This window comes from Strix aluco, chromosome 5 (genome assembly GCF_031877795.1).
Source record: "Strix aluco isolate bStrAlu1 chromosome 5, bStrAlu1.hap1, whole genome shotgun sequence".
In the NCBI taxonomy this organism is placed as follows: Eukaryota; Metazoa; Chordata; class Aves; order Strigiformes; family Strigidae; genus Strix; species Strix aluco.
In genome coordinates, this window is record NC_133935.1 from 87,784,654 (window position 1) to 87,918,016 (window position 133,363).

Consider the following 133,363-nt stretch of genomic DNA (forward strand, 5'->3'; position numbering starts at 1 on the left):
CTTTCCTTATCTCAGCCCGGGGCTTTGCCTTTCACTCCCTTTGTGGGGGAGGCGCAGCGGCCGCGTGGTCTCAGACCCCAGCAGGGACTAAACCACCACACCCCCCCCATGCTGAAGGTCTCTGAGTCGTAAACTGCCAAAACCCCCCCATTTGTACATAAAAGCTGTGAGAACTCCAGCGGGGGCGGGGAACCCCACGTGTTTTGGGATGAGAAAATGTATTTTTTGTACTGTATTTTATCTCTGTGGGGCCGGGGGAGCTGCTGGTTATTGGTGTGAACCGACCGTTATTGGTGATTCTTGTCTCCCCCGGAAGCCGCCGGGCTTTCCCTGTATTAAAGGAGTTTGTTTTAGCAAACGCTCCTTTGGGTTTTTCTTGGGGTTCACCACCCCTAAATCCATCGCCGTACCAAGGGGGGACTTGGAAGAACCGGGTTTAGCTGGGCTTGACCCCCTGCCTCCCCCCTCCCCAGCTGTACCCCGTTACTCGCCTGCAAAAGGCTCTTGATGGGCAGAAATTCTCTTTTTTTGGACCTAAACCTGGGTGTTTCTCTAGAAGCAGCCCCGGGGCCCAGGTCCCTGCGCACCCCCATAACTCTGCACCCCGATAATACCCTGCGCCTGGTCCCCAGGCACCCCCATAAACCACACACCCTGTGTACCTCAATGTACGGGGTACATACACCAATACACCATGTACCCCGACACACCGTGTACCCCAATGTACCGTGTACCCCAATGTACCGTGTACCCTGCTCCCTGGGTACCCCAATACACTGTGTACCCCCCAGAACAGAGGAGGGGAATTCAAAGGCCGCAAGTGGTACACTGACTTGCCCACCGACTCCTCTGTAAGTTTTCGCAGCCGTCTTGATACGACAGCTTAAAGCGGGTTGCCTTTCAGCAGAGGTTTTCTGGAGGGAGTAGCCTGTCAGTCTTTTGAGGAACATGGTAAAATCCGGTTTGCGTCATTTCCACAGATAATCCCGTTGCAGTCAGTGGGGTTCCCTGGGGATTGGACGTTGCGTCGATCCCAAAAATGCAATTGCGCATCTTAGCCTTAGGCCGGGCTCTTAGACTCCTCTGAAATGTCTGTCAGATAACTACAGGAGCAGCCTGGCAGGTGGGGATCTCCTTGAGATGCTTCTCTTGTTGTATTCTTTTTAAAAAGCCAAACGTCTGCCTTAACCCAACAATTTCTAATGCAAGGAAAACCTTTCACCTTGTCTCGTTTTTCTTTGCTCTAATGGATAGAGGGGAAAAATGCAGATGGAGTGGCATGAGTGCAGTTTAATTCTGTAATATTTTGCAGAAATCTGAAATCTGTTGCGTACCCCACGTGAGAGAAGACTTGTAGCGATGCTTCACCCGTTAACGTGGCAGGTCAGGAGGAATTCATTCCCCACTTCCCATGGGCAGGCGGGCGCTCAGCCACCTCCAGGACATCAGGGCTCCATCACGCGTAACGGCAACTTGGGAAGACAAACGCCATCACTCTGAACGTCCCCCCCTTTCCTTCTTTTTCCCCCAGTTCTACAGGCTGAGCATGACGCCGTATGGGCTGGGACATCCCTTGGGTCAGTTGGGGTCAGCTGTCCCGGCTGTGCCCCCGAAGTGAGGAACCTTAACAAAATGGATGCAAGACAACTAAGAGAGACACTGGTCAGGCAGGATAACGCAATAAAAGGGTGGGCTCTCAGCAGGAGGGGCTCTGGAGATAAGGAAGGAGCTGCAACTACTGAGTCCCAAGATAAGGAATGGGGACTCAACGAAGGCTAAGTTGTCATGACTATAGAAATGCTAACTAGGTGAAAAGTCACGAGAGGCAGAGGAGGCATCTTCAATCTTCATCCTGCAGACCCCCGCCCAAGACCACCAGGAGCCACCGCGCAGGCGCAACGGAGAGGGACTTGGGGCGGCATTTACGTCAGTGATTTCTCAAAACTGATTGTAATATCTCTCCCTATTCTCGGAATTATAATGAATAGGTAAACGCTTTACACTATAGAAAGGAGCCGCTTTTCGCTCCAAGGGGTGCACGCTTGTGGAGGAGCAATCCCCCGTGCACCCAGCGCTGTAATAAACAATGCCTGCTTTCTAATACTCTGATTCTGAGTCTTAGAGAGTTCTTCCTCGACCGGATTTTCCGTATCACCCCCTCCCAACTCCTTGTGCACCCCCAGCCACTCGCTGGTGGGGTGGGGTGAGGAGCAGAAAAGGCCTCGGCTCTGTGTAAGAGCTGCTCAGTGATAACTGAAACATCCCTGCGTTATCCACACTGTTTCCAGCACAAATCCAAAACAGAGCTCGTACTAGCTACTGTGAAGAAAACTTAACTCTCCCCTTAGCCAAAACCAGCACATTTAGCTATAAAGATACCTCAGCAAAAGCACGGCAACGTGTGGCTCTGCACCACGGCAAGGGCGCCCAGCACAGCCAGCCAGCCGCTCACCCCTTCCCCGCCATCTTCACCCTCTCCACAGCGCGGCCAACGTGGCGGCCCCGGCGCCCGCCTCACGCGCCTCTTCCCGCCAAAAGGCCGCCCCCGCCCAATGGCCGCGGCGCGAGCGTTCCCCGCGGTCCCGCCCCCCTCCCCGTCTCCACGGCAACAGGCTCCGCGTCCCCCCGTGTTACGCAGCCCGGGTCGCCCCGGCGACACTCGCGCAGGCGCAGCCGGGGCGGCCGGCGGCTCTGAGGGGTGTGGGGATCGCGCTCTGCCGGCACCCGCCGCCTCCGTCTCGACTGGAAAAAGGGGACCCCCTGCGCTGCCTGAGGGGAAGGGGGTGTCTCCTCACCTCTCCGGAGCCCGAGCTCTGCGGCAGGTACTGTGGCTGCCCCGCGCCGGCACCGCCTGGCGCCTGGGGCCTGCACAGGGTCGGGGGGGTCTGAGGGGGGAGATTTGGGGCCGCCTCTGTGTGGTGGGTCAGGACTGGGGGGGGTGCGGGGCCACCTCTGTGTGACAGGGGCCGGGATGGGGGGGGACATGTCGGGCCTCTTCTGTGTGAGGGCGGTGTGAGCTGTGGGGCTGCCGGTGTGTAACGGTGAGGTGTGGTTGCGGGGAGCCGTGAGGCAGCTTCTCTGACAGTGGGGGCAGCTGTGGAGACCCCCCCGGGGTGGTGTGGGGGGGTGGTGTCTGGGGGCAGCTGTGGAGGCTGCCTGCGTGTGACAGTGGGGTCTGTGCAGGGGGAGCCCCGAGGGTCCCTGTGCGTGGCAGGGGAAGCTGTGACACTTGTCTGTGTGTGACAGGGCTGGGGGGGGGGGGGTGCCGAGGGTGTGGGAAGCTGGGGCTGTGTGTGGCAGAGGGGATGGCGTGGGGGGAAGCTGGGGGGTTTGGGGCAAGGGGAGGTGTGTGGGACCTCCCTGTGTGGCCCTGGGGTCAGCGCCTGCTGGGGTGTCAGGGTGAGGCCTCCCCTCATGCCTGTGCCTTAGCAGAAGAGGGCAGGGGACGGGGCAGGACGTAGTTCAGTCTGGAGGTGAACACCCCACAGCCAGCCCCCCTCAGCGAGTAGAAAGGGACCAAATGTCCCTTTGATTTCAGTGTCCTAACAGTGCAGCTTCTGCTTCTGCAGGAGGACGTGGTTCAGGGAGAGAGGTTGGGAGTGTGAGGGTTGGGGAGAGGATCTCTGCTCAGGGCTGCTCCATTTGTCAGTGTGGGAAGGGAAGTCTTGGGGCTGAAAGCGTGTGAAAAACCTGTCAAAAAAACTACCAGGCAATGTGCTCTTGTAGAATTCTCCCGGTAATCCTGATGTTCACTCACTATTTCACCGTTGAATCGTTGTACCAGTAAGAAGGCAGTAATGTAAAGGTGCAGTATTTGTCCCAGAAAGCAAATTCTTTATGTTCCCATCTAGTGCAGAATGATGTGACAAGTTTTTCAGTGAGTGGCAGGAAGGAAGAGTCGCATATTTTGGTGATGGGACTAGAAGAAAAAGTCAGGTGATGAGGTGACAGTGCTGACAGTAGAGTTCATTGAAGAAATATGACCTATTTTTCCTGGTAAAAAGAATCTGTTTTTTTTAAATATGCTAAACATGACTCTGGCTAAAGGAAAAGTCCATTTACATAGTCTGTTTTAGACTACTGCTGTTTTTTCTTTAATCATGTGCTGACTGAGGGTCTTACTGTACAAAAGTTGTCAAATTCTGTCATTTCTCTGTGTTTGTTGTTGCAGATCATGGCAGCAGAGCAGAGTCCAGCAAGTTCCGTCATCGACAGGGCCGTCAAGATGAGGAAGGAGATGGAAGCCCGGAAAGTGGTCTTGGCCTGGGGGCTCCTTAATGTGTCTATCGCAGGCATGATCTATACTGAAATGTGCGTGAATTTGTTACATCTGAGTCAAACAAGCAAAGCCTCCTCCTTTGTATCTGCCTGAATGTTTCCTGGGACTGAATAGTTGCAAAAGGATAACTTCTTTGTTTTCTTCTCAGGTCTGGAAAACTCATAAGCTCCTATTACAACATCACCTACTGGCCACTCTGGTATATTGGTGAGTTGCTGCAGCATTTAAATTAGTTTTCAGGGTTCTCTTCTTTTATTCACTTGTTCAGTTTTATTGCTGGAGAGGTGGTCTTTAAACCAGCTCTTTTTTTTTTTTTTAAATTGTTTTTTTTTAAATTTAAACCAAAACTTTGGTTTGCTTTCTGCCATCTCCCTTGAAACTTGGAATTTCTTCCATTTTAGTGACAGGTAAGGAGTGTTAACAGCTTTCTTAGGTATGGAGAACTTATTTGGTGCATTAAATCTGTTTAATGTGTGGAGTAAGGCTTTGGGGGACACGGCAGATTTTACTGCCGTGTTGTACCGTGGGCGTGGATGGCATTTCACAAGAATTAAAGTTTGTTTCGGAGGAGCAGACTCTAAGCCAGCTGCATCAAACGTGATTAGAGGATGAAGCAAGAGGAGGAGAAAAATCCTGAGATGAGTGACAGATGATTTGACAGAGGATGGTTTTTGAGAAAGACTGTGAAACTTAATTGTAGTAGATTTGGAAAATGACTGTCTGTCTTTAGAAATTCAATTGTAGCAGTATAAATTACTCTCAATATAGAAAGGAAAATTATCTCCGAAGGTTCTTACATAAAAAGGTGAAGAAATCTTAGATATTGCCCAAACTGGTACTTCTTGACAGCACTAATAATGACCTGTTTGTAATAGGCATATGCCCATGTTTGCAAACAACCCACTTTTGTTATTCCCCACGCTCAAGCTACAGTAAAAACTTCTCTGTTTCTTCTAGAACTTGCACTTGCATCTCTGTTCAGCCTGAATGCCTTATTTGATTTCTGGATGTACTTCAAATACACGGTGGCACCGACCAGCTTGGTCATGAGTCCTCGCCAGCAGACCCTGCTGGGGTTGCAGAATGCAGGTGGGTGCAATAAACATCTCCGGCAATCTTTTTTAATTCTTCTTTTTTGTTTCAAGATGGTGTCTCTCTCAGCGGTGGGATTCTTTAGTGGAGTGAGTTCTGAATGGCCTCATCTGACAGGAGCGGTGAACTGAATTTCCTGCAGCCTATTAAAATTCACAATGTCAAGTGATAATTTGATGAGTGTTTGTGGGGAGAACTGGTGGGGAAACAAACACAGAGACGGTGAACAAGGGCAGGATGAGAGCGGCTGCTGAAGGGCAGAGAGGGACTTGAACACTGTGAGGTGTGACAAGGAATTTGTGACTTATCCATGGAACTAGGAGCAAGGCAGAGAGCGCAGGTTTATATTTTATTTTGATGTCCTACTGCTGTCACGCTGGGTAACGAGAACCAAATGAGAGGGACAGACAGACCTTCGTCAGAAAATGAGCCTAGAGAGCGGACACTCAGAAAGCTTTTGAAGATCCAAGCAAAGTTCTGAAAAGAGCCTGACAAGGTAAATAGACCAAAAGCAAAATGCTAGCACGGTAGTATTGCACTCTGCTGGTCTGCCCCTAGGAAATGGGCAGCAGGTGGTTATAATGCTGCAACAACAAGGTTCAAGCATCTCCTGTGTTTATTTGCAGAGATAAATTAAGACATTCAATGCCTAAAGATGCCCAGAGTAGGCAGGTGGACGAGCTGATGAAATAGAGACCCCCCCTGGGTTACTCAAGGTGCCTGGTAACACTGAACTGAAATCTGAAGCTGCAGGATTCGTGCTGAGTTGTGGTCCTGTGTCTCAGTCTTCTCTTTTTTTCTGTCAGTGGCTTGACTGCGGAGTTCTGTAGGGACACTGGTTTTTCTAGCGTCCCTTCTAGCATCTTTTTTAAATTGCCTTAAGATAGCGTTGTGTCTGCGTTTGAAGGGGGGAGGAGAGTTTGGGGCTGCTGCATCCACAATGCTAATTCTGTTTTTCCTCCTTGCAGCGGTACAAACAACTCCAGCGCGTGAGCTGGCGGCAAAGAAAGCCCCGTCTCTGACACCTTCTCCTCCGATCCAGGGCCAGAGTGTGCTGAGTTCCAGCCCGTCCCGCTCCCCAAGCGCCAGTCCAAAGTTTACTACCGGTTGTACCCCAGGGTACAGCCCTCAACGACGGGCTCTGTCAAGCACCAGCGCTGCTTACGGCAGTGCTGGAACCTATTCCCCAGGCAGCAGCTCCAGTCAGGTAAGGACCAGGCCAGCTCCCGAGGGTACGGTTTGGGTCTGTGCTTTGTGCCCTGTGCCGCTGAAGGGGAGCAGCAGCCAGCGGAGAGTTGTCTGTGTGTGTCTTTGCTCCTTTGGCAAAGCAGATCTCAGTTTGTCCTATCGGGATCTGTCCTTTTTCCCTCGTGTCACCTCATCGGGTTGGAGCAGCTGGTTTGTTTCAGAACAAAGCAAAAACAAGAAATCAAACTGTCAGCGCAAAGGAGACCAAAAGAACCCAACCCAAACCCCAAACAAGAGTCTTTTATATTCATGTCATTTACAAATCAAGGTGGAATTCTGTCTTCTTTATATGATACAAGCGTTTTTTTTTAATTTGCCCAAGGTTTCCAGCTGCAGCTGCTCTCCTAGCGGGTCACCGTCCCCCACTGGCATTGGGCCAGTGGAAAGCAGCAGCTTAAGGTCTCGTTACTGCTCTTCCCCCGGTCTGTGTCATTCTCCTACGGGCGAAGAAGATTATATGACAGACCTCAAGGCACTGCACACCTTCCTTCGGAACGAAGAACAGAAGCAGCAGAGAGTTCAACTAGGTAAAAAAACCAAACTGATTTGATCGGAAAAGCTTGGTCAGGAGAAGGGGTTGGGTTTATCGGAGATTGGCTTTTATGGATGAGACAAGTCGCAAAGGATTCCAAGGGAGATTTGTTTTAATTTTTCCAGATCCTCATGCACGTGTTCTGCACTTACCTCGACTCCAGGCTGCCGCCTCACCCCAAATATCCCGACGGCAAAACCTTCACTTCCCAACACTTCATTCAGACACCGGATAAACCAGGTACCGGCGCTCACATTGAGCTGCCCTTGGCCTCTGGGATCACGTCAGCACCCTTGAAATCCCCGACACCTTTGGAACTTTTCACTTGCAGACACTTCGAATGAAAACGTATTTTGCATCTACCAGAGCAGCATCAATCCGCCCCACCACGAGCTGATCTACCGGCGCCGCGTCTACAACCTGCCCAAGGTACGGTGGTGGTAGCGGTGTCCTCCGGCTGTCAGGAAATCTGATTGGGGTCTGATTTGGGGCTTTTTTTTTTCTCAATTTAGCCACATTTATTGACTGTTGACACTTAGGCTGGCTCAGTGCAGGCAGTAAACCTTAGCTTGGCCTTTGACCATGATGTTGTACTTAGTCTGCTCCTAAATAGTAGATTTAGTATCTGTTTAAGGTCCATACGTACCTAGGCAGTAGCTTCCTCTTGTTTGTTTTCTAACAACTTATTTTAAAATACCACATCACGTAATCCTTGATGTGTGTTGTCACCCGGGGCTTGTCCCTAAGAATCCTGGGGGGAAGCTTCTGTCCTGGTTTAGGCCCGGAGGGTAACTAAGCCCCACGCAGCCCTTCACTCGCTCCTTCCCCCTCAGCGCTGGGAAGGAGGAAAATTTAAACAAAAAGGCTCAGGAATTGAGATGAGGACAGGGAGGGGTTTCCTCACCCGTTAAAACAGGCAAAACCCCAGACTCGTTAGGGGAAGGAGAACAAGAACATCGCTTTGATTCAAACACTCACAAACCCAACACTTAACAGGCAGACTGGGACAGAGAGAAGCATTACAAAACACCTCCCCTCACCCCTCCCTTCCTCCCGGGCTCAGTTTTGTTTGAGGGTCCTGCTTTTATACAGTTTAACAAACAAATCCTATTAAAATAAAAAAAAAGGGGCGTGGAAACATCCGGTAGATCGGCTTCACTCGGGCGCATCCCGGATCTGGCCAGGATCCGGGGCGCATCCGAGGAGTTCCTGTCTTGTAGGAAACAGCTGGCTTAGGGTCCAAAAAGAGATATTCTTTATCTAGTTTTCAGAGGAAATCTGGTCGTATTTCATGCGGATAGGGTGCTGGTCGGGAGGTTCACTCAGAAGTCAACTCTGGTGCGAGGCCTGTGGGTCAGGCTTTGGTTTGAGGCCTAAGGTTCAGGCCTTTTTATGTCCCCCAAACAATCACCAAAACCCCCCAAAACCCCATCATCCAAAAATACCCAAAACCGCCAAAATATCCCGAAAACCCCCACCCACCCCCCAAAAAACAAAACTCAAAACCCCCCAAAACCCCAAAGAAAACCAAAGCCCCCAAAACCCCTAAAAACTCCCAAAACCCCCCAAACCACCAAAACCCGCCCAACCCCACCAAAAAACCCCGAAAAAACCAAACCACTGAAGCCTCAAAAATACAAAAAACCCAAAAACCCAAGGACACCAAAACCCCCAAAACCCCACCACACGCACAGCCCCAGCGCAGCTTCCGCTCTCAAACTAGCAAAATTCTCCAGTGAATTTTAATTTTCGATCGATCCCTGCTCTGCTTTCCAAAAACCTCCAGCACGTCAAGTATTTAGAGATGATAACCCAGCCAAAACCCACGTTTGGTCTTTTTCCTGGCATTTCTCTCGCTGAAAAAAGCCGAGGATGAAGGCAAAAACGCCGCCAGCCCCCCCGTGAGGCCGTTTTGCGGTGGCTTTCTCAACGGCCGCTTCCTCCGCCTGAAAATCCCGCTGGGATTTCTCCTCGGGGACTTGACTTCAAAGTTTTTTTTCTCTCTCTGTGGCTTCAGGGCAGAAACAACCTGTTCCACACCTTGCTCATGTTCCTGTACATCATCAAGACCAAGGAGTCGGGGATGCTGGGGTGAGTAGTGCCGGGGTGAGGGGAACATCCTGCCGCGAGGCTCCTCGTCGAGCTGGAACCGCTCCAGCGGGGGGACGGGAACGGGGCTAAAACCACCTTCGCGTCTGCAACGGTCGCGGCTTTTTTGTAAAATTGGAGAAATGTGAACGGGTGGGAGCGACCAGCGACGTCCAGATTCCGCTTCGGCCTCAAAGAGCCGCGCTGGAGTCACGGCAAAGCCCGATGCTGCGCGGTAAAGTGCCCCCTGGGGAGTTTTTCATTGAATGTTTGAAACAGGTGCTTGGCGGGTGGGGGGGTTTGGTGGGGTTTTTGTGGTTTTGGTGGGTTGTCTGTAGTTTTGGTGGGTTTTTGTGGTTTTGGTGGTTTCGGTGGGTTTTTTGGGTTTTTGGTGGTGCACGAAGGATAGTTTTTCATGTAGTATTTGAAAGAGACGCCTAAATTTCCGTGCCGTTCACTCCGACCCTGTTCATTTCTGCAGGCGTGTCAATCTGGGTTTATCCGGTGTCAACGTCCTGTGGATTTTTGGAGAGTAACATCCCCGCAGGCCGCGGCTCCGAGGAACGATGGCGAGAGGAACCGAGCAGCATCGTTCCGTTGTGGATTGACACGGACTGACTACGAAAATGGACCACTTCAGTTGGATTTTGTGGGCGGAAGGGGAAGCATTGGGCATTCCCCGGGCAGGTTTGGGGACGATATTATTTAAAATGTTTTGCTGCCGGGACGACCCCGCGTCCAAACCCCCGGCGGGTTTTCTCTTCCCGGCTCCTCGCCCCAAGGGCTCCTGTTTCAAAGCCTTTTGCCGTTTCTGTTCTGTTCTGGGTCCCCGCAGAACCGAGTTGAACTGATGCCGGGACTAACCCCCCCCTGCCTCCGGGGGCTGGCCGGGCCCTGCCGAGGGTGTGCGCAGCTGCGAGGAAGGGCCCAGGGATCTGGGCGAGGGCAGGAGCCGCCGGCGCCAGAGGGGACCGAGGGCCGATGGGAACCCTTGGGACTGGGGGGGGGGTAAGGGGGGGTAAGGGGGGGTTGGGGGGGGGGTTGGGGGGGGTTGGGGGGTTTGGGGGGGGTTGGGGGGGGTTGGGGGGTTTGGGGGGGGTTGGGGGGTTTTTAGGGGTGGTTTGGGTTTTGGGGTGGTTTGGGGGGGTTTGGTTTTTTTTGCGGTTTTTTTGCGGGTTTTTCTGCGCCGTTTTCCTGCGCCTTTTTTTTTTGGCACCTTTTTTTTTTTGGCACCTTTTTTTTTTGGCACCTTTTTTTTTTTGGCGCGGTTTTTTTGTGCGCCTTTTTTTTGACGCTTTTTTCTGTGCCTTTTTTTTGGCGCGGTGTTTTTTTGCGCCTTCTTTGGCGCGTTTTTTGGTGCCTTTTTTTTGGTGCCTTTTTTTTGGTGCCTTTTTTTTGGTGCCTTTTTTTTGGTGCCTTTTTTTTGGTGCCTTTTTTTTGTGCTTTTTTTTGGTGCCTTTTTTTTTGGTGCCTTTTGGTGCCTTTTTTTTTGGTGCCTTTTTTTTTTGGTGCCTTTTTTTTTGGTGCCTTTTTTTTTTGGTGCCTTTTTTTTGGTGCCTTTTTTTTGGTGCCTTTTTTTGTGCCTTTTTTTTGGTGCCTTTTTTTGGTGCCTTTTTTTTTGGTGCCTTTTTTTTTGGTGCCTTTTTTTTTGGTGCCTTTTTTTTTTGGTGCCTTTTTTTTTTGGTGCCTTTTTTTTTTGGTGCCTTTTTTTTTTGGTGCCTTTTTTTTGGTGCCTTTTTTTTGGTGCCTTTTTTTGGTGCCTTTTTTTTTGGTGCCTTTTTTTTTTGTGCCTTTTTTTTTGGTGCCTTTTTTTTGTGCTTTTTTTTGGTGCCTTTTTTTTGGTGCCTTTTGGTGCCTTTTTTTTGGTGCCTTTTTTTTTCGTGCCTTTTTTTTTCGTGCCTTTTTTTTTCGTGCCTTTTTTTTTCGTGCCTTTTTTTTTTGGTGCCTTTTTTTTTTGGTGCCTTTTTTTTTTGGTGCCTTTTTTTTTTGGTGCCTTTTTTTTTTGGTGCCTTTTTTTTTTGGTGCCTTTTTTTTTTGGTGCCTTTTTTTTTTGGCGCGGTGTTTTTTGCGCCTTTTTTGGCGCGGGTTTTTTTGGCGCCTTTTTTGCGCCCTTTTTTGGCGCACATTTTTGCGCCTTTTTTTTTGCACCTTTTTTTTCTGGCACAGATTATTTTTCTGGCGCAGGTTTTTTTTCTGGCGCAGGCTTTTTTTGGCGCGTTTTTTTTTTTGGTGCGGTTTTTGGCCCAGTTTTGGGCGCTTTTTTTGGGCGCGTTTTTTTGCGCTTTTTTTGGCGCGGTTTTTTACGGGTATTTTGCCGAGTTTTGGGAGGGTTTTTTGCAGGGGTTTTTTTCAGATTTTTTTGCAGGTTTTTCTGCGGGTTTTTTGCGCGTTTTTTTGCGGTTTTTGCGGGTTTTTTTACGTGGGGTTTTATTGTGCGTTTTTGCTCGGGATTTTTGTGCGCTTTTTGCAGGGGGTTTTTGCGGGCATTTTTTGCGGGTGTTTTTTTGCAGTTTTTTGCAGGTTTTTTGCCGAGGTTTGGGAGGATTTTGCAGTTTATTTGCCGATGTCTGGGAAGTTATTTGCAGGGTTTTTTTGCGGATTTTTTTGCGGGTTTTTTTGCAGGTTGCTTTGTGGGTTTTTTGCAGGTTTTTTTCCGTGTTTTTTTTGCGGGTTGTTTTTCAGGTTTTTTGGAGGTTTTTTGCAGGTTTTTACAGTTTTTTTGCCGCAGTTTGGGAGGTTTTTTTACAGGGGTTTGGGAGATTTTTTTGTAGGGATTTTTGCGGTTTTGCGGATTTTTTGCGGGTTTTTTTTTTTCCGTTTTTTGCGGGTTTTTTGCGTCTTTTTTGCGGGTCTTTTTTGCGTCTTTTTTGCGGGTCTTTTTTGCGTCTTTTTTGCGGGTTTTTTTGCGTCTTTTTTGCGGGGTTTTTTGCGGTTTTTTTTGGGCGGTTTGGGGGGTTTTGGGGTTTGGTGGGTTTGGGGGGTTTGGGGTTTGGGTGTGGGGGGTTTGGGGGGTTTGGGGGGGTTTGGGGGGTTTGGGGGTTTTGGGGTGGGGGGGGTTTTGGGGTTGGGGTTTGGGGGGTTTGGGGGTTTTGGGGTGGGGGGGGTTTTGGGGTTGGGGTTTGGGGGGTTTGGGGGTTTTGGGGTTTGGGGGGTTTTCAGGTTTTGGGGTGTTTTGGTTTTGGGGGGGATTTGGGGGTTTTGTTTTTTTGGTGTTTTGGGGTTTTTCAGTTGTTTTTTGGTGTTTTGGAGGGATTTTTGCAGTATTTTGGATTTGGGGATTGGGGATTTTTGTGGGGGTTTTTGGGTTTTATTTAGGGGGTTTTGGGGGGTTTATTTTTGGGGTTTTTAATTTTTTTATTTTGGGGGCGGTTTTAAATTTTTTAAAATTTTTTGTTCAAAGTAAGCCCACCATCCACCTCTGGCAGCCTTGCGAGCTCTGCCCTGGCCCATGCCTCCAGTACAACCACAGCTCTGCCCTTCCTTTACCTTTCCAGTGATCTTTTCACTGGCTTTTTGGCTCATAACCTCTGATTTGGGAGCCTCACGGACTGACACGCAGCTGCAGCACCTCGGCAGGAGCCCGGGCTCCATAAACCCGCAGGCTTTTTGGGGCAAAAAAACCTACTTGGGTTTGTTTCAGAGAAGAATTGTTCAATATTTGCCAAAAAAGTATTTTTATATTTTATATATGGGAGAGGAGAATCTCTTGTAAATTCTGGCAAATGAAGGCTTTAGAATTGTATGGTTTAAAAAAAAAAATATTAAGGGGAATAAAAATCCATAAGCCCTCCTGTCCTGGCTTAGCCAGGATAGGGTTAAGTTTCCCCCGCAGTGGGGGGGAGCTCTAGCCGGGTTATTCAGATACCATTGGGACGGGTTACTCAGATACCATTGGGACGGGTTACTCAGATACCATTGGGACGGGTTACTCAGATACCATTGGGACGGGTTACTCAGATACCATTGGGACGGGTTACTCAGATACCATTGGGACGGGTTATTCAGATACCATTGGGACGGGTTACTCAGATACCATTGGGACGGGTTATTCAGATACCATTGGGACGGGTTACTCAGATACCATTGGGACGGGTTACTCAGATACCATTGGGACGGGTTATTCAGATACCATTGGGACGGGTTACTCAGATACCATTGGGACGGGTTATTCAGATACCATTGGGACGGGTTACTCAGATACCATTGGGACGGGTTACTCAGATACCATTGGGACGGGTTACTCAGATACCATTGGGACTGACATCACATCCTGGCGCGGAAGCCAGAGGGGTCGGTTAACACGTGTGTTGTGCCATCGCGCTTCTCACTGCTGTATTGGTAGATATTTTGCTCTGTTCATTGTTATCACTGTTGTTGTTGTTGTTTGTTGTGTTGCTGTTGCACTGTTGTATTAAACCTTTCCTTATCTCAGCCCGGGGCTTTGCCTTTCACTCCCTTTGTGGGGGAGGGGCAGCGGCCGCGTGGTCTCAGACCCCAGCAGGGACTAAACCACCACACCCCCCCCATGCTGAAGGTCTCTGAGTCGTAAACTGCCAAAACCCCCCCATTTGTACATAAAAGCTGTGAGAACTCCAGCGGGGGCGGGGAACCCCACGTGTTTTGGGATGAGAAAATGTATTTTTTGTACTGTATTTTATCTCTGTGGGGCCGGGGGAGCTGCTGGTTATTGGTGTGAACCGACCGTTATTGGTGATTCTTGTCTCCCCCGGAAGCCGCCGGGCTTTCCCTGTATTAAAGGAGTTTGTTTTAGCAAACGCTCCTTTGGGTTTTTCTTGGGGTTCAGCACCCCTAAATCCATCGCCGTACCAAGGGGGGACTTGGAAGAACCGGGTTTAGCTGGGCTTGACCCCCCGCCTCCCCCCTCCCCAGCTGTACCCCGTTACTCACCTGCAAAAGGCTCTTGATGGGCAGAAATTCTCTTTTTTTGGACCTAAACCTGGGTGTTTCTCTAGAAGCAGCCCCGGGGCCCAGGTCCCTGCACACCCCCATAACTCTGCACCCCGATAATACCCTGCGCCTGGTCCCCAGGCACCCCCATAAACCACACACCCTGTGTACCTCAAGGTACGGGGTACATACACCAATACACCATGTACCCCGACACACCGTGTACCCCAATATACCATGTACCCTGCTCGCTGGGTACCCCAACACACTGTGTACCCCAATATACTGTGTACCCTGCTCCCTGGGTACCCCAATATACCGTGTACCCCAATACACTGTGTACCCCAACATACCGCGTATCCCGTTCCATGGGTACCCCAATACACTGTACCCCAATATACTGTGTACCCCAGTCCCTGGGCACTCCCATAGACCATGCACCCCAGTCCCTGTACCCCAATACAGCCCGCTCATTGTGTACCCCCATACACTACACACTCCACTCCCTGTGTACCCCAATATATCATGTAGCCCAACACATTGTGCACCCCACTCCCTGTGCACCCCTATACACTGTGCACCCCAGTCCCTGTGTACCTCAACACACCGTGTACCCCCATACATTGTGCACCCCAGTCCCCGTGTACCCCAATACACTGTGCACCCCCATACATTGTGCAACCGAGTCCCTCTGTACGCCAACACACCGTTCACCCCAGTCCCTGTACCCCAATACATTGTGCACCCCACTCCCCGTGTACCCCAACATACTGTGCACCCGAGTCCCCGTGTACCCCAATACATTGTGTACCGCCATACACTGTGCACCCCAGTCCCTCTGTACCCCAACACACCGTTCACCCCAGTCCCTGTACCCCAATACACCGTGCACCCCACTCCCCGTGAACCCCAACACACCCCACTCCCCGTGTACCCCAACATACTGTGCACCCCACTCCCCATGCGCTACGGTGCACTGTGCACCCGGGTAAACCCTGCACCCCGCTCCCTGTGCACCCCAGATTCTTCTACACCCCAGCCCCGCGCACCCCAATACACCACGCACCCCGGTTCCCATGCACCCCGATACACCGCACCCCCCGCTTCCTGCATGCCGCAGCCCCGTGCACCCCAAAACAGCACGCACCCCGATTCCCGTGCATCCCCGACCCTGTGCACCCCCACACAGCGTGCACCTCGGTTCCCCTGCACCCCGATATACCACGGCCGCCGCCCAAGCGCAGCCCACATCCTTGCGCACCCCGATACACCGCGGCCCCCCCGCCCGGATCCCCGCCCACCCCCGTCCCTCTGTACCTCGCTTTCCGTACACCCCAGCCCCCCTCACCCCGATACACCGCGCATCCCGTTATTAAGCGCACCCCAGGCCCCGGCGGAGGCGGGTCGGCACCGGCCCCTCCCGGTGGGAAGGGGGGGGGGCGGTTCCGGGGGGGCGCGCCCCGCGCATGCCCGGCACCTCCCGTTAAATAGCGGCGGGCCGGGATGGACCCACCGACCGACCGACGCACAGACACCGCCATGGCCAGCGAGGGGGAGTCCGGCCTCCCCCCCGCCGCCGCTGCTGCACGCAGGATGCACCCGGTGAGGGGGGAGGGGGACACCTGGGGGGGTCCCCACTTTCCCGACAATTATACCGGGCATTGAGGGGGTCCTCCCCATCCTGAGTACCAGCGGGGTTCCACCTCCTGAGCATCCCATTGGGCACTGGGGGGGGTTCCCCCTCCCTCCCCTTCCTCATCCTGGGGGCTGGTGGGTTCCCCCCTCCTGAGCATCACACTGGGCACTGGGGGGAGATTTCTGCCCCCCACCAGCACTACACCTGGCACTGGGGTGTTCCCCCCCACTCAATCCCAGGTGCTGGTGGGGTCCCCCCCTCCTGAGCACCACCCCGGGGGCTCTGTGTGTCCCCTGTGGGGTTTGGGGACCAGGGGGACATCCCAGCACAGCAGCCCCTGGGTGTCCTGTGGTGCTGAGCCTGGGCAGGATTTGGCCCCAATGTGACTCCACTCCCCCCCCCCCCCCCCCCCCCCCCCCTCCCCGCAGATGTCCCCAAGGCCACCGAGCCACAGGGTGACAGCAACGGCCCCCGCCGGGGCTCCCTCTGTGACCGGCACTGCGCCGCCATCAACAACATGCAGGGTGACCTGGGTGACTTGGGCTGTCACCTGCACCGGCCCCGTGTTCCCCCAGGTAAGGTCAGCTCTGGGCTGGGCTGGGCATGGGGGGTGTGTGTGTGGGCGTGGTGGTCCTACACCCTCGTCACCCTCCATCTCGCCCACAGCTGTGTCCCCCCTGTCCTGCTGCCAGCAGCACTCGGAGGAGGTTTGCGAGAGCTGTGTGGTGAAAACCACCCTGACGGCCGAAAACGCCGTGGAGGCCAACAAGCTCTCCAACAACTATAAGGTGGGTGGCTGTGGCATGGGTGGGGGCACCCACGGGTGCTCCTGGATGGCTGTAATATGTTTTCTTTTTCTTCCCTCCACCCTCTAAAAAAATAAATTTTAAAAATCTCTGCAGTTTGGCTTCAAGAAATGGAAGAGCCACGTGACAGCGCGGCCCTGGGAGGACCGATCAGAGATCGTCAAGGAACTCTACTCCGACCTCAATGTCATCCGGGGCTCCGGAGGTGGGTGGCCTTGGGGACAACCCTGTGCAGTGATGGTGTGGATTTGGGCCATTGCAGGTGACAATGGTCCCATCCGGTGCTTCCCCTCCTGCAGGGTCCACAGTGACATGTGGGAATGTCCTCTACCTGCTGCTCTTTGGCTGGTGGCTCTCGCTCCTCTATGTCCTCGTGGCTGCCATGATGTTTGTCACCGTTGTGGGGGCTCCTTATGGTAAGTCCTGCATGTGGGACCCCCACGAAGGGCTGGCTGAGGCCAAAATGGCTCTGATGGGTGCTGGGATCTCCTGGGTCTCTGCAGGGCGGCCCTGGAGGGGACATGTGTGTCCCCAACAGAGCTGATGCTCGTGTCCCCGCAGGGCGGCTCTGCTGGGACCTGGCAGGGTATTTCCTCTGGCCCTTCGGCAAAGTGATCCAGAAAGTGGAGGTAATGGCGTGCTCTGAATCAGGACCCCGCTGGGGGATAAATTGAGGTGTCCCATGCTGCACCCTGACACCCCCCCCCCCCCCCCCCCCCCCATCTCCTCCAGGTCTCCAAATCCCGCCGGGTGCTGGGTGCATGCGAGGCCGGCGCAGGGGAGAGCTCAGCCCTGCTTGGTGGCCCCGTGCCACGCCGCTGGCGCCCATGGTGCTGGGTGGACACCGGACACTGGGTGAGCTCATCTTGGACACAGTGACACCCTTTTCCCAGGTGTTGGCATCCCGGGAGCCCCCCATTATGGTGGGGATGGCACCCATGGGTGCCTCCACTCCCCTGGGGTGGGTGTTTTGGGGTGGGAAAACCCTAAAGGTGACTATCCGTTTGCAGCAGCGTGCCGGTGCTGTGGCGTGGCTGTGCCTGGGCTACCCAGTGCTGGCACTGGCCCACGGGCTGGTGTGTGTTGCCGCGTGGCTCCTCGTCTTCCTCATCCCCGTGGCCAAGCTGAGCGCCCGCACCGCTGCCCGTGTCCTGCTGCTGCCCCCAGAGCAGGTCCTCGTCCGGCGTCTGAGGATGGTGGGTGACTCTGTGCGGGGTGGAGAAGGTCCCACACCCTGCTCTGGGGTGGACTTTGGGATACTCAAAGTGATGTCACCCACTTGTCCCTCTGCAGACGGAGGTGCCGCTGGAGGGGGAGGTGATTCTCTGCTGCTATCGCGCCGTCAACCCCTACTACTACAAATATGCCGTGGATGGCATCAACGTCTTTGCCGTCAGTATCCTTCTGAAGGGATTGAGTGCGCCCTCAGTGAGTTTGCAGATGACACCCAGTTGGGTGGGAGTGTTGATCTGCTCGAGGGTAGGGAGGCTCTGCAGAGAGATCTGGCCAGGCTGGAGCGATGGGCTGAGGCCAACTGGGGGAGTTTCCCTAAGGCCAAATGCCGGGTGCTGCCCTTGGGCCACAACAACCCCCAGCAGCGCTACAGGCTTGGGGAGGAGTGGCTGGAGAGCTGCCAGTCAGAGAGGGACCTGGGGAGATTGATAATGAGCCAGCAGTGTGCCCAGGTGGCCAAGAAGGCCAATGGTATCCTGGTTTGTATCAGCACTAGCGTGGCCAGCAGGGACAGGGAAGGGATCTGACCCCTGTGCTCGGCACTGGTGAGGCCGCCCCTCGATGAGTGGGTTCAGGTTTGGGCCCCTCACTCCAAAAAGGCCCTTGAATGACTTGAGCGTGTCCAGAGAAGGGCAACGGAGCTGGTGCAGGGTCTGGAGCACAGGTGTGATGGGGAGCGGCTGAGGGAACTGGGGGGGTTTAGTGTGGAGAAGAGGAGGCTGAGGGGAGACCTCATGGCCCTCTGCAACTGCCTGAAAGGAGGGTGCAGAGAGGGGGGATGAGTCTCTTGAGCCAAGGAACCAGCGCCAGAACAAGAGGGAATGGCTTCAAGCTGCGCCAGGGCAGGGTCAGACTGGCTCTTAGGAAGGATTTCTTTGCAGAAGGGGTTGTTGGGCGTTGGAATGGGCTGCCCAGGGCAGGGGGGGAGTCCCCATCCCTGGAGGGGTTGAAGAGTCGGGTTGAGCCAGCGCTGAGGGATCTGGTGGAGTTGGGAACGGTCAGGGTGAGGTTCATGGTTGGACTGGAGGAGCTTCAAGGGCTTTTCCAACTGAGATGATTCCGGGATTCTGGAAGGGAACGGGGGGGGGGGGGGGGGGGGCGGGCTGGCCCCAAATCCCAGTCCACCTCAGTTATCTCCTTCACCAGCACCCCCCCCTCAGATCTGCTGCCGCTGGTGCTGGTGACGCTGGTGCTGGGCTACGTGGACAGCCACAACCGCCTGACCAGTTCCCCCATCAAGTTCACGTTGGCCCTGCTCTCCATCATGCCTCTCTCCTACTACATTGGGATGGCCATCGCCAGGTGAGCAGTGATGGGAAGGGATGCTTGGTGACACAGTGGGGACATGTGCCAGCCCCGCTGATGCCCTCCTCCTCTTCCTCTTCCTCCTCCAGCATCTCAGCCCAGAGCAACTTTGCAGTGGGAGCGGTGGTCAATGCTACGTTTGGCTCCATCACGGAGCTCACCTTCTACATCACGGCCCTCATCAAGGGCTCGCGCGAGGGCAACCGCTGCTACGCTGAGATCGTTAAGTCGGCGTTGACAGGGACGCTGGTGGGCTGTGTCCTCTTTGTCCCGGTGAGATGAGGTGGCACACTCATGGCATGAGCATGCTCGGTCTCTGCATAGAGCAGGGAAGATGTTGCTAGCAAAGCACTGATGGGGGTTTTTGGGGGGGTTTCTCCATCCCCAAGGGTCTGTGCATGGTGATCGGGGGCATCCGGCACCAGGAGCAACGGTTCAACAGCCGCTCGGCGGGTGTCAGCTCGGCCCTGCTCTTCCTTTCTGTGGGAGGTGAGTTGGGGACAGGGCTGTCTCCAGGTTTGGGGGGGCTCCCCCCAGAGTGGGTGCCCACCCCATGTCTCTCCATCCCCGCAGGCGTCTTTGCCCCAACACTCTTCTCCAAGGTGTATGGGAAACTGGTGTGCGGCGAGTGCCACAATGTCACCCAGAACCCGCTGGGCCACTACCTCTGTCACAACTGTCACTTTGACCTGGTGAGTGGGGACAGGGACCCCCAAAACCGCTGGGGTTTGGGGTTGGGGGATGCTCTGAGCCCACCTGGCTCCTGCTCTCATCCTGGGTGGTGGCAGCAGGGCTGTCCCTTGTTCCCTGAATCCCCACTGACAGGCGTTCTCTCTCTGCAGATGGAGAACAACGGCACCCTCTACTACAGCCACGTCCAGTGAGTGTCCACTGGGGTGGGGACAAGGTTGTCCCCACATTGGGGTGGCACCTCCTGGGTTCAGTCATGGTCCTGTATCCCTCCCAAATCCCTTCTCTTCCCCCGATGAAGGGCTCCGATCCAGCACCCCATCTCCTCCATCCCCAGGGGATCCCCCCCTGGGGTGCCCATGCCGGACCCTGGTGGCACTGAGCACGTGTCACCTGTGTCCCACAGACCCCTGGTGTACACAGTGTCCCTCCTGCTCCCTGCTGCCTACCTCATCGGCCTCTTCTTCACCCTGAAAACTCACTCACACATCTATGACATCCACATCAGCGACTGTCACAGTGAGTGTCCCCCCAAACCGTGGGATGCTCTGGCTGTGGGGCTGGTTCTTCTCAGCACCATAGGATGTTCCACCACGTTCCTGCTCTTCCCTCCTCCTCCAGTGCCTGGCCATCACCACAGCGCTGTGGTCCACTGGTCTCGCTGGCGAGCCCTGGTCATCCTCCTGCTCTCCACCCTCTGCATGTCAGCCTGTGCTGATCTGGCCACGGAGCACATCAGCCCCATCCTCACCAACTCCACCATCTCACAGGTGAGCGTGGGGATGGTGGTAGGTCAGGTTTGGGTGGCCCCAGGGACACAGATGTGCCCTCTACGGATGGGAACCTGCCCTGGCTGCAGGGATGAGCCCCCAAAGCTGGGGGAAAGATGCTGAGATTCTCCATCTACTGAGGAGCTGTGGCTGCCCAGGGGTTGGATGTGGTCAGGATTGGGCCATACACATGTCACCTCTTCCCTGCAGTACTTCATCGGTGTCACTGTGCTGGCAATGGTGCCTGAGCTGCCAGAGATTGTCAACGGCATCCAGTTTGCCCTGCAGAACAACTTGAGCTTGAGGTGAGATGGCTCAAAGGGTGTTTTTTGGGGTGGCCGCCTCCAGCGTGGTCCCTGTGCTCTGTCCCAGTCCTACAGCTGTGCTGTGGTGCCAGCAATGGGCCACCCCTCTCCACAGCATCAGTGGGTCACAGAATCACCTAGGTTGGAAAAGACCTTGAAGATCATCTAGTCCAACCATAGGGTCACACCCCTGCTGATTTGCCCTCAAGAGGATTTAAAACCACCCCAAAAATGGGGCCAGATCCAGGTTCTGCTCCATAATTTGGTTCCCCAAGGTGGGACACAGGGCTGCTGGAGACTCAGTCGGTGGTGGGCAGCTCTGAACTCCTGTGTCCTCCCCAGCATCGAGATCGGGAACTGCATCGCCGTCCAGGTCTGCATGCTCCAGATCCCCATCCTGGTGCTCTTCACCATCTTCTATGTGAGTAACCCCAGGACAGCCCCTGGGTGACCTCCCACAGCAGAGTTGGGGACACATGAGACTCCTCAAGGCCACAACCACCGACCTTGGTGTCTCCTCTCCTCTGCTCAGCGCAGGGGAAGGTGGGGTCAGATGTCTCCTACCATGGTTGATGCTGTCCCCAAGCCCTAGGGACACGTGGCAGAGGGAGTTTAAGGGGTGACATGTGTGTCCCCAACCACAGTCAGTGTGGGGTTGTCCTGGTTGGCCATAAACCCCAAATCCTCTCTGCCTTGCAGCCCACCAACTTCACACTTGTCTTCAGCGACCTCCATGTCTATGCCAGTATGTTCAGCGTGGTGCTCATGAACTACATCTTCATGGATGGCAAATGTGACTATTTCCAAGGTGACTGCTCACCCGGGAGGCTGCTGTGGAACTTGGGGTACTCACCTTCCCTGTGCTGATGGGATGGGGGGCTCCTGGAGCCAGCCCTGGGGTCATCTGCTTGCTGCAGCTCTTGGCATGTGGCTTGAGCAACTTGGGGGGGCTTGGTTGAGCATCTTGGAGGTGCTTGGAGTTGCCACCCTGCAGCAGCTCCAAGGGGTATCGTTCCCTTTTCACCCTTAAGATGGAATTTTAAACCCATTTTGATTGAGATTTTGCAGAGAACCATGAAAGTCCTCTACAGAGGGCTAGTCCAGACCACACCAGGTCTTAAAAGCAACCTCCCTCCTTGCTACAAGGAGTAACTCCCTCCAACCTGCTGTGTCTCCCCTAGGCACAGTGCTGGTGATGGTCTACTTCATCCTCCTGGCTGTGTATTTCTTCGCCCCATCGCCCAGTGGTTGCTGAGTTTTGGACTCTGCTTTCTCTAACCCTCTCATTGGGTTTGGCGCCTGTCACAGCGTTATCTGGTGTCTCAGGGACTTGGCCGGGCTGGCTCTGGTCTGGAAGTGTCGTTTGCTAAAGCTGCTGCTGCTGCCCAGCTCTCCCAGTGGGAGAAGCCAATGGGACTTCAGGGATGGGAAAGGTGGTGGCAACCAAAGCACTCCTGAACCAAGAAGGAGCCTCAACGCCTGAGCACTTCACAGAGGTATTTCCAGCCCACACACGTGTGGCTGGGAGGAGAATTGTCCCTAGTTTTGGAGGGTCTTGAAGGGAGTTTCTGTCTGGCCTCAAGGACAGACCCCTCCCCTGGGATGTGTTGCACTGGGAGAAGGTGCCTGAGAAGAACCTCTCACCCTTCCAGGCAGTGGGTGACCCTGGGCCTGGAAGGGACTCAGCTCTGGGGATCACATGAGGCTTCTTGATGGTACTAAAAATGCACCAAAAGGTTATTTTTCAGCTGTTTTGTCATTAAAACAGTTTTGTACAGATCAGAAACAAGCTTGTTTCTCCTTAAACAAGCCTTTGGTCACCTGTCCAGGCCCCTCTGTGCCCACTACCCAGGTTAGTGATGGTCTTGGGGTGATGGCCACTGGCCAAGGCTGGCTCTTGGTGGGGTGGGTGTTGGGTGCTAGTGAGGGCTCAGTTGGAGCCAGCAGCCCTGGGAGCAGAGCAGGACAGCACTCCCTGTCCTTTATCCCAGCACCAGAGCAGGTGGCAGGGGAGATCTGTGACCAGGTCATGGGGACAGAGCCAGCAGTGGGGTGGCTGTGGGCTCCAGCCTTCTCCGTGACCCTTCCTAAGCTCCAGCTCTTGTTTTCAACCTGGTCTTGTCTGACTGTCCTGGGTCATCCTTGCTCAGATCTTTAAGAGGCTCCTAAGAAGGGTCAGGGATGCTCCTGCTGCTGCTCACAGGGTACAAGGTGTGACTGGTCGGGGACCTGCTCATCTCCCTCTGCAAAGGGGAACACCAGTGGGTGAGGTGAGAAGACAAAGCAGATGGCTTGGACTGATTTATTATCAGAGCTTTAAAAAAAACCCAAAATAAAACCCAAAAAACCCCCAAACCAACCCAAAAGCAAAATGCTAACATAGATACAGGCAACACAGCTCCTCTGTCCCATCTCTCTCCCCAGCCCCACAGGGATGTACTTCAGTGTAAAAACTGGGTGGGGAGCACTGTTTGCTGCCTGCAACATGAATGTTGGACTCTGAAAGGTCCCGCAGTCAACAGAGAAACAGGACTAGACTTTAAAAAGCCTGGAGTAAGGCAGGCAGAGGGCAGCAGCCTGGGATCCCCCTCCTTCCCAAAAGAGGGCAGCTGCTCATTAGCAATTAATGATGCTGCTTTATCAAGCTTTTTCTTTTTGTTTTTCTAGCATAGCATCAGTATGGGCAATCCTGCTGTTATTAATACAGATGTTTGGGAAAATTTGTGAGGACCTGGAGTTGGCTGATGGTTGCAGATGGGCTCAATGGCACAGGGCAAGAAGAGCTGGAAAAGGCATGGGGTGGGAGGGCAGAAGATGATGGCACCGAGCAGGTTCTCCTACACCTCACCCGAGGCTAAAGAGAAAACATCTACCCTGGGGTGAGGAATGCTTGGGGCTTCTCTTGGAGCCAGATCCAGCCTTTGTGTTTGGGAAAGCAGGGTAGGGCCAGCGCTGTGGGTCCCTTCCCCAGTGCCCTGCTCTACAGCAAGACAAGCCCAGCAGTAGCTGTTGGTGGCTACAAAGATGCCCTGAAAATGTCTGACATCGTCCTGAGCTGCTCTGCTTGGTGCTGGGAGCAGGGGTGTCCCCATAAAAGCCTGTTCTGAGCTGGCTTTCTCTATCTTGGTGTGTCCCAGGTAGCATCGCAGATGGTGTCCCTCCATCAGTTGCCACAGATGCTGAATCCTTTCCCTCTCCCTTGGGGAAATCGTGGCTCTGCCCTAGCAGAGGCAGGAACACTCTACTCTTTTGTTTTCATGTATGGAATTACACAGAGGGAGTTAATTTGCCTTTAAAAGGGAGGAACCAGTACTTGGGCATCACCTGGGCTGGAGGTGAAGACAAGCAGATGGAGCGAGAAAAGCCCAGAGCCATATATCCTTCAAGTTCTACCCCAGAGCGAAGCCTCTGCCACTGTGAGCCAACGAGAAGCTTTTATTGCTCAAAAACTCAACATGCAGCAGACCAGCAGCAACTCCAGCAAACCCTCAGAAGAGAGCTGTCAGCTCTGCAGTGCTTAAAACAAGTAATTTTTTTTAGGAAGAGCAGCCTCTGAGATTTTGTGCCCATCATGAAGCAGCCACCCCAGGTAAGTGGGAGGGGAGAGGCCCCTGGACTCCCATCAGTGGATGATGTTTGTATGGTTTTTTTTATCAGCAAAACCAAGTCCCTGGTCCTTTATTCTGTTGGTGGAGGGTGCAGGCAGGCTCTGGGCTGGCACCTGCAGTGGTCCAGCCCATGGAAGAGGCTTGGGCACTTGTGTTTGGGTGACCCAGCACCCCAGAGGGATGTCAAGGGCTGTATTGTCCTGCCTGGGTGACTATCCATGTTCCATGGCAAGATTTGAAGTGAAGATGAAGTGACAGTGTTAGAGGTATCAGTATGGAGCTGGGCTGAGGCCAGATGTCTCCCTGATCAACACCCACCACCTTTCCTCTTTCCTTGTGTTTACATCGGGGGAAAAGCTTGGGGCTGCCCCTGTCAGGATGCTGGAGGGAGAAAGATATTAGAGCTTAAGGAATTTGATCAGAGATCCAGGCTTAGATGGCTTTAATGTTGCCTTGGTGACAATGTGAGATGCTCTTTAAAGTAGGTGAGGGAAGAACCAGGGCAAAGATTAAGTTCAGACCTTCAGCCTCTGCAAGAAGAGCTGAAAGCCACTGAGTTCAGGCCAGAAGGAGCTGGAGAAAAGCCCAGCTCCCCTTGACACTACCACCCACCCCCGCCCCCATGGTCCTGCAGATGAGGACACCACAAGCCAGGGGCAGGAGAGCAGGTCTGGGCTCAGCTCCTGAGCCAGGAGCAGTGGGCTGCTGCAGCAAGCAGCCAGGAATGCTTCAGCTAGGATGCCCAACCTTGATTTTGCTGGGCTTTGGAGAGAAAAAAAGCAGCAACTGAGGCTACAGAAGGGGGAAAAATCTATCCTCAGGAACAGGGGAAGCTTAACACGGGGGGACGTGTTAACACTTCAACTGAGTATCAGGGGTAGGTGCTCCCTAAAAGGTGTAACAGTGCCTCAATCAGCCAGTGCTGTTCAGATTAACAACATGAAGCCAATGTTATGGTTTATTTAAACAGAAATGCAATCTCTTAAAAAGAAACTAAAACCCCACTTTAACCCTTGCCTTTGATGGAAGGGGAAGGTACTAGGAAAACCTGATATAAAAAAAAAAAAAACCCAGGCACTTAAAAATGGTCTTCAAAGGAAAGATTTAGCAAAAATTTGCTGGCAGATGAGTGGAGCTGTTCAGAGTTCAATGGTCACTTTACACATGGTCTCTAGAGTGAATTTCACAGTATATGAAGCACAGCAAGACAAGAGCTAGACAGACATCCCCTCCTCTCCTGCCTGTGAAGAGATGACCACTGCTCCCAGCAAGAGGGGTATTTTTGATGCTGTTTCCTGGGACAAGCGATCCATGAGTTTCCAAGGATCTACATTAAAACCACATGCAGCAATAACATCCCCCACCCCTGGAGGAACATGAAGCTAACTAGAAAAGGAAAACAAAAAGCTTACAGGTACATGTTATCAGGTGCTGATAACCAGGACTTGAGCTGGCAGGGGTGGCTCACACCAAAGCACTGGGTAAAACACGCTGCAGACAGCTCTGAAATCTACGGGGTGAGTTTTTGCTGTTAGCTCATTTGGAGTGCAAAGTGAGCAGAAAGGGTTAAAAAAGATACGGCAAAACCTCTTCCCCTCCCCTCACCACCCCGAGTAAACTACACAGTAGTCCATTATTGGTAATTTTTAACCAGTCTTCCAAGCAAACCTTTCAATATGAAAAGGTGAGGAACACAGACACGGGGTGTTTCAAATCACTGCACGCTGCACCTGAAAAGCTGCACAGGCAAAGCTTCGCCTGCTGCCCTGTGTGACATTCCAGCTGTCTTCTGAAGCTCAAAGAGATGGGAACATGCCCACGGAACACATGCAAAGCCTTCAAGCAGAAGGAGTTCTTGGTTTTATAGAGGGAGAGCTCAGCTGGGTGTTAGGGGGATGAGTGTTACCCAAAGCAAAAGAACAGGTCGGCTATTCTGCACTGAACATCCTCCATTAGATACATCTTGTGAAAATATTAAGTTGAACGTGCCATGGGTAAGCGCGGGCTCAGACATCTGCAAAGCTGTCCCCTGTCCCCAATTAAATCACAAGCATGTGCTGATGACAGTTTGATGGCTGATGCTATGGATTAGTCCCAGAGAGTACTTTTGATTAATGGTGTAATTTAAAGATCCATAAATAAAAAGTGGATTTTCAACAATTTAAAGTAAAAATTTCTAGAAAGGCATCCATGTATTTGCTGAGTAAGGTGTTGAGCGGGTTCCTCCACGTTCTTAGCAAGACCATCCGCAGTATCCATAAATAGGGCCCTTCTTGAACATAATGTGTGTTGGACAGAAGCATGAGATGTTCTCATTTTAGTCGCTCAACGAGTCCCTGCGTCAGTCCAAGGTGCAAAAGCTGAGATCTAGAGAGAGTTGCTAGATGAGGGAAATATTCCAGGAGCTTCTCCCACGACAGTTCCAGCAGGCTGGGCACCACCAGCCACATTTTAAACAGAGAACCAGTCCGTTTGTCTTCATGGATGTTGACCACCCCTCCATGAACATACATGCAGCCAGCCTTGATGGGAAAAAGGGGAGAGGGGAGTTACACAGGGCATGGACCAAACTGGCGCACCAGAAGGTGCTGAAGAAAACTAGGATTTGACTCTCCAGCTTCCCAGTGGGTTAATCACCGAGCGAGATGCATCTCACACACTTTTATGTGCTGGTGACAGAAGTGGCACTGCCCAAACCAGTCACCTCAGGCTCCTCTTGTAGCCAAGGGGAGGAATCACTGCTGAAGGGCATGTGTGTCTCATCCTAAGGCACGTATCTGCTAGCTTAGAGTGTTTTGCTCTGCATTTTAGGTGAATTTTAGCCCAAGAAATCAATTTTAGGAGTGGGGTAAAGTGTTACTAATTTAGTACAGGACCATACTTATGTTTCAGCTAAAAAGTATGTATTTTTTTTAAACTAAAACCACACCATACAAAGACATACTGCATTACCTCTGGCTCAGCATAACCCTGATGGGTATATAGAAAGATGGAGAAAGCTCAGCTGTTGACCTATTTTAAAAGTGGCATTTTTTTCAATATATAGGAAAAGAAGAGGCATTCCTACTGTCCAGGCACCCACCAGCAGTCACCAAGCTGTCAGCAAAACACCCTTATCAGGCCTAGTTTCCCAGAAAAAGTTGTATTTATATCAATTTCAAAACTAGGTGACACCCACTCTTTTAACCAAAGAACCCCAATATCTCCCCTCACACACAGCCTAAGGAGGCTGAAGTCACAGCTAAACGCATTTCTTGCTGTCTGCTGCTTACCAACCACAGGTCTCAAAGCTTCTAGTTAGAGCAAAAAGCTCTAGCAATACCAACTTTTCCATCAGCAGTGGTTTCCAAAGAGGGCTGCCCACCTGCTAATCTTTCAACCCAGGCTGTTCTCAGGAGGCTAAAACCAGTTCACCTGGGGGAATATTTGTGGTTTTTTCCCTTTTGCAAACAGGAATTGCTGTTCACACATGGAATTATTCCTAGGAGCTGCTGCAGTTTAAAAGCTAAAATTCTGCATCGCTGCTTTTAGAAAGCAGAACCGCTACTGCTCCTCAAACAGCAGCAGGAGTAAAAGGAGTCCATGCAGTGACCTCTCACCAGCCCTCAGCCTCCCTAAAGATGCTGCATCCAGTGGACATCAGGTCCTTTGTAACATCAGTTCAGCTCTATTTGCAGCCCACACAAACGTCAGAGTGCTTGGACGAGTGGCTTGAACTTCAGCTATGTAGGAAAGAAATGAGTCACTTACTGGTGTGACAGCAGCACAGTGAAAATACACTGGTTCCGGCATGGCAGCTGGGAGCTTGACCCACTGGAAAGTTTGCAGATTCAGCTTCCAAACATCTCCCAGAATCACTTCTCCATTGTAGCCTCCACAAACAAACACATCTGTAAGAGAAGAAACCCACAGAGCTTGCAGGCCCAGCCATCCTTCATCCAGCAGCTGCAGGACATGCAGTGACTGAAGTCAGCATTCACCTTTCCGGAACAGTTTTAGGATCAACAATTATTTTACCTCAACACAAGCTCTCAGTACCTCCCAAATCAGTCCCAGCACACTGTTCATAACCACAAAGGCCACTTACAGAATCACAGAAGGGTTTGGGTTGGAAGGGACCTCAAGGACTGTCTAGTTCCAACCCCCCTGCCCTGGGCAGGGACACCTTCCACTAGCCCAGGTTGCCCAAAGCCCCGTCCAACCTGGCCTTGAACCCTTCCAGGGAGGGGGCAGCCACAGCTTCTCTGGGCAACCTGTGCCAGGGCCTCACCACCCTCACAGGGAACAATTTCTCCCTTAGATGTCACCTAAATCTCCCTTCTGTCAGTTTAAACCCGTTCCCGCTCATCCTATCCCTCCCCCCTGATGACGAGTCCCTCCCCCCTTTCCTGTAGCCCCTTTCAGTCCTGGGAGGCCGCTCTAAGGTCTCCCCGGAGCCTTCTCTTCTCCAGCTGAACCCCCCCAGCTCTCTCAGCCTGTCCTCACAGGGGGGTGCTCCAGCCCCCCGAGCATCTTCGTGGCCTCCTCTGGCCCTGCTCGAGCAGGTCCGTGTCCTTCTGCTGTTGGTGCCCCCAGAGCTGGACCCAGCACTGCAGGGGGGTCTCCCAAGAGCGGAGCAGAGGGGGAGAATCCCCCCCTCGCCCTGCTGCCCACACTGCTCTGGGTGCAGCCCAGGGCACTGTTGGCTTTCTGGGCTGCCAGCGCACGTTGCTGGCTCATGTCCACTTCCCAGCCTGCCCATGATGCCAACCCCACCACAGCAGATTCAGGGCTCAATGCCAATGAGAAGCAGGAGTGCACTCCCACTTTTAGAAGCTGTATTAAGCCCTAGCTAACCTGACTTCACAGGCTCCTGGGTTTGATCAGATTCTACTGGTTTTAAACCCACGAGGAGCAGCCCCAGCCCTGGCTCATAGTCCCGGCTTTGCCCAGGTTCTCAACTCAGAGGCTTGCACTGCAGCAAAATACTGCTGATGAAGGTGACTGGAAGCAACTCCCAGCTCCTGCCTTACTTTTATTGGCACAATTAGCACTCCTAAGAAATATAATCTGGCATATCACTCTTCTGCATGGCTCAGTACCCTTTAATGTACAGCATTCAGTAATCGATCTGAAGAGTTTTGAAAAGGATCAATATGGCAAATGCTTCTTCAGTCCATTATGAGCAATTTGGGTTTTATCAGGTTTGGGGGAATGCATTTTTGGAGGACGAGGCCAGAGAAGAGGCCCAAATCTAGCTGAAGGAACACTCTACCATTCAAAATTGTAACTGAACACAGATTGCACACACAGAGCCCTCTCTAAACTGTGCCTCAAACAGCCCCACGCAAGTGATTTACAGTAAGAACATTTGGAGGATCAAAGTGAAGAACAAAAGGCTCTACTAAGCTCTGTGCAACTCCTAACATATAAAACAGCCCCCACTTTACTAGAGAATGGAAAGACTCAGGGGTTAACTCTGCTACTGCCTCATAATCCACTCCATATGAGCAGCTGGGATTTACACCACCAGGAAAAGGACCTGCTATCAACAAAATCCCTGAACAATCTTGTCTCTAAAGAACTCAGCTTCCAGCATTTGGCCCCACTTTGCTTTTCACAGCAGACTGTAAAGCTAACAGGTTAGTCACTGAGCTATAGCAGGAGCATCACTTATACCTGTTCACGTGCTTGCAACCACTAAGTTGAAAGTATCATGGACACTCATGGCTAAAATATATGGTATTTTACATTGATGTGACCACACATCCAAAGATTTACATGTTGCCTAAAATACTGCAGAATTCCAGACAGCAACAGTACTGCGCAGTGCAGAAGTAAATTTGCCTACAGCAGCAAGATCCCTCATATGAAGAGTGGTGCCAACTGGGCAGCTTAAGGCCTGCTGACAAGAAAGAAATCCTCTTCCATAAAAGACACGTGTGCCCTGCAGTTCTCTCCAACATGTGTGGAGGCCAGCATCTCTCAGGCTAGAAGGATGGGCTTGTGGCTGCCAAGTTGTATAAGATACAGCAATTTTCAAGAGGCAGATCTTACCATTTTTTATCTGAACGCAGCTATGGCATCTTCTGGCTGCTGGGAAGCCTGAGGAGAATTAAAAAAAAAAAAAAAGCATCAACTATAGTTTTTTTAAAGTGCTTGGGCAAGTGGTGATTTTATCTCAACATATATTCATGGATAGGAGTCACCTGTTTCATTTATAAGGGGCTTCTGCTTTCCTACAACCACAGGTATAACATCTCTAATTTAGCAAATAGCTAAAGGTTTGACTCCTAATTGCTCTCCGAGGAAGGATAAAACGTGCCGGAATCTCATTCCCAACAGATTCCAGCTCTCACCTCTGGCGTGGTGAAAAGCAGTGGCTAAGGGCCTGCAAAGGTTTCAGGGAAAGCCTTGCTGCTAACCAGGCCAGCACGTGATCCCTCAGAGGCAGCAGAGATGATGTGTATCTTCTGGGAGGACAGCCAGCTGCTATCATCTTTCCCACCCAGGGAGGGAGAAAAGCCAGACTGCTAAATATGCTTCAGATGGGTTAGTCCTCGCTGCTAAAGCTCTAAACAAGCAGGACCTCGAAGTCAGCATTAAGTCACAAACTCTACGAGGTTATGAAAACAGGTTTTCAGCCTGCCAGCAAACAGCATCTTCAAGTGTCTTGGCGACTCTCTGGTTTACAGGGGAAAACACATGAAATTTCAGACTCACCAACTTTTTCATGAGGTTTTGTGGCAATTTCCTCCCAGGTGTTGGTTTCAAGGTTGTACGCATGGATCTGAAGGGACAAAGAGGAGCCACCATTAGTTCCTCCTGGCTCTTCCAGCACTACAATGACGCCGTTACAGCCTCAGACCCAGGGAGCCACTATAAATAACACCTCTTTTTCATTAAGTGTAAAACCAAAACCAGCTAATCGCAGCCAGTGACTAAGCAGGTATACAATCACCATCAAAGCGGACCAGCTTACTAAAGCTTTCATCTCAGGCTTTGCTATTTGAGCCCCACAGCTGAAGAAAACAGAATACTGCTTTTAAAAAAAACGGACCGATTAAAACCCACACCCTCCAGTTCTCAAAAGGATTTAGAAATACCTAACTCATGCCACATGTAAGAAGAAAAGAAATGCACAGAATGGAGAGATAAAAAGTCATGTTAACTGCTGCAGTTTCAACTTTTTTGGAAGCAGAGCCCTATTTAGAGTCTCCTCATTTATCATTTTGGCCCTCAAGCTTAATTCACTCTTCCCTCCCCAAACTGTATGGGAGAAAAACATTTACCACAAGAAAGGAAATTAAAGCATACAATTAAGGGAGAAGACAAGAAAAGAGTCATCGTATCAATATCTGAATTTAACATCAAGGAATTCCTTCCTTTGGCACTTTCCTGTTTTGGCACAAATACATTTAGAAAGATGTCCTAAGTGTTTTTAAATGAGACTCTTTGATAACAGATTTACAGAAGTGAAGCTGTTTTGCAGCTGGGTACCCGGGTACCACAGATTCATCATCCATAAGTCAACAGGACATGTTTGTGGCAACACCAGGTTTTACAGACATAGGAGAATAATCTGCTCCTAGTTATCTATTTTTTCACCAAGCTCTCCAGGCAAAGCCAGATGAAGAGACTGTGCTGGTTATACTTCACTGTAGAAAATCTCCTGTCCAGGCAAGCACTCGAGGTTTCTCATCACCTTACCTTATCTAAGGAATAGGCTGTCCGGGAGGTTCCACCTCCCAAGATATAAATCCGTTGACCATCATGTGCGATTTCATGTCTGTACCTGAAGGTGAAAAAAAGGACATTTAGCAGCACAAGCAATTAGTGCAAGTGAGCAAGAACAAAAGCCTTCTGGAAAACACTACCAAATCTCGGTGATTTAAGTAGACACCCCAAGTCTGGCTATGCTGTATCAGTCTCTCCAGTTGGGAGCATTCAGAAGATGTGGAAGCTTTCATGAGCAATCTAAGCAGCACCCCAGAAGCTTGAAAGGTATTTCCTGAGAGCAGAGCACCATGGAACTTAAGTACAATGATTTATGGAGCACCATGACAGCCACCAATATTCCAGTCCCTTCTCAAAGATGGTCACTGATTGATCTCCCAGCCTTCCATGCTTTGCTCCAGAACAGGACAAGGGACAGGGATCAGCTGAAGTCTCTTCCCCTCCTCAGCACCCACCAGCTGCCCCAAGTCCCCAGCTCTGTTCTGGCACCACGCAGTCCAGATCAGTGTCCTGGCAAAGGCTTCACACCCCACCCCGACAGCCCCCTGCATGCCCGACTGCTGGAGCACCTGTTGTGCAAGGTTCAGAGCCGAAAACACCGCTCTAAGAGTGTCCTGCCTGCACTCTCTCAGCTTCTCACTCCCAGTAAAGGTGGTGACTCCCCAGTGCAAAAGCTCTCTGAGACTGTCCAGCTTCTCACCTCTCCTCTGGCATGTCACAGGACATATTGTTCGGTTTCAGCTGGATCCACTCTCTAGTGTTGAGGTCTAGCTTATGTAGGTCAGTACTATAAATGTAACCAGTTGTTCCTCCAAACACGTAGAGACAACCATTGATGATGGCCATGGCCTGGAAGGTAACAGAGAGAAACCAGTTAGAAAGGATGTGTGACATCAGTGTCTGAAAAAGAGAGAACTCCCACCCTCCCAAAGCAAGACACTGCTTGCAAAGCTCTACCTACAACTTACAAAATGACATCTTTGGGAGGAATGTGAAGGACAAACAAGGATGAGACACAAAAGATGGGGGGTGGGTGTCTGTAGGAATGGAAAGTAACTCCATGCTCACAAGATGAGGACCTAGAAGTAGAGCTGCTGAGTTTCAGATATCAGACAAGACAGATCTGTGCAGCAGGGGCTCCCAGGAGCTACAACCACAGCACAGTTAACCCTGAATCTCTTCCACACTGACCTTACACAGATACTGTTACGGAGAATCTTATAAATCAGCTATCAGAGAGCCAGCAGGATTAAGTGTAGCAGAGAAAGCCCCAAATACAGTGGATAAGCCAGACTAAACAACAGAGGCAGCCTGTACAATTCAGAAGCACTTGGCCTATCAGCCTACTGAAACAGTGAAGGTGGTGCAGGCACGTGGTCTGAGGTGGAAGCAGAGATGTAGCTCCTTCTGCTCCCAACTGCCTGTTTGCCAAAGGCCAGCTCGAGCTGAACTGGGCAAGGGGAGGACTACTTGCTTTCCCCCAGTTGTCTGGAGTGCATCTAAATGAGAAATTAGTTGGGTCATAAATGTCTGCACCACAAGTGCACTGGCAGTATTACTGGAAAGCACAGCAAAAGCTGGCAGTCCTCCTGTGAGAGTGAATCTAGTTTTTTGTGCACCATGTTCATCCAGGACATCATGGACAGTTTTAAAAGTTGTTATTCTAATACAAACAAGATGTACTAAACACTGTTTTCATTTGTAGTCTGGGGTTTTAAAGGCTTTGAGGAGGCTAGAGAGCAACTCCAGAAATTACCAACCACTCCTTAAAGCAGACATACTTTTTTCATTCAACTGCATCTGGCATTTAGTTAGCAAATTCTGGCTTTTCTAACTACAAGAAAACTATTCCCTCCCTTCGAAACCTCAGAGAACTGAGGCCGCTCTATTTATTTATGAATGACACCTGCCTTTCCTTACACTTATGTACACAGAGAACAACTCTGGTTAGTAGCAGAGAAGAGATCTCCGTGCTCTGGCCCCTTTTCGGTGACATACAGCGCAGCGTACGCAGGCACAACACTCAAAGTGCCTCAACGAGGGCCGTCCTTCATACCTGGCCATAGATGCGATTGGGTTTCTTTCCTCGGCAGCTGAGCAGAGCCCATCTTTTGTACTTGACGTTGCAGACGTGGACGTCATTGCCGTTGCTTTCCCCAAAGGGGATCCCGGTGCCCCCAAACACAAGCAGGTTGTTGCCATGCAATACAACTAGGAGAGAGAGACAGAGCAGAGACACTTGTTGCTGTGAGAAGCAGTAAACCAGAACGACTCTCTGCTCTGGACACAGTAGGCAGAGAGTGTTCAATATTGTTCAAATACCCTACAATTCACACTACGCATTTATGGCTTTGAAATACTCTAAAAGAGAAAGAATGCAAGCTAAAACCATGGTAACCAAAGGCCTACTTTTAAAAATGGCTAGTGAACAAAGAGATCTATTTTTGGATGCTTTGAGTTGTCTGATTGCACTGAGCACCCAGCTGCTGAAAGTGCAGGTGCCTTGCAAGTATCAAGCTAAATACCTCAAGACTACCTCTTGCATTTGAAATTTTTTCTTTCCCTCTGCCTCAATCCAAGCGAAAGGGGAAAGAAAAATCACAAAACCAACCCAAACTCAAGGCCTATTTGCAGAAGAGTTGGAAGCAGGGTCCAGATTTCCCAGTTCTTGCCCGGTTTTGCATTCCTCCAGGGACACCGATTAAAATAGCTTCAGGAGTAGGCGCACAGGAATTGAATTTCCATACGTACGTGACATGGAGGCTAGTTCCCTGGGCATGTAGCCTTCAGTGCCCATTTGATGCCAGGTGTCTGTAGCAAAGTTGTACCGCCAGAGTTCCCTGAAGAGCGGGTAGTCTTCATTCTCTGGCCCACCGGACTCATCATAGTCAGGATTGTAGCCTCCAAACACATACAAGTTGGCATTATCGGCCACGCAACGATGGCCACTTCTTGCTGGTGGAGATCTATGGCCTAGAGCAAAATAAGAAGGTAAAACAGCTTCACTGAAATGTCAGCAGAGGAGCTGAGCTTGTGGCCCAGGGTCAGGACTACACCCACTGCGGTGGTCCTCCAACAAGAGTGGCTGGTGTTTCACCACAGGGAAGCACATCTGCAGGCAGGAGGAAAGGGCTCTGTAACGACAGATCCACCTCTCCGAGCAGGAATGGGGAGAGCTTCTGCATGTCACCATCTCAGTCACATCCACGCTAGCCCCTGGACCACACCTGCCTAAGGATACCTGTCTGCACGACAATCCTTCCACATGACAATCCTTCTGTAAAAGCTATTTCTGAGATATCTTACAAATTCCCCCTTCTGTCATTCCGTATGGCAGATTTCACTTAGGAAACAGTTCCAGAATGTTTATATTTAAAGCTGCCCGATGAGAACAAAGGAAAAAAGTAATGATTTGCTCTCCCTCCTACACAAACCTTCTCTCCGTTTCTTCTCTTTTGCTCCTGGCACCTCGTATCTCGAGAAGGTTCTTTCACCTTGGACACCCCTGGGCTTCCTAAACATTAAGCAGGTATGTAAATCAAGTAAAAGTCTCCTCATAAAGGCATTTGCACTGGGAGGGAGCGCAGCAGGGAACCAACCCTTCTGAGATCCTACAGGCTGAGCTTGACAACTGGCAGATGCAGCCCTTCCCAAAATGAAGCCTTCTGCCTACCCACCCTCTTCCCCAAAAGCCAATGGAAATAAAAGCGGGGAGGACAATTGAGGCTCAGACCTCAACTGGAATAGGAAAAAAGACCGATTCAGCCCAGGAAAATTTAAACAGCAATATTCTTGTTGGATAACAGCAATTGAAGTCTCAGCTGACAAGTGATCAAAAAGTAATTCCAAGCTTGCTCGAATTCGATGCACAGCAAGAGCCAAGCACAGTGCCAGGGGTGGATGTTTTTCTTCAATGAGACACAGGACCACATAACGGATGAGAAACATGAAAGGAACAGAAAACGATCAGGTCCCTGAACAAAGGAGCTGGTTGTGAGACACATGTAGAACATCTCAAGCTGACTAAACCAGAAAGGCTTCAAAAATCATTTTTTTCTATGCAATACAACGGTGTTTTGGAGAGAGTAACTCTAAGCTTCATCCTGAGAAGAAGGATACATCATAGTCCCCTAAAATGTACAATTTCAACACATAACCATCACACCCTCAAGCACATCCTCTGCTTGTTGCACCTCAAGACAGGCCCGCTTTGGTTCAGTTCACAATAAAGAGCAAACCAAAAAACCATCAAAAGAAGATCCCTGAAGATTCCTCACCCAAACAAACCAGTGATCTTCACCACCCACCTGCTCTCACAGCTCTTTTATGGACTTTTAGGATGGAACAGGACCCAGTGAATCATCTAATTAGGACCCATCGTGTTTTCTTCTTAGAGCCTGTTACAATTATCAGCAGTGAATCAGACACGCGGAGCAATAACAAATGAGGCATCAAGCATCTTTCCTATAGGAAAGGTGAAATAAATGATTTGTCCAGACTGAATAATGAATTTTAACTCAACACAAGCAGCTTTGCTTAATCATGTTCCCCATTTGCTGCTGCTTTAAGCTCCAATTCTTGTCCAAAATTAAGCTGCTCTCCAGGGTTCAGACAAACTCCTTGTGGCTAAGTTTTGACAGATTTGGGTTGTTTCCAGTAATAATTGTGTCTCGCAGCAATTCCCACTTAGAAAACTAATAAGCACTGGCTGAAAGAGAGGGGAAGAAAGTTAAGGAATTAATGGAAAAATCTGTAGTCTTTGGCCTGGCTACTGAGACAGCGCAGTGCTATCAGGCACCTGGTGTGGCACAGACATCAGCGCACTGGTGGGGTGGATGTTACGTGTACTAACAGCGGCAGCCAGGAAGCTACTGGCCTCAGCGCTAGACTAAACTGTTAAACAAATATTACGTGCTTTAGAGGTGATTCACAAAGGGAAAGAGAAACATCTGCCCCTTTGGGCTTTTTTATTTTACACTCCGAAACTATACAAAGAGATGGATTCATTTTCAAGTGAACACACTGATGATAAAGGTACTCACAATCAAGATAATTGTTCAGACGCTTTATCATCGGAGATGTTTCGAGAGGGCAATTCATGTGATCTTGAATGTCTGCAAACAAAATGGTGCTTGAGAAGTGCCCGCAGCTCTCTGTGGGCTAGGGGATATCCTAGCAAAGGGCTCACGTGTCTGCAGGAGCTCATCCTGCTTGTTTCTTCTTCTGTGTTTGCCCTGAAGGTCTCCAAAAAGAAGACCTAAAAGAACTGAAGTGGGAGCTTAATTCCAGCAAAGACTGGGAGCACTGATGCACACATTCTGCAGGGGACTGAGGATTTAATTCAATCACCCACTGAATTTAAAAGGTGTTAGGGAATTAGGAGTTCAAATATTACATTAACTATAGATCCTATTTCCCTCTAGTTATAACACTTGCCATGAGAATTTTCCAGAGGGAAGAGAAGAATAAGGCTGAGTTTCATATAAAACCAACAGACTAATGAGTAAGAGGCATAATTCAAAGAAAATAAATTAAAAAACAAAACCCAGGAGGCCTTCTCTGCCATTCACCTCTCAAAATTAAGCAGGGAAGGCACCTGACTTTGCCATAAAACCTCAGAACAGTTAAGTTTCAACAGAAAGGGATCAATGTCTGATGCATGCAGGTCCTTGAGATAGCAAGATGTGCACGTTAAGCCCACAGACAGCCCAGCTGGTTTCACCTCTTCCCATTTACCTAAAAACCCATCTCCTATCTTTAAAAGATGACTGTTTTCAAGATATTTTCAAGACGCAGAAAGGGCATCACAAGCCAGAGCTGGTGTCAAACAGATACTTGCAAGTACCCAGCTGGTCCTTTCAGACCACCCTTCCCGTGCAAACCACATCTGCCGGTAGTTCCTTGCCCATTCCCACTACTCTCAGCAACTCCAAGGGCTCTGCGTGCTACAGGAACAAATTATTCAATTAAACACTCACTCAGTAACTGTCCTTTGTCAGAAGCTAAAGATCCAACGGCAGAGCTAGCAGGAGACGTGATGCCTGTCCCTGGTCATGCATTCACAACTTAGCTGCTCAGGAGAAATCCACTGTCCTCAGCATTAAGCTGAACACCAAACCGCCGATGAGAGCGGCCGAAATGTTTCCTCCTGCTCCACCTGCTACATGGCGGTGACTCCCAGGGAAAGGAGGGCTGGAAATGCCAACCAGAGCAACATTTCTAAAAGCTCAGGGCCAACCCCCATAGCTACAAACATAAGCAATTTCATTGTGCTTCGTTCAAGAATAACAGATTTTCTGCTCTATTCAAGCAGACCCCAGCTGTGTTTGCCCAACACCGTGCTCCACATGTAACGGTGTAAGGACTGACTTCTCTCCAAAGGCTTCACATTTCCAGCCTGCTGGTTTTAAGCTTCACTCTTCACTAACCCCTTTGTCTCAATGGACTAGATCCTCCCACTCACAGAGGCCCAGAGATGATGACAGATCTACCCATAAAACAGGAAAAAAAAAATATCCAACACATCTTCTGAGTCACCTATGCAAGCACGCTCACAAACGTATTAATGAACTGAACAAAGTTAATCTGAGTTATATTGTCACCAAACTTCTATTCAGAATTAAGTGACCTTAATTCACTTCAGAAGAAAGTCTTAGAAAAAGATTCCTCTAGTTATGTCTTTTTAAAGAAGAGACCTGTAAAAGCTGAATCTATTTAAGAGTAAATTCAGATTAGTTTCTTCAGCAGACAAGCTCTATGACTTGCACCTCCAATAAAGAGCTGCATTTCCATTTAATTATGTTTTATCAGATGATTCACATCTCCTACTAAAATTCTTCATGCAAGTTTTGGATCTGTTTTTGCTCCAGTGTTAGCGGTGCACAACGAGTCACACAAGCGCAAACTTTAGACAGTGCAGAAAGATGGAAACACCCAAGGGTTTGCTAACTTCCTCCTCTAGTTAGCAAAGCCCATCTCCCCAAGAGCTGAACCTGCCACACATGAAAGAAGTGCCCAACATTAAGCAAGGCACAGCAAGGCACCATCACCGTGGGGACCTGCAAGTCACCAGGTCCCGCTATGAACCCTTAGAAGCCAGACATGGAAAGTAGCAGCACGATGTACCGAGTCAAGACAGATCTGTGGGAAAGAGGTCGTAAAGCTAGTTATAGAAAATGGCTTTAAAGAGGACAGATATAATTTGGGAAGGTCTTGCTTTCCCATTTAAGACTCCAAAGTGAAGCAGGAAGGAAGGATGGGAAGGTGCATTCACAAGGAGACTCCTTTTCCTTGGTCCTGAGGGCAGAAATGGGAACAATAAAACCTTCAGAGAATAGGAAGCTCCACAAACAGAAAGAAGTTGAAACATCGTGACAAGGACATAATTAAGGAAAGTCCTAATTTAGGACTAAACTATGTGATAGAAACTCGCTTGCTGGCTATGCACTGACCTGTTAACACCCTGTTAAATTCACCCTTTTCAAATGATTCATTGAGTGACTTCAGAGGCAGCTTCTCGGATGGCCCAGATTGACTTTGTTAAAGTGGATTCCTAATTGAACACATCTCCTGCAAGAAGTATTATTAGAACAGGAGAGTAAGCAAAAAGGCGGCATGAATATCTCTTCCCAAGTTTCCTGATGTGACACAGCACAACAACCAGTGCACGAGACATTAATTTCCTACCTCTCCAAAAACTCTGAATACAGAACAGGTCTGGGGCGAGAAGGAGGAGAAAACAGAGATGTTCATTAAGAAAATTTAAAGAAACCCTTTATTTTGGAGGAGAAAGCATAATGGTCCTGAATGGTGTCCAACAAGAGTCCCATTCAAAATGTGCCTCTTACGGGGAGGACGAAGCTGAATTGCACCTGCTGGTCCATAAATACTGTTCCTGTTCTGACTAACACAAGCTTAAAAGTTTATTAAATCCAATTCTGGGGCCCTGACAGCTACAGAAATCTATGGAAAGCCTGGAGAAAAAAACAACACAAAAATCCCTTGGCATCAGCAGATTACTTGAAGTTATAGAGCAGATTAATTGCTACCAGCATGCCCAGGACCACAGCATGTGTCAACGGCTATGCTCAAGTCTATTGGATTTCTCTACTGTTTTTTAATAGCTCTATAATAAAGTTATAGATGAAGAAAATTAAACTGTGAAGTACCAAGCGGTTGCACTGAATCACACGCAGCACAAACGTAAGGCGAGAGGCGCTTCAAACAGAGCAGCACAAAGACAAGTTTCGAAGAAGAAAGGCGTTTTCTTTCCATTTGATTATCCTGCCTTTCATGACTGCAGGAGAAAAACTGCTGGCATCATCTCACTGGCTTGGTTAAACAAGAGGGGAGTACCTGCTCTTCGAGTTAGTAAGTTAGCCAGCTTTAAATAAGAGGGGAAAAAAGGTCTCATTAGCTGAATTCATGTCTTAAAAAATAAAAATAAACAATGAAAGGGGTTGAATATGAAATTGTTTTGAGAGCCTGCCTGAAACCATCCTTCTTCTTATCATGACCACACTGCCAGAGAAAAAACAAGTAAATCTATTGATCAATGAGAAGCTCTTGACAGAGAGCGAGGTCCGCCTACGCCATCAAGTTCTGCACAACTTAATTTTTCTTTTTAAGGAAATTTTCCCTAGTCAATACCATGCCTCGTTACCGGTTCCCAGCAAGCCAATGCTGTTCCCCCAAGATGGGAGAATCCACAACTGCTGCCTCCTTTTCCCAATCAGCCTCGGAAGGAAGAGGCCAAGGCTCTGGGCTGTCCCACTGTCTGCTCAGAAACCTGTAAGCAGAAAGGAAAAGAAGAATGACCTTGCTGGGGCCAGGTATGAGGCTGAGCAGTAGCCAAAGCAACCTGATTCCTAGATCCTTTGGGAGCAAAGAAGATGAGGGAAGTGAAACTACGAACCTCATGCTTAAAAGGCAACTCTGGAAGTGGAAACAGGTCAAGCTCTTTTGCCATCACAGCTACTGGAAAGAGATTTGGCTGTAGCTAGCAGAAATGGCAGGAGGAGGACTAAATAAAGATACTCCTCTTGCAAACACATACCCCTTTCCCGTGGGTTACTGCCTTGGAGCTGCAACACGACGACCTCCCAGCTTCGGCACGCCTCATTTCTAAACTCTGCCACATGCTGTTGCTTGCTAAGGGTGCCCAAAAATATCCTTTTGCAGAGTCAGATCAGCAGACTCCAAGCTGCAGGTGTCTGTTTTAAAGTTCTCCCTCTTTGTTCTTTCAGCCTTAAAGGATTGCTAAAGACCCGTCTGAAATTGGAGCACAATTATAATGTTTTGACACGCTGCTTGCCCCATCCCAAGTCACCGAATTACAGAAAGATCCTAACAACTTAACAGTCAAAGCATTTATGATCTGTTTTTCCATGTACTGCTTGCTTGTTTCATGTAACCATTTTACTGCTTGCTCATCTGGCTCTTTAGAGACCTTGCTGTTCACAAAAAGGAAAGCACATAAGGAAAAGGCAACAGAAATTAGGGAGAACTGTCTATTCTGTTCAAAATACACAAGGAACGATCCTCAAAGCCAAAACCAATAATTAAAGGCCAATGTGAAAGGTTTCACTCAAATCCTGGGGTCACATATGACCTCAAGAATCTGTATTTTCCTTCGAAGAATCTGTATTTTCCTTCCAAGAATCTGTATTTTCCTTACAGCATGTGGCTTTCTTTATAGAAGAAGCAAATCCCTGTTTTTTTCCTTTCCCTTTTGTCCAGCTCACATTAAAGCAGCCAAAAAAGCAAAGAAAAAGCAGCAGATGCAGCCAGAGGATGCTCTGGCATGTAGAAGCTCAGAGCTCAGTGCAGCAGGGAGGCAGTTGCTCAGTGCAGTTTTTTTCCCCTGTAAAACAAACCTTCCTGGGCACCCAGGGGAATCAGTGAAATGTATTCACGCGGTACCAGCCTCCCAGAAGATGTACACGCTCCACATCATCTCACTCAGGCGACCTGAGTTCAAAAGGACAACTGGTCTCGAGTTCAGAGTTTCCACACGCAGGTGGGATTCAAGGTTGAAGAAATGCTTGGCTTCTAATGTTCAGAAAAGAAGTTTATCCAATAAAAGTTGCCAATGTTTCGAAATCTCAAAGACAAGCAACCATTTTGGGTTTTTTTTCTAACCAAGATGCATTTGGAAAAACCACTTTACATGTGCAGCGTATTTTTTACCAGCACATGAAGCCTCATGAAGTTCTTTAAATATCTGAAAATTAGGAAATAATGGGGAAGCTTACAGATTCTTGTTGCTAAATGAAGTTTGCTTCAAACACACAAACCACCATTTATTAAGATGACAATTCAACCACAAGCTCACGACAGCCATCCCAATATTTACAACCAACAATATACACCCTTTTTTTTTTTAAGTTAGCTATTTAGAGGGTCACTTCAACCACACCACACAACGCCAGGTCACCAATAAAGCACAAATTTACCAAAACTTATCCCAGCAACAGCTATCAGTGTTCACATCACAGCGTGGCAGCTGTGTTTTCATCTCCCAAGCACGCTCGACACAGCAGGCAGGATAAAGAGCAGACCTCCCGAGGTGATCACACACTTCCGCCAAATAATTCTACTTTGAAAAATTAAAGATTAAATGCTGTAGTTCCTTGAGCAATATTATACAACGAGACAGAGCAAAGGAAGGCAGCCGTCCTGTGGTGTAGGCAGAAACCATCCAGATTCAAGCTAACGCTGTGCAAGCTCCCAGTTTGTTCCCTGAACAAAGTGGTATCATTTTTCTTCTGTAATTTGATGGATTAGAGGTTGCCATGCACATCAGGTAACCTGAAACAGATCAATGCTGAGGACCTCGTCCAGTTTAAACATTTGAGGCTGGCAGTGAAATAAAAGCAAGGATCACATTCTGCCAGGCTACAACAGGAAAACTCAGCCAAAATAGATCGCTAGAATGAAAAACCAGATTCCTGGGCTGCAATCAAAGCACTGGTTGTTTTAATACTCTGAATTTTCATTCTGGTTAAAGACCCACATCTAGAGAGATGTTCCTCCTAAAACTACAGAACTATTTGCTATTTTCATATTTACTGATGAAAACTAATTGCAGGTACAGCCATGAATCCTCTTCATTTTATGTGCAGCTCAAATTAGGATTTGAAGACTATGCTAAAGTATTTTAAATCAAGCCCTTCTTCCCCTCTCCTCCAGACCACATGGAACAAAGCACAGCTTTACTTATTCCTGCAGCATAACCAACAGACATCCAGATGTAGCCTCAAACACCTCCCAGAACAGCAACACCAGCATCGCCCTTTATAAACTCCTTTTTTTCTCAACCTATTTTAATCACAATATCCACTGGAGGGTCATTTGTAAAGTAAAGGGTGCAAGAAGTTAGTGCAACAAAACTCAATGTGAGACCTTAGGGAAGGGGAGGGTGATGTTATTTTACAAAAATCTTTAAATAAGTTGAATCTGGATGCTCATACCCACGAGCACCAAGTATATCCAAGTGGTCTGTCCAGGATCACTTACGTACTGCACGGGGATGAAAGGACAACAGCTGCCAAGTCCTCGCCACGATTCCTGGGTTCTTCATTTAGAAGGACAGACTACTTTTGGACAGGTCTTTTATATCCTCTGGCTCCTATGGCGAGATACTTTGGCCTCAGACTTTTGCCTCCTTCTTCTTCCATGAAGTTTAGGCAGGTCTGCTGCCTATTGTCTGCATTTCCTCATTTTCAGTTTCTTAAAGTTCTTCCTGTCAGGCTCACAGGAAGAGGGATGGCGTGAGCGCCGAGCCGCAACTGCGTCAACTCCGTCCTGTTACCAGGGTGTGGGGTCTTCCACTCACAAGACTTGCCCCAAACATGCTGTTTTCTTCCATCAATCTGTCCTCTTCAATCCTACTAATCCCAGTGCAAGGCTTATATTACGCCACAATATTATGAGCGTTACTACTAGCAATAGAATTTGTATTTCAAGCACTATTTTTGGAAATATAAACTAAATAACCACAGGATGTAAAGCTAACAAATACAGTGTGGCTTTTGGTTCCCAACTTTTCCATGTAACATACCAGTGGTGAATAGCTAAGGGGTGTGTACGCGTGCTCTTTACTGCTTAAGGCTTTCTAAAGATCTTGGGCATCAGTATTATTTTCCCTCCTACCTAGTTTTTCAACATCCAAAATAACAGGTTTCAATATCTCCCTTCCCATTTATGATTTCTGCAAGACTTCTGAAGGACATTTAGGTCAAGGGCTGAAGCCAAAGTGCTGCTAGCTCCTGGGAGAGAGAACAGGACAAGTCAATATTGACTTTGACTCCAGTATTCAAAACTTCATCTTTTTCATACCGGCCAGACAAAATACGTTTGTAACTCATATAATTAGTCCCTCACAAACATTTGGATAAGCAGGATGTGAACGCATTGCTGAGAACAAGGTTTAAAACCTGTTCATTCATCCAGCTACACTCAGCCTCCTCAGATCACAAAGCTCCTTTCCATGGGAAAAGGAATATTTTTGCCCAAAAAATACCCAGGAGAGAAAGCAGCTGCGCCTGGGTGCCCAATGCCTGAATGATGATTCTGCCCAGGGCCGAGGGCAGCTGGGAGAGGCCAGAGGATGCCCACAGGCCACTGGCAAGAGCCTTTCAAATATTTGAAGTCTCTAAAGAAGCATTTCTAGGAGAAGGATCATTCTCACATCCAGCCATGAGAGCTTTAGGGTTTGGATCAATGTCCAGAATAGGTCTCCTTCTTTATTCTTTTGTTTTCAAACCTCTTCGTAGCAACCATATACTTCAAATATTTCTACAAGCATCCTTATGAGTGAACTGTGCTCATTGAGAAACCAGAGCAAAAGAGGAAACATTTGCCCCAGAAATGTTTGTATTACAGATTTTACATCACTAAAACTGAGTGTTCCTTGGGTTGTTTGTTTTTTGAAAAAATGTAAAAGGAAAATAAAGAAAGGAATTCTAGACAGTGAGAACCATAGAACAGCTTGGGTCAGAAGGGACCTGGAAAGATCACCTGGTCCAACCTCTTGTGGGAAACGGAGCCGAGATAAGACTATTCAGCACCTTGTCCAGTCATGTCTTGAAACCCTCAGGTGATGGGGACTCTACCACTTCTCTGGGGAGGTTGTTACAGTGAATGATTGTTTTTAATGTGAAAACTGGGTTTCTTACATAGAGATGAAACCTCTCCCAGTGCAACTTGTACCCACTGCCCCTTGTCTTCTCCACATGGCTCCTTGTGAAGAGAGAGAATCCTCTTTGTAGCCACCCTTTAAGTACTGGTAAACTACGATGAGGTTTTGCCTGAGCCTTCTCTTCTCCAGGGAGAAGAGACCCAACTCCTTCAGCCTTTCCTCATGGGGCAGGTTCTCCAGCCCTTCAACCACCTCCTCTGGACCTTCTCCAGTCTGTCTGTGTTTTCCTTGACTTGTGGGGACCAGAATTGGACACAGCACCCCAGGGGCAGCCTGACAAGCGCCGGATAGAGCAGGATGATTCCGTCTCTCTCCACTAGCAATGTCCCTGTGGATGCAACCCAGGACCCAATTTGCCTTCGCCGCTGACTCGCATACAGCTTGCTGTCCACCAGGACCCCCAAGTCCTTCTCAGCAAGGCTGATCCCCAAGCCACACAGATCCCAGCCTGTACTGGGCTCTTGGGGTGTCATACTGGGTGCGGGACTTGGCATTTTGTCTTTGTTAAACTTCATACTGCTCTTGCTTGCCCACTCCTGCCTTTCCAGGTCCCTCTGTAAGGTTATCCCATTAATTAAGGTATCACATGTACACTGCTTTTCAAACAAGTGGCTTGCGGCTTGCTCCCTCACATGACACAAAGGGGTTCAAGAGCAGTGTGGGCAGCACGGTGAGGGGGGGGATTCTCCCCCTCTGCTCTGCTCTCGGGAGACCCCCCTGCAGTGCTGGGTCCAGCTCTGGGGGCACCAACAGCAGAAGGACACGCACCTGCTCGAGCGGGACCAGAGGAGGCCACAAAGATGTTCAGGGGGGTGGAGCACCCCCCTGTGAGGACAGGCTGAGAGAGTTGGGGGGTTCAGCTGGAGAAGAGAAGGCTCCGGGGAGACCTTAGAGCGGCCTCCCAGGACTGAAAGGGGCTACAGGAAAGGGGGGAGGGACTCGTCATCAGGGGGGAGGGATAAGACAAGGGGGAACGGGTTTAAACTGACAGAGGGGAGATTTAGATGAGATCTAGGGAAGAAGTTGTTCCCTGTGAGAGTGGTGAGGCCCTGGCACAGGTTGCCCAGAGAAGCTGTGGAAGGGTTCAAGGCCAGGTTGGACAGGGCTTTGGGCAACCTGGGCTAGTGGAAGGTGGCCCTGCCTAGGGCAGGGGAGTTGGACTAGACAGTCTTTAAGGTCCCTTCCAACCCAAACCATATGATGATTTTATGATTCTATGATATTTGGGTTTTCTATTGTTTGTTTTTTTTTTTAATTACATATTACAAACTCTGAACCTCTCCATACAAAAACCCCAACCTACTGTGACTGGTATGCTGGGAAAATTATAGCTCAAGACAAGAGCATAAATGCTGAGCATGGGAGACGCAAAGATATATTTAGGTCTCCAGATTTTTTTTATCCATTTGACCTCCAAAGTCTGATGAAAACACTGAAAAAATTTAAATGTGGACAGGAAGATTTCCAACAAGGAGAAGAACAAACCACACACTGCTTGTATTTGACATTTTTGATCTTTCTAAAGGTTTACAAACGCCTAAAAATAGCTCCTTTCCCTTATCCAACATACAATTTTAGATGTTTAAAGAGTCTTTACTCACAAGGCAGCAAAAACAGAAATTGCTTTTTTTTTTTGAGCTGTTAAGCCATCAACGAGACTCTTTGTAGACGCTGCTTGAGAAATGCCCCTATTGAGAAACCCTTGATAGAAATACTCCACTTGAGAAAGCAAACAGAGCAGCAAATCCCTGGCACCAGCTCCCGCTAGCTGCCTGCTTACCTTCCGTAATCATTTTCCTGTGCAAATGAAATTTTGCAGAGAGAAAAAGGTGACAAAAGTTAAAAATCTCTTCTACAAGTAGGTGGAAAAGGAGAATGTGACAAAAGCAGCACCTAAATCAATGCGTATGCTCTCATGTTTAACCAAGAGATAGCCCAGATCTACTTCAAAAGACACAGGGCTTGGCAAGTGCGGGATATAGCAAACACATCCAACACCAACGCGTGCTATGAGCTCTTTGCATGCTTTCAGGACAGTAATTACTTATAAAAACAGGATTAAAAGGAGATAGCATGCTTTATGGAAAGAGTCTAGGGCTTTGAATGGTGGGGAAAATGAAGGGATGCCTCCTGGAAACTCTGAAAGGGAACTGGGAGGTAAGAAGACAAACCTGTCAGAGAAAATGGAAGGAGGGGAAAAAATATTCCTCTATCTCAACAGTTATATAAGGGCTGCTGCTGGAGCTCTATAAATAGGACCTCAACAGGTGTCAAATGGGAGAAAACTCCAGCAATCGACTCAAACGGGATTTTTCCATCAGGTAGTTTTTCAGCAAGATTGACAGGTTGTTAAGGCTGGACTTAAGTGCTAAGGCTGAGCTGAATGGGGGTAGTTTGTCCCCCTGCATCTGCCCCTGTGCAAGAGGGCAGGATTCCATGTCAGGACATAATCTGTAGCCAAAAGCAGGATCGTTACAACCGCATCAGGAGGGTGTGCTACTGGTTCGCTCAAGCCAACGATTAAAATTCAGGAATGTGAAGATAATCAGCTCTTGCATTACCAAAAAAGGCCCTTATCACAGAAGGAAGGAAACATGGTTGAGAATTTGCCCAAAAATAGAAGGTGTGGAGCCACTTCACAAATTCACAGCAGTCTTGCACGAGGCTTGAAGGCGTCCTTGCTGCAAATCCAGATCATGACAGATTTCACAAGGATGGAAACACAGACCCTGGTCTGAAAACTCGTTCCCAGCCACTGCTGGTGCTCCAGACATACCAAATGCAGGCTCTTACCCCTGAGGCAACACGAGACTTCACATCCTCCCCCTCGAGGGATCTGAGTAGTGGTGCCAGGGGCAGCCAAGGCAGCAAAAAGATGCCCTGGGCACGGGGTACCCACCTCCTGGGTGGCAGCACCCCAGCACCATGTGGCCCTTGAGGGCAGGAGGTGCTGTGGAGATAAGGAGGGGGGGATACCTCAAACCAACTGGGACTACCCCCCATCAGAGAACCATGGGATGCCCCACATCCCTCCCAGTATCGCAGAACTGGTGGAATGGGGATGGTCTCCCCAGTCCTGCAATTGTGGGTTAACCCTGGTCTCCTCTCGCTAAGATCCTGGGTCTGTTGGGGTGGGGTGACCCACACATCCAGAGACTGGAGGATAACTCCCCCCCATACCAACACTGCTAGGAAGAAGGTGGAAAAGAGGAAGATCCACTATTCCCAGGACACAGGACTGGGCTGATGTCTCATTCAAGGGCTCTCTGGTAGCCTGGACTGCCCCCCCACCCCAGGATCACCCCTCCCAGGACTTTGGGGCCCCCCACCACAAAAACCTGACACACTGGCATTGGGGTGAGTGTCACCATGGGTTTGCCCAGGCCCATCCAGAATCACAGAGCCACTGAGATGGGGCTGACCTTCACCAAGGACTGTGGGTCACCCTCTGTCCCCCACACCCCATAGCCATAGGGATGAGGATGAACCACCTGTGTGGGGCATCCAAACATCCCCCAGAGCACGGTGACGGGGAAGGAAGAACCGCCATCCCCCGTGGTCATGGGAGGGGGGTGACTCCCCCACCCACCAAGGCTGTGGGTCCCCTTCAACACCCTAAAACCGTTCGGAAAGGGGTGACCACCCCCATCCGCGACTGTGGGCCTACATATCCCGGCCTCCCCAAACCAACCCGAGGCCTTTGGGGACGGGGTGATCCCTCCCCAACCCCCGGTCCATGGGGTACCCCAGCTCTCCCTAAAAACACCCCGGAGCCGTGGGGCCGGGGACAACCTCCCCCCCAACTGCGGGATACCCGTCCCCTCGAGGCCTTGGGGATGGGGGGGGGGGGGGGGAATGCCCCGGTCCCCGACACAACGGGGTCACCTCCCCCCAAAACCGCTCGCCACTCACCCGCCGAGCGCGGCCTAACCGGCAGCTGCACAAATCGGTTGAGGAGGCCACCGCCACCCGCCGCGCTGCCTGAGCCCTCCCTGACGCCCTCCCGGACACCACCGGCCGCCGACATAACCCCGCCCGCTTCTCCTCAGGGCGAGCCGACCAATCAGCGGCGAGATTCGGCGGCCTATGAAACGCGAGCTTCTTGGCAGGTAGGAGAAGGCGGGAATGTTGTTGCTGCGTAGGCTGGAGCAATCGAGCGCCGATAGTGGGAACTGGGGAGGGAGGGGGTGCAGTCCCGGGGTGTGAAGGCCCTGGGAGGGACACGGGGCCCCACAGTGGAGGCCGCGGTGCATCGCGACCCCCTCGTGGGGACGAGGAGGCCGTGTGGAAGTTGCGTGAGGTGATGGTCACCCCCACGGCGGGGCCGGAACGGTCTTGCGCGACCGCGTTTCCCGCCCCCCCTCCCCGGGCCTTGACGGGGTGAGGGACCAAGATGGCGGCGCCCAGCGCCGGAGCGGCGGGGGAGGCCCGGGGGAAGTTCCCCGCAGTCACCCCCCAGCAGATCCGCGACCTCATCGACGGTGGCATCGCCCCTGAGGGCACCGGCCCCGATGGGTGAGGGGGAGCGCTGGGGCCTCGCTGGCACCGGGCCTGAGGGAGACGGGGGGGGGGGGGTGGCCCGGCCGTGTGGCACCGGCGGGGTGGGGGAGAGGTTGCGGAGCCCTCGAAGTTATTGGGGGACTCTGAGAGACGCCGAGGGGTCGCGGGAGACGGCAGCAATTGTTGGGGGGGATGCTGGAGAGCGCTGGTAGGTATTAGGGGTTATTATGGGCAGGGGTACTGGGAAAAGAGGGCGTTGGCGTGTGCTGGGAGGGACTGAAAAGCACTGGGAGGGCACTGCAAAGTGGGAGGCGGCACTGGTGGCACTAAGGGGCACTGGTAGGTTGTACTGGTGAGGCTAGGAGGCACTGGGAGTGCTGGTGGGATCAGAAAGCATCAAGAGTACTAGAGAGACTAAGGGGCACTGGCAGTGCTGGAGGAACAAAGGGGTACTGGGAGGCAGTACTGAAGGCACTGGGAGTACTGGGGGGGCTAAGGCACAGGGAGGCAATAGCGGAAACTGGGAGATACTGGGACACTGGGAGGCAGTAGTGTATAGTGGGAGGTACTGGTGTGCATGGAGAGGCAGTACTGGGGGACGCTGGGAGGGCAGGGGCAGGTAAGTGACCTGTAGAGCTCTGGCATCTCTGCAGCCTGAGCGAGCTGAACCGGCCACGTATTGGGCCTCTGACCTGAAAAGTCACACCCTGGAGGGTTCACTGAGAGTCACAGGAGGTACTGGTGGGCACTGGGAAGTCTGGAAGGCACTGGGGGCACTGGGTGGCTGAGCTTTGGGGGTATCTCACTGAAGCTGAGCAACCGTGGTCACCCTCAGAAGCACGGTTCACCCTTGACCCAGCCATCTCTGAATTTTGGCCTGTGGAGAGGTGTTGAGGAGAGACTACAGGGCAGCGCTTGCCACAGGGCCAGCATTCTGGCTGCAGGGGCCCACGTTCTGGCCACGAATGCCGGTGTTGGGAGCTCAGGAGGGTCCCTGGCTTCAGAGACATTCTGCAATTGTTGATCTGCCTTCGCTGGGTCCAGAGAACAAATTCCTGTCTCCTACTTGTCCCATCAGATCCCCATCTGCCACTCCTGTTGATCGTCGTGAAATGTTTAATGTGCACCTTTGCTTGTTGTGTTACATTTTTTTTAATGGGTTTATTAGTAAAATAATGAAAAGCCAGCACTTAAGAGCTCTGGAGCAAGGGTTCTTGTAAGGGTAAGCCTGAAGGACAGGAGCGTAGAAAGTGGTCTATGCATTTTTTATTACTGAAATCTCTCCAGGACAGCACAGATGCTTCGCTTGCTGACTTGCTGTTCCTTTTAGGAAGGACACATCCGACTGGTCAGAATCAGCTAATGGATCTTCTCAAATAGATGCTCTCTCCTTGGAATCCGCCAGCAAGGAAGCCTATTTCAGCAGAGTAGAAACATTCACCATATCCTTTCTGATGCTGAGCTTCCAGTCATCCCCCACCCTGCTTTGCTGTCACCCTCCCCATGGCTTCCCTACAGGCTCCATCTTCTCAGAAGCATTTTTTCCTCTTTGGCCAAGTAAACCCTGGCCAAAGCTTTGCCTAGTCAACTCGTAATTTATTGGGGTTTATCCTTAACGTGAGCACCCGCTGAAGTGGGCGGGCAAACCCCATGAGCTTTCTCCCTTGGTTTGCGCCAAGTACGGCTGGACCAACGTGGAGTGTGACATGCTGAAGTGCTCCAGCTGCCAGGCCTTCCTCTGCGTGAGCCTGCAGCTCACGTTTGACTTCAACAAGTGTATGTATGCCAGCATCTGGCAGGGTACGGGGAGCGGGCTGTAGGGTTTGGGGGTGTATGTGCCTCATCGTGTGCCTAAATGACTTCTGTAGTCTTGTCCTGGGAGGTGCTGGGTGTTTGATGTTTCTGAAAATAAAGCGCAAGTTGAATAAATTTCCTTTAGTTTGTGAGAACGTGGTAAAACCTCCTGCTTCTGTTCTCAGAGAGAGGTGGAAGGGATCTACAATGCTCATCTCGTCCAGCTGCCCTAATATCAGTCTGAACCTGCCCTGATGTAGCTTGGAATCATTCTCGTGCACCCTCTCACAGGACCCCAGGGAGAAAAGCTCAGCACCTCCCTCTCCACTTCCCCTCCTCAGGAGGCTGTAGAGAGCAACGAGGTCTCCCCTCGTCCTCTCCAAACTAGACAAACCCACAGTCAGTCACTCCTCACACAGGACCTGCCTTCCAGCCCTTTCACCAGCTTTGTTGCCCTCCTCTGGATGTGTTCAAGTACCATAACATCCAGTTTTTAAATTTTGTTTCCCAACTGCTTGGTCTTTTGCCCTGATACTCCTCTCAGTTTTTCTAATGTGCTCTGTTGGTGGCTGCTGGTCACGAAGTCAGTCTGTTCAAGTGGTCACATTGTGTAATTTAATTAAGAAACCCCTCCACTGCCTTCTTTAAACTACTTGGACTCCTAGCAGTAAAACTCCCCTTACTGTTGCCCTTGCTGAGCTCCCTCCCCAGGCCCAGCACCAGTTTCCTTCCCCTGCCCGCAGAGCACTGGTGTCTAATGAATGCAGCGTGGGTGATGTGTAAAGGGGAGCTGCATGAGCAATTCCTTTTCAGTCACTGAATATTGATGCCCACTGTTCAGACTATCTTTTTTAAATAAACCTTTGCCTAATTACTCTGTTGGTAATCATGCTGCCTCAGGAAAATCTAAAATAATCAGCAGTCAGAAGAAAGGCTTGAAAAAATTGGAGAATAAATGATTTGCTTCTGAAAGGTGTGAATAAGTTAAGTATCATATATTTTTTTGGGAAGCTTGATTTCCAGACACAGCTGTGATTTGGCTCCTACAGCCAGAGTGGTGGGGTCAGGTGAGTTAGCTGAGGACTGGCAGCAGCCCAGGGGGTAAAACTGGCAAAAACAGGCGGTTTCTCTACTGGTGGTTGATTTGAGCTGTGTCTCCACTGTGATGCCATGCAGCCAGGCAGGCTCCCCTGCTCCGTGGTTGCTGTGTCTGAGAATGGGAGATTTTGGTTGTGAGGAGAGGAGATGGAATGGCTCTGGTCATGCTTGCTGTTGTGGTGATAACCCCTTGAGCCAGCCTGCCTTTGCTGCTGCAGGAACTGCTGCTCCACGGTTGCCTGCAGGGAGGCTGGAGGTGGAGCAGCTCCTTTTGGTGGGGAGGGAGGTGAGTCTGAGGTGAGAACTTCAGGCTCTACAACCTACAGCCTCAGGTGGCATCTGTCACCCAAGCCGTGCTGAACGGGAGGAGCAGGGAAGCCCTTGGAGCCTGGTGCCTTCCTCTCCTCGTTTGGTTTTCCCAACCATTCCCTGAGGAGGTTGTTCCACAGGGGAGTAGAAGTGAGCTTTGCCTTACAGATAAGGAGCGCTGCCTGGAGCTGAAGAAGGCCTTGTGCACCGCTCACGAGAAGTTCTGCTTCTGGCCAGACAGCCCCTGCCCAGGTTGGTGTCTCAGAGCCCAGCTAGTGCACATGTCCAGGATGATTCCATTTTTTCTCCTTTTCTGTCGCTGCTCTTGTCTCCCGTTGTAGGAATTGTGGTTTCTCTTTAAGTTTTCAAAGCAGGCAGTGTCACCACAATCCCCTTTTTTCTTGTGGGGACAGTGAAACACACAGTAGCAAAACAACATCTCTAAGCAGCCTCAGCAAATAAGCAACTGAGCCATGGCTGGAGCCCCAGGCCGGGCTGTACCCAGCCTCTCTTAACCTTTATGTGCCTCTAGGACAGTTAAAATGCTTTTTGGGTTGTAACTGGGAGGGGACAGAGGATGCTGGATGATATGGGATGCTGAAAGGGCAATAGATCTCATTTTGAGAGCTGTGCTGCACGGGGAAGGGTGGTTGCAAATGAAAAAGGCTGTGCTCAGCTTTTCTTTTAAAAGCCGAGAGACCAATCTGGGGAGACCTTGGCTGGACTCATCTCCTTCCTTGCCCTGTGGGATAAGGAGGGGGTGGGAAGGCCAGTGGCACAGCTCAGGCCTCCCCTGCTTGCTTTCACCAGATCGCTTTTCCATGTTGCTGGTGGATGAGCCCAGAGCCCTTCTCCAGGACTTCCTGGACCGTTTTCAGAGCCTGTGTCAGCTGGAGCTGCAGCTGCCCTCCCTCAGACCAGAAGACGTGAAAAACATGGTGAGTTCCCGTCTGCCCCCGAGATCGGGTGCATTCAAGCCCCTGGTGATGATACCAGGCACGCCTGTGCTGTGCAAACCCAGTCCAAAACAGTTGTGAGATTCAAGCTGAAGTCTCTGATTTAAGTGTGTGAGTGGTCTGATCACTTTAGCTTTCTCCTAGTATGTTCTCCACGTGGTGGTTTCACCTGGTGTTTCTGGAAGCATGTAAAGCATTTGCCAGGCAGAGAGGGACCTGGGGGGGTGATTGATAATGAGCCAGCAGTGTGCCCAGGTGGCCAAGAAGGCCAATGGTATCCTGGCTTGTATCAGCAATAGCGTGGCCAGCAGGGACAGGGAAGGGATCTCACCCCTGTGCTCGGCACTGGTGAGGCCGCCCCTCGATGAGTGGGTTCAGTTTTGGGCCCCTCCCTCCAAAAAGGCCATTGAATGACTCGAGCGTGTCCAGAGAAGGGCAACGGAGCTGGTGCAGGGTCTGGAGCACAGGTGTGATGGGGAGCGGCTGAGGGAACTGGGGGGGTTTAGTCTGGAGAAGAGGAGGCTGAGGGGAGACCTCATGGCCCTCTGCAACTGCCTGAAAGGAGGGTGCAGAGAGGGGGGATGAGTCTCTTGAGCCAAGGACCCAGCGGCAGGCCAAGAGGGAATGGCCTCAAGCTGCGCCAGGGCAGGGTCAGACTGGCTCTTAGGAAGGATTTCTTTGCAGAAGGGGTTGTTGGGCGTTGGAATGGGCTGCCCAGGGCAGGGGGGGAGTCCCCATCCCTGGAGGGGTTGAAGAGTCGGGTTGACCCAGCGCTGAGGGATCTGGTGGAGTTGGGAACGGTCAGGGTGAGGTTCATGGTTGGACTGGAGGAGCTTCAAGGGCTTTTCCAACCGAGATCATTCTGGGATTCTGTAAAAGGGAGTTTGGAAAGACTCATCTGCTCTGCAAGCCCTTCTTGACCAACGCAGACGCAGCTGGCTCATGTCACCACGATGTTGCTGGTGAGAAGTGGGCTGTGTAGCATCCAGTTCCTGCTCTACGCCTTTCCTGGGGTGTGTGGTGCTCTCCAGTGCCCAGCAGAAGTGATTTGGGGTCCCACAGGGTCCTGTGGGTGCTCTCCCTGGCAGCCCCCACCCCTGTTTGTTACCTCCAAGTGCTCCATGAGATTGCAGGTCACTCCTCTAGCAAATGGCTGGGGTCCCACTGGAGTCAGTCATTGCTCTAGGTGGGGTTGGGAATTTGGGGAGCTGGAGGGGCTGCCCCTGAGCAGAGGTGTGGGCAGAGGCCTGTGAAGGTGAGGGAGCCCAGAGAGTGTGGTACAGGGGGGCTTCTCGTGTGAGGCAATCGTGCGAGGGGGCTCAGCAGACAGGAGGGAAGAGCAGGAGCTACATCAGGAGAGGCTGGAGCGTAGCTGCAGGCAGGAGCAAGTGTGGGATTGCCTCCTCATAGGGACCTGGCCAGGCCTTGCTCTACTCCAGCCAAGTCTGGCTTGTTGGGCACTCACTCGCCGGGAAACAGATGGCTCTCAGCAGCAAGAAACCATGTGGGAACTGGGGAACTCTTCATCCATTCAGCAGAAATCACAGAGGTGTTTTATGGTTGCTACTGTGGGCTGGCTGAGCTATGAAACCCATCGCAACCCCTCGGGAAGAGACAGCGTAAAGCCAAGGGATGTATCGCATCTCCACATCGTACCTCCCCAGCTGCCCCACTAGCAGCAAGATCTAGAGCCCGACTGACACCTTCAGGGACTCTCTTTTCTCAGTGTGTCTCAGCAGTAGCCCCAGAAGCACTCATGGTTTGCTTGAGCACAGGCAAACACAGCCCTTGTTGCCTCCCTGGGATCGGAGGGAGAGATTTGGGCTGTTCAGGCTTGTGCTTGCCGTGAGCGGCGGAGCTGCAACCTGCTCCACTGTCCCCACGCCAGCTCGGGGGAGAAAATGGTGCTTAAACAGAGCCCACGCAATGGGGATAGTCAGGCACAAGGCAGGAGGAAGCCGTCGCTCTTGTGTGGCTTTTGCCTGTTAAGCAGAGTGGAAGTGCTGAGGGTGCTAGCTGATGCACCCAGCCCTTTTGGGAAGTGAAAAAGATTTTTTTTTTTCTCATGTAAGCTGCGGTTTGTGAGTAGAAACAGTGTATTTTATCAAACTGCCTCTGACTGCCAGCTCTGCCACCTCTCTCTGTCCCACAGTCCCTGACGGAGGAGAAGATCAGTCTGCTCCTCCAACTGATTGGGGAGGAACTAGAGCACAAAACGGAAGGAGAGAAACCACCGATGAAGTTTGCCACGGAAATCCTGCCAGTACACGTTCCTGCCTGCATCCTGGCTCTGTGCGGCTGGACCTGCAGGTGGGTCGTGGTAGGACTGATACTAAAGTGTCTGCCGTACTTTGTGGTTGATGGTGAGACCTGTCAGAGGCTGGAGGAATGCAGATGTCCCTCCTGTGAAATGTTCAGTATCCCGTTTCACTATTTTATTATCATCTCCAGCCATTAAAACTGACAGACTTCCAGAAACCCCAGTGCAAAACTAATCTAAAATAGATGTCTCCCTGACACAGCGGAGTGAAACAACTGAGCTGTCGGTTGCCCTGCTCATTGCTGATTTAGATGTTGAAGTCAATCCCTGAAATGTCATCCTCAGTAACGCTTTCGTTGCTCGTCAGGCCTGCGGGAAGGGAGGGAAGGTTCGTGACCTGAAGGTTTGCAGCTTCCCAAAGCGTGTGCTGTGAGCAGAACAGCCGTGCTGTTTGTGCCTGAGGCAGCTTGCTGAAAGGGAAGCAATCTTTTACGGTGCAGGCTGGAAAAGGGCTCACAGCGGGGAAGAGCAGAGCTGCTGCTGTGGTTGGGGGGTTCAGGGGCCGAGGATGGGGATACTCTCAGCTGATATGCCATAAGTGAGTGTGCTCCTGCTTCATGGCAAGCCAAAATGTAAGCGAGCCAGTTTAAATCAACACTGTAGATGGGTTTTAATAGATTAGTTTTACTTCTTAGCACACGAGGCTACAAAAACACTAAGTCTGTGCCTCAGTGCAGGGGTACTGATGTCTTGAAACATGCTGGCTCAGGTACCTGCGACTGAGACGGTTCCTGTGCTCTGCCAAATACCTGCATCTGTTCTGAAAGCTGCGAGTTTGGGGGAGGGCCCAGGCTCGTCCCTGACCTTCTCTCCTGACTTGGCTCTGTCCCCACAGCACTGCGTCTGGCTTCGTGCACCTCTCGGTGATCACCTGCTCCCGCTGCATGAGGAAGGTGGGACTGTGGGGTTTTCACCAGCTGGAGTCTGCAGGGCCGGAGCTGGACTCCTGTGGCCCGAGCATCACGCCACCGGCACCTGCCGAGCGCTTCCTGCTCATGCCCGCGTCTCCACGCAGGATGCTCACACGGAGCCAAGACACTCTCCCTCCAGGCTCCGAGCAGGTATGGCCCAGCTCAGCCAGCCCATGAGCTCAGGATGTCTGGGTGAAACAGGAGGATGCAGGAGTCTAAACTGATGTAGTCTGGGTGTCCGCTGCCTTTTAATTTGAAAGAGACTCATTTTGGTGCTGTTCCTCCAGCTGTAGGCAATGTCCAACAGAAGTGGGTTGCTGCTGCCTTTGCCCTTGCCCTTTGCAGTTCTCTGTCCTCCCTCAGCCCTCCCGTAGGTGGGCACAAAAAGGGCCTTTCCAGCCAACATCTCGGGGCTTGTCTAACTCAAGATGCTCCAAATCAGGGGCTGCCTTCACCCATGTCCAACTAGACACATCTAAGATGCTCCTGGTGTGAAGGGAGGGTGGCACGGCTCCTGCCATGGTGGCTGGAGGTGGTTTTGATCTCTTGTTTGAGCTGGGCAGGGCCCTCTGTCCCCTTCAGGCAGAGGACATGCTGGTGACCGGAGGAGCTCTATTAATTCCTTGTTCTTTCCCCGCTGGCAGCAGGAGAAGAGCCCATCCCCGGCAATCTCTCGCCCGCGGGGTTGGGACGTTTCTGTCCCCACGGACCGGAGTGATGTGGAGGTGGCCAGCCCCACTCTGAGGAGCCGCCCCGTCACCCGCAGCATGGGGCAGGGGGACAACGTGGAGGTGCCATCCAGTCCTTTCCGCAGAGCCAAGCGGACGCGGCTCTGCTCCTCCAGCAGCTCCGTGAGTGACCCGGGTGCAGGGAGAGCCTGGGTGGGGAGGGATCTGGGCAGGGTGCTCCTGATCCAGGGACCAGTGTTGTCCCTGCAGTCAGCTCAGGGCTGGTGTTGAGGCACAGAGAGGGTTTTATGGTGTCACTGGAGCCTTTTTTTAAACCATGCTGTCGCTGTCCTCCTTCACTGTCACCTCCTCCCTTACCCAGGACACTTCTTTGAGGAGCTTCTTTGACCCCAGCACTCAGCATCGTGACTGGTGTCCCTGGGTCAATGCAGTGGAGGGAGGGGAAACCCTGGAAGATACCACGGCCCAGACAGAGAAAGAGCCTGCGAAGGCAGAGCCGGGCTGGCGAGTGGTACTGAACACTCTCCTCGCCACCAGAAAGTGCGACAGAGTGCCTGAGACGGAGCCTGTGGTGAGTCTGTGGGATCCCCAGCCCCAAACCCAAGCGCTCAAAACATCGCTTCGTCCAGCCTAGCCCGGGGCGGAAAGGCCACGGGCAGAATTTGGGGTAGATGGCCTTCATTTAGGCTTAATGCAAACCCAGTCGGGTGGCAATGACCAAGCGACCAAGCGTGTGCCTGTAGAGTCTCAGCTTCCCCTCTGGCTGTGCTGACAGCCTCTCAGCCGGGTCTCATCCCTTACAGTGATGTGTTGTGCGCCGATCTGCTCAAGGGCTACTATAAATAACAGCCTTTCCCGAGCGGCTCAGCGCTGCCCAAGATCCAGTTTCATTTCACGTCCTAGTAGAGAGCTCCTAACCCTCTCTGCAGACATCCTGCGGCCGCCAGCCCCAGGCTGTTGGACCGGTGGGTTTGCCGAGCCAGAGGAGTGGAGCTGAGCCCACAACCCCCCTCCCTGAGCACAGCCAGTACCTGCTGCTGCTTCCCTGGGCCCTGTTATCTGCCTGGATTCTTCCTGCCAGCTCCCCCCTGCTTTGCTTGGGACTGAGCTGCAGGGAGCAGCGGAGGAGTCCTACTTTAGCATTTTTTGGGGGGACTTTGTGTGAGTTGTGTCCCTAACAGGCTGGTCCCTTCTGCCTGTGCCACATGCCCCAAAAGTGCCAGTGAGTCCTGTGGGACCAGACACAAATTGGAGACACGAGACCCAGCTGGAGCAGGGGATGGTTGGAGTTCTGTCCTGCTTCTTGCTTGCAGTTGCTTTGCTCTTTTCCCCTCTGATTCTGGTAAACAGGGCTAACTAAGAAGAGCAAACTGGCAGCCAATTAAGATATTTCAGATGGGTTTTTTTGCTGCATTTTTTCCTCACGTGCTTTGTAGGCAGCTCAGTGGCGATAGCAGGTCCTCTTGCGATGCCTTAACCTCCGGTTATCTCTTTGCTCCCCCTCTCTCACAGAGTCTCTCGGTGAAGTCCTGCAAGGTGTTCCGCATTTTCCGGCAGTGGGAGAGCATGAATTCCTCCTGAATGAGCTGCTGCCCCTGGGAACTGCTGTCTGGCTGGCAGCACGCAGGGCATCGCGTCGGTCCGGCGGAGATCTGCTTCCCAGTTGCTCCTGCAGCAGTTTCATGCCCTGGGGAGGGGATGCTGAGGAGGCTCCACCAAACGCAGCCCCCAGCGGCCGCTGGGACCCCCTCCTCCCTGACTGCCTTCCTCCAAGCCCCCTGCCTTCACAAATTGCTGCTGTAGCCCTTGGCCCCGAGGGTTTTGACAGCCCTCTGGAGCTGGGCCATGCTGCGGGCATGCAGGGTGAAAGAGGAGACGTGGTCACCTCATGAGGGTGACCATGTTGTGTCCAGCTGTGACCTGCCACCAGCAGCACAGGGATATGATGCCAGGTGGGAATAAACATTTCAGTTTTGTTTTTTTTCTTTTTCTTTTTTTTTTTTTTTCTTACTGCTGGTGTGGTGCTTCTTCCTGGGGCGGGATAAGCTCTGGACCGAGGATGTGGCTCCTGTATCCTTCAGGATCCTCATCTTTGTGCAATCAATGTCTGTCTGCCTCCCATTCCTGTTTCCCGCTCCTTATTTTGCTGTCCCCACTGCCTGATGTGGACTCTTGCCATTGCCTCAGCCCCCGTACACGCAGAAATGCCCCTGACCTTGTACCCCTGGGCCTGCCAGCCTCTGCCCTGGCAATCAGCTGCCCAAAGCAGATTTAGTTGGGGGCTGAGGGCCTCTCTGATAAATCCCCCCCAGCTGAAGTGCAGGGGAGAGGCTGGGATGCAGCCAAAACCTGGGAAGAGGTGGGTTAGGGCTTCCCTGGGTGCTGGGGAGGGACTGGACTCAGTGGAAGGGGGAGAAGAAACCCAGAAAGGAGCCCCTGATCTGTTGTCTCCATCCTTGAGGATGTTTGGGAAAGGGCTTTGGGGAGGTCTGAGATTCCACAGACCCCCCAGGCACAGTTGAATCTCCTCACCCCAGGTCTGTCGCAGCCACATGGATGGGGGTGAAGGCACAGGAACGTGCCATTCCCCTTTTTTTTTTTTTTTGGAGGAAATGAACCCCCTTTGGAGGGGCACCCCCTGCCTCAGTTTCCCCAGCCCCAACTGTGTGTGGTTCCTTCTGTGTCTCATCTTGTCCCATCCCTTTTGGGGTATTTTCTGCCCACCCTGTGCCTGGGAAGGCAGCAGCTGCCTTAGAGCTGATCCCTGCTCTCCCAGAACCCCAAAACTTGGGGGTTACCTGCCCACCCAAGGACTTCTTCTGGGAGACACTTGTTACCATTGGGTGCGTGGTGGCAGGAAGCCCCCTGGGAAGCAGCAGGATGTTGAGTTTGGGTGGGTCACCTTCATTTCCTAAGAGTGTCCTAATTATGTGGCCCTAACGAGGAGCTGCTTCACCCCATGGCCATGTTAGGGTGGAGATGAGGGTGTCACCCCCACGTGCACTCTGGGTGTACCCCCAGCCCCAGAGGGGTGAGGGTGAGCTGGAGCCCCTTCCCCAGCTCCCCAAACCCACAGATCTTGTCCCCAACAGCCCCCCCCCCCCCGGTTTCCCCTGGTTTCCCTCATTCCCCCATAGCTCCCCCCACTCCACAAAATATGTGGTGCACCCACGGTGAGAGGGAATGATGTCCCCACGCTGTGGGGGGCAAAACCAGCTGCCCCCCACCCCACTGCACCTCCATTTGCAGACCCAGGAGGGCTCAGAGGGTCCCCAAATCTACTGTGCACCCATGTACAAGGGTCTGGGTGCTACAGGAGTGGTCTTAAGGCACCCCAAAAGGGACAGGATGCTATTAAAGAAATTAAGAGAAAATCCTGATTTTTCTCCTTCCTGTTTTCCCAGTTGCTTGGAACCAGTCAGGGAGAATCGAGGCTGGGGAAATGGGGAACCCTCTATCCCAACTTTTCCAGCTGCTCTGGTCAAATATAACCTCATTCCCCCTTGCCGCCCCCCCCCCCCCCCCCCAAATTCCCCCCAGTGTATCTTTCCCAGGGTGTGGATCCAACCCCCTTCAGTGTGACTCAGGGCTGGAGGGGTGTGTTGGGGCATTAAATGGAGGAAATAACCCCCCCCACACACACACTTGTGGGGTGAGATTCTGCCTTTATTCAGACTTTTTGGGGTTCCTCAGCTGTGTCTCCATCCTGTGTGGGGAGGAAGCGTTGGGACAATTTTTTTTGGGTAATGCCGGGGTCAGGAATGCGGGATGTCCACCCCAGGCGTGGAGATGAGTTGCCAGAGCCCCACTGGCTTGAGAGACACCCATTCGCACCACCGTCACCCCGCTGTCACCTCCGGGGCGCTGGCGCGTGCCTCCCCCATCCGGTTGGGTAAACTGAGGCAGCGGGAAATGCTTTGCCGATGTTGCACCGGAAAACTGGTGCGGTGACTCGGCCTGGCCATCCACCACGTGCCTGCTTTGCAATCTGAGGGGGGGGGGGGGGGGGGGAAGTTTGGATTTAATGGTGGTTTTCCCTGGATGACAGTGGCCACCCCATCTTGGCGTCCTACCGGGCGGTGACCCCCGCCCTGCACTGAGGCCTCGGGCCCCGGCGGGGTCTCGAACCCGCGGCCTTGCCAACACTTCCCCTTCTATCTCCCCTCCCTCCGCCGCACTACGACTCCCGGCGTGCAGCGGGGTGGGCGGGGCCAGCGCGCCGCTGCCGGCGCAGCCAATGGCGGCGGTGCGGGGCGGTGAGGTCACTGTGGGTGACGTCAGGGGTCCAGAGAGAGGCTCCGGCAGAGACGACCGGAGCGGGGCTCGCGGCTGAGGGAGCGCGAGGCGGCGCGGGGGGGGCCCGGGCGGCGGCACCGGCGGCGGCGGCGGCAGCACCGGCGACACCACCACCACCACCACAGGAGGGCGGCGACAGCGGCGGCGGCGGCGGCGGCGGGGGGGGTCCCAGCGGCTCGGAGCCCGGCGCCCCCCCGCTCCCCTCGGTGCCGGGCGTCCCCGGTCCGCGGCGGCGGCGCTGACAGCCCGCCCGGAGCACCGGGGGCGGCCGCGGCCACCATGTCCTCCCCCAGCCCGGGCAAGAGGCGGATGGACACCGACGTGGTCAAGCTGTATCCTTCCCGCACCCCCCCTCCTCTACCTAATCCCCCCTCCCCTCCCCTCCCGCCGCCTCCCTCCGCCGGCAGCCCCGGGGGGCGAGCCCGCCTCCTCGGCCGGGCCTGCACCGGAGGGGGGGCGGGGGGGGCACCGGGAATCCCCCTCCGGTGTCGCTCCCCCCACCCCCCCGGGCGGCGGCTGCGCCCCTTTCTGAGACTAGGCCTAGGCCTCTCCCCGGAGCTGGGGGTTGGACCTGGCCCCCCCCTCTCCCTGGGGTGCGGGCCCCCCCCCCTTACAGAGAGGAAGCCTAACCCCCCCCTTTCCTTATTTTGGGGGGGCTTATCCCCCTCTGTGGCTTGACAGCCACCAGCTGGGGTGCCCTGGGGGTGTCCCCCCCCTTACTGAAGGCCCCTCCAACCTGGGTGCCCTGCACCCCCCCTGGCCTGCGGCCCAGCCGCCGGGGGAGGACGAGGAAGGGGAGAGCAGCTCCAGCAGCCACAGCCCAAAGAAAGGCTTTTGTGGTGTTTATTATTATTTACTCCCCGATTTCAGCCTGCGGTTCACGAAGCTTCTGGTGCCGGCTTAGGGATTTAATTTTTTGGGGGGAGCGGGGGGGCCCCCACAGGCACTGGCTCTCAGCAGACCCATGGCTGGGTGACGGGGAGGTGGGCGAAGGGCTCCGACGCTGGGGCCCACAACCCATCTCGCAAGAGGTCCCATTTATGTAACGCTCTAGGTTGGGTTAGGCTTTATTATTTTTATTCCCCCCCCCCCCCCCCCCCCCCCCCCCCTTTCTGCGATCTGTTGATATTTTTTCTCCTTATTTTTATTCTTGGCCCTTTCCAGGGTGGCGAATCCTTTTTCTTTCTGTCTGGAGTGTGGGTGGCATTGAAAAATATCATTGGGAATTTGGTTCTAGGATTGTTTTATTAATAGTTTTTGTTTACAAGGTGGCAGTGTGTGCCGAGAGGGGGTAGAAATGACAAGAGTGGCTGAAATGTTTTTCTGCTCTGTTGACTGAACGTGCCTGACCTCCCTCAGCAGGACTTGGGTCTGGTGGCTCTAACTTGGTGGTGTCGAGGGGTCGAGAAACGGGTCTGATTTAGTTTCAGAGCGAGATAAACAAACTTACTTGGATTTTGTCGGTTTTTTTGGAGGGGGGGGGAAGGGAGGAGCGACACGGCTCATGTTTGTGGCATGAGGGTGGCTTATCGAAGGAAACTTCTGTTTGACGTTCAGCTTGTGCGTTTCTCTCTACAAAGCTGCTCTTTGTATCTTTTTTGCCTTGTTTTTAAGCAAATAGGAAATGACTACCGATCATGCTTGAATCGGAGCTATTTTTATCCGGGGGTTTAAAGTTACACACATGTCATACTCTGTCGAACACCAATTGCGATCGATGCTTAATCGCACCAGGAGGAGGGTCGGGAATTCCAGCTGTTTAGTGTATGTGTGTGGGGAAATAAAATCTTTCTTAGGGATAGTCTGGAAAGAGGACTGGGCCAGAGAGGGGCTTGAGGCCCAACCTGATCCGCTGCTGCTCTCCTTTCCCCTCCCCCTCTCTCTTTTTTTTTCCCCTTTTTGTTCGATTTGTAGCCGGCATCTCCAGCGATCGCAGCATTTTAGGAGACAAAGAGCAGGTTTTTCTGAAGTGGCTTCGCTCGCTCTGTATTTCTAGCAGCAGCCGGGCCGTGCGGTGGTAGGTAGAAAGCCCTGAATATCTGGCATTCCTCCCGATGCTGGGTAGTTTCCGCTCTGCTCTCGTTTCTCCCCCCTGACAAAAGAAACCCAAGGCTTTTCCAAAAGCAAAGCTCTTGTTATTGTCGGCGCAGCCTTCCCGGTGTTTTGAGGGGTGAGGGTTAGAGCGGTCGGTCTCCTGTGGACAACAAACTTAGGAAGTTGGATGTGTCAGATGACTCTCCTCACCACTCCTCCCTCCCCAGCCTTTTTTGTTTGTCTGCCTGACTTGCCTCGCCTGCCCGGGGTGAGCGCAGATTGCTAGGCCCAGGCTCCCCGAGACGCTTCCCTGGGGAATCTCCCTCTCTGGAAGCTGATCGGAAATAAGGGTCTGGCTCCAGACTGGGAGCGAGGAGGGTCTTGGTGGTGACCGGAGGAGAGGGGGCTCATCTGAAGGAATGTACTTGAAGGCTGCTCCTCCCTGGGGCTTGAGTGTTTTGTTGTTGTGTAGGGTTTTCTTTTTTTTTTCTTTCCCCCCCCCCCTTTTTGCTGCCATTTTCATTACAGTTTCCCTTTTCAGCCCCTTTTCGTGTCTCCGATAAGAGAATAATGGCACGGATTTATGGCCTGCCAAGGGCTACCTTTTTGAGTAGGGAGGGGGCGATGGCCAGAGTGAATAACACTGCTGCCTTCTCCTGCTCTGACAGGTTTAGGAGCCGAGTGGGGTCTTTTTATTATTCCTATTTTCAATCCTAACACGTCCGTGTCCTTTTGTGGATGCCTCTTTGTGAGCAGGGAAGGGGAGAGGTTGCTCTGCTCTCTGGGGCTGGAGGGAGGGCAAAGCTCTGTGTGTGCGCGTTAATGTGTTGAACTGATGTTTAATAATCGCCTGGACGATTATGTGCTGAAACTCTGAGTCACTCATTGTTTCTCTCCTGATCGCGCTCACAATGTTGTGCAAACGCTGGGGAAGGGCCTGCAGCGGGGAGCCACGCTGCCTTCCTCCCCTCTTGGGGGGCTCCAGCCCCCCCACCATGCTGGTTGAAGTTTCCTGGATGACCTGTGTCCTCGTAGAGTGGGGGGCACTGCCTGCACCCCACCGGCGAGCACGGCTTTGCAGGAAGGCTCCGTGCCCCCCAAAACACCTCAGGACCCAGTCGCCTGGAAGTGCAGGGACATCCCACGGGCCTGCCGGCAAGCGCTCAAGCTCAAGGCCAGGCCTCCCCAGCCCAGACATCCCCACCCTGGCAACTGTGGGGTGCTGGAGCAGGGGGATCCCATCCCCAGTTCCCCCCAGTTTCGGGGTGAGCTGCTGGCCTTGGAGCCGTGTTTGCAGGCAAGAGGCCTCGGGCAGAGCTCGCAACTCCGCGGATTGGCTGCTCTGTTACTACCCGGAAACCGGGGCTGGGGCGGAGCGAGCCGGCAGCTGATGGGGTGCCCCAGCCAGCGTGTTTACACCCATGGGGGGACGCACCCCAGCACCCCACAGCCCCCCCCCCCCCCCGCCCCCCAGACCGCGGAGCGGTTTGCTGCCGGCTGCCGGGTTTATTGTTCTGTGCCGGGGAAGCAAAGCGGGCGCTCCAGGGCGAGCTGTTTGCAGCCTCCTCTTGGATGAGAGTTTATTTTGTGCTGATTTATTTTCCTCCTTTTGTGGATAGATGCTCCTGGCTGGGTTGTAGTCCCTGAGCTCTATTTTTAAGCATCAGAGCTGGAAAAGGGAAGTGTCACCCTGTTTTGTGCATGAAAGGAATTATAAATAGTGCCCAGCTTCATTTGAATCTCCCTGTTCTGACCAGTTTACAGAGCTGAGTGTTTGTAACGCGTGTCGGAGCTACCGGGGAGCGTAATACACGGAGCGTTGCGCTCCCTTCTAATTTTAGGCTTGTCCTGACTCAAGGAGAATAAAGGTACAAAGCTCCTTAGTTTACCTGCGGAGTATTTTGTAATCGCAAAACTCCCTGTGTTTGCTCCGCTGAGATCAGCTGAGGCAAAGGGTAGGACACAGTTTACATTTGGGATAAATTCCTTTTTATGTTCATTATAGGCTTACACCGCACTTATCATCCTACTTGAACACCTTCCAAGAGTCGCGTTGAGCAATAGGACGGTCACGTGGCTTTGTTCTCTTTGGCCTGTCCCCAGGGGAAGAGCATGTGCGCTGGAATGTCTTGTTTTGGTAGAGTTTGGTGGTGTTTTGTTGTTGTGTTGTTTTTTTTTTTTTTGTAAAGGATAGACATTTCTGGAAACTTTTACAAGTCAGAATGTAAATTTTAAAATGTCACGCTACACTTCTTTCTGCTCTACTTCTGGGGCTCCGTTTTAATGAGGTCTCCAGGGATAAGGGTAATCGTGTGGTGGTACTTCAGAAGGCACAAAGACGTGGCAACGGCCCCGTTTCAAAACTGGGAGAGCCCCCCCCTTCTCCCAGAGCAGTTAGAAATGCTGGCACAGGTTGTGGCTTATAAATAAAATCCAGTTAAACGCAGCTCAGAACGTAAAGTGCTACCTGCCGGTATGAGAACTTTAAATCCACAGATCGTTCTGCTGAAACCAAACCAACTAGAGTTAAAAAATAAGTAAATCGTCTTTGTTGCCTAAATGACAACTTTCAAGGGTATCATCTTGCTGCTTTTAGAGCTGAATGTGGTGTCTTTGCTGGCGGCTGGATTTTTTTTCCCCGAAAGGACGGGCTCTTGGCTGGAACTGTAAGTTCACTCTTCCATTGTTGCCTTGTCAGTTTGATCGCGGAGGCTATTGAAGCTGGGGCTTGTCGAACAGACCTGAAAGCGCAGTGCACCTGCTTAATCATATAATTGCGATGGTCATTGAGATGAAACTGTGGAATATGAATTTGGTTAAGACAGCTTGGAGCAGAGTGCCTGTTCTAGCTTGACATCCCAGCCCTATTTAAAATAAGAAAAATAAAGCCTTTGTATCGCTCCGTGTTTGGCTCATTTTAACTATTTCTCCATCTCATTCCCCAGACTCGGAGCAGTGAGTTTGGTATTCTGAATAGTATGGCAGTCGTCTTTAGGATTATGCTTATGGTACCCAGTTCTTAAGACTAAACTAGCATTAGATTACTAAGTGCTGATTAAACAAATCACAGAGGCTGTTTCTTTGTAGTAACAGTTTTTAAAAAAAAAAAAAGTGCACACAGGATTTCAGTAAAACAAGTGGCTTGCCTTGTAAAATGGTGTCCCTGCTCTCCTTTCTGCTGCTGTGTCTAGAAGGGCGTGCTTGATATTTCTTCTGTCTTTTCTAGTGAAGCTATACTGTGATCTAGGCAGGCTTGGATTTGTAGTAGGTGATTGTTTTTAAGTGTCATCACGACTATCTTACAATCCCGGCAAGCTTTTGGAAACGCGTCTCGCTGAGTGCACTCCCACGTGTTCAACATTTCTTAGCAGCAGCAGCCAATAACGTTAGCTTCGAGCATGGCTGGGAATCTTGCAAACCCTGTTAAAGTCTTAATATGTAGGATTAAGCAGAAGATGCCCCCTGATGAGGCTCTGCATTGTTTAATTTGCCAGGGAAATATTACATTTAATCTTCATGTAAGTACAGCTTGTGTTTTGTCCTGGTTCTGGTTATCGCTGTGCACTGGCATTAAAATCATGTTATTTAAAAAAAAAAAAAAACCATAAAAAATGATCTTATGAAAAGCTTGTAAGCAAAGCATTGACATTGCTGGATGTTTGCTTTGTTTATACCTGAGTGGCAAGCGGGAGGAGCTGCCCCGTGTTGTGCTGCTGCCTTCCTCTCCAGCTCACAGAACGCAGAGCTTGCTCTTTCGGAGTGGTTTTTTACTTGGTTTTCAGAAGAACATCAATTAATCGCTCCTTCAAATACATGTTTAATTGCTGTCTTACCTTGTGCCTACCTGTTGTACCTGGAGCAGGTTGAGCAGACTGTTAATCTGGAAGCCGAGGGAGTAAATCCTGCGAGGTGCTGAGTGCCTCCTTCGGAGGGGTGGGCGTGCGCGGAGCTCGCACCTCGCCGCTGGATCGCTCTGGGACAAGGTGGCGGCTGCTCGCTCCTCGGAGGCTCCAGGTTTGATGCCTCCGTGCGAATGCCGGCGGCGAGGGGGAGATGCCTGAGGACACTGGGGGCTGCCGGGGGTAGAGGTAGTGGTTGGCCATCCTGCCCTCCTCCCAAAGAGGCAACTCGCTGCACAGGCTTTCACTTCTTGGGCAAGATCCCATCCTTGGAGCCCTCTGCCCTCCCCTGTTGCGAGCAAAAGCACAGGAGTGCTTAAACTAAAAGTCCTGATAGACTTTTCACCCTGTTTGTTATTTATTTTCTTCAAGCAAGGTAAAGCAGCAGGAATTGGGCTGTTAGGAAGGGAAGGCTGCATCTGAAACTGCCCCAGCGTAGAGCCATTGCTGGTTGCAGTATAACTTAATGTTCTCGGCACCTGTTGGTACTTGGTGCCCTTCTTAAACCATGATTTAATCGGAGTCATAACCAGGATAAACACATAACAGGTTGTTGTTAAGGCAGGAAAGTGCCCACAGTTAAAGCGACAGGCTCCCGTATGGAGTGGGTTCCCAGCCAAATAGCTATCTGTTTTACTGTCTGCTTAAATTAGAGGTGATGCGATGCTGAGGGAGAGATGTCTGAATTTTCTGCTTTGCTCTCCTGCTGTTCTGGACATTATTCTGGCAGCAAAAATGAGAGATTGCTGAATAACATTTTTGTAATATTGAACGTGAATTATATATGTGGGTGTGCATATAGGAGTTCAGCATTTCATTGTGTGTCTTATTGTGTGCATTCAGCTTCCCTCCTTTCACTCCCTCCATTTCCCTGTGGATTTTGTCCATGTATTTCTGGAATAATGAACATAGAGCGTTGCTCTTTGTTTTTCTTCACCAAAATAGAGCTCACGTGACTGAAGAATCATACGACCTTGCCATCTCTAGTTTCTACTAGGTCATGCAGCCTGTGTGCCGGTGCCTGTCGATTCTAGCAGGGAGCTTGCGGATGAACTGCCCTCGCCGTTAGAAAATGCCCTGTGTGATGGATCTTCTACCACATCCCAGGGAAATGGTCTGAGTTAGTTTTATTTCTGGCAGAACCATGCGGTTCTCGCTTTTTTTGTTGGTTTCCCCCCCCCCCCACCCCACACCTCATTTTTTAATCCTTTTTTCCACCTTCGTGGGGCATTCAGAATTATTTGTTGCTTGATGCTGATACTCTTTGAACACCAGTCAGCTGTTGCAGAGAAGTACAAGCACCCTCTCATCACTGAGGCAGTCTCTGCTTAATCTTTCTCGGGCTCTTCCTTCTCCTGTCCCCACTCGGCCTTATGACCACTCACCTCTAAATGCTATCTCCTCATCTTCGGTCTCCATCTTCTTCCAGTTCCTCAGCCTCTCTGATAATGATCTGTCTGAGATTGAGGGTGGATTTAGTTTCTTGGGAAAAGGTGGTTTCACTACCTCTTGGGCTTGTGTAGCCATTAAGGATTCTTTGCAAACTGGGGCTGGTACTGGATTCAGGACTAAGATACTATTTTTATTTTTTTTTTTTTTACCGTTGCAGCTTCCAAGAGCTGTCCTCTAGTCTTAAATCATTTGACTTATTCCCTGGAGCAAATTGATTCAGCTTTCCAAGAGAAGCCAAATCACTCACAGTCCATTTTCTTGGCATTAGGTATTTCAGATCAGGTAGAGGGGTGGATCTGCGTGTATCGTTTTTAAACTGGGGTGGTGGTGGTCTGTCGACACTAATCCCTTTTAAACTGCACATTACAGAGTCTGCCTGTATATTCCGCATGATCCACATACAGGAGAGCACAGGAGGTGGTGTAGACTTCCAGGTATTACTGACCCAGTTTGAGGAAGGGATAGCCATTTTTGATCATTTTCAGAGGGTCAAATGCTGCTTTCCAGAAATGATTGCATTTCGCCGGTGCATGCTTTCCTTGGACTAAATGCTGGAAGAATGAAGCGTAAAATATTTTCTTTGAGATTGTACAAATAGAGTGTCTGGGTGGATTATTCTGAAACGTTTTGCACTATCTGGCTGTAGCTGGCTTTAATTTATTTCTTTTTTTTGTGATACTCCCTTAAAAATGAATGTTTCAAATTTATGTTAATGTTTTCGTTAGGAAAAGTCTGCATTTATGACAGTTGCTGCCCTTTAGGGGAGCTTAACCCTGGAGGCATTTGTCATCCCCTGCGAAAGGTTGAGGTTAAAAGCTGACAGTTGATTGTTAGATAAATTTTGCATTATTTCCAAATTCCAGTGGGCTTTTCACCTGGCCTTGAGCGCTCTCTCCTGCGAGAGTGGTGGTGGGGGACTTAGCATGTAAATTATAGATGTGCAAATCATTGCAGCCTTCCCGACTGCCTGGGTACTCTCTGTGTAACAGCTGATTGTTTCTAGTCAGTCGTCTGTGGACCTTTTATAATGACTGTACTGGGACAGACTATATTCCAACGGAGGTGAACGAGAGGGGATGAGGTAGTGGTATGCATAATGAATGAATGGTATTGAGAGAGGATGAATAGTGTCCAGTCTGCCTGCTCCCGGCCCCTGAGCAAGGTATGACATTGAAAGGTAAGCTTAAGCGTGTTTGCACTGGAGAGAGAGACTCTGGCAGGCCATGAAGTCTGAGATTTTGACTAAAACCAAACAGGGCTTAGCGATAGGATCGGGTACTTCCGCAGTTACCAAGCGTACCCCCTGAAAAAAAGTAAAAATCAGTGTGCGGTACTAAAGCAGGCCTGCGTGGCCCTGATTAACCTCTGGTGTGGTAGATTAACAGTTGCAAAGTTGAAAAGATTGATAAATTATTAACTTCAGCGCTTTGGCATTTCTTGGTGGGCTGCGTTGCTTTGTTTTGTCTTGACGTTGGCAGGACCAGGCGTGCTCTGGAGCTGTGAAGCAGCGTGTCGGGGCAGGGGTGAATGTCCGATGAGACACCTGGTTTCTTTCAGCAGAAAAGCTGGATGAGAACATAAACACAGGTTGTCTGCTGAGGTCTGACTAGAGGTTGAAAACCATTTTGCTCTTAAAGGTGTTTCTAGATCGAAATGGTATTTTAAAACTCTGCTACGAAGCTATTCAATCACCGGTGTGGACATGGTTGAAGAGTTAAGACTCATCTTGGTTTTAGGGGCAAATGAAGCTGCTCCTTTAGGTATTGCTCAGTCAAGAGTGAATGGTTTGAAGCCAGAGCTTTTTCTATTTTGAAAAGAGCTAGGTTTGGCTTTTAAATGCATTTGAGGATGGGGGCTGTTGGCCTTTAAAACGCAGCGATCAGCATGGAGGTGGTGATAGATGAAGTCCAAAACTTGCCTTCATATCCTGGCTGTTCCCAAGCTGGTTTGTTTGGGGAAACTCTTTTTTCTTTTTTTTTTTTTTAAGGGTGGGGAGAGGTTTCTCCCTGATGATACATTCAATGAAAGCTTCTTCGTCAGGGGAAGCTGGTGGAAGCTAATGCTCTATTACACTCTCTGCTGAAGGCAAATGAAACCGGTTATGTTTTTCTTCCATCTAATACCATTAATTCAAAGTCACTGACCTTCCCCCTCAAATCTTCAAAGCCAACACAGCTGAATATGAATGTGTGCGGAGTGCTGGTTTCACAGAGCAGCGAGGCAAGGTTTAAACCTCGCAATAACTGGGCTGCTTTTGTGCTGAGCTCACGTTCTGCATGAGTGATGTGTCTGTGTCAGTGGTCCTTGGGAGCAGTCCTCTGCAGCGGCGCGATGCTTCTTGAAGGTATCTACCTCATGCTTGGTGGTGGCAGTTGCAGTTCGTTTGGACAAGAACATGTTGTGGACTGATTTCCACAAAAGTTCTGGTGATGGCCTTGCTTTGTAATCCTCTAATTTGTATGACAGGTTTGTAAAGTAAACAAGGCTGAAATAAAGAAACAACCCTTCTAGGAGTGAAGAAGCACTTAGCCTGGAAATGTCAAATCTAACTGCGATGTGACTCAGCATGGTTATATTGACTTACTCCTCGGTACTACCAAAGCCACCTCCTACTTTTTTTTTCTTTTTTTCTTTTAAGGCTTTCAACCTGCCACTGTGTCAGTTGTGAAATGAGGGAAGCAATGAAAAGAAGGAAACTAAATGATCGGTGTTTTGTTTAACAGGCCTGGCATTGTAGGTAACTTAATACTCCTGGCCTAGGGGAGGAATCCGTGCACGGTTATTGGGGTAAGCTTAGATCCCAAGAGGAGAATGTGGCTTTGAGAGACTGGGGAGGGGACGACGCTTGGTGAAAAGTTGAGATGTCAGAAATCAGATCCTTGTAACTCAGTCCCAGAGTCTGCGTTCCTTGAAAGGGAAGGTATGTGAGGAGGTGTTAACTCACCCTTCTCGTGGCTGACAGGAGCGACTGCACCCTGCAAGTGAGCTTATGGCTAGCGCTGCTTCACGCTTTTTTAAAAAATTGTGGACACCATTAATGAACTCCTCTGTTTTGTGTAAAGCTCCAAGGTCTTGGAATTAAACAGATTCTGGCACGCTTGCAACTGCCAAGAAAGTTATAAGTTAGTCATAATCCAGGTTTTTTTTATTACTTCATGGTTTCTGGCATGCTTTCTTTTGTTTGATGTTGGCAGTGTGACCAGAAGGTTGCCATGAAAAGGTAAGTTTAAATACTTGCCTTGTTTTGATCAAGAAGGAGGAGAGTTTGCCAATAAATAGCCATGCTCTGCTAACTTTGCAGAAGGCAAAAGCAGTGCATTTTACATGTGGAGAAGAGCCACAGCGCTAGCAGCTGGGGCAGGAGGGGGGGTGTCTCAAAACACTAGTTGTGGTTAAGTGCAAGACTGAAGAAATATACCCCCCGTGGTTTCAACAAGTCATTTAAACTGCCAGCCCTGGCTTAGTTATTGGTTACTGCTTGAATCTCCCCAGCGTAATACTGAGACTTGCATGTTGCCAAATGAAACAAAAAATATTGTAAAATTGATTAGCAATAATGTACTCATAATGCTAAGCCCTTGCATCCATGCGAAGGCACTATTTTGTGTTTAAAAGCATGCCACAAATGTGCGTATACTCGGAAAGAAATAAAATTTGCTGACCCACCGAAGTGAACTTGATGTTCAGTCCTACAAAGCTTATTGACCACTGGACAATTAAACCATCTGCCCATCCTCTGTTGCTAAACTCAGTTTCACAGATTTAGAGTATAGATTGTTTAGGAGAGGGGTGTGTTTGATTCTCAGCATACATTGAAGCTAGAGGATTAGATTCTTGCATTAGGATTCGGAGCGATCAAATGCCAATGTGGGAGCTCCGCTCCCTGAGCTGCTTCATGTCAGTTCGTGCAGACACATGTTGATTTGTGCAGATCCTCAGGTGCGGCCCCTTGCCTCACCTTTTCAGTGACTTCTACTTGCTGAAAATTTGTCCTTCACGCTGACCTGCTGTAGCTTTTTAAATGTCAGTTCTGTGGAAAAAGAAGAAAAATCTTTCATCACTTCAGCATGATGTACTGGAAAAAGATTGAGGGTTAAGCAAAGAAGATTTCCCTGTTATGCCTGTTTAGTCATAGCAAGAAATGTGTTTTGTGGGGTTATTGTCAGCGTGGGTATTCTAGTGAAGAAGATTTGAGGCTGTTGGGCAAAGGTGCCCTGAGAGAGCCCAGGTGCTGCTGGTGCCTCTTCTCAATGTTGTGCATGTGGCTTTGGGGCCTTACAGACTCTTTTCCTCCATTAGTTTTTCTCTGGAGTTGGTTGTGTAAGTGGGGATCGTGTATGAGAACAGCTTATGTTATAACCAGCTGGTCTGAGTGTTGAACCAGCATCTCTTGTCTTGTTAGAGCCAAAAGTTTTAGTCGTCTGCTGATGAATATTGCATTTGCTGTGGTTTCCTTTTTTTTGGACTTCAGTTTATCTGTTTGCAAGGGCTTCCTGCTTGGTGTGGCCGAGGTGCAATGGGATTCTTCAGGGTCGCGAGTTGCATTAGTGTGTTGTTTTTAAGAGTCTAGGAATATGTACAGCCCAGTAGCAAGTGAGTCCTTAAATTGTCCTCTGTGCCTCTCGGTGGCTTCTGAAGTGACAGGTTTCTTCGCTGCTACCTGACATTCGGTGTAATTAGGACACTTCAGGATATTCTGTGTGCAACACTCTCTCATCAGTTTTCTGCAGACTTGGAAGGCGCAAGAAGTGAGTCTTAAGATAGGTGAGCTTCGTAATCCTCTGTAGGTTTTGTTTTATTTCACATAGCAGCTGGGGATCTGTTGCTGAGCGCTCGGGGAAAGGCTGCACAGTCAGGTGGATGGTGCTACGATGTTGAAGGCTCTTATTTGCCTTTACAAGGTGCTTCAAACCATGGAAAAGTCCCTTAAGGTAAAGAGGGTCCTGAGCTGGCAGGTTACGTGCTTCTGCGAATAAGTGTGCCTCGTCACTGGTGTTCGTTTTCTCTTGCTAGTTTTCCTTAATAAGTAAAAATTGTGGTCAAGAGCATCTAAAACACCCAGGGGCAGAATGTTCCCCCAATTCTTGCAAGATGTAGGATGGATCAGAAGCTGAAACTGCTTGGCTCAGTCAAAGCCGTTGTATATAGGTGTGAATCAATAACTACTTTTCAGCATTCGATTCTCCTGAAGTCACCCCAAAGGCATCACGATTTTGCAGCGTGCACGTTCTTCTCTGAGGAACTGAATGAAGCTGACCAGACTGCCACATGCGTCACAGAAACCCACATCAACTGTTTTTTAGATCATTACCAGACTGGACTAAATTTAGCATATGAGCCAGAAGTGTGAGTGTATCCAGCCTCCTGCCCGGTCCCTATTTCTGGGCTGTCAGCTTGGGCTGTGCCCTACCACCAGTCATACATCTGCTGAAGACGAGGGGTGAAATCCCTGTCTGCTGCTGCTTTTTAATCGCTCAGAGCAGGGACACAGCTGAGGTTTGTTTGCAAAGTTCCTGAAAAACACCATATGAAGTGGAGATGCAGTTGTAGGGAAGAGCCCGGGCAGTTTGCTGAGCTAATAATAGGATATGGAGCTTCTCACCTCGTGGATGATGGGCTTGAGTCCCATCTAGGGCTGACGGTGGCTCCAGGTGGCCAAGAGGAGAAGCCGGTCCAGTTTTTGGTTGCCTGTGTATCACTTGATAGCCCGAAAGCTGTGGATTGCTGAACTGGTTGCTGCTGGAGATCTGTGCAGGTTTGGGGGTAGGAACAACTCGTGCTCCAGAGTGAAGGGGGAAGCACTTTTTTCATTAACCTTAAAATACATCTCAAGTAGGGAGTGTTCCCACTGCCTTTCTTTCAAGCCCCGCATCTCTGCTAAAATTGTCGGGATGGCAGAGATGAGTAAAGGGAGGGAAAATAAGTCACTCTGACAGTACAAGGGAAAATTTCAAGGCTGCTGGGAGCTATGTGCTGGTTCTGCAGTTCCAAGCTGTCCTTTATTTTAACTTCCTCGGTTGTTTCGGTATTCTGTTTATTTGCGGTAGCATACTGGTTAATTGGGGGGTTTCTGTGGATTAGTAATATTGTCATCTAAAATGGCTTAAAGTGTGTCAAGTCTGCTTAATTCTGATTTATTAAAGAAGGCTGTGATAAATGTGTGTCTTTGAAACTCTTGCTGGGTCTGCTGGGGGTCACCTGTAATTCAGAGCATCTGGCAGAGGTCAGTGCTAGGCTTTTTGTTCTGTACTGGTGTAAGCTCTGGGGGCTTTTTTCAGCTCATCTCTGAAGGAGGAGATACTTCAAACTCGGTGACAAAATCCCACTTTTCAGGCAGCTGCACCCGCTAATGACTAAACTGTGTTAATTAGTTTTTAGTGCAGTTGCAGTAGTGTTCTTTTGTCCCTTCTATAATGGTGATCCAAACAGATGATGTCAAGGAATCTTCTGTTTCAGCTGAATTTAACTAATTATAAGAAAGCACTGCCTTTACTCTCCAAAGCTCAATAACACAGTCTAAAAGCTGGGAATAGCAGTGGTCTAACAACAGCATTTGTATTGATGGTGTGGCTTGTATTACAGTGATGTATGCAAAACTCGGTTACAAAGTTCAGTTTTAAATTGACTGCTTTTTGGGGGGTGGGGGGGGGGATCCACCTAACAAACTTCAGGTTTTGTTATTCCTGCAGGAAACCTTGAGGCAAGTGTTCTTCTGTGGACATAAATTGGGATGGCTAATTTGTAAAACTCCCCTGGGCTCTGTCTTCAGATAACTGATGTGCCTCTCGTTAGGCAGTTGAGAGGGAAGGGGGATAATTAAGCCTGAGCAGATGTGCTAGAACAAGCTTTTGGATCAGAAGCAAAAGGGCTGGGTGATGAGGAAGGAGCTCCTGACTCCAGCAAGTGCAAACTCGCTTCTCTGTCCTGGTCCCCCTCTCCAAGTGGACTTGTCACTTCTGTTGGATAGGAAGTTTTGCTTCAGAGAGCTTTAAAATGGGCAGCTGTGAGAGCAACTTCAAAACCCTCCCAGGGAAACTTCCCAGTCTCTCTCCAGCCTTTCCATCTGTACAGCTCAGAGGTGCTTTCAGAGGAAACTGCTTGGCCACAGCGAGGAGGACTATGTGTTCATGTGTTTTAGCAACACCCTCTGCTGTTCTGCTGGTCATATTTTAAAAAAAAACCAAACAACAACCACCTGCCTTTTTCCCTTCCTCTGATTGTGGTGGTATCGCTTGTGCCGGAGCGGCTTTAGCGAACCCCTATCTTCCTGTGAGATGCTGAGATCAGAGCCTTCGCGTAGCTAGAGAAAGCCACGGAGCTTGAGAAATAGCCTGGGCGACTTGCTTTTGCTTCTGGTGCAGCTGCTGAGGGAAGGCCTGGTCTTCAAAGCCTGGAAACCGTTAAAAAAAAAAAAAAAAAAGGTATTTGACATGACTGAATGCAGTGTGGTGGGTGTCCCAGGGTGAGGGCACCCTCTGTTCTGGGCACCGGTGCCACCCCAGCTCTGCCTCGCTGTGGTTTTGTTGGTGGCTGGCGAGCTCAGGCCTGCTGGTGCATTCACATCTACAAACAAAGCCCCCAACGCTTTGTCAGGCTCCTTCCTTGGCAACCTTTCTGCTGCGTCCCTAAAGCTTGCCTTTCCGTTGCACAAGGAAGCTCGTGTGGGGATCATTGTTAGTCTCCAAGTATGGCTCTTTCATGTCTTCCTCTCAAACACAATGTATCTTTATACCTTAAACTTCAGGAAAATCCTGTGCAGTTAATCCTTTGGGAAAGGCCAAAAACCCCTCGGAAGTGCCCGAGACTTTTAAAGTTTGCAGGCGAATATTTAACTTCTTGGTGCAAAAGCTGATGGTGGGAGCTGGATGCCAGAGGAATTGCTGAGACTGACAGAAGCACCAGCCTATTTTCTTAAATTTCCAAGGCTGATAAAGAAATGAACTTTTTACAGATATTTTGGTGATTAACCAACAAAGCTGTGCCATGTTTGCAGTTAGTGGCGGATGGATGGGAAACACCATGTATCGACCTTCTGCCTAACCTTGGAAATGTTTTTTCTCGAGACGAATACAGCCGTAAGCTGACCTGACTTGGAGCAGGTAGAAAGCTGAGTGATAAACCCATCTTTGTAAACTAAACCTTTAAATACAGGTGGCCAAATGGACTGAACAAAATAAAGCCGGGGCAAAACCACTTGCCTTGTGCATCTCGTCTGTTTACAGCCAGCACTGGGACATTGGATCTGTTTATGGGATCTATTGAGGAAGCACTGAACAGGCTACAGTGCCCCATTGCTCTCATTACATACTAAGAATAAAGAGGATAATTGATTTAATAGCGATGACAACGGCATATTGGATTGTTGTAGGCATTTGTGTACAAAACTGTGGCATGCAGGAAGCTCCTATGCTTTTAGCAAAACTGAACTGCAGTTTCCTGGTACATGAGACTGTTTTGTGTTTTCTCTATATTGCAGGTGACCTAGAAAGCAGTGTCTATAAGCTTTGGCTGCTGTGTGTAACCAAGGTCTGAAAGGTGCTTGTTCCTAAATAAGTTTTTTAATGCTTTGGTTTGAGCGAAAACAGTGTATGGTCTGTGTTGGAAACTGTGGTCGTGGTTGTCATAACTTCACTAGTTCTGTGATTCAGATATAAAGTCATCTCTCGCTTCATCCTTCAGGTCATTTGTGTTAAAAACCTGAACAACATTGTGTGTAAAATCCTGTCTGAGCTGTTCCTTTAAAACATCATTCCTGAGATACCTTTTAACAAAACCAAGGAGGGGAGAAGCAAATCTGATCCCTCCAGAAGTTCTGGCAGGCTCTGTCAGGACTCCTTGCTGTCGCAGAGAGAAGAGGACAAATCTGATCCTTGCGGTTTTGCAAGCAGTCTATAAAAGGCATAGTGCTCTTCGGTTCCCCATCACCATTTTCAGATGTGCCCTTCCAAGGTGTGGGTGCTGTATCGACAGACTTGTTAATGACAGCATTTGGTTAATGGACGTAGTAAGCCCTTTGCATAAGCAAGAGGTAGACAGCCCCAAGGGTGATGTTCATCCTGATGATTTTTCACCTGCTAGTGAGCCAGTCAGTGCATTGTCTGCTGTCTGCTGAACCTGAGAATCAGCACAAGAGCAGAATGTAACTTGTTCTTGAAAAAATGTATTTCTAATAAAGTGGTTTGAAAGGAACAGAAATCCGCAGGTGCCTCGGGGTATGATCTGCCCTGAAACAAACACCTGTATCTGCTCAAGCATTGTGTGTTACTTCAAATTGGGCTGTTACAGGTGGTGGGAAATCTGGATTGAAGCCACACAATTACTGTTCTCCTGTGTTACTTGAGGTCAAGGGAACTGTGCTAATCTCTAGCTTAATTTCCAAATTCAGTTTGCTTTTATTTCCTACACCCATGGTGTAGAAATACCGGTGGTTTCTGAGAGTTGTTTTAAAGCTCGTTTCTTTGAGGACTGGCAGATAACAACCCTCCTCCAGGAAGGCTCAGAAATGCTGGAGCTTCTGCCTTGAGTAGCAAAGTATTCTGTAACAACTAAATGTAAGTTGTGCCCTGTTCTTCAGAGGGAGAAATAATTTCTAGAATATCTTTGAGAGACCTTACTGCCTTTCTGGTTGGTACAGGGAACACCTGGATGGGTGACAGTTCAGAGCTAGGATTTTGGATATTAAGCACAAGCTCAGGACATTAATTGTTGTTGAATGCCTAAAGTTGAAGAAGCTTCATGAGGACCAGCGCTACTTAATTTTCACTGGCACTGTCCACTTCAATACTTGCTCTGGGCTCTGAGTCTTATTTACAGTTTAAGCACAACTTGCTCTAGCTGGCATTTCAAATGGTTGTTGCTGTCTCAATTCTGAAGAGTAGAGTTTACAAAATCCTTCAAAAAACCCCAGTGCAGATGTGACCTCAGTGAGCAAGAAATACATCATTCAGTATTTCCACGTACTCTCACATCTGCGGGTGTGGGGTTGGAAGGAGCTCTGCAAAACAACGCTAGGCTGTACACAGCTTAGTATCCTTGGTGTAAGAGGTGCTTACAGAGCAGCTCTGTCTTTTGTTTCTGCTCTGATGTTTCAGATACTCTGTTCCAGCTGTCGGCTCCATTAGGTTTATAGCAAAGGTCAGCAAAGCAAACCTCTTCCATAGATCCGGTTTTAAAGCAAGCGGAGGCAATACTTCTAAGTAGGTGCCCCACAGCTATCTTTCCAGTCACGTTGCCAAACCCTTTTGTACTTGTTAGAAAGGCAGCCCGTCTCGCTCTCATCGCATATGCTTATCACATGGACCAGTTCTTGGTGTGTTGCCAGGGTTTTTGCACTAGACCAGCACTTCCTGGTGAGTCTCACCTCTGTTGTACTTGTACACCAAAAAAAAAAAAAGTCCCACTGAATTATGTTCGTGGCAGGCCATGGAGAGCTGTCATGATATCCTGATTCCAAGGCAGTGGGGTTCTAGACAGGACTTTAAATGTCTTTCCACCAGCCTCTAGGTTTTAATAGTTCAGACATGAGTTTGTTTGTGCAAAGCCTCTTTTATAGAGGACTTCAGGATTTTTGTTGAAGAAAAATCCTGGTGTGAGGTGTTTATTAAAACAACTCTCGGGATTCCCACGTTTAACACTTTCTCAATTCAGTGTTACGATATAGTTCAAGCCAATGCAGCATATCAGCATCCCCTCGGTGAGTCTCTGTGGCCCAATTGAACATCCCTTACAGGCAAGAAAAGAAAGATCCTGGTAGAGAGGAGCAAAGAGGATGGGGACTCTGGTTCCAGAGCTGGTAACTGCTCTGTGCCAAAGTATCTTAAAATTAAGCTTATGTTCAACAGAATATAACTCAGTGTACCAGAATGAAAATATTTGCTTTGACGCTCTCTCCTTCCCCTCATTAAACTCTTTATCTTGTTTAAAACCAAGAACTTGAGATATTTCTAGATTATTTTTTTTTTCCTAAATAAAAACGCTTGCCAAAGCTCAGCTGCTGACCTCTTCTGTGTCTGTCTGCTTTGACTACAGACATGTCACGTCCCAAGGGCTTTACAGCCTGAGGAGATGGTTGGTTATACATTTGGGGCTTTATGTGGCTGCTGCTGAGGTGGCTTGACATGCTTGCAGTTTCTAAATGACTGTGTAGGTTTCTTGGAGTGGAAAAGCATTTCAGTAAAGTCTACAGAAACCTAAACCAAACTTCACTTGAGGGAAAAGGCCACATCTTAAAATAATACCTGTCTTCGGGAAGCCTAAATTAGTGAAATATTCAACTGTGCAAACATGTGAAAAGCATTTTGCTTTTAACAAACCTGGTACATTCTTGTAAAACGTGTGATGGGGCACAGCCCCCAAAACAGTTAAATCTTAGGCTTGGTGTCAGATCTAGCACACAGTTGGGGTCACGCTCTCAATTCCATGGTTTTACAACCACCGTTTCTCTTTCAGAGCATTTCGGCACTTCTTGAATCCTCACGAAGAGGAAATCAACAGTACCCAGCACACCTGGAAAAAGAAATGATTGTATTTTCTCCTTATGATATTTCACTTAAACCCACTTGAAATGTCTCAGTTTTTTGAGAAGTTTATTATTCGTACATTAAATACTCTGTTACCACCAGTATGTACAATCACTATGGTAACAAACTTCTCTGGATGGAAGCTGTAGCGATGCAAATATTGTATCTAGTGGTTTAGCTTAGAAACAGATGCACATCTGCAAACTACTACTGCTGTTGTCTTTGTTTCTGGACCTGACTCTGGTTTCCCTCGTGACCGACTTTAAATGTCAACGTAGTGAGTTCTGTGACTTCTGGCTTGGTGGCTGGCAGAGAGCACAAGGTTCCTGATTATTTCTGCCTTGTTCACGCCAGGTGAGCGGCTTGTATCGAACTCTTGGGGAGCTCGAGCGTCGGGTCAGAGGAGGAGACCAGTGTAATCGTATTGTGGGGACATTTTTGCCTCTCCAGTTATCCCCGAGAAGCCCAGGCCCTTACGCTCCTGCATCGTGGCTCTGCACGTTGTCTTCCTTGCTAGTCCTTTCTGGTGGGATGCCTTCCTCAAACTGGGCAGTCATCTCCAGCTAGGATCCATTTAAGGAGTTTGCTAATTGACAGTCGCTTATAATTATGGACTAATTTCACTTAAATTCTCTTGGATCCTAGCATGTCATTTTTTATTGAGATTCAAAGAAATGTTGTGCTTGTGGAGGCAATGCTGTGTTGCGTTATGGTCATGCACGGGAACATCACTTAAGCTGTATTGATCAAAACTTCATTCCGACACGCTTTCATCGAGTCCAGTCCCTTTCTTTCATGCTTAAAAATCCCATGTGCCATCTTCTTCTCCCCACGACTAATGCATCTCCCCACCTTTCTTGAGCAGCACCTCAGCAGCCCTTGTGTAGGTCACAGTTTTAAGTGGTTTCAAGCCGTTTCTGTCCAACATGCTGCTCCTGGGACTGACCAGCACTGCGTGTAGCACCGAAACACCGTCATCTCACAAGCAAAGCTCTGCTGCGATGCAAATCAGGAGGTGTCACCCTGGGCCCATACATGTTCTCATCCCGAATTGTGCTTGGCTAATGATACCAATGATAATGAAACGAGGGCCTGATGCTTGTACATGTTGTGTTCTTCCTTGTCTGTAAATGCAAATTAATTGCAGGGTAATCAGCACTGCAAAACTGGTGTTTGGCTACAGCGCTCGTTATCTGCTGTCAAAGTGGCACTGATTGTGTTCCCATCTAATCTGATTGTGAAGGAACTTTTGGTGCCACCGCTGCAATTAAATGTTGACCCATCCAGTGAAAGCTTGAGAACACAGTTTTAAACAAGTTTATTCCAATCTGTTTTCTCTACAGCAAAAAAAGTATGTGATACCTCTTCTTCTAAACAAGTTGAAACTTTTCAAGGGAGCAGCACAGAGTTAGGAAGCGCAATGAATTAATTTGTTTTCTGAAGGAAAAGGGCAGTATTACCCAATCCAGCATGGTATGACAACCTTGTTGTCTTTTTGTGGTGGTTCCCCTCACTTCTAGTGAGGGAAGACCAGATTTGAAGCCTGGAGTGTAGGAGAAATGCTGACTTAGTTTCTAATCGATTCATAGCAGGCAACTCGTATGCAAAGTGACTTCTGGGGAAAGCTGGCTTTTCCTTCTACCTCTTCCTTCTTACTCCAGTTTCTTGGCACAAAGTTTAGTGGAGAGCGGCCAGACCTAAATCATCAGGAGCTCCAAAGAAAGCGAGCCAGACCGGAGGGCTTGCTGGAGCAGCAGTTCCTTCTCCCAAAACCGCCGATAACTCTCCCGAGGTGTCTTTCAGTACACGTGGCTGCGCTTGGAAATTGCCTTTTGATGGGGTTTATCTTGGGGAAATTTGCCATCCTTGACATGAAATTGTGAAGAGTGTGTGCAGAATAACTTAAGAATGCTCTTTCTCGTGTGATTTCTCATCTTGGTCGTTTAAAATCTGGTAGAGAAGTGGTGAGTAAGGGTGTTTGTTTTTTTTTTTAAAGAGAAGATGCATTTCTAACAAGAAAACGCTTGTGTGCAATAAAATAGAAACTCGGTGACCAAGTGCAGGTTGCTGTTCAGTTATTCATTTGCTATTCCCTTGCTTCCAGAGCATTTTCAGCTGTAATCGTAACCAGCCATCATCTTAGAGTGAGTGAAACCACCTTTGTGTAATGCCCTCCTCGGTTCACTTGTCGCAGCAGTAAGGAGGGCGGAGGGCTGGGAAAGCTGGTTGTCTTCAGAGCTTTCCGTGACTGCCCACGAGTGACTTGCTGTTCTCCTTCTTTACACTGTAGGATTTAAGTGAGTTTTGTGTCTTTCAAAGCTGTGGGATTCCTGGGCAAGCCCAGTTCAGACAAAGGAAGATTAAGGGTTGCCCCAGGTATGTGAAGATAAACTGCAGATGGCCCCAGTGGTGTCTTCCCTTCTTGGAGCTGGTGCAGACCATGGGGCTGTGGATACCGACACCAGAAATTGTGCAGCACAACATCCTTGGCAATTAGCAAACCTATTTCTAGTGCTAAAAAAGCCCTTTGCTTGAAGCTGGAAACTCTGAGTGGTGCCCTGTGGCAACGAGAATAACTAGCTTGGGGGAAAAACAATGGATTTTAATAATCTGAATGGGTTTAGCCTGGAGTTCTCAAGAAGTTTGCTACAAATGGGGTGACTAAAAAGTGCTGCCTCTTGCTGCTCAAAGAAAACACAAGAGGGTTTTTTTTTCTTTATAACCTTTTTCGCTTCTGACTAAGTGTCCTTTCTTCTGGTGCGCTGCAGGGATAGACAGAAGTGTGAGGAAAGTTAAATTTGAGTAAAGGCCAGAGACTTTTACTTGGGGAAAATAAGAATAAATATTCCTGATGCTTAAAGCATCAAAGTCCTGATGCCAGCTGTGGTTTTGGATGTGCAGCTGGCACCTCAGGTAACTTGTATCAGATAAAAGCAGGGAGTTTAGAGGAGGCAAGGCAGCCTGTGAAGGTTTGGAGGCAAGGAGGCAACTGAGCTGAACTTGCCCTTTTGCTGCCCACATGTCAGCGTAACCAGTAACGCTGCTAAATCACAGGGCTCCTTACAGGTAACTGCAGGTTGTGTAAGCGTTTCTCAGAGTGGAACTCGTTCACCTTTGTAAGAAAATAAACATGAATAGCCATCAGTCCCAATATTAGAGGCTATTTTTGTTGCAAAATTCTTCTTGCAAGTACTTCAGAAGAATTCACCCCTCTGATGCCTTGAACAAGCAGAGTGGTGCTTTTTGTACCACGAGCAGCTGGAGTGGCCGCGCTTCCATCGCATGGGTGGTGTAGCGGCACCACTCGCTGACTGCAAAGCTCTTTGTGAAGGAAAAAATCAGCTCTATTAATCCCATTTTTAAAATGGCCTTTGTCACAAAATATGGCGAGTTATTTTCTCAAAGATGGGTTCTCAGCTGCTTCGGTAGTAGAGCTGGATGATCTTTTTTTTTTTTTTAAATATACATAGGTGTGGTCTTATGATTTTCCCTCAAATTCAGAATGTCCTTTCTGGCGAGGTCCTTCACCTGGAAGGATAGCTGTGGACAAGTCTCTAAGTAAGAGAGGACATGGCAGAGATCCTTAGAAGGCAGGGACTTGCTTTCTGGTAATGGCCATCGACCTATCTGTGACTTATATTGAGATGCACATAGATAAATATACAACTTCTATTTTTCCCTGGGGCATCCCAGCTTTCTGCTTTGTCTGCCTCTCTGGGGCAGGCTGCTCATGGCCATTTGTGTTGCTAGGCTTGCAAAAAATATTTTCAGTGAAATAGTTTTATCTGGAAAACTGATTTGCCCAAGCTTATAACTTATGTTAATTTTAAAGAAACTTAATGAAGGGATTTTTTTTCAGGCTAAATGTTTGCCAGGAAAAAGCCACTCAACCCTGCAAACAGACTAGCCATCTGTTGGCCGCGATGTTCATGTGGGATTTTGGGAGATCTGGGTGTGAAGTTAAATCCCAACAATTTTTTTTTTATTACTGCAGGGGAGATCCAGCCCTACGGTGGTGGGTGGCCCTGCACAAGGATGAGGGAATGGGAACTCGACCCTGGAACAGGCAAATCCACAGCGGCCAGATTATTTCTGAGTGATGGTTGGGCAGTCTCTCTCTCTCCAGATCTGAAAGGTTTTGTGTGTTTTTTGTCCCAATGCAGAATGGGCAAAATGCTTTAAATCACTTCTCATTCTGACCAAAGAAACAATTTCCTACAAGCTCAACCCTGAACAATAGAGCCTTGATCTTGATAGGGGGCTGTGGATGTTACTGTAATGCTAATACGTGGCGCGGTTGGCCTTTGCGCTTCTGGCACATTTCAGGCACTATATAGGGAGTCTGTAATCAGCTGCAGAAAAATTCCCTTCTGTGTCTCTCCTAGCAACCCCTTCTGAACTGATATTTGAAAATAAGCTTGCTTTCTATATCATGATCTAAATATTTTTGACACTTACTGTCATTAAAATTCTCTTAATAGTTTTGGGACTAAGGTAATTTATCTTCAGGTTCTCGAGACTCCCTTCTAGGTTCTGTGGTCTTAAGGTAAAGCTTTTGAACTTCTAATCTGTTAGAAACCTGACTTGTATCCAGATTTTGCTCTTTTCTCTTGACTTTTACACTGGCTATATTTGACACAAAGTCAAATTAGTATATTGAGATGATAAAGAGATAAAAGCAGCAAGGCCATAAGTCATCTAGACTAGTAGGAGCAAGCTGAGACTCTTGAAAGGGATTTGGTTGTATTTTTGTTAAACATTTTAGCGCATGTGATGTGTTACAGGCTGGTTTTCTACCTCTGTAATCTTGACCCCGTATACACACAGAGTAGCCGCGTGTCCTGCTGTGGAAACAAGGCAGACTGTTCGTAGCGGTATGAACCACTGGATTGCCACTAAAATTGAGAACGATACATTCTTTATCTGTTACCTGCTCGTTTTCTCTCTGCAAATCTGAATTAACGGAGAGTGCAGTGGCAGAGTGTGGGCATAGAGGAATTCGTCTGGACAGAGTAGACTAAAACAAGGTGAGAGGTTTGTGGTCTTTCCCCTAAATGCTGGCAGTGTGTGTGAAGTCCTGAGCGCTCGCAGGAGTGCTTTCTGCACAGATTTACATCTGTAGCCGATGAAAGATGTGGATGGGAATCCTGGATGCAAATATAGCTATCCTGGGAGAGATGTGCAGGGGCTGGTGTGAACAGTCTGGTCACTTTAATTATGGAAATCTTGCTCCAGATTCTTGATGTTCTTTTCCTGGGGCTTCCTGAAGCTGTACTGGGTTTGCTAAAGACCTGGAGCATTTCTCCTTCCGGGGAGCTACTTGGGCTTGCTGCAGGATCCGGCACCAGGCCCCATCTAGCTCCGAATGCAGGAGGGGAGGTTTGTTGTGCCATAGGCACAACTGGGTTCCTTAAGTCCTGTGGGTCTCCAAACCGGCAACTCTTTTTTGGGTCTGAGATGGCTCATTAATTGCTGGCGTGTTTGGAATGGGATTCATTTGGGATTTGGTTGTAAGACTTCTGCCTTATGGAAAAAATCTGTCTGAGCTGAGAAAATAGTTGGGTCAGAGCCTGCGTTCTTTACTCTGAGATACGTTGCCATGAGCTGTGGTGGAGCTTTTTCTGGGAACGTGGTCCAGACAGTCTTCCGAATGGGTCAAGTCCCTCGTGCTTTTCCCTTGTGGTGCTAGAGGGTTCCCTGGTACTGCTTTGTGGGATGGAGAAGCCTTGAGGTCTGCTTTGGGTTCCTGGTCTTCCTGCAGTCCCAGATATGTAATAAATATTTCCTTTTCTGAAGACTTCCTGGAGATGGAAAGAGCTCATAGGGTGTAAATGTTCTTCTTTCTGTAATTGCTCCATGCACCTCTCCCGGGAATGCCCTCAATCGTTTTGTTAGTGGGATTTTGACCTTTCATATTCCTGGGCATCTCTACCTTTTTGAGAAAATTTGGTGGAGAGGGGAAAGGGAAGATGGTTCACTTCCCCTTCACTAAGATTTGTCTTAGAAAGTGGGGGCTCATATGGAATTTGCCTCGTGCCCAGGAAAGCAGGCTTCCCCAGCTTCCTCAGTTCTACTAATACATTTCCAGAGATTTCCCCTGTGTTGATACAAGGGATTTATTGCTGAAGTTCACTTTGGTTTCAGTCTGTCCTCAAACTCTTTTATCATGTAAATAAACAATGTGATTATTCCCAAAGTTAGCATCTGCATCCCTTTCATGAACCTAACTCACTTGCTGGGTTTTTTTTGTAGGAATTGTAGGTCCTTACTACAACAGGGACAATAATCAAATACGGCACCGCATTGCTTACTAATAGTTTTTTGAACTTGGGAACACCAGAGCTGAGTCTGAGTGCAGAAAGCTCTGCTTTAATTTATCGTCGATATTAACTTGCGGAGCCGAAGAGCATATAAGCTGCAGCTGCTCAGGAGCTCGCTCTGAAGATCAGACTGGGAGAGCTGTTTTTTATTAAGTGGTACTTGATTTAGTCCTAAGTAAAACCATTTGTATTTAACCTGATCCGCGAAGCTGCTGTAAGTGTTAACATACTTCAGTATTAAACGTTTCACTCTTGGGCATCATCATGCACAGCGGGTTTGTGTAAGAGCCCGTTTCTGAACCTGGAATAGTTATCCATTAGGTGAGCGTGTACATGTTCAGACGAACTTAAGCTCAGTCAAGCCTGTATCTAAAACTTACTGTCATGGTACTGGGTGATGTGAAAAGACCTGGTGGTGAGTGTCCCTTAACATCAGGGCTGAAGCAAGCTGCAGTACTTCAGTGCTAAGCTACTCTCCGCAAACCTGTAGGGATGTAGCTTTTCCCAGAGATGGCTTTTAGCAGAGAAATCACTCGTACTTGGGGCAGTTAGGCATCGATCTGCCCTTTGTGAGCTGCTCTTGGGTGACTGCCAGGTGTAGCGAGCTACTTGCTATTTAACTGTAGGGCAGAGCAGTGTATGCTGAACCAAGAAAACTCCTGAGCCAAAACAAACCACTATAAACTTTTCTCCCTCCCCATGAGAATGAGGGAAGAGGGTTATTGCATCCAAATTCTTTTGGAGCTGGCACTGTGGGAAAACTCTGTCCAATCTGGGAGTCATTGTACTCGAGGAACTGTAATAAATCCTGACGGACCCTGCAGATGGGACTTGGATCCCCCGCATACGAGTATGCACGCAGGCTGCCACGATTGAATTGGCACTTCTGGATACAGGAGCCTCTAGTTTGTGATGTACCTTAAGCAGACTTCATGCATCGTAATGGGAGATCAGGGATAGGTCTGAGCTGAGAATTATTTGTTGCTGGTGGTAGGTCCCAGGCACTTCTGTTCCTGGTGGGTCAGGAATATTGAAGTGAGCACGGATGTGTGTGCCCAGGAGCACTGTTTGCTCAGTGCTATGAAGGTATGAGGGGGTCTGTGTAATTGCTGCAAACTGGAGAGCTTCCTGGGCAAATTTTGTGCCTTGAAAGCAGAAAACCTTTTGCATCAGAGTGAAAAATCTTGGTTGTAAAAGGGAACCTGGCTTCAGTTCCTCTTAGCCTGAGCGTTTCTGCCAAGTTCGCTACTGTGATGTTAAGGATCTTTTATTAGATATTCTGTGCTGTTGCCCCCTTCCCTCAAATGGGGGCAGCCTCTGTGGTGCAGAGCTGAAGCAGTCTGAAGTTCAGGTGGGAATAAACCTTTGATTTTTCTCCTGCTCTGTTTTTTTTCTGATGCTTCCCTCGTAATTCATATTAAGATTATTGATTAAAGGTAATTGCTGTAGGATATTATTCACAATCCATTAACCCTGATATATAGCAGAATTCTTCAGCAAGCTTGGGTGCTGAGACATCACCGTTAATTGTCGTAACTGAGCCTTACTTGAAATGAAGATTTCTTGCCTTTCCGTTTGTATTCCCTTCTTCCCAAAGCACTGGCGCTTTGATTCTTTCTTTTAAATGTTGAGAAATACAGTTGTTCTTTTCGCACTGTAACAGTGCCTCATAATCTCGCCCTTCTGCCATCTCTCTGAAGACGCAGAGTTTTTTGGTCTTGCAAGTCAAATTAACATGAGATTGCCGTAATTTGCATCGTAGCTGTGGGAGGCCATCTGACAGCGCCGAAGGCAGCCAAGGAGAATTGAATTCATCAGCTCTCGCATTTGTCAGAGCAGGGACTGGGGAGAGTTCTGCTCCTCTAATCTGGGCAGGAGAGTAAACATTTAATGTGAGCAGTTGGCAAGGGTGACTTTCTGCTTTGTGGCTCGTCTCCTGAGCGCTGGAAAGGAGAGAGATCTCCCAAGTCCTGGCCTCACCTTCGAGCCTTGCTCCTGGGGTTCATGTCTGTGTGCGGTGAGGCTTTGGAGCGGTTGCTGTTTCTGGATTTTTAGCTCCCCTCCACAGCCCGAATACATTTCCAAATACGTTGCTGATAGGGACTTGGCGTTTTCTTAAATCAGAGCTTATGCTGTGCAGAAGTAGATGAAAAACACTAAGCAGCTATGAGGGCAAGGGAGGCATCGTCTCAAGATTGCTTAATGCAGGGGAGGGGATTCTTCAGTGTGTTAAATTGGCTTTTACAAACGTCATTGTGGTGGTTTGGTCACTTAGATGTGTCAAGACACTTAAATTGCATGTCGTAGAATATTTTGAATATTTTAAACGATTTGGTCTGACAGGCTTCTAGCAAGTTATCCGTATCTGAGTAGACAGACTTTGTTTCACGGACTGAATGTTTTCCTTTACTTGATGTATCAGTATTGAGAGCAAACACGAAGTCACAATCTTAGGAGGACTCAATGAATTTGTTGTGAAGTTTTATGGACCACAAGGAAGTAAGTATGTGACCCAGCCCTTCTATAAAAACAAACTAATGGCTCATGGTGGGGAACAGTGAAATGACACATTCTTCTGGAGTGGAAGAAAAGATGAGCAAATCTAAGTGGGGGTGAGAAATCAAAGGGTAGCAGCGTTTGAAGGCTGCTCTCTGAAGGGCGGGGAGAAATACAACTGTGAGCATTAACGCAGATGAGCCACCTCCCTTGGTGATGAGCAGAGCTGGATACGGCCTTCGGACAACTCAGCCTTCAGCTACGGCCTTCAGCACCGCTCTTGTTGATCCTTATAAGGATCATGAGTTTCCTTATAAGAAACTCATAAGTTTCGCATCAGTCACCTGAGTTTTTGCAGAGTTTGTAATTAAGATGGCTTTCCTAGTGACTAGATCACAAGTCAGGTCTCCAGCGTGCCTTAATTTAGTAACATCTCTAAAGGTAAGGAGATTATTATAAAGTCTCTGTTTTTAATAAGGCTCTTATGTCTTTGTGCTGGGATCTTCAACAGTATCAGTTAAAATCATGTATTTCTTGTCAGGCAGCACAGGAAAAAGGCTTTTACCGTAGGAGGTTTGATATGAAATCTTACCCCCTGATGGAGCTAAGTGTTCTTCCAAAGATGTGTTTTGCTTAATGCTGTAGTTCTATTTATTCTCTCCTGAGTTATAAAGTGTCTAATACCTGCATTTTTTTTCATTGCAGCACCATATGAAGGTGGAGTATGGAAAGTTAGAGTCGACCTTCCTGATAAATACCCTTTCAAATCCCCGTCTATAGGTAACCAATAATCACTTTCAGTCAAAATCTTTTTACTGTTTATGACGGAGGGATGTTATTGCTTGCAGCATTGTTGCAGGTGAAATTGCACCAACCCTCAGTGCAATCGTAAGATCTTTACTTCAAGTCTGCAGAATGCTTTTACCATAGACTTCCAGATATCACGTGCCGAGCAGAGAGGAAGTTTGGTCTTTTGGCTGAAGGGCTAAGAGCTGGAAATGTGATTCAGTCACACGTTCATGTGTTGATGAACTGAGTCTCTCTACCATGTGCTTTTTTTTAATAATCTATCCATTTGTGGGTAAGGTGCAGGATACCACAGGGCATGCTGGAGCCTGTTTAGAAAAAATGACTCATTTAGTATGGAGAGCAAAGACCACAGTTGCATGTTCGTGGTTTCAGGGTGAACTAGCTTTTGGGACCTCTTGTCCAAAAGTGGATGGAAGTGAAGGCAGGAGCTGAAGCCTCTGTCCTCTTGGACTAGGTGATGCATATGCGGAAGAACATAGAAGCAGGGACCTACTGCCAGAAAAATTGCAGCTGGCTAGACTGGTCAGGCTTGTTTAACCTTCACGAGCAAATAGGAGGTTTGATAAGGCAATGTTCTTTAGACTGTATCCATCCTATCTTTGCCCTTGGGTAACGGTGATCTAACTCGGATGTCTTCTGGTATCTAACTTTAATCCAATCGCTTAAGCTATAAATAAAATAGCCAACATTGCTTGAAAAACTGGAGCAGATGCATAAAGTTCCAACATCTGTATTCTGGCGTATGAAATTAGTGCTGGTAACTCAGTGACATGGCACTTCTCCATCAGAAGGGCGTGCTTGTGGCTCAAACCACTGGAGGACTCTAAAGAATGGAGAAAACTGCCTGAGGAGAACTGATGTGGAAACTTGACTATATGGGTTGGACAAGATGGGTCCCTTCCAATATCAACATCCTGATTTGGAGTTGATAAGTATTGGCTGCTTTCTTAAAATAGACTCTTAGGCTAAGAGTGCCTTCTATTTAAGATCTTTCTCTTTCTGGTGTGAGAAATAATCTGTCTAGTTCCAAATGTGAATTGTGTCTTTTGGGAAAGAGCAACACTGTTTTTATTCCGTTCTTTACCTTTCTTTTTTTTCTGTTGAAACCTTAACCGAACCACAGAAATGTGCACACAGCTGACTAACAACGCAGTATTGCTGCAGCTATGCGAGCCCTTTTCTCCTTCCTCCTGAGTCAGCTCTGAAACTTGCTATAAACCTCTTGGGTTAGAGACTGTTTACGAGTTTCACAGTATGTTTATTTGGTGCCAGTCATTTTTCCCTCCCCACTTCTCAAGTGCCACAAACCGATGCAGATCAGGGTACTGTCATGTTGGCAATCTTAAATGTGGGCTGGCTACAGACAACTCTCAGAAAGCATATAAAACCCAGTTTCCTTGTTGTGAATTGCTTTGGTGCTAGTCTACTCAAGATTATTTTTCTTTCTCCTGATGTTCTTTCTGGGTGTATTGGAAATCAAGGTTGCTGGCTTAAAGCAAAACCAAACTTTCTTTCCAGTAGCCTATGAAGCCAATGCAGCTAAACGTTGGCCAGGCTCTTGTATATTCATAGTCCTGTTGATTTAGGCTCCCGTTACTTGCATAGAAGGTGGTAGGTTTGACCTTTCGGTGGTTTGGTTTGGAGGCTGTTTAGTGCTGGTTGGGATAGGCGGGAGTGGAAGGCAGCCTGGGGTCAGAGTTGGCCTAGCTGTATTTTCAGAACTGCTGCCACAAGGATGGGCCTTTCTCCTTGTGAACTTGGGGAGGGGAGTAGGTGGGTGGGTGGTTGTGGAGGGGGTTATTTTCTGCTCAAATTGCTTCGTCTCTTCTAATGTTGCTTTTGCTGTCTTCCTTTTAGTACAGCATCTTTCCATCCATCAGCTTGCTTATCCCCGCTGTGTTGTGACTGTTTTATTCCAGACTCATCAGACCTTCTAGCATGCTTCCCTTGCCCTCCGAGTGTCTGAGTGTCTGAAAACCACCTTTTCTCTCATGGAGCTCCCCAAAAGGCTGCCTCTTGCTCTAGGGCCTGCCTTGCTGTCTGTTGGGTGAGAGCTGCTGGGAGCACAGGTTACCTCCCGGGCGAAGCAGTGCGCAGCTGAGGTTTCAGGTTGAATAAACAGTCGACGATAGACGAGAGCTGGCTTAGCAGAACAGGGCTCAGCTCTGCTGCGGGGAGGAAAGAGCTGGGGAGTAGAAGCGCTGAGGAGAGCGCTAGGACCTGGGGAAGACTCCCAACCGGCTGCAGGAAGAGGTTTGTTTTTCTTTGTCTGGTTCCCATTTCTGCTGCCCCAGCCCAGCTTATCTGGACAGCCAGGACTGAGTGACGTCTCAGCCCCTTCCTCTGGGCCAGCTCGATCTCCTCACCGCTGCTCTCGGAGGCCGACTGGGTGTGCGGTGCCTGATACCGCTGGTTTTGGCATTACGGAGAGCTCCAGAGCAAGCCTTCGTCCCAGCTGAACCGGGAGCATTCGCAAGCTTGTGAATGAGATGAAATCCTGTTCTCTCCCAGGTCTGCCAGTTCCAGTGAGCACGGGTGTCCTAACCCAGCAGTTCTCAGCCAGCTTGAGCTCTGGGTAACGCAGGGGTAGGAATTAGTAGGGAAGAAATTTGCCATGGTAGTCTCTGATCTGTAAAGAGATGGAAGTGAAGGATTTCAGAGATGGTGGAGCCTGTAAACGGACAGAAGGTCATCTAGAGCACACATGTAGCTTGTTTGCAGCCTTTCTGTTCTCAGCACTGCATAGCTCCCACTGCGATGATGACATGCAGAGTTCAAATTGTCTGTGTAAGTCACTGGCTTGTACAAAGTAGAGAATCCAGCAGTTTCTTTTCCTTTAATAAATTACACTTTTATGCTGAAGCTCAGAGCAAAACTGCTGTCCTTGCAGCTTTCCTTGTTCCTCTAGTACTGTAGGCTAAAATTTTCTTTCCATCACAGAAAATCTTAATGCAGTCTTGAACGTGGCATGGGCTTTTTTGCAGCAAATAACATGATGGCTTGAAGCATATCCACGCGTTCTAGAAAGCCGCTTCTGAAAAATGACTGCTAATAGTTGCTTTCTAATCTGTTCAAATTGCTTTTATCCCAGCATGGCTCTGAGTATAAGGTACATGAAAACTTGGTGTTCTCTTCTAAAGTGTGACTGACAAACCTGAATAGAAAAGGTTTTTAAAGTAGGTTCCAGATTTGTCATTTGTCTTAAACCCTAAATGAGTGGAGGTCCTCTTCGCCTTTGAGAGTCTCTAGCAGAAGCCTTTGCTTAGTGTGGTGGCTCTTCACCTGCCAAATATTTGCTCCCTTGTCCCATCCACAGCTCCCTTCTCAAATACGTGTGGCATTTATTTCCTGCCCTTCTCAGGTAGGTAATTATTGCTGTAGTCTATTAAATGATGCTGCCCCAGGGACAGTGCTCTCCTGACAATCATGGAATGGTTTCTGTTGGAAGGGACCTTAAAGATGACCTAGTTCCACCCCCTCTGCCATGGGCAGGGACACCTTCCACTAGCCCAGGTTGCCCAAAGCCCCGTCCAACCTGGCCTTGCACCCTTCCAGGGAGGGGGCAGCCACAGCTTCTCTGGGCAACCTGTGCCAGGGCCTCACCACCCTCACACGGAACAATTTCTTCCTTAGATGTCACCTAAATCTCCCCTCTTTCAGTTTAAAACCGTCATCCCTTGTTCTATCCCTCCCCCCTGATGACGAGTCCCTCCCCCCTTTCCTGCACCCCCTTTCAGTCCTGGGAGGCCGCTCTAAGGTCTCCCCAGAGCCTTCTCTTCTCCAGCTGAACCCCCCAACTCTCTCAGCCTGTCCTCACAGGGGGGTGCTCCAGCCCCCCGAGCATCTTCGTGGCCTCCTCTGGCCCCACTCGAGCAGGTCTGTGTCCTTCTGCTGTTGGTGTCCCCAGCACTGTAGGGGGGTCTCCCGAGAGCGGAGCAGAGGAGGAGAATTCCCCCCCCTTGCCCTGCTGCCCACACTGCTCTGGGTGCAGCCCAGCACACGGGTGGCTTTCTGGGCTGCGAGCGCACATTGCTGGCTCACAGTCGGTTTTCCACCCACCAACCCCCCCAAGTCCTTCTCCTTGGGGCTGCTCTCCATCCCCTCCTCGCTCAGGCTGGATTTGTGCTTGGGATTGCCCCGACCCATGGGCAGGACCTTGCCTTGGTCTTGTTGAACTCCATGAGGTTTGCACATCCCACCTCTCCAGCCTGTCCAGATCCCTCCGGATGGATCCCTTCCCTCCAGCGTGTCACCGCACCACACAGCTTGGTGCCATCAGTGAACTTGCTGAGGGTGCCTCGATCCCACTGTCCACGTCCCCAACAAAGACATTCAACAGCGCCGGTCCCAACCCCTGAGGACACCACTCATCACCACTCTCCACTTGGACATGGAGCCATTGACCACAACTCTTTGAGTGTGACCATCCAGCCAATTCCTTTTTCCCCCGAGTGCTCCATCCGTCAAATCCATGTCTCCCCAATTTAGAGACAAGGATGTCATATGGGACTGTCAAATGCTTTGCACAAGTCCAGGTAGATGACATCAGTTGCTCTTTCTTTATCCACCAACGCTGTAACCCTGTTGCAGAAGGCCACCAGATTTATCAGGCATGATTTGCCCTTTGTGAAGCCACATTGACTGTCACCAGTTACCTCCTTATTTTCCATGCGCCCTAGCAGAGTTTCTGGGATGATCAGGATTACAATGCAGGTAATGCCTCTGCTTAAAGACCTAAACCACCCTGCGATCTATGTGAAAAGAGCAGTTGCTGGGAGAGCTTCCAGTGTTTCATCATGTCCTGCAGTACCTTTCTGGTATTTCTGGCACTGCCTGTTCCTTGCGTGGTCTTTGCTGTGTAATCCGACAGACCCCACGTTGGTGCAGGATGATTTTTCCTAACGAACTATACAATATACAGCAAAAAGGGAAATGCGCGTCCTAGAAGAACACGAATCTAAACGGAGCCAGATGTAGGGCTGTCATGTTGGCTCCTGGCTTGAGTGCTCCCATTGAGATGAACTAATTCCACCCATGATCTCTAAGTATCCAAATCTTCAGGGTTGAAGCAAACTTCCTAACTTGAGCAGTTTGTTAGAACAAAACCAACTCCTGAAAAATACCCAGTTGCTTTCTGAAGCTAGTGAATGCCGCAGCTCTTAAAGCTTTTGTCAATTAATGTGAATATCCCTGCGTGCTTATGAGGACCCGAAGCACTCCCCTGCTAGATGTTTGGTTCCATTTTTGCTTTCCTCCTAGACAATATGTTTTGAGCTGTTTATGATTTCAGTAACCATGCTGGCACTGCTTCGCTACTTTTCCCTCCCCTCGGGGATTTAATATCTTCAGGGGAACTTTCTGCCTGGTCTGTTCCTGCTTTTTCAAAGGGGAGTTGTGAAGTACTTGAAGTACTGTTTTGAGCTCCCAAGTCACGAGAACACTTTGTGTAAATTTTGTATGTTTTTAATCAGGCCGTACGCCTGCCAAGAACCGGAGATTAATGCTCTTTGATGCCATAAACACGGGAGGAAGCACAGAGTGTGAATGTCCTGCCCTGCTTAGATGATAGGAGCAGTAGAAACATGTGAACCTGGGAGCTTGAGCTCTTACCTGGAAGCACCGTGGCATTTATTTTATTGCTAAAATCTGCAGAAATATTAGGCTGGCACTGAGTCACTCTGGTTTCTTAATAATCAAATGTCACAGCTGCAAAGTTTGCATACAATATGCTCAGAGCCTCAATTTCTCAAATAACTTCTGTATATTTATACACAGTTCTCATTTTCTTTCCATCTCTGGCCTAGTTATCTGCAGATATCTTGCATTTATATTTCACCTTTCTCCTAAGTGTTTTGCAAAACAAAATGCCTAGTCTGTACACAAAACATATGGAAGTGTACGTGTATACGTATGTGTATGTATATAATGAGACATTGTGGCAGCCAGAACAGGAATGGAGCAGTGTTTAGCTCCAGCCAGGATTTAACAGATCTCTCCTGGCCTGTACTTAATTTTTCTTTTTAACTGCAGCTGCTATTTTTACTTTCAGCTCCTCTCTGGATTGCCTTACATTTTGCTACTTAGAATTTCATGAGTCACTTATCGCCTGTGACCATTCTGAGCTTGCTCTTCCCTGCGTGTGTTGATCCTTATTCTGACCTATAAGCGATGTGAAAATGCTTGTTCTTTCAAATACACTTAGCTTTGTCTAAGGGGAAAGACGAGACACCTAAAGGTAATTTGTATCCCTGTCTCCACTCCGGTCTGACGCACGACTGTGCACCCTCTGCAGATTCCCTGCTACAGGCGGAGAATGGGAACAGGCTGACAAAATGGGGTAGGTGTTTTCAGCTTGACTTGGCACAGATTCACTGCCTTCTGTGCCAGTCTCTGAAGCCTGGGCATCAGGTGATGGTGCACCTAAGCAGTGAGATGAACTGATACTGGGCAATTGCTTTGTGCTGGTTCTGCATGTTTTTGCAGAGATTGCTGCCCTTAGCACTGGTCTAAGCTTGTGGATACTGCTTTTCCGCATCCAAGAAGGGCTGCTCAGTGATTCCCTCTGAGCAGGAGGTCCAGAGTTTATAGCTCTGCCCACTATTTTCCATCAGCTACAGCCGTATTTTTCTGTACTGATCTTTCTCTCGTGAAACTGCTGCAGAATTATTTATGGTATTGTTTTGAAAAGCTACTAGAATTTGAGTATGGTAATATAAACGTTCTACTTCTGCTGTTAACGAGCTGACGTTACACAGCACCTCACGCCACCACCGTGCGGTTAATGCCTCCGTGGTGAGTGCACGGTGTTATATTTGACTCTGTACTTAGTGCTCTGAATGGGCTCCTAACATCCAAATTTCATAAAAAAAAAAAAAAAAAAAATCCTTGCCTTGGCCAGTAAGAGCTTATTGACCTGAGAGCACTGGACGAGGTACACACCTCTGAGGTGGGCAGATCCTGTGCCCTTCAAAGGGGGAACAGCCACGTGCTAAACCAGTTGTCCCAGTCATCTCAGTCTGCACAGGGGAATAGGTACCAAGCTGAGGACTAAGGCAGAGGTCTTGCTCTCATGCCCTCTCCCCCATCTCCTACCATGGTTTCTCAACCTGTGGTGCGTGGTGGGCTTGTGATCAGTTACACAAGAAGGTAGTCCCTGAAATGAGTGCAGTATGTTTTTAAAAGTTAAAAAAAATAAAATAAAATAAATGCATGTTCCCTTGCAGGCTTTTGGGTGTTTGGGGAGGGGGAAGTAATAAACATTAAGTTTAGACTAATCTTATCTGGCTGTTTGGCAACACTGCATGAGTACTTGGGAGATCTTTTTCCATTAGGTAGGTTGTCCAGTGGTTAAAAAAAGCAGAGGAAAAACACTGCTTTTGACCTCTCTGTGCAGTACATAAGCTCTTCTGCAGGCTGATCTCTCTGCACATAATTCTGCCCTAAGCCTTGGGTGGTCACCCAAGCCATGTTGATTTGGTCTGGTGTCTAAAACTCACTGCATCCTGCTTCAGAGAGATTGTTGCCACCTTCCCACCTCACCAGCCAGGCAGTCTGAACGGTCTCCTGGCTTGGCCTTAATCTCTCATGAAAACTAAAACTTTGAGGCTTGTAAGTCTTGAAAAGTCAGGAGCGGTCACATACACTTGTCCCGTTGGCTGTTTGTTTGGCACCATGGTGGTACACAGATACGAATCTGCTGTCACAGTTGTTCAGGTAGAGAAGTGTCTAGCTGGCCTTATTTTATGAGCGAAGAGAGCCGACACGTGGGCAAGCAGTGGCGAGTTCGGGATGGGTAAGTGGATATAAACCAGCTCTGCCCTGGCACATTTCCCAGAGCCAGTGGGAAGTCCTCTTGCATTTATCGCCGGTGTGGGTCAGCCATGCAGCTGACTCCTCGTGAAGCCGGGAGGCTGGGATGTGCTGTGTTGGCTGGCACGCTGCTTTTCCTCCTTCCCGCCTTCTTCCGCAGGGCTGGCAGCGCTAGCATCACTTTGAAGAGCTGTGCTGCAGGAAAAAAAAGCCTCTTTTGGGGACCTCTCACCTAACCTACCAGCTAAGCTGGCTGTACTTTGAGCTCAGATAAGCAACGGGCCACCTTTTGAAGCGCCGTTTGTTGGATTGCAGCCGGTTCCTGACTCGGTGGAGAAGCACCGAGGAGTGCCGAAAGCGTTCTGCTGCTGCAGGGCAGTGTCGTGCAGCTGGAGCTGTGGAAAGAGCGAGGAGGCAATCCCCAGCCCAAGTTTCTGATCCTTCTTATCTCCAAGTTTTGAGTTCATTCTGCCTGAATGGTAGATGAGCAACCTGGGCTAGTGGAAGGTGTCCCTGCCTGCCCATGGCAGGGAGGGTGGAACTAGATGATCTTTAAGGTCGCTTCCAACCCAAACCATTCTTATGGGGGCTGTACCAAGGTGGGGGACTCTTTCTAAATCACAGCCCAGCCCTATAGGCATAGTGATAGGGGAACAATCAATGCGGAACAACCTCTCGCAGGAGCTTCCTGCCTAATGGATCCCCAGGACAAGGGAGTCCTCGACGTTCCCCAAGTTATCCAGGTATTTATGCTCTGCCTCTTGGAGGAGAACTTACTGGCAAAGCAGCTCACAACAGCACATTGGTTCTGGTGGTGCTTTCTGCGCGTTTCCTGGGAGCTTTAGTCTGGAGTTGTTCAAGAGAGGTGTTGACATCAACGTAAGTCTGAAATTCCTGTTCCTCCGTGGCGGTTTTGCTCACCTGGAGAGCGTGTTCAGCTGTCACCCAGCTGCAGGGCACGATCCTCGGAGTCACCGCTTTGACCCAATGGCCAGGCAGTGCCCTGGATGTTCAGACCCATCCGTGGATGGTGCCTGAGCACGGTGAGAGAACTTCATTTCATACTGGCCTGTGTCCAGCTGCTGGAGCTTTATGAATGTTTCTGTGTTTGCAGCACCAAGGAAGATTGACAGCCTTTCCGTTAGCTGATTTTTTAATTTAAAAATGCGCTTCTCTTCAAAGATTTTTGTCAACCCAAGGAGTGATTACTCCAGGGCTCTTGCTGAAATACCAGCGTTTTTGAAGGTCAGCATCTGCATATTGGTCTCAACATCTTCAGTATCAGAACAGATGTGTCCCTTTCTGTTGTGTACTCCTTTGTGGATGTACAGGGTTTTTTTTGGTTGTCACCCAAAGGCTTTTTGTCCTTACAGATTTTATGCAGTCCTGCTTTACCTTCAAGGCAATCCTGGACCTCAGTGTGTCTGTATGGAAAGGGTGAACTGCAGCCACTCTGCTGCTCAAATTCCTCCTAAGCGTTGGCTTTTCCAGGATTCAGTGTGAATATTGTTTTAAAATGTTAAATTAAGTGTTTACAGCCAGTCCAGTGCCCAGATTCATGACTGCTCAGGCTGTGACCTCAGCTTCATGCTCCAGACCACGGTGAGAACCCAAAATCAAGAGCCTGTCCCTTGGCACGCCTCATGGAGTGCTCACCTGGAGTTCTGCACTGTGTATTTATCAGGGTGTGTTGCATTCAAGACTATGGCAATAAATCTGCCCTAGTGTTTATGCTGGCTTGGGAGGTTTTTTTTACTCCTGGCCTCCTCTTTAAATTGGAATTTCATTTTTACATGGGTGTTTATGCTTGCTTTGTCTTTTGTATTTGTAAAAATAAATACAGAGCAAGTCAGTATTATTGGAGCAATGTTAGTGCTTTATCACTGCAGGAGACTTTACATTTCACATAAAGGAGGAGATAATAGTTTGAGCTTATTTCTGGGTCAGGAAAAGGAAAGATATGTACAGAGCTGCTTTTAGCCTGGGCAGTTTGTGTCTGTGGGAGAATGAGACTGGGGAGACCTTGAAGAGTTGCAAGAAGATGTGGCAACAACCTAGGAAATGAGGAGTGCAGGGAGAGGATGCTTGTGTCCTTTCTTGAAGAACAACTGTTTTATGTGCAAAGCTTGAGATCAAGGACGATGTGAAAGAAGGGATTGTTCCTTGCCTGTGTGAATGCAAAGATGACAGAGAAGAATTACAAATCTCTAGCACAGGAGCTGCTTGAGCGGACAACTTAATCTCATCTCCGCGGATATCGAATGCAGCTTAAATGCTGAAGCGTGTGAATGAAGAGTTGACCAAAACCTTACAGGTGGGTTTGCAGCACAGTCTTGTCCAACCAGCTGCAGGCAGCTGTGGTAGAAGGTGCTAGGAAATAGGTGAGATGATCAGAAAAACAAAACGAGAGGATGAGGCACGGGGATGCCGAAGAGAGCCGGTCTGTGTCCCAGATACCAGAACAAAGAGTGTTTAATTCAGCAGGTTACTGTCCTATTCTTGTTACCTGGTGTCTTCCTCCCTCCTGTCTTCTGCTTTATCAGAAACTTAATTTCCCCCCTCTGAGAGAGAGAGACAAAATTTAGAATCAGGATCGGTGCTGGCTGCAGCTCTCCAGTGCCGGCATAATGGATCCATGACCCGATTTAAACCTGTGAGAGCCGCCATAACGTAAATATTTGATGGAACTACAGCTTCCCTTTTCAAGTCTGCTTCAGTTTTTCAAGCTAAATCATGGCAAGGTATTCCTGAAAGACACTTGTTAGCGTGGAGTTGTTTATGCCGTTCTTGGTTCTTCTTTTAGAGATTTTTCTGGCTTCGGGCATCATTTCAGCCTTGCGTTGTATTTATGCAAAATCTGAGCAGTACAAGTAAACACGAAATTATATTTGTGTCATAATACATGGAAAGAAAGGGAGTTAAATCCATATGTCAGCTCTTACCCCAGATGGGAACCATGCTGTCACTCAAATCATGATCACTCCTTGTTTGGACAGAGATGGTGCATCAGCCTGGAGTGGCTGGATAAAGGTGGTGAAGGTAGGGAGTTTGCTGAATGGTAAACAGTGACATGGTTCAACACTTTTTGGGCTGCTCTGGAGAGAAACTTGTGTGTTTTGAGTCCTGGAAGGAGCTTTTTAAATGGATTGAGTCAATATGCCAGACCTACATTTCTCACCCATTTTTATAAACACAGACCTTTGTCAGAAGAAATAGTTGCTGTTAGCATAATTCTGCAGAAAGGCACGATTCCCACATGGGCAGTGTTTGTAGGGCTCTACAGGCTGCGGGATGACAGTACAACAGAGGAAAGAAGGTTTTATTTTAAGTTCTGAAAAAAATCAACATTAAGATCTGGAAGCAGCTTAACCCGGTACAGAAACAAGGGTTGCAGCAGCCCTTCTGGGCAGAGCCTAAACGATTCAGCCAAATCAGCAGAAGCATATAGGAATACTCAATCCATTTGGCAGTGAAATAATTTGAAAACCCAGTTTTGTATCCTTGCACTGTGTCCGTTCTGCGCTGGGGATGTGTCCCGTACCCGGGTATTTAGGAAGAGTTTGGAAGCTGGATTCTTCATCCACTCACAGCCATCGTATGAAACACTTAACTTTGCTTTTGGGGTGGTTGTGCTTTACTTCAGCACAGGCCATGGTGCCAAGTATGGCGTGTTGTAATTCCTTTAATACCTTTGTCTTATGAGCTCTCTTTGTGGGAGAAGAGGGGAGTGTTTTTGAGGTGCCATCTGTCTTGAACTCAAGGTTAAAGTAGGCAGCTGGAAAATGCGGCTTATCTCTAGCTGCTGCTATCGCACACAGTCTTTAAAGTGTGAGGCATCTTCTACTGTCATGTCGTAAGTCCTGAAACCACAGGATTTTTTTTAACAATTTAATTTGCAAGTTGGAACAAAGAAAGCGAGCAGTATCAAATCTAGAAATCTGAACTGTGGACAAAGCCACGATGAGGTCTCTCATTCTAGACCTTGCATCTGAGCTGTTTTCTTTTCTAGGAGACCAGTGGTACCAGCTGATGAATTAATTGCTGTATTGATGCAAAACTTGAAGCATTAGCTCTCTGCACCAGTCTCTGCCCCTGAATGGCTTACAAATGTAGATTAATGTTGCACCTTCAAGTTCATAGAAAATCTTTGTTGGGAAACATTAAAAAATCTTAAAGCAAATGTTGAGCTTAAGTTTCGTGTTTGTTCAAAAGATCCTTGCAGCTTTTAAAAACGCTTCATCAGATGTGGGTACTTGGTTGTGCTGATGGGCAGTTCTTTTCAAGATAATACTGAACCACAAAGCCTTTGCGGTACGGTTGCGCTGTAAGCAGAGGGTTTTGCTGAATTTCGAGGGAATGGGCAAGGACCCTGGAGTCAGAATGTTGCCTGCGTATTTTAAAGGTTACATAGCTATATATAGCTAAGGCGGGGTTTTCTTTGAAACTAGTCAGATGAGTCCTTGTTCAGTAAATTCCAGACTTCTCTTGTAAAAAAATCTTCTGCTGTTTTCTGCTATTTACCAGTGTGTCTCTTTGCAGGATTCATGAATAAAATTTTCCATCCCAACATTGACGAAGCGTAAGTAAATCCATAGTGTGTGATTTTTCTAAGGAGTTTGTCTAATTGTAACTATTTTGGCTTCACAGTTATATGCTGATGAGTTGAATAACGCATTCATCGATCTAAGAGTCCGGAGTGGGGGATTTGATAGAAGTAAATGTTGTTGCAAGTTAACTTTCAGGAGTGGGTCAGGCTGTGGGGAAGACTGGAGAGCTGCAGGCTCTCTGGCAGATGTGGTCTTTGTATTGCAACACGCTTCGTTTACAGAAAATTCAAGGTTACCAGTCCCTCTCCTCATTGGCATCGTGCTGGCTTTCTAGAAACAAGGAACAGCGTTGCCTTAGCCATAGCTGAAGTTCACATCTGTATTAAAATTCTTCAAAACATGAGATGTTTTGCCGTGTTTTTTTCAGTTAAGGTTTGTTAAGGGGAGCCACCTATGCTTCAGTCTCTCCATATGGACCAACAAATTCAGTAAAGGCTCCAATTTACTTTCTTTTGTGCAGAGTATGAAGATTCACGTAGTTAAAGGCTGCCCCTCTATTAACTACAAGATGGGAGTAAATCATAGCTTATCTGAAACGGTGGGGCAGAGGCAGGGCAGGGGAAGGCGGGGGTAGATTATACTAAATCCCCGGAGTATTTTTGAGTGTGACTGTGTTTAATTCTACCCTTTCCATATGTTTCAGGTCAGGAACTGTATGTCTAGATGTAATCAATCAAACTTGGACAGCTCTCTACGGTGAGTTTGGCATTTTCCTGAAAGTCGATCACGTGAACATCCGTATTTGGTGTGTTAACATAACACAGCTTGCTGGAGACAGATGATCTCAGGCCAACTTTTGGGTTGGGTTTTTTGTTTTGGTTTTTTTTTTTTTTTTTACTGGAGTTTTAGATTCCTCACTGAGCCAACATCACGTGAAAAATAAGATTTTCATGTGAAAATACTTTCATAACCTGTTTTTATGCCAGAGAGGTGAAAATATTCCATAAACCTCACAAAGGATCACCCAAGCCATTTCTTGACACTGTCTGACAACCGCACAACAGCACCCTGCCATGATTCAGCATTGAATGAGAGAAGGGACTGTATCTAAAATGAAACCTATTTCCAGCTACCCCATCCACGTTTGTACGTGCATTTGAGCTGGTATTCTTTGTGCATGAGGCTGTGATCCCACTTCTACAGAAGATGGCACCAGAAACCATTTCTGTTTGTCATGGCAGCGTCGTTTCACTGCAGGCTAGGAGGTGGTATTGCATCTAATGACTGCACTCCTTGCTGTAGAATGTTTTGGGTTTCCCATTAGGTGGTTTCGGGCTATGACTCTCATTTTTAGAGATAAAAAAAAATTCAGCTGGTAGCTGAAAACCCGTTAAAATAGCATTTAGGGAAAGCTGAAATTATTAAAAGGAATACAGCTGAGTATCTAGTCTAGGTTGGCTGCATTTTAAAAATGTCAACTTCTTCAGATGTTCCAATTATGCTTTATGGAAGAGTATTCAGGGGAACGTGCACATCAAATCCTTCACGTTCCTCCATGAAAAACTGATTTTTTACCTATAAGTTGAAGCTCTGAAGCAGTTGCTAGAGAGACAAGCTACTTCACATTCCTCGCAAGCACAATTTGTAAGGAAATACCAGACTTGGTGAATCCTGGGTGGGAAATTGCTATAGCAACTTGTTGAACTTTACTCCTCATCAGAATGCCTGAAGTCCTCATGTAGTAGATGCACGGCATACACGTCACATGGCTTTGTTGTGAGAGATCAGCTTAGCCGTGACCCGGGTGGTGGTGCTGATGGAGGAAGAGGATGCTCTTGTGTCCTGGGAGGATCCGATGCAAGGCGGAGGAATTCAAGCCAACCCAAGCCCTCTGCTGGGGATGAACCTGCATGGTTCAGTCAGCAGCAAAATCCAGCTCCGTGCAACGTGTGCTGCTGTTCCACAGCCTTAAATGCCACCTGCAGATCGTGGGGGTGGCTGGACAAAAGAAAATCACTCTGGTGTAACTGTGGTGCTGGTTTTGTGCTCTGGCAGTCAGGGTTTGGCTTTGGAAGCCGTGCATGGACAGCCTCCCTGTTCTGCAGCATGCAGTGGGGTTTCTGCACTATTGCCAGACAATTTCATAGGAAGGCTTTCTGTGAGAGGTTTCCTAATAAGTGCTGCTGTATTTTTCTCGTTGTTGTTGCTTGTAAAGTTAGAAAAACCAGCTTGGTATTTACTATGCTTGTGATGTATTAATATCAGCAAGCTTGTAAGAATTTTTCGCGTTGTTCCATGCGATAGCAGCGATAGGTGTTAGACAACCTGAAGGTATCAGGTGTGTATTCTGTACAGAGCCACCTTCCACAGTAACCAGGGAAACTTGGCATTAGAAAGTGTATTTCTTGACAGTCATCTTATTGCAGATTTTCCTTGCCTTGCTGCAGGGTGCCTTGAAGCTGCAGGGTGGACACTGAGGTGACTGCCCTCGCTCTGCTCCTTCACTCACAAGTCATCAAACACTAGAGTTCCTACATCACCTCTTCACTTTCAGGGCTTTGCCTCTTTGTGTGAAATAAGGAGGTGGCCCATTTCAGAACATGAAATGAAAAGGGGGAAATAATATTGCCCGGTGCCTCTCAGCACAGCTGTGTTGTTTGAAGTGTCACCCCTTTAAACCAGATCACTCCTGCACTGGCAGAGGAAATGGGTCAGATAATTCAAGGAGCAACTAAGGTGGAAGAGACCCAGAGTAGCTACCAAGAAATTCACGAGGACCTCGTGGTTAAATTCCCTCTCCTTCTCTAATGAAGTATCAAGTCCTCAGCGCTATGGTTAGGCTTCCTGCATGTGTTCAACTAGTTTCTGCTAAGGCAATGCCACTTTTGGGGATTTGAAAGAAGGGGAAATTATGAGGTCTCTTAAAAAAGAAAAATCCTTGCAGTGTGTCCTGTGAGCCATGGTGGCCTCCCAGGGCTCTGCTTGCTCAGCCTACATGAGTTTACCTGTCTAACGGCCACAAAGAAATACTTGATCTAAGCCTGCTCTGTGGAGAGACTTGACCCAGCTTCTTGCTGACAGTGTCTGAACCCAGTCCCTAAGAGGGTTAATTAGTTTACCAAGGACAAGCCGCTACCATGGCAGAAAGTATTCTTATAGAGCACTCTCTGGGTTTTGCGGTCCCTTTTTGGATTAAGATCCTTCTTCCAGTTGCTGTTGTGCTTCATCCTAGAAGCAGCTGGTGCTGCTCAGTGTGGCAGCCATGGCAAACTTGGTCAAGGTATCACGTGCGCTCTGAAGTGCTTCATCGCTGTCCTCAGGCAATATTGGAAGGGGCTTCTATATAGCAGAAAGAGATTTCAGGGTAAAAAAACCACCTAATTTCTTAGTGGTGTCCCTGTATAGCAGAGATCAGCTGATTGTTATCCATAGCAATCAGTGTCATTTAGTTTTTGCAATTGGGTGGTGCAGCTATAATGAACCCTGTGCTCCTGAGTTGCTCTCTTGAACTGTCAATGTTAGGTTAAGGTTTGGACTAGGTGATCTTCAAGGTCTTTTCCAACCTAGATGATTCTGTGATTCTGTTTAGGAAGTGTTTCTTTGCAGAAGGGGTTGTTGGGTGTTGGAATGGGCTGCCCAGGGCAGGGGGGAGTCCCCATCCCTGGAGGGGTTGAAGAGTCGGGTTGACCCAGCGCTGAGGGATCTGGTGGAGTTGGGAAAGGTCAGGGTGAGGTTCATGGTTGGGCTGGAGGATCTTCAAGGTCTTTTCCAACCGAGATGATTCTGTGAGTATATAAAGCTATGGCCTTTCCTCTTGCTCAGCAGGGTTTATGCTGGATGGGTGACTGAAGCAGTCATAGAGCAGTGTCTGTACATCCTGGATGTGTGGATGCAGGAGAGAACAACTGACCAAACCTCGAGTCTCCTTTGATCCTCTTGAGCAAGCTCTGAAAGTGCAGCTGTTGGTAGAGCTGCAGAGGTGGTAACATGGGGCAGTGGTGCAGATCTGCCTGGACCTCCTGTGCAGCTCTTCTGAGGCTGTATTTTTGCTGGCGATGGAGTTAGAACCTGATTTTCCGTGGCTGCAGCCCGCAGCCAGAGTAACTATTTGCCCAGGTGGCCAAGAAAGCCAGCGACATCCTGGCTTGTATTAGAAATAGCGTGACCAGCAGAAGCAGGGAGGTGATAGTCCCCCTGTGCTCTGCACTGGTGAGGCCACACCTGGAGTGTTGTGTCCAGTTTTGGGCACCTCAATACGAGAGAGATCTCGAGGGGCTGGAGCGAGGGCAGAGGAGGGCAACGAGGCTGGGGAAGGGCCTGGAGAATAAATCCTGTGAGGAGAGATTGAAGGAGCTGGGACTGTTCAGTGTGAGGAGGAGAAGGTGAGGGGAGACCTCATCACTCTCTACAGCTCCCTGAAAGGACATTGTAGAGAGGTTGGTGCTGGTCTCTTCTCCCAGGGAATTAGTGACAGAACAAGAGGGAACGGCTTTAAACTGCAACAGGGGAGGTTCAGACTGGACATGAGGAGAAAATGTTTCCCAGCAAGAGTGGTGAGAGAGTGGAATAGGCTGCCCAGGGAGGGGGTGGAGTCCCCATCCCTGGGTGTGTTTAAGGGCCGTTTGGATGAGCTGTTGGGGGATGTGGGGTAGGGGAGAACTTTGTAGAGTGGGGCTGATGGTTGGACTCAATGATCCCAAGGGTCTTTTCCAACCTGAATGATTCTAGGATTTGCACAGGGAGAACGGTTGGAGATATCCCCCACTACCTGCTCACCCATTTTGATGAATCTTTTAGAAAGTGAAGGGCTCTGAGGTCCCTGCTCTCCGCCAGATGTGGTTGAATTTAGCAGCTCCGGCAATGGCTGGGCTCAGGAATAGTCATGCAGCCTTGTTCCTGTACGAGGCAGGTTGAGATGGCCAACTGCTCACGTGGTGGGTCCTAGGGAGCGTTGGGCTTCCTTCTGAGAGCTCCTCTTTGATCGATGCTAGAGGGGACGGGTGACACTCATCCACAGGCAGGGTTTCTCTGCCACCAGGAAAGAGAAATCCCTTAATTAGGGAGGAAAGGGGGATCCTGCTAAAAGATGTGTAGAATATTCACAAACAAAACCCAACAGAAAACCCCACACAATGAACGCCGGTCCGCCTGTATCAGCAGCTCTCCAGTGGCTAAAGCGAAACCTGGCACGCAGCCCTGCACTGGGGGTTTAATCTCTGCTCTGCATGGGTGCGCGTGGTCCTTCTGAGACCCCCCAGGAGAAACGATGACGCAGAGCTTGTTTCTGAACACCCCCACTGCTGAAGTGTGGTACTTGTCATCTTAGGGATGTGGGAAGAGGGTTTCGTGTATCCACAATTACTCATCGACACCAGAAGTATGTTTCCTGTTGTGGATTATTTGGTGACAGATGCCAACTGGCACCAAGGTGTTAATGTGAGCTCCTCACATTCTGCGAATTGTTTTGAGTTGGAGGAGGGACTTGTTGGTTGCTCTTTCTATTAGCACAATCATCTAAAGCACTTTGGAAGGTGCTTTACGCTTGAAATATGTCCATTTAGTCATGGAGCATAAGATATTTAAAGATGGTAATAGAAGGAGGCAGAAATAGAAGAAGAATCCAGTGAGGGGTGAAGCACTGCGCTGTTTGTTTTTATTTTTTCCCTTTTTTTTTTTTTTTTTTTTTTTTAAAGTCAGGGCTAAGCATTAATAGGAAACAAGACAGCTACATCCTTCCACTTCTTTGCTTAACCCTCAAATATTTGTATCTACGTTGTTGGGACGTTGAGTAGTTTGTGCAGTTAGCTGAGGAGCTGCAGCCTACCTTCCGCAGCAGCAGCTCACTTATCAGCCACGTATGTGCTTTCCCCAATGCAGTTTCCTTTATTTTAACTTATGTCCAGATTTTTAGTGCATTTTCCCGTGAAGCTTTGTGCTGCTGTTTTCGGTGCCAGTGCTTGCAGGATGATTAATTGGACTGACTGAGTCTGTGGACATGAACAACTGTGTCTTTCACTTGCAGATCTCACCAATATATTTGAATCGTTCCTGCCCCAGCTGCTGGCCTATCCTAACCCTATAGATCCTCTAAATGGTGACGCTGCAGCCATGTACCTCCACCGACCAGAAGAGTACAAACAGAAAATTAAAGGTAAGGGTGTAAATGACATATTGTGGGAGGAGTGACGTTACTGTGATTCCACCCTGGGGGAATGAGGTCTGTGTTTGCTGCGTGTTTGTGTGTCAGTGCTCATTCCTTCCCATTACAGGGGCCCCGTCCATTTTAAATGGGGCTCGTCTGACATAAGGGGTGGATGAACTGCTGCTGCGGTGTATGCAGTATGCGGGGCAGGGTTTTTAAATCATTAGCAGACCCTAAGCAGGGAAAGCTGTAAGCAAACTGGCTTAGGATTCAACACAATTTTGAGAGATCGGAAAAACGGTTAGGGAAAAAAGGTGTGTGACCGAAGAAGGGACAAGAAAAGTGTTAAACTGAAACAAGAGCATCCAGTTGCACAATTACTGGATAGAAAGGGGCTTGTTAGCAGTTCTGTGGAAAGTGATCTGAGAGCAGCAGTCAAGGAATCAGTGATGCTGGTGTAGAAAGCACTTTTGTACTGTGACAGAGAAGGAATATTCAGTAAATGCCAAATAATCATTCCTTGCTACTTCCTAGTTAAGCCAAGCCTTACTAGTGCTGAGCCTGGTTCAGGGAGTGCCATTTCAGAAAGCTGCAGACCAGTTAGTAACGTCTCAAAGGGTGTAACAGGGACAGATGGTCTTGAATATGTGTCTTAAGAGGACCGAGGGAAAGAATTGGAGGAGTTTAATTTAGTGGACGAAACGGGGTTATAAGCTTTGACATATCAAAGGTGCCTTCAGAGAGGAAGGGAATGATTTATCCTGTGACCAGTGTGAGCAGGATGTGGTCGCAGGTGTGTGACTCAGCTGGGGGAGCCCTGGCTAAACATTAACAGCGACTGGTGAGGGTAGGTGAGTGCTGGTAGAGCCACTGAGGGTGCTGGTGTGTCCGCTCTTGGAAGGGTTGGAAGGAGATGTTAGAGAAGGCTCAGGAATAGAGTCGCTACTTTATTGGCGTCAGGGAAGGCTCCTAGGAAGGACTCTCAAATACTTTGGATAAGCCTGGCGATAGAAGGACTGTCCTAGCAAGCTGCTAAGTGAGACACAAATTGAATTAGTCTTGCAAACATAAGAAATAAGTTAAAAATTAAGAATTGCGCTTTAAATTTGTGCTCTGGCTGCAGGCAGGAGCAGGGCACCATTTCCTGATGTGACAGGCCTACAGCAAAGCACAAACTTTATTTTTCCCGTGATAGAATAAACACAATCAGCATTTAATCCGATGGTGGGAAATTTACAGCCTCTGGCCCAGATTTGGTCTTCAACTTAAGTTTTTAAGAGACTGTGACTGCCTGATTTGTTATTTTTTTTTTCTTATTTGGTTACTGAATAACCATAAGACTTGTTTGTCCGTGGGAGCCCTGCCAGAAAGGTTTGCAGGGCCTGTTCAACAAGGAGAGCCTCCACAAGCGGCACGATCTAATCGTCTTCCCAGTGTGAGGTGGGGTAGCAGCTTTCCTAACGGAGCGTTGTGAGAGCTCACTGGTGTTTGGAGAGTGCAGGTATCCCAGAAAGACGTGGGATTTGGTGGTGGAGTCCATCCCTCAGCTCTGCCACGTCACTCGGAGTGGTTAAGCCTCGAGTCACTTTGTTCTGATGCAAAATGACTCTTCATCAGCTGCAATTTTTGTTTGAGGGTGGAACGACAAATGAGGCCAAGCAAAGCTGTGATTTAAATACTGAGTTATTCAGCCCACTTTGCTTGACTCCTCTGACAGCTGCATGACAAGATCGTAAGAACTACCCTGCAGTGGCCTACTCAGTATCCTGAAGTCCACTGCCTGTTTTTTTCATGTGACAAAGCTTCCAGGCAAAATGGTTTGTCAGATAAAATCTTCAGGGCCAACACAAGGGACACTTTGTGTGTCCTCTATGCTTTAATGAAACAGGAATAAAAAAGAAGATACACCCTTGAAAAAAAAAAACAAACAAATAAACTGATGCTAGCCAGCAGCAGGTGCTTCAAGGAAGATCTGAGGACATCCCTCAGGGAGGCTAAATGGGATAGTCTGCTCCCTCGTTTCCATCTTGACAGCCAGGTACAGGCTGTGAAGATGATCTGGAAGGAGTTTTAAGTGCTTGCAACATGTCTCATGTTCCATATACCCAAGAGTCCTGCCTCTGCTGTCTCTTCCCAGGCTTGCGTGACAAGTATAAGATAGAGCTAAACGTTGTCATTCCTCATATTGTAGCATTTTTAAAAATAGCCTCGGACATGTTAAAATTGATGCAACGGATTGTAGCAGCAGCCCTGCTCTGAGAAACTCAGTAGTGCAAATACATAATTTATTGCTGCTTTTCTTCATTTTTTAGTTATGAGCGCATAGAACATTTGCTAGACATCGTGATAGTAAAGAGATGGGTGTAGGCTTAGAGATGTGGCCGAGGGTTTGTTGTTCCTGTGATTCTTGGTGTGAGACCCAAACAAGTAAGGATTTATCGTGGAACTTGTAAGTGTCCATTAATATTACCGACATGCAGCTGGAAAGTGTGATTCTTAGCGTTAGAACTTTTCAGTTAGCACTTGGCTCTGTATCTATGAACTCCTTGACAGTCCTTGGTGCAGTGGCTTGCCTGATCACTGGTAGAGCACCAGAGGGTAGGCTTCAGATCCGCAAAAATGGCTCAACGTTTGCTTGTGTTGAGCTGTTGGGAAAGGTGCTTAACTCCTGTGTGTGCTGCTCTTTCCTTCTTTTTGGTAGAATTAATATGAAAACTTCTTTTGGGAGGGTGGTGGTGGAGTGCAACAACAGCTGAAGGGTACTGAGGGGCATGTTGAGTGTTTGCTGGGAGCAGAGGACATCTCTGGGAGCAGTTCTCTCATCCCACGTGTTGGCTCTGAAGTTCCAGTAGAGTCCTTTGAAACACCAGTATGGCTCACAGGCATGTACCAGCCACGGGGCATAGCCACAGCTTGTTCTTGTTGCTCCAGGGTTTAAAAACAGATGAATCAAAGCGATGTTTCCGTGATAGGAATGAGTGCATCGAGGCTTTCCCTTCTTGAACAGGCTCCTGTGGAAGATGGTTTGCCAGTACTTACATGTTGCAGTTTTCTTTCCTCAACAGACTGAAGATCCAAGTTCAGTACAACATTCAGCACAGAAGCTCCCTGAAGTTTGACTTTTCCCAGATTAAACCTTCAAAAAAACCCAGCCCAGGAGCTTGGTAGCTTTCCTGGGTAGAAAATGGCATTTTTAAGTTTCAAGTGCTTCAAGTTGTGTTTTAGCTTAGGCTCAAGCAGGCCTTTCCCAACAGTAAGAAACCGTGGCTTCCATGTCCGAATCTCCAGTGGCCCAGAGAGTGCTTGAAGTAGTCAGTGAAGAAGCGCTGCTGGCCTCCTGTCCTGCCACGGTCAGTGACTTGTGGCTACTCTGGGGGCTCCTGAGGCAGCTACAGCAGTTGTTTAGGTGGATTTGGGGTAAGTGTAGAGGGAATGTATTTCTAAGGTGCCCAGTAAGGGGTTGCCTTGTCATCCAAGGACATCCAGAGTCTTACAGCAAAGGAACTTGGGTTCCTTTTGCTGGATTGTGCAAGCAATAACAACTTATCTGGGTAAACACCCCTGTTTCAGAGGGAGATTAATTCTTGGAAAGTTATGGGAAGGGAGTAGCCGCTACAGGGATATGTCGTGTCAGCATCCCATCCCCTTAGCTCTGCTTGTCATCTATTGCCCGCCCACCTTCCCATGAAATTCTCTGAAGACATACTGCTTTTTTGGGTCCCTCCTTGTGTTAGTCCCTCTCATCTTTAAACCATTAGACCTGTCACACCAGTTCTTCTCACTTTGCAGTGTCCATCTCTTGGCAGATGGTCCCTGCTCCAGACTCTGAAATCCTGTTCTCTGGTCCAGGCAGGAGACATGATCAGGCAGGGCCTAGGCTCCACGGTGACCCAGGCAAGCACCTCTCAAGAAGGAGGTTCTCAGTGACCAGGACCTGAAGATGGAGCACAGGGGTGTTTTTCTGTTGATACCACGTGGGCTCCAGCAGCCTGAGGGCAATCCGAGACCTTGAGTGCTCCGTGCTTCCCGGTGTTTACATAGCTGCCTTCAATACTTTATCAGTTCTTAACAAGTTCTTGTAAAACAGATTTGAACAGCTGCTTCTGCAGTCTGGGTGAGCAGGTTAATAGTGTATATTAACCAGTCTGACTGAAGCTGCGTGCGTCATTAGATGGAGAAGCTAAAGCTCACTGGGCTCAGAAGCACCTTCCAGCCAGCTCTGACGGCTTTTGCAGGGCGGAGCAGGTCTGCCAAGGCCACCAGCTGCTCCATCCCAGGAACTCCTCCATGGCTTTGCTTTGCTCTGTCCATACTATACTCCTGAAGCTGGAGTGACATGCTTGGGCTCTGTATCCTTACGTCAGCTCCAGAAACGTGGAAAAAAACACAGTGATGCAGACCTCTAGCAGAGTATTTTCCCTTCCAGTAGGCTGAAGGATGGAAGTGCAGAGGGAAGGAGGGACGGCTTTAAGAACAGCCAGGCTCTGCAGAGCACAGTCTTTAAAACCTGCGTTGCAGCACTTGGTTATGTGGCATTAGATGTGTCTTCCCGCAGCTTTGTCAGTGCATCCACCCGCCAATACAGTGTGGAATAAAAAGCAGTGATCTCTGCTCCTGGAGAAGAGATGCTTCTTGTGGACCTCGTTCCCTGGGAGGAATTAAAGACTGTACGTGTAGTTGGGATGGCTGCTGGGCTGGGCTGGGGACATGTCCAAAGAGAGCAGTGAAGCTGGTGCAGGGTCTGGAGCACAGGTGTGATGGGGAGCGGCTGAGGGAACTGGGGGGGTTTAGTGTGGAGAAGAGGAGGCTGAGGGGAGACCTCATGGCTCTCTGCAACTGCCTGAAAGGAGGGTGCAGAGAGGGGGGATGAGTCTCTTGAGCCAAGGAACCAGCGGCAGGCCAAGAGGGAATGGCCTCAAGCTGCACCAGGGGAGGTTTGGATTGGATATGAGGAAAAATTTCTTCACCAGAAGGGTTGACAAGCACTGGAACAGGCTGCCCAGGGCAGTGGTGGAGTCACCAGCCCTGGAGGTATTTAAAAGACATGTAGATGTGGCACTTGGGGACATGGGTTAGTGCTGGACTTAGGTTAACAGTTGGACTTGATCTTAAAGGTCTTTTGCAACCTAAACAATTCTGTGGTTCTATGATATTTGCATTTCCGTGCAGGGGCTCATCTTCAAGCACAGAGGGATGGTGGTATTCCCTCTTCCTTCACTTTTTAAATACTGCTGTTTGGCAGAGGCTTTGCTGTATTTTGGTACCTTTGTATCTGGAAAGATAATGAGTTTTTAACTGCAATTCCCAAGCACAACACCCCTCTCCTCCTGGAAGTGTGTGACCTGCGGTGTGGAGGGTGTGCTGTCAGCATACTGAGGTTACATCACTCCTTCGTACTATGAAACCGCTTTCTCGGTGTGAGGTGGAAAAGAGGAGATAAATAAGAAGGAAGACTTGAAGTTGAGGCTGAGCACTCCTCCTTTTGCTCAGTTTTGTGCCAGGCTTTCACCCCTGCTCCATTCTGCACATCTGCAAGTGCGTAAAGAAGAGGCCTTCCCTGCCTGCTGGGGACACCAGCCCCTTCTCGGATCTCGGAGGGGACACCACGGGAGCCTCCCGTAGCTGTAAAGGAAGGAAAAGGATTGTCAGACTCGGTCTGACTGATCCAATCCACTTCATGTTGCCTTTTTGCTCTGTCCCTCTGCACAGAGGTGGCCGTGGAAGCCACACAAGCCACAGTTGGCAGCGGTTACTTTACCTGCCTGCAGGAATCCCAGTAAACCAGTTTTCCTGCTTGCTGTAAGCTTCCTGCTTGCTCCTGGCTGAAGTTCAAGGTGTTGATCTGGGTGCCTAGAACCAGTGTGGTTGGGGCCCCGCTGTGAGACACGTTTTCCATCGGTGACCTGCAGCGTGGTGGCCTGGCTCCCCACGGGTCCTTCTCAGCTAATCCTGTGGCTGATGTTTGGTGCGAAAGTTGAGCTTTGAAAATGGAGCCTGGGGCAGACCCATGTTTCTTTTAGGGCTGGGGGAGGAAGCTTTCATTTTTTATTTAAAAAAAAAATAAAAAGGTGCAGCTATTCCTGCAGTAGTCGTCTTCTCTGCTTTCTCTGTCCATCCATCCTTAAACTGCTTATGCAGAGTTTAGTCTGGAAGTTTAGTCTGGCTCTGAGCTTGGCTTCAGTGATGGTTGTTCTGCCCTATTGGTTTAAACTCTCAGATCTTAATTTCTGAAAGTCAGGCTTTATCGGGACATCTTGATGGCTTTTAGACTTGTTCTCTAGGTCACCACGGTAGCTCCTATTTTGGCAGTAAATTGACTCCCGTCCTATTAAGTGAGATACACCACACCGGGGAGGACTTAGGTTAAAGACTGTACGTGTAGTTGGGATGGCTGCTGGGCTGGGCTGGGGACATGTCCAAAAAAGAGCAGTGAAGCTGGTGCAGGGTCTGGAGCACAGGTGTGATGGGGAGCGGCTGAGGGAACTGGGGGGGTTTAGTGTGGAGAAGAGGAGGCTGAGGGGAGACCTCCTGGCCCTCTGCAACTGCCTGAAAGGAGGGTGCAGAGAGGGGGGATGAGTCTCTTGAGCCAAGGAACCAGCGGCAGAACAAGAGGGAATGGCCTCAAGCTGCGCCAGGGCAGGGTCAGACTGGCTCTTCGGAAGGATTTCTTTGCAGAAGGGGTTGTTGGGCGTTGGAATGGGCTGCCCAGGGCAGGGGGGGAGTCCCCATCCCTGGAGGGGTTGAAGAGTCGGGTTGACCCAGCGCTGAGGGATCTGGTGGAGTTGGGAACGGTCAGGGTGAGGTTCATGGTTGGACTGGAGGAGCTTCAAGGGCTTTTCCAACCCAGATGATTCTGGGATTCTGTGAATGCTGCCTTCGGTCTGAGAAATAGAGTAATCTGTATGACTTACCAAACATCATGTGGCCCAACCAGCTGTTAGTCATAGTTCACCCATCCTCTGACTGTTGAATATAAGCTGCTTATATGTCTTTTCTTTTCTGTCACATACAGAATACATTCAGAAATATGCAACAGAAGAAGCACTAAAAGAACAGGAAGAAGGCACCGGGGACAGCTCGTCTGAGAGCTCCATGTCTGACTTCTCGGAAGATGAGGCTCAGGATATGGAGTTGTAGTAGAAGAGGCAACCTGCTTTTCAGAGAGACTCTAATTTCCTAACCATGAGAAGCAGACTATAATATTCATATTTAAACAAAGCAATTTTTTTTATTACTAAACAAGGTTTTTATGAATAATAGCATTGATATATATATATCACCCTTTAGATCTTGATTTTCTTGGTCATTTCTCGAACCCGAGGTGCATAGCATATTCCCACATTCCATTTTGGTAGCAATATGCAGCCCGAATGCATGCATTCAGATTCCATTTGGCCAAGTCAACTTGTGTGCTACTGAACTGTCAGCTAAAACAGCTGCCCTGGTAGGTAGGGAGTTAGCGAAAAGATGTTTGCTTTCTTATCGATGTTTCCAAAGACACCACCTTGGATGCTAACGTGGAACAGCATTTTCTCAAAGTATAAAATCTGGGGGATGATATACTAACCGTGTAGATCAGACAGTGGAATGAAAGGTGCTCCTTCAGGTCAACCTTGCTGATCGTATTTTACATGGAGTCACACTTAAAAAAAAAAAAAAAAAAGAAATAAAAACAAACAGTACAAATGCATGGAGCTATTCAGAGCATTGAAGCTTAAAAATTTTGACTTGGATTTTAAGTCCGGTTTTATATGTGGACTCCTGCCTGCCCTTCTGAACTGTAGGGACTGACAACCACTGGTCTATTTGCTTTTGGGACTTTTGAAAGCCTTCATCTGGATGTTGTTCACTTTCTTGGTCTGGATTACGAGCTGTTCCCTTTTCGGGAGGAAAAAAAAAAAAAAAACAAAAAAACAAAACACCACAAACCACAAATGATGCTCTCTGAACAGTGCTTTGATTTAGCTGGAGCACATGTGAAGTCAAACTCCTACTTTGTCATAGTTTTGAAACTGCTGCCCTTTAATGGCTTCAAGTTTGCTTTTTTTTTTTTTTCTCTTGCTTGAAGTATGGTTAAACACCTCGCAAACACTCTCCATCTCCTAAGAGGGTCCTCTGACCAGATGGATTAGCCTTGCTGAGAGCTTCAGATCCACGAAGATTGGCCCATTGGCTGTAGTCCACGAATCCATCGGCACTGATTTTATTTTCCCTTTTTCCTCCCCCTTCTGCACCAGCTTGGTAGCCATCTGCTTGTGTGTGTACAACAGGATTAAAATTTCTTAAAAGTTAACAAAGAATATGATCTAGAAAAATTTGAGATGAATAAAAAAAAGCTAAAAGCACCAACTGAGGAAGCAAGTGAATCTGCTCTGTTTTGTTTTGGTTTTTTTGTTTTGTTTTTTTTTTTTTCCAGGATGCTTCTGAATTGAAAAGTTTGATTTCTCCTGGTGTCTTTCAGCAAGCTGAGATTTTTGTTTGTTTGTTTTAATGCTATGAATTCTAATATAGTAAATGTCTACCTGAGATGCTGGTATACTTGAATTTGGATAATTGTGCATTGGAGATTCAAACTAAGATGGATTTTTAAAGCTGAATGTTACCTGCTGTATTCTTTTGGGGTTTTGGAGGGGTTTGGACAAGATGCTTTAATTTGTGGTGCAACCTACAGGACAGTGCATGGAAAAATCAACCCACCCTGAGCAACTCTCGAGCAGAGTTTTGAATGTCAGACTGGTACATTTGTCATGTTCCCAGAATTGTGTTCTCTTTTTTTTTTTTTTTTTTCCTTTAGAAATGCCACCAAGTTTTGAGTCATTGGGGTTGGAAGGTTACAATCCTATTTCTAATTCATAAAGCACAATCAATTTATTTTTTTTTCTTTTTGGGGGAAAAAAAATTTCGTAAAGTACCATTTTGCTTTAGCATGATTTTCCTTAATAAAAATATACAAAGAATTTCCTTTATGTTAATTACGGGCATGAAGCAAAGGTTTTTCCTCTCCTTTTTCCCTTTTTATTTTAAAGCAGTAATGTTAGGGCTGTGGCTAGTGACTGTGCTGAAGTTCTCTATCTAGCATTTGTGGCTTGTCGGAAGGGTAATATTAACTATTTAACATGTAATGGTGTACTTAACTCTTATCTAGCACGCTGTTTTTCTCATTACTTTGGGGAGGGAGGGGCCACGTTTTGCTGGCACTGTTTAACTTGCTTACCTGCTGACCTAGCAGTTTGCTTGTGCTATAACCTTTACTGTAGGTGCTACTTAGGAGTAGAGTAAGTGCTGGGTGGTGATATCAGTTTAAAAGATTAAAAAAAGAAAAAACCCAAAAAAAAATCACAATAAAAATTTGTATTTTTTCAATATTGTATAAAAATAGTGTTCTAATTACCTCATTCCCCTTCCTTTGTGGGTTTTTCTTCCCCCTCACTCCATCCCCTAACATGGATTTAGTGCACCAAACCGCTCGCACGTTCCTCCCTCCTTTTGTGGAACACTTATTCTGCTAAACAGGCATTTCCCCCCAAAAAAAAACGCTAAAGCCGCAACTTGCCAGGGCCAGCTCCTGCCCCAGGTGTGAGGACACAATGGGGCTCCTGGAGCTTGTCCAAGCTGCGTGGGCTGGTGGCTCGATGGGTCTAGAGCCACAAAAACGTGTGTTCCCCGGCTCCTCCCGGCACTCCGAGCTGTGGCAAAACTCACTGCCCCGGCACCAAGGGTTTGTCCCGTGCCCGGCGGCGAAGGAAAAACCAACTGCCAAAATGCTGCTTGTGAAAACATCTGTCCTGGATGTAAGATGCTTCTAGGGGCTGAGGTGGGCTGGGGTTCGCTCTGCGGGTCAGGAACGCCTGCTCCTGGCCGCTTGCACCCCTCTGTTGCTTCCCCTCCATCATTTTTTCACCTTTTTTTTCCAAATCTCCCTCCTTCTCCCAAAAGAAACTTCCCTCCTCAAACAGTTTGTAAATAAAACCGCGCCTACATAGTCTGGAAGAAAAGGTGGAGCCATATTGAAGCAAGGTAGCTTCTTTTTTTTCTTTTTTTTTTTTTTTTTGGTCCTCTTGAGGGGTTTTTTTCTTCTTCTTCAGAAAACAGTGGTGTTGTGACCTTGTGCTCTGTCAGGGTGATGGGAATTTCTCAGCCAGCCTATGATGGACCCCGACTTGAGTTCCCCGCTACCAAAACTTGCCACAGCCCCTTGGCGCTGTTTTGGAAATAACCTTTGGCTTCTATCCCTGTAATCAATCTCTCCTCGAGGTTTTTGAGTGGCATGAAAAGCTGAGTGGCTGCATCCCTCCATGGTTGCACCTCGGGGCTGGTCGCTGACCCTCTGCGACGTGTTTTTCTTGACCCACAGGTCAGTTTGGTGGATGCAGCAGGATGCTGGAGCGGGGACGGGAGCAGAGCTTTGCCATCAGCCTGGTGTGGCCTGGGCTTGTCCTCCTGCCTCCGCCGTGTCCGTGGTTAAACCTCAACCTATCTCCTTCTTCTTTATCTTTCTGCCCATCCCTTAACACGTGCCGGAGAGACGGGGCTCCCCTTCCCCTCCCTGCCTGGCGGGTGTCGTCCATCGGCAGGGACCCTCCTCGCACACCATCGGGAAGGCTGGGAGGTGTTTGACAATTCTTTATTTTTTGCTTCTTTTTTCTCGTTCCAAGTTCTGCTGGCACTTTAGCAGGGGTGTTTGCAGCATGAGAAATGGCCATGATTTTACTGCCTGTGTTTGGTACCTATTGTGTGATACTTGAAGAGATCAGGGGTGTTTTGCCCTTTGTTTGAGTCAGCTCTTTTTTTTTTTACTTTTTCTTTTTTCTCCTCTTTTTCTTGCGTTGTTGATGTAGTGGGCACATCTGCCACCCTGACAAAATGCCTCTTCTCTAAGAGTATAACCTCTCCAATAGTTGTGTATAATTAAAGAACTGTAAACTTTTTTTAAAATAAAATATGTATATACCTTGAAGCTTGACTAATGCTTGATCGCCGAGAGCTTGGTCTTGCGGGAAAGACCCTGGACCTTGTGGCTTTGACTCTGCATCCCACCACGACTTCACCCATGGCCCATCTATGCCAGATCAGAGCCGTTCCAGGGCCTGGAGATGATCTGTTGGAGGTGGAAGCAGAGGTTGTTGCACACACCCAACACACTGATGGTAGTCTTGGGGTAGCCGGCTCCTCCAAGCAGCTGGGTGATGTCCCTCCATGCCTGGTGACCACGGTCGGGGCACCGAAGCTGATTTTTGGGGTCTTGGGCTGAAAATGAAGGATCTATCCCCACCATCCCTCCACCTGCGCAGCCTCGTAGGGTGAATTTCTTTCCAGGTCTCTTCTTGCAGCAGGACAAGTTGTTACAGGCGATGCTGCCTGAGATGCCGTCGTGGGAGCGTGTTTGGTGTCCCGGGCTGATAATTCTGGCAGAGGTGGCTGTTTTCTGTATAATCGTGCATAATTTGGGCTTGATGTTACGTGGGGATTGGGATAATATATACAGGGGATGTGACCGGAGTGGGAGCAGTTCAAGGACCCCTGAGTTGGTGTTTCGGGGCTGTGGGTGGGCCAGGGAAGGGGAACAACAGCCTGGCCTCTGCCTTGTCCTCATCCCAGTTTAACTTGCTCCAGTTGTCGTCCCAAATTTGCTGGAGCTGAGCCAGACCTTCCTCTCCATCACCCTCCTCCCCCCACCCTTCCTCTGCTCCAGCCGTTTGTCACCCTTAGGGCCCAGCTTGGGGACAGGGTGGTGGGTTCGTGTCATGCCAGTGCCACCTGCTGCCAGCACCCAGCCTGGCAGCCCTGAGCACCTTGGGGTGATGCTGGGTGCAAGGGGTGGGACACACCGGCCCAGGGCCACCTCCTGGGACCACCAGCCCTCCGGGCCCTGCCCCTTGCCCTGGGGAGGGAGCAGGGAAGGGGAGGACAGCCCTATACACCCCCACCCCCGTGTCCCCCACTTTTAGGGGGGCTCTTAGGGCCAGCTGGGGGTGGCACTGTCCCCTCTGCCCAGCAGGTGGCCCCCGTGCCACACCAGTAGCCTCCCACTCTGCCCAGTACAAGCTACAGCTGGGCCCGGTACTGGGTGGCCTCCCTGTCCCCTGGCTGTGGCCCCATCGCTGCTCTGTCCCCTGGTTGCCAAGTGCCACCACCCACCATCCAACCATCCTCCCTCGGGATTTTGGGCTTGGCTTGGCCCAACCCGAGCTCCCACGGGGCCCTGGGAGGTGGGTGCTGCTTGGGGGGGTCAGTGCTAGGGGTGACGTGGGGGACAGGGACCCATAGCTGGCAGTGGGTGCTGCTTGGTGCTCCCATGACCTCACCGTATCCCATCTGTGCTGATGCCGAAGGGCACCAAAGGGCAAAGCGCTGAACCTAGGGCCCCCTGGGGCTCTGGGTGCCATCTTGAAGGGGTCTGAGTGCTTTCCCCATGGGGCTCTGGGTGACATGGCTGTAGGGCTCTGAGTATCTTCCCGGTGGGGCTCTGGGTGCTATGCCCAAGGGGCTTTAGGTGCCATCCCCATGGAACTCGGTTGCTACCACCACAGGGCCTTGGGTACCACACCCAAGGGGTTCTGCGTGCCATTCCCATGATGCTTTGGGTGCCATTCCCATGGTGCTTTGGTGCCATCTCCACAGGGCTCTGGGTGACATCCCCGTGGAGCTCTCAATACCTTCCCTGTGGGGCGCTGGGTGCCATGCCTCAGGGGCTTTGGGTGCCTTCATCACAGGGCCTTGGGTGCCATCCCTAAGGGGCTATGGGTGCCATCCCTACAGGGTTTCTGGGTGCCATCCCCAAGGGGCTCTGGGTGCCATCACCACAAGGTCTTGGGTGCCACCCCCATGGAGGTATGGGTGCCATCCTCAAGGGGCTCTGGGTATCATTCCCACAGGGCTTTGGGTGCAATCCCCATTGTGCTCTGGCTGCCATCACCACAGGGCCTTGGCACCACACCCATGGAGATCTGAGTGCTCTCCCCAAGGGGCTCTGGGTGCCATCCCTGGGGGGGTCTGGGTGCCATCCCCATGGCCACACAGCCCCTGTGATGGAGGGGGACAAACCAGCACTGGCAGGTGCTCAGGGCTCTGGTCCCGGGGCTGTTTATGGGGTGACCCAGGACATCCCATCCCCTCCCGGCTTTGTCCCCGTGCCAGGTGCTGGGACCTTCCACTGCGGAAATCGCTCCCCGTCCCCCTTGGGGACCCAAAGGACCTCGGGGACAGCCCCGGCTGAGAGGTGCTGCATACCCATCCTGGATGCGACCCCAAGGGATGCCGGAGCTACAGCCTACAGTCCCAACCCCGGGGGGGAACGTGCACCTCCAAGCCCCAAGTGGGTACCGAGACAGGCCACTTGTGGTGACCCCGAGGGCCCCGGGGGACACCTGAGCCTGCTCCGCCTGCCCTGTGCCAGCTCCGGTTACGGCCCGAATTGTTTCTCCCAGCTGGAAGAAATGCCGTCAGCGCCGGCGGATCGGTGGCCATTACTAATGCATGATGCTCCAGCAGGAGACGGCTGGGCACCGACCTCCCACAGCGGGGCTGGAGCCCCCCCAAACCACCTGCGTCCCTCGGGGAGGGCAGGAGGGACAGAGATGGGTTTAGGGAAGGGTCTCCCTTGCTCTTCGCTTCATCCGGGCCCTAGACGCCCAACACAGCAGGCCGGGGCCTGGTAAACACACATGCCTGGCTGGAGCACGAGCACGGTGGGGCCGGAGCCGTAGCCATGCTGCCAAAGGGGCCTTGGCCAAGAGGGACCCCGGCACCCCACCACATCCCAGGTGACCAGGAGCGGTTCTGCAGGGAACGTTCACACTTCAGTGCATGTTTGCTGACAAATATCTCTGGTTTTCCCCATAACCAGTGATTCTGACCCATTTGCAGCCAGGGAGTTCTTCCGCCCTTTGCTCCTTCCCAATTTTTATCTCTTTTTCCCAAACTCTCCTTCCCAATTTTTAGCTCTTTTTCACAAACTCCTCTCCTTCACCCCCAGTTTTCCTCTCCCCAGCTGAGTGCGGTGATGCCAAACCTGGCAGCTTCACCCCTCGCCCACCCCAGACCAAGATCTCCCACAAAGCCAGGGTGGTCCAACCAGCGGGATGAGCGATGCCGACCACCTCCCCATCCCTGGGCTTCAGCCCCATTTTTAAGCCAGGATCTCGGGATGGGGGGTGGATTTTGCCAGCACCAGCCTCTCCGGGGCCATAAAACGTGCTGGGGAGGGCTCCCCAGCTAATGTACTTCGGTTGCGCTCCCTCATCCCTCCGCATCAATATTGCATTATCGTTTCCATCCCCATCTGAGCCCAGCGAGGAGCCACGGAAAGAAACCCGGCCCCGGCTGAGCCCCCGCACCGAGCGTTGCCAGGTCTCAGCGCCGGCGGGGCGGCTTTGCCCGACCCCCTCCACCTTTCCAGAGGCTCTTCCAGGTCCAACTCCATTAAATATTCGGTTGAGGAACAAAAGAAGACGATGTAAATTTTTAAACAGGGCCATTTGCTCCGCTCGGTTTACGCGGGCTGAGGCCTCGACGAAATTTCGGCCGTACCTTTGTGGAGCCGAAATATTGACGGTGCTGGGGAGAGGGATGAACCCAGCGCCAAGGGGCCCCATGCCGCACTTGGGTTGGCACCACGCAGGCCATCAAGGTGCCTCCTGGCTTGGGGATCATCCTGGGATCTCAGGGACCATCTCTGGGCATGGGGACCATCCCAGGTTCCTCCTTGCTTGGGGACCACCCTGAGGTCTTGGGGACTATCCAAGGTGCCTCCCTGCTTGGGTACCATCATGGGGTCTCAGGGACCATCCCAGGTTCCTCCTTGCTTGGGGACTATTCCAGGGTCTTGGGGGCCATCCGAGGTGCCTCCCTGCTTGGCAACCATCCCAGGTCACAGGGACCATCCCTGAGCATGGGGGCCATCCAGGGTGCCTCCCTGTTTGGCGACTATCCTGGGATCTTGGGGATCATCCTGGCTTCTGGCGACCATCTGGGGTGCTTCCCTTCTTGGGGACCACCTTGGAGTCTCAAGAGCCATCCTGGAGTCTTCAGGACCATCCTGGACTGTTGGGGACCATCCTTGCACTGGGGGACTGTTCAAGGTGCCTCCCTGCTTGGGTACTAGCCCAGGATCTCAGGGACCATCTGTGGGCATGGGAACCATCCAAGGTGCCTCCCTGCTTAGGGACCATCCCAAGGTCTCAGGGACCATCCTGGGCTCTTGGTGCTCATCCTTGCACCTGGGGAGCATCCAAGGTGTCTCCCTGTTTGAGGACCATCTCTGAGTCTGAGGGACCATTCCAGGCTCTTGGGAACCATCTGGGGTCCCTCCCTGCTTGGGGACCATCCTGGGGCATGGGGACCATTCGGGGTCCCTCCCTGTTTGGGTACCATCCTGGGATCTCAGGGACCATCCCAGGCTCTTGAGGACCATCCCAAGGCATGGGGACCATCTCAGGGCATGGGGACCATTCAAGGTGCCTCCCTGCTTGAGGACCATTCTGGGATCTTGGGGACCATTCCAGGGGCTGGGGCCCATCCCCGATGCCGCTTTGCTTGGGGACCATCCTGAGCTCTTGGGGACCATCCCAGGCCTTCTGAACCATCTGGGGTGCCTCCCTGCTTGGGGAACCACCCTGGGCTCTTGGACACCATCTGGAGTGTGTCCCCACTTGGGGACCACCTCAGGGTTTGGGGGCCATCTGGGGGATCACCCAGGGTCCCTCCTTTCTCCAGTCCCACGCCAGGGTGCCATAGACACCAGCACCCCAAACCCACTCCCAGCCCCAGTGTGGGGCCAAGCTCAGCCCCATCCTGGATGGTGACCCCAAGATCCAGCACCCTCACCCCCAGACCAGCCTCCCTCATCCCTCCCTCCACGCTTCCCCCCATCTCTCTTGGGGGGCGGCTGCTCCCCACAGACACACACCCCCACCCCACCCCCCCGTGTTTCACGGCCCCAAAATGCCTCTTCCCAGGGGATGTGAACACCCCCCCCCAAAAAAAAAAAAAAAAAACAAACCAGGAGGCACCGACCGGTTTCTCCCACCCTCCATCCCGGCGGCCTGCGGCAACCCGATCCCGGTCCCAGCGGGCAGCCCGGCCCCAAACTGGTCGGGCTGGTTTGCCGCACTGGAGCCCAGTGCTGCACACACACTTTCGGGGGGGTGTCCTGCAGTGTCACACCCCCCCCCGCCCCCTTTTATATCTATGTATTTTATATACGGTTTGCACCTGTGTGGTTGCGTAGGTGTGCGTTGGGGGGTGTTTGTGTGTGATTTGGGGGGGGTGAGGATTTAATTTAGGGGGAAAATGTAATTGGGGGGGGGGAGGATGTAATTTGGGGGGGGGGGGTACACCGGGACGGGCCACCCCCGTGGCTCCAGGGCTGGGGCAAGGCGGGGGGACCCTTCCATCACCTCGGGGACATCCGGGGAGCCCCCCCCTCGCATCCACGAACTCCCCCCCCTCCAGCGGGGTCGTGTCCCCCCCCCTTCCATCCCCGTCCCCTCGGGGCGGGCGGCGGCAGCTGCGGGCGCGGCGGCGCCTCTCGGGTTGCGGTCGGTGGAAACGGGGAGGGGGGGGGGTGTCAGGATCGTTTTCCGTGCCCCCCCCCACCCCACCCCGGGGAATGGAGAGCGGAGGGGGGGGGGTGTTTAGGAGCGGGAAACCGGATCGGCGGCGACGGGGCGGCTCAGGTGCGCGGCAGCGCTGCCGCCGCCCGCCGGTGTCCGGTGTCCGACAGCCGGTGAGCGGCCCCGACGGCGGCCCCGGGGCGGGCCGGGCCCGGCTATAAAAATCCCCCCCCGAAGAAGAAGAACCCGCCGGTTGGGGGCTCAGCCTTCCCCGGTCTTTACCCGCCCGCCGCCGGGACGGAGCCGCCCGCCCCGAGGCCGCGGTGATGGGCGGGCGCCGCCTCCCACTCCGCTGGGGAAAGGGAGGCATTGCGGGGGGGGTGTGGGGGTGTGTGGATGTAGGGGGGTGGGGTGTCCTCTCCGCCCGTTTTAGGAACTGAGGGGTGGGGGGGGGTTCACCATCAGCCCCCCGGGGGTGGGTGAAGGGGTAACGGGGAGGGGGGGAGTTACCACGCCGGTAGCCCCGGCGGGGCGGCCCCGGGGGTGGGGTACCAGGGCGGGGGGGGGTGGCCCAAGGTGAGCCCTGCCCCCCCCCCCTCCCCGCCCCCCCCCCGCCCCGGGCCCGGCTCCACCTTCCGGGGCACCTGGGCCAATTGGGAGCCGCAGGGGGGGTCCCCCCGGCCGGGCTAAGGCCGCTGCCGCCGCCGCTCCCCGGCACTTGGGCGAGCGCCGGGGTGGCGGGCGGCGGCGGGGATGCCCCCCCCGGGGCGGGGGTGTGGGGGGAGAAGCGGGGGGTCCCGTGGCCGTCGTCCCCCCAGCCCCGGGGTGACCCCCCCGTCGGGTCCCGCTTTGGCCGAGGCAGCGCCCGGAGCAGAGGTAAGTGCGGGCGCCTCGGCCCCGGGGGGGGGTCGGGTCCGGTTGGGGCCCCCCCGGGGCTCAGGGACCCCCCCCTTGGCCGTCCCCTTCCCCCCGGGTCCCCACCCCGGCAGGATCCGGCCCCGAGTCGGCGTGTCCCCCTCGCTCTCCCCGCTTTTCCTCAACGTGGGGTTCCCCCCACTCGGGCTTAGCCCCCCCCACTACATCCCCCCCTCCCAGCGTCCCCCATCCTTCCCAGGGTCCCCCTAAACCTCTGCCGTCGGGGGGGGGATGTGCATGTCGCAGCGATTGCATCTCACCGGGGCGTAGCGGGTGACAACGAAATGGGGGTCCAGCCCCATCGGCCGCAGCCGCAGCCGCCCCTCGGCCTGGGGGGCGTTATTTTGGGGTTCATGGGTGCCCCCCCCCCACCTCCCCAGTGCGATGTATCGCTGCTTTGCAGCCCCGATGACAGCTCCGGTGTCACCAAATAGTGCCCATAACGAAAGCCCGGCTGAGGGGGACACCCCCAACATGGGGGGTGGTGCTGTTTTGTGGGGGTGTCCATGCCCCCCAACCCCCGGGGTAAATGCCCCCCCCATCTGCCCCCTTCCTCTGCCTGGTGCTGCGGAGGGTGGAGGGACCCCCGGGGGGGTCAGGGACACCGAAACCTCAGCCAGGGGGCCAGGGTGGGGTCTTGCCCTGGGCTGGAGGATGCTGTGGGGCGAGGGGGGGTCCCCCAGGCGCTGGGGCAGCCGATGGGGCCATGGTGGGTATCTCCAGCACTGCGGCACAAATCTGCCCAGTTTAGCCCCGAAATGGGGCTCCTGGCTGCACACGGCAGCTCCGTCCCTGTCCCTGTCCCCGTCTCCATCACATTCCTGTCCCCATCCCAAGCCCCATCCTCGTCTTCTCTCTGTCCCTGACCGCATTTCCGTCTCCATCCCTGTCCCCGTCTCCGTCCCCATTCCTGTCTCCATCCCCATCCCCATTTTTATCCCTGTCCACATCTCCGTCCCCATTTCCGTCCCCGTCCCCATCCCCATCTTTATCCCTGTCCCATCCCTGTCCCTGTTGCCATCCCCATTCCCGTCTCCATCCCTGTGCCCATCCCCTTTTCTGTCCCCATTCCTGTCCCCATCCCCGTCTCCTTTTTCATCCCTATTCCCGTGCCCATTCCCATCCTCATCCCTGTCTCTGTCCCCATCTCCATCTTTGTCCCCAGCTTCCTCCCCATCCCTGTTTCTGTCCCCGTCTCCTTCCCCTCCTTGTCCTTGTCCTTGTCCCCATCCCCATCTCCATCTCAGTCCCCATCGCCATCCCCGTCCCCATCCCTGTCCCCCCATCCTCATCCCCATCCCCGTCCCCGTCCCCGTCCCCGTCCTCACCTGGGCTCTCCCCAGCTGCCCACTGGCGATGCCCACAGAGGGGGCACCTGCACCCGCGCGAATTGGGGTGTCAAGCGCAGGTGGGTGCCCACCCCCTGCACCCCACAGCAGGGAAGGCATCGGCAGTGGCCATGGCCCTGAGCCACCGCAGTCCCCATCCCTTGGTGGGCAGAGGCAGCAGCCGAGCACCATCTTGGTGCTGTCGGTGCCACGAGCATCCCCGGGTGACACCGGTGGCTTTTTTGGGGTTGGGGACGGGTTTTTGCCCCGCTGAGCTCCAAAATGGAGCTCGGGGACCAGAGGACCCTCCGCGTCCCCACGCCGAAGGTCTCGGGCCTTGCGGCAGAGCCCGCCGGAGCCCTTGGAGGGGGCTGCCGGGAGCGGGGCCGGGGGGGGCCCCGGGGGGGGGGGGCAGCATCCGCAATGCGGCAGCTCCCAACGTCATGAGCCGGGGTGCGGCGGCTCCGCAGAGGGGCTGGCTCAGCCCCCGGGGCCGGCCGGGCCCCCGACTGCCGCAGTGGCCTTGGGCGGAGGCAGGGGGATGGGGACAAGGTGGGGGACACCCCCAAACCTGCCACCTTCCCCCCAAAACCGAGTAGGATACGGCACCCGCAAGGCATTGGGGCACAGGGGGTCAACGGGGAAGGGCCGGATCCTGCCTGGCGCGGTGCCGGGGCCACGCGGGCCGGCCGACGGCAGGGATTAGGCGAAGCCGTCGTTTTCAAAGTCACGCCAAGGATGGCGGCGGGCTCGGCCTCGCCCGCGGCCCCCCGGGGACTGGTGTCCCCAAGCCACTGTGGCGCCGGCGTGGTGTCCCCCCAGGTGAGGACGGTGCTGCGGCCTCGGGGGGCTTCCCGGCCTTTTGGGCTGCTTGGCTGAGCGCTGCGGGGCTTTGGGGGGGGGGCTCCTCCAGGTTTTTGGGGTGCTTCGCTGCTGGGCAAGGTGGGTGCAGATGGGGGGGGACACGTCTGTCCCCACCGGCGTTAACCCCTCTGTGCTCAGCGCTCCCCAAATCACGGGGATGGCCGAGCCGAGCGAGCGCCGCGGTTTGTCTTCAGCCCCAAATTCAAGGCCGGACGGGGGTGCGAGGGGTCAGTGGGTGCATCCTTGAGGGGGGGGTCAGCTCCTGTCACCAGATTCGGGGCACCCCGAGCTCATCCTGGGGCTGCTCGGCTTGTTGGGGCCTCGGCTTCGCCAACACAAAGGAGACTTTGTGCCTTCCTCCTCCTCCTCCACCGCCGCCATGGCCGCTGGGGACGGTGTCGCGGCCAGCCGGGGGGTTCGCAGCCACCTGGGGGGGGGAATTTGCAACCATCTGGGGGAGTTTGGGCATTTTTGTGGGATTTGCAACCATCCAGCGGGGCTGCAACCTTTTGGGAGGGGGGGCTGCAACCTTCCGGGGGCGGTTGCAACCATTTGGAAGGTCTGCAACCTTTTGAGGGGTGGGGGGGTTGTAATGATTTGGGGGGGGGGTTGCAGCCATCCAGGGTGGCGGCGACTATTTTTAGGGTCTGCCACCATCAAGAGGGTTTGCAACCTTGTGGGGGATTTGCAGCCGTCCAGGTTGGTTTGCAGATAGCCAGAAGGTTGTAACCTTTTGGGGGGGGGTTGCAGCCATCTGGGGGGGGTCTGCAGCCCTGCGGGGGCTTTGCAGACATCCAGAGGTTTTCAGCCTTCTGAGGGGGTTTGCAGTGTTTTGGGGGGATTTGCTGCCATTTAGGGGTTTGCAGCCATCCAGGGGGTTTGCAACCATTTGGAGGGTCTGCAACCATCCAGAGTGTTGGGTTTGCAGCATTTTGGGGGGGTTTGGAGCATTTTGGGGAGTTTGCAGCCATCTGGATGCTTTGCAGCCATGCGCAGAAGGTTGCAACATTTTTTGGGGAGGGAGGTGGGTGTCTGCGACCATCCAGGGAATTTGCAGCCTTCCGGAGTGGGTTTGCAACCTTTTGGGGGATTTGCAGCCATCCAGGGATTTGAAACCTTTTGGGGGGGTTGCAGCATTTTAGGGGGGGGGGTTGCAGCCATCCAGATGGTTTGCAACCAGGCAGGGGAAGGGGTTTGCAACCTTTTGGGGGGGGGGGGTGTGTGTTTTGGCAACGTCTCCCTGCAGATCTGGGGCCGAGACACTCATGTAACCCCGCAAAGGCGGCGGCTGGGAAATGGCTTCCACCGCCGGGTCCCAACATCGCCTCGGCCCCATCCCGCTGCAGCGCATCCCCGAAAAACCCCAACACTTGCCCAGCTGAGCTGGGCACTTGTTTTCCCCAACCCTCCCCGGAGAGGCGACATCGGGACGAGCATCTCCCTTCACTTGGTGGTTTCTGAAGCATTTTTGCTGGTTGATAATAATTTATTCCCCTTTTTTTTTTTTTTTTTTTTCCATGGCTGTTTCAAGGCTGGAGACCAGACTGGGGGCGTTCGGCTCTCACTTATGGAGGATTTGGGGGGAAATTAAGGAAAAAAAAAAAAAAAAAGGAAGGTGCGAGCTCGCTACTCCTGTTCTGTGTATGGCACTGGTAGAATTCACTGTGCAACCCCGCGGTCAGTGAATTACCATAGGGCCATAAACAGAGCAGAGAAAGACCCGCGAGCCCCGTGGGGCCATCGCCGACGTCACCTGGCCCGTTTTGGCACTAGCACATTTTTGCTTTTATTTGTAGCTTTTGAGCAATTATGTGTAGTGCCAATATGGGAGAAGGTGGAGAGAGCAGCGCCGGGGTGGGGGACGGACAAGCATCGGTGCTGGGGAGGTGGTTTCAGCGGGGGGGTGGGGTGTGTGTGCGCTGGGAAAGAGGGATGCTGCTGGGGGTGGGAAGGTGGAAACCCCCCCGAAATTGTTGGGGTGATGGAAGGATGGTTGTCAGTCCCCATCCATGGGTGTCATTGAGGGGGTGTCCACCCCAACGTGGTGTCCCAGTCCATGGAGGCATCTCGGCCAGGCCGTGTCCCCGTGGTGGCCATCACGAGGGGGATGGGACCCCCCTCCTTGTCCCCTCCTGGACCACAGTGGTGGCACCTCCCCAGGGTTGAGCCAAGCAACTCCACAGAGGTCCACAGGGACTGAGCGTGGGGTTTTCTGGCTGGATGGGTGAAATTATATTTTTTCCTATTTTTTGCAGCTTTCCAGGCCTGGCACCATGGTCATGTGTCCCCCCCACCCCACCCCATCCCCATGTCGGGGCCTGGCTGCTGAGATGGTGCCAGCGGTGCCTGGCCCCAGGGCTGCCTTTGGCAATGGTAGAACTCACACTGGTGCGGTAGCAGGATCCGGTGGTTCTAGACTTGCCAACTACAGCCCCGGGGAACTGCCACGGACACGGGCCCCTGGCACCCATGGGTGCAGCTGGACACCCTCTGCATCCCCCTCGCCACCCACCCAGAGCTCTGCTGAGGGCTGGGAGGGCCCTGCTCTGTCCGGTGTAGATTTGGTGGGGTGGGGGGGTGTGTGGTGGGTGTCTGTGCACACATACAGGAGAACGGTGATGGTGCACCACCCCCCCCATGCCCCGAGGAGGGGATCTGGCATCCCGGGGTGTCTCCATGGCGGGGGGACAGGGACCTGCTGGATACCGGTCATTGGGACAGCGTGGCCGCGTGTCCCCACATGACTCTGGGCATTAAGGGCTGATCTGGCCCCACGATGTGGGCAGGGCAACGTTGAGGGGGGGGATTAGGTGGCCAGCTCCTGCCCCCAGCCCCTAATTTCTGGGAAGGGGGTGGGAGGGAAACTGAGGCACCACTGAAGCAGCTTGTGGTGGCAGCTGCCACGTCCCCTGCCTGTGTCCCCAGGTGCAAGAGGGATGGTGACATCTTTTAGGGGGGGGACAGGGGCAGCTTTAGGCTGAAATGCTGGGGGGTGGAGGGGGTTGTGCACACCCCCTTCACCCCCAGGGCGGCTGGTCAGGATATGTAGGGCAGCGCTGGGTGATTACGGGGCTTTCGGCGTAAGCCCATGGAGATTGGATCACGCTGGATTAGGCTGCACACTCAAATCATCCTCCCTGCTCCAGGGGGTGGGGAGGGACGGACGGACGGACAGACGGATGGGGGTCCCCATCGGCCTCCTGGGGCAGGTGGGTGGTTGGGGGGGGGGGGGCACAGGCTGTCTGTGTGTCTGTCCATTCATTCATCCATCTGCTCATCCAGCTAGCAAACATCCATCTGCCCGTTCATCCAGGCACCCATCCGTTGTCTGTACGGGCATCCATCCCTCTGTCTGTCCAGCCGTTGAACCATCCATCTACTCTTACAGCTGTCCATCCATCCATCCATCCATCCATCCATCCATCCATCCATCCATCCGTCCGTCTGTCCAGGCAGCCAGCCATTGCTCCATGTACCAGTCCATCTGTCTGTCTGTCCATCCATCCATCTGTCCATTGCTCCATCTATCAGTCCATCTGTCTGTCCATCCACCCATCCATCTGTCCATCCATCCATCAATCCATCTACCAGTCCATCTGTCCTTCCATCCCTCTGACTGTCCATCCCTCCCTCCCCTCAACCAGCTCAGCAATGGGGCCCTGCCCCAAGGGGGGAGCAGGGGCGGAGCATCCTCCCCAAAGTCCCACCCATCCCATTAGGCCACACCCACAAAAGAAGCCCCACCCCTCCCCAAAGGCTCCACCCCCCAGCAGTCACCCCAAGGGGAGCTGGTGCCCCCAGGACCCCCACCCTATTGGGGATCACCCCAAGACCCCCCCCCCAATCCTGCTCCTTCCCAGCTGCAGCAGCCAGTCTCACCCTGAACAATCGGCAGCGCTTTTGGGGTCAAATCTTGCAATCTGGGGCCGAATCCTGCAATTTAGGGCCAGACCCTGCAATTTAGAGCCCTGCCCTGGGCAGAGCAGCACTAGGATGGGGCTGGGGGTAGAGGCAACAAACTCACCCACAGGAGCTCATGCTTTGGGCCCCCCCCTGATGCCTGGGGACCCCCATAGTGCCCAGGCTGGGGAGGGGAGCAGGATTGGGCCCCACCAGCCTCTCCCCGGCCAGGAAAGCCAAAGCAAAGCTTCCTGGTGTGCCAGGGCCAGCGCAAGCTGCCCCAGCGGGAGGCCCCGACCTGCTTATTAAAGACCGATTAACGAAGATTAAAGCTTCACGGCAGCGTCTGCCGGGCCCAGCCGCTTCCCCCGCAGCCTTGCTGCCAGATTCGGGGCCCTTTTGGGGTACCCTGACCCGGCCAGGGGATGTCCTGGGGTCCCCAGGTCACCGTCCCAGCACATGTGGCATTGTTCACGGCCGGGGAC

At 50.4% G+C, this 133,363-nt stretch overlaps 5 protein-coding genes across 8 annotated transcripts; 4 read left to right on the forward strand and 1 right to left on the reverse strand.

Annotated features, from left to right (window-relative positions):
* The first annotated feature begins 2,680 nt into the window (after positions 1-2,680).
* Positions 2,681-10,041, forward strand: LOC141924079 (transmembrane protein 209-like). The gene is made up of 10 exons (XM_074825927.1): positions 2,681-2,822; positions 4,172-4,311; positions 4,428-4,486; positions 5,237-5,368; positions 6,340-6,578; positions 6,942-7,166; positions 7,277-7,391; positions 7,483-7,580; positions 9,169-9,242; positions 9,721-10,041. Exons 2-10 carry the CDS (start codon positions 4,175-4,177, stop codon positions 9,773-9,775), a joined length of 1,134 nt encoding a protein of 377 aa, XP_074682028.1. The 5' UTR covers positions 2,681-2,822; positions 4,172-4,174; the 3' UTR covers positions 9,776-10,041.
* Positions 10,042-15,686: 5,645 nt separating this feature from the next.
* Positions 15,687-22,442, forward strand: LOC141923872 (uncharacterized). Its single transcript, XM_074825515.1, is given in 21 exon segments — positions 15,687-15,710; positions 15,713-15,749; positions 16,212-16,358; positions 16,450-16,571; positions 16,686-16,794; positions 16,889-17,005; positions 17,151-17,218; positions 17,322-17,444; positions 17,600-17,785; positions 17,883-17,985; positions 18,983-19,124; positions 19,217-19,400; positions 19,517-19,616; positions 19,701-19,823; positions 19,953-20,007; positions 20,224-20,336; positions 20,439-20,587; positions 20,798-20,892; positions 21,235-21,313; positions 21,592-21,700; positions 22,074-22,442. Coding segments are annotated over 21 exon segments (2,259 nt in total). The 3' UTR covers positions 22,148-22,442.
* A 2,994-nt stretch (positions 22,443-25,436) lies between these two features.
* KLHDC10 (kelch domain containing 10) lies at positions 25,437-49,447 on the reverse strand. Of its 2 annotated transcripts, XM_074828127.1 has the most exons (10): positions 49,330-49,394; positions 43,734-48,098; positions 34,968-35,189; positions 34,273-34,427; positions 32,917-33,065; positions 32,190-32,274; positions 31,203-31,269; positions 30,537-30,584; positions 28,251-28,390; positions 25,437-27,022 (listed from the first exon to the last, which is right to left on the reverse strand). In XM_074828127.1, exons 2-10 carry the CDS (start codon positions 43,795-43,797, stop codon positions 26,813-26,815), a joined length of 1,140 nt encoding a protein of 379 aa, XP_074684228.1. In that variant the 5' UTR covers positions 43,798-48,098; positions 49,330-49,394; the 3' UTR covers positions 25,437-26,812. The 2 variants fall into 2 exon arrangements, with proteins under 2 accessions (XP_074684228.1, XP_074684227.1); XM_074828126.1 differs by lacking the exon at positions 43,734-48,098 and having other exon boundaries at positions 49,330-49,447.
* Positions 49,448-49,588: 141 nt separating this feature from the next.
* Positions 49,589-59,975, forward strand: ZC3HC1 (zinc finger C3HC-type containing 1). Of its 2 annotated transcripts, none has more exons than XM_074828129.1 (10): positions 49,589-49,932; positions 51,248-51,358; positions 51,542-51,693; positions 53,287-53,370; positions 53,929-54,056; positions 56,227-56,384; positions 57,230-57,455; positions 57,950-58,156; positions 58,356-58,565; positions 59,507-59,975. In XM_074828129.1, exons 1-10 carry the CDS (start codon positions 49,811-49,813, stop codon positions 59,573-59,575), a joined length of 1,467 nt encoding a protein of 488 aa, XP_074684230.1. In that variant the 5' UTR covers positions 49,589-49,810; the 3' UTR covers positions 59,576-59,975. The 2 variants fall into 2 exon arrangements, with proteins under 2 accessions (XP_074684230.1, XP_074684231.1); XM_074828130.1 differs by having other exon boundaries at positions 57,953-58,156.
* A 2,361-nt stretch (positions 59,976-62,336) lies between these two features.
* On the forward strand, positions 62,337-120,275 carry UBE2H (ubiquitin conjugating enzyme E2 H). Of its 2 annotated transcripts, XM_074828131.1 has the most exons (7): positions 62,337-62,622; positions 89,937-90,013; positions 90,716-90,790; positions 103,169-103,208; positions 103,880-103,932; positions 109,199-109,327; positions 116,331-120,275. In XM_074828131.1, the coding sequence occupies exons 1-7, from the start codon at positions 62,570-62,572 to the stop codon at positions 116,453-116,455; spliced, it is 552 nt and encodes a 183-aa protein (XP_074684232.1). In that variant the 5' UTR covers positions 62,337-62,569; the 3' UTR covers positions 116,456-120,275. The 2 variants fall into 2 exon arrangements, with proteins under 2 accessions (XP_074684232.1, XP_074684233.1); XM_074828132.1 differs by lacking the exons at positions 62,337-62,622; positions 89,937-90,013; positions 90,716-90,790 and adding an exon at positions 94,672-100,943.
* The last annotated feature ends 13,088 nt before the right edge of the window (positions 120,276-133,363 follow it).

Excerpts from the sequence above, each read along its gene's own strand:
- LOC141924079 (XM_074825927.1), top strand. The coding sequence starts at position 4,175 with ATGGCAGCAGAGCAGAGTCCAGCAAGTTCCGTCATCGACAGGGCCGTC. Across the intron at positions 4,487-5,236 it reads CTGGCCACTCTGGTATATTG|AACTTGCACTTGCATCTCTG; the intron begins GTGAGTTGCTGC and ends TGTTTCTTCTAG. Across the intron at positions 7,581-9,168 it reads GCGTCTACAACCTGCCCAAG|GGCAGAAACAACCTGTTCCA; the intron begins GTACGGTGGTGG and ends CTGTGGCTTCAG.
- KLHDC10 (XM_074828126.1), bottom strand. The coding sequence starts at position 49,444 with ATGTCGGCGGCCGGTGGTGTCCGGGAGGGCGTCAGGGAGGGCTCAGGC. Across the intron at positions 33,066-34,272 it reads CCAATCGCATCTATGGCCAG|GCCATGGCCATCATCAATGG; the intron begins GTATGAAGGACG and ends GTTACCTTCCAG. Across the intron at positions 27,023-28,250 it reads ACTGTGCTGCTGTCACACCA|GCTGGCTGCATGTATGTTCA; the intron begins GTAAGTGACTCA and ends TTTCCCATCAAG.
- ZC3HC1 (XM_074828129.1), top strand. The coding sequence starts at position 49,811 with ATGGCGGCGCCCAGCGCCGGAGCGGCGGGGGAGGCCCGGGGGAAGTTC. Across the intron at positions 49,933-51,247 it reads GAGGGCACCGGCCCCGATGG|GAAGGACACATCCGACTGGT; the intron begins GTGAGGGGGAGC and ends TGTTCCTTTTAG. Across the intron at positions 54,057-56,226 it reads CAGAAGACGTGAAAAACATG|TCCCTGACGGAGGAGAAGAT; the intron begins GTGAGTTCCCGT and ends TCTGTCCCACAG.
- UBE2H (XM_074828131.1), top strand. The coding sequence starts at position 62,570 with ATGTCCTCCCCCAGCCCGGGCAAGAGGCGGATGGACACCGACGTGGTC. Across the intron at positions 62,623-89,936 it reads GACACCGACGTGGTCAAGCT|TATTGAGAGCAAACACGAAG; the intron begins GTATCCTTCCCG and ends TTGATGTATCAG. Across the intron at positions 90,014-90,715 it reads GTTTTATGGACCACAAGGAA|CACCATATGAAGGTGGAGTA; the intron begins GTAAGTATGTGA and ends TTTTCATTGCAG.